Here is a 139,640-nt window from a genome sequence, read left to right as displayed (position 1 = left end):
ATACATATTTATGTAAATGTATATATATGTACTTACGTGCAAAAATATCGTCGCTGTAGATGCAAATTGTGCAAAATTTTTAGCATAAAGAGCAAAATTGGAAGCAGGTTGGAAGCATAAAGCAACCGTAGTGGCTCCTTGCTCAAATGTAAAACAAAATAAATCGCATGTGAATCAGCAACAGCGCCCAAATCCTCGAAAGATTTTTTTGGCAACCACCAGCCGCTGTGCTTGCTCACCAGGATGCAGCTCCAGCAAAGTACAATTTTCCGCGATTACATTAGCCGAATGAGCCGAATTATCCTATTATTTAACATTAGTTTGTTTTATTTAGGCGTTCAAATTATTCAATTATTCAAATTCTGACAAATTGAATAACTTGAACGCCAAAATAAAATAAACTAATGTTAATTCGGCTCACTCGGCTAATGTAATCGCGGAAAATTGTACTTTGCTGGAGCTGCATCCTGGTGAGCAAGCACAGCGGCTGGTGGTTGCCAAAAAATCTTTCGACGATTTGGGCGCTGTTGCTCACATCACGTGAGTAACGTAATGATACCCAGTCTCTCATGTAAACTCCACCTTCCAGTTTATATAGTATATAGTATATATAGTATATATAGTATATATATAGTATATAGTTCCAAGGCATAAAGTGTCAAAACTGTTTGGGGTGTATTGCGACTGGCGTTTTAGGCTTCCAACACATTATCGATTTACAGGGACGATGTATGTAGATATCTGTTAAAACAGATCATTATGAAAAGATCTTAAAATTTGGGCGTTAATTACACAAGATGTATGTATTATGTTAATAATTTCGTTCAACTATTTCAACTTATATTTAGGATTAATATACAATACTTAATCCATTGATTCCGTCGTACCTTAATTTATTTATATCCTATGACAAATATAGTTTATGAAGAAAATACAGGTTGTCATACAACATCTTAAATTTTTGCACAAAAAAATGTCAGTAAATAATTTCAAGATCAAATTATTTAGTGGAAAAGACGTAGTTCAGGGAACGTGAAGAACAGGACACAAGATAAGTTAGAAATAAGCACTCATACAATAATTAACACAAATATGTGATATTTATTTTATTATTAACCATTGTTTGTGTTATTATTAGTGTTATAGTTAACCAATTTTATTATTGTTTTTTTATATATATATTTTTTTTGAGCTTTTATTAGCAAAAATTTTTTCAAAGTTAAATTTTTCGTACATACCGTGATGAACTAAAACTATCTAAAAATAGTCACAGTATGAACAAAAATTAGCATATTTAGATTTCATGGTCATGCATTATAAACATAAACATGCAAAAGGTGTCGAAGTGACAGGAAAATGGATATTTCTAGTGTCCCACAACAATATATTGGATCACTCGATACCGTCAACGGTATCGAATCATCCGAAACATTATTACAGCGGCATATTTGTATTGATTTCCTAGAATCTTCATGGATATTCATAAAAACATTAAAATTAAGTGCCTATCCGAAAAAACGCTGTCCCACGGCGGTGGCTCTTCTTCGGAGGAGGACTTTACATTTATGCCATCAGGGTAGGGATTAAGCAACGCCTCAACTCCCTCTGCTTAATGACCACATGTTTTTGTTTATATTTTTACCGATAAAGATAGTCTACAAACTAAAATTTAGATTTATTTAAAATTATATAGTAGACATAATAAAGAGTGGGAAACTGGTTGTCATGGATACCATGCAAACTATATTTAGTAAAGAGGCCTGGAATCATTTTTATATAACTCCAGACTGTAAATATTTAAACATTAGAAGATAGCAATGAATTAATTTAATAAAACGTTTGATTAAATATCTAGAACAATATGTAATAAAATTATTGTTATTTGTTTCCATGGCAACCCATGCTAATACTCATGCACGACCTGTAAAGTAAAGATTCATTTTATGTTTATACTGATTTTACCTTTACTCACCTGGTAGAGTTTGAACCTTTTCCATTTTCTGTGAAACCCTTCCACAGAGCCAGACCCATTTTTCAGAACAAAGTGGTAATCTCCCAAAATTCGCCCAAAAATGTTATGTTTAAAAAATTTCACAAAATCGAAATCCCCAGAAAACCCATTTAAAATATGGACAAATGACTTATATACGGAACAGATACCCGTAAAGATTATGGCATCGACAATTTTGTCCCCAGTACCTCTTTGCACAGAACGTAAGGTTCTGGCGTCTGAGGGAATATTTAAAATTTTGCATACTAGATTCCATAAAGGTGAAAAATGAGGACAAATTAAATAATGTCCCGCACTGATTTCCCTTCCCCTACAGTACGGACAGTCCCTGCAATAGTATATTCCCATGGAAAATGCTAGCTTTGGGGTCAGTCCTTTATTGTGCCTTTATTATTGTTTTATTATTGTTTAAGGCAACAGTCAATAAATCTCTCACTATACATGCATTTCTTTACTAATACTATAAATACAGTTGTTCCTAATGCAATTATCGCATTCTGCAAGGAGTTTAACGCCGACAAACATTTCGAAAAAATATTTTAAAGACATGTTTAACTTTTAAAACCCGCGCGAAAACTCTCCAGTGCAAAATGTTACGTAACTCAAAGATAATAAGCAATACAGATAAACAAGCTAAGACCCCGTATAGTATAAAAAGAGTTAAAATCGTTCCACCCAATCGGACCGAATCGTCTTCACGTTTTGGAATGGTGTAATTCGAATTACGAGAATACTTTCTCATCATTATTTCCAAATCTAGACGGCCTTGTATCCCAGATTCGAATAAAGATTGAAAATATTGAGGCACCTTTGAATTACCCTCTCCTTCAAATGTCCAGCCGACCAAGGCAAAGTTTAAGATATCCTTGCCCTTATAAAATTTTCTCCAAAAATATTGCTTGGTCATATCATCAAATTTAAATAATGTCTCAAACGCGTCAACAACTAGGACAGATTTTCCACACTTGGCAACCTCATCTGTAATTGATGTCCTTACTTGTGGCGTATTTCCAAATGTTACTCCCATATGAGGTAAAAAGTTAAAGGTTCCTTCGTTCAGTAAATTCTCCCCTAACTTGCTAAGGAGGAGGATGACAATATCGTCAAAGCATATGTCCTCCATCAATTGCTGTGGGGGTAAGTCATGGAGATTCGAACTTATGACTATCTCGCTTTGACGAAGACTTATTTTTGTAAGCGTATCAACAACTAACATTAGAAACTCAAAACCATGTTTATGATCTGGGTCAGAAAATATTTTGTAGCATATAGATAAATCAACAGGCTTAAGAGGTTTTGAAAATAATTGACCTATCGTTTGTAAAATCCAATCGGTTAGATTAGCCCCTTGCCTGTATGATTTAAGAATTTCTCCATCTTGGCATACCAAATCCTGAAATTTTTCAGGGATATTTGTCCTTGGAAGTGGGGAATTTAAATTGGAAATCATTAATCCATTGTAGCAATTCGTTAATATAACGGCCATCAAAATCCAACCCCCAACTACCATCCTGTAAAATTGTTGTTTTTCAAGGTGCATAGGAACGTGGACCGCTTCTTCGAATATATTTGCCAAAACAAATGTCCAAGGACAAAAAGCCTCGTAGGAATTTATATTTTTGAACCTTATATACAATCTAAGTACAAGTGAAACCATGAGAAGTGAACCGATAAGCATTCCCCAAACTAAATGTTGAAAAGGCGCTATATAAAATTTAAACGATATGAAGGTCTCAGAATGACAAGTTATAAACTGGTAGCCCTGAAATTTAAATATCACATGTCGCGTGGTTGCGTACCACTTTTTACCATGCATTGTCTCCGCACTATCCATGTGCGAAAGCCCCAACCTTGCCAAACCGTGGGTGTCTTGGTTAGAATAAAAATGTAGGCTTGCGTTGGCTTTACGAAACACGGACTGAAATAGATGTTTATAAACAGGAAGTTCTGCAATCGATTGAAAGGGTTAGCATAGAAGGTTAGTTTATCAAAATCTATATCTTCGTGGTAACTTTCTTCGATATGCATACGTGTATATGAATCTAATCTCCACAGAATTGGAATGGAGTGTAGATCTCTGAACAATTTCGCAATATTTCCATTTCCTGGTTGTTTACACCTCATCGTAAAAATATTCTTTGAGCTACTGCCGATCGGTTGAACGCAGAGATTCAGAGTTTGATTTCGAGCAATGAATAAGATCCCTAAGTTGCATGTGTGTCTAGTTGAAGCAAAATACGGGTACTCAAAGATTTTTTGAAGTTTTACTGTTTTTAGTCCAGATATCAAAATTTTGTAGACATTTTTATGCGCATGAGGGTTGGAGAGAGCGTTAATAGTGGTCTTGAATTGATAGTCTGCAGCTTCCATCCAGAATCCAGGGTTTGGCTGAAGTAAATTTAGATTTCCAGGAAAGTAATACTCATAGACAATAAAACTGATTTTGCATTCTGAATCTCGGATTCCGCGTAAATCAATTGCAGGTATTACTCGATTGCCAAAAAGTTTTGAAGGAATTAGAAAGATTGGATGCAAATTAAGAGAGCTGACGGGTTGAAGCAAATCGTCGCCGATTTTGTCGTAAATAACCTGTACTAAGCAAGATTCCGATGTTGCCAGAAGTTCAGGTATGCTAGCACTCGGGGCAGCCTTGCATTGGATAAATTTTAGCTGTAGTGAAAGGAACACGGAAATAATATTTAAACCTTTGCAACTTGAAGGCCACATTTTCGATTTTGTAAAGATTTTAAAATATTGTAACGAAGTGGATGCCTTGTTTGTTGGTATCTTGGACAAGACAAACCTTAACACAGTTAAACATTGCTGGGCGATTTGTTTAAGTAGAAATAAGATGCTTCGATATGTGTATACTTTAGTTTCGTGCTTGGTTACCAATGTTACCATTTGCTTGATGAAATGTATTCATAATTTATACGCATTTGTTTTCAACGCTTTACAGGGTTTTCTTCCGCACTCAAAATAATAAAATATATATAATTTTCATATGCGCGTTCTGCATGGTGGTAACTACCAGGGTTCGGAAAACCCAGGGGTTTTTGTATAAAAACCCAACCCCGTGGGTTTTTCCGGGGTTTTTGTGGGTTTTTGTGGGTTTTTGTAGATTTTGTTTCAATCTGCCTCAAAATCCTTAAAAAAACCCGGAAAAACCCACAAAAACCCCATTGATCATTAGGGTTTTTCTTTGGGGAGCTCGACAAAGTTTGCAGTCGTCACAACACAACATTTTTATATATTGCGGAGTTTACCCATTATGACGCACAAGATTTAAACAAAAAAATCGAAATGAGCTGGACATCTTATTCCGAGGTCCATATTCAGAAATCTGGCACGGGTCAGATGGATTTTTTCGGGTTTGGATGCCTGAAACAAAGCATTTTCAAGAGGTAGTCATGAACTTTGGTTGGGCTTTGGAAAGTTCTAGGTAAATAAAGAATGGGATCTTGTCTCCCCTGAAACGTGTCAAAATGTGTTTGCAGTGTTTCGCTTGGCAATAACCGGATTGGCGAGACCGCCAGTCAAAAGCGGCTAAAAGTGGCTTTTGACCACTTACCAAAAAAGGTGGCAAATGGTCAAAAGTGGCCAAAAGTGGTCAAAATGCAAAAATGGGGCATTCTGCGACAAGGAATAATGATAAGTTAATGATTTTACTAAGGACATTCAGGATTTCATCAGGATCTAGCAGAACAAGTTGTAGGCTCCTTATCGCTGTTTGATTGGATCTAAAATTTTAAAATTGGTTTTTATCTCTACAAATAAGCAATAAATTACAAATTGCATCATTAATAATTGACACAGGAATAGTTACGACTTGACCAATGAGCCATTAAAATATTCAAGTATCAAGCAAATGTATACATTACTTACTGTATTTGTCCAAGTTGAATTTATTAGATTAGTAATTATTACAGACTATTTTAATTACTTTGTAAGAACTATGGTTATTTTTTGTGCAAAGAATAAATAATACCGGCCGAGAGTCTGTTTAAACCCGCCGCGCAGACCATTAGCCAATAGAATACTTTTGACCACTTTTGACCATTTTCTACCATTCTGGCCACTTTCGGCCACTTTTGACCACTTTTGACCACTGGCCAACAAAAAACGATTTTAGCCGGCAAAAGCGAAACACTGTGTGTTTGAAAGTTGGAAACCAAGACTCAGACTTGTTGCTAGGAAGAATGGAGAACACATTGAGATCGCTAAAGTAATTCACAGTCATCGTGTTCAGAAGTTATAAGATAATTCATACTGTTCATATAAACTGTGGACACCCTCTGTATTAAGAGTGCACACTGAAAGTCACGCTTGAAATTCCAATTACTTTAGAACTTTACTGGATAATATTTTGGCCGTCTTCGTGTACACGCCTACTGGTATACATATAGTCCAATGTAAAATCATCTAAATTTTAATTTCGAGATATGTACATATGTATGAAGAGTAAAAATTAAAAGTATTGCTTTCACGTGGTTCAAACCATTGGCGTGACCAGCTTGTAAAAGCAACGAAATGTGTGTGGCCACCTCCAAATACAGTCAAAGCTTTATAATACATAAAAACAGTACCAAGAATAAGCTTAGAATTGTCTGTCCCTATTTATATTATTTTTACTTTAGATTAAGATTAAGACCTACTAGTTAAATTTATGTTTCCTGGATATCTGGTTGCAAAATAAAATCAAGTATGTGAATACGTACATTAATGTCTTCCTTAATTTTTTATGCCATTTTGTCGATTCGTTGAGATTGGCTACCAATACTCTGTGGGACCAATATGCAATGTCCTCCGATATGCAGGGTCGACCAATCCAAACCCATTTAATAGATAATTCACCATGAGTAGTTAACTCGTAGTTAATAAGTTAATGAGTACATAGTCAATGTACTCAACATTACATGTTTACGTAAATACAGTTCGCAAAATTATTGAAGGCACCATTGATAGTCATGGTACAAATCTTAGTGTTTTCGCATTCTGGAAAAATGTGTCATTGCACACTGGTCCGGATTCCTTTATTTGTTTGCCAAAACCTCTAGCTCTCGAATCATTTAATTTTTCGAATTCTGCGTTCGGGGATCGAGATATGAAGTTCCAAGGTGTATAAGCTATGCAACTCTCATTGAAGCCACACCCCTTTGGGGGTGTGGTCAGAGGTGAATATTTATTTTCTTGCATTACCCCATCAAGTGGGGTGTCATTTGAAAGGTCTAATCAAGCTCTAAACAACTCCGACTATAGTTGGGACATTATCGGCACACCCACTGCCAGAGGGTGTGGTCAAAATACAAATTTGAAAGTGTTGCTTCGATAATTTTCAGGATGTATTTTCATAAAATGACAATATTCTATAGTTTTATGAAGTATTTCTACCCTCTAACTTGATTAACAAAGAAAATAGGACCAAAATTATAAATTTAGTTATGCCTCCTCAGGGGGTCACCACTTCATAAAATCCCCCCGCTCGTAATGAATTTATTAGAAGGGTTTGGTTTACCATATTTCCTTCCCCCAGGACTTGGCAAGATATTTCGAGGCGATTGTGTTATTTGGAACACTCGAAAATTTCATACGTGAGAATGATGGTGCACTCCAGATATTTTGCCTATGGCAATTTGCAATTACATAAATTCAAATCTCTCTGTCTATTTATAATGGTGGCAGCTGGTGGCAGCAGTTTTTGTAGATTAGATATGGGGGATTAATAATACATTAACGGTTCCTCAGAAAAGCACAGGAATAGACAGGATTTTCAACTTGAACTTTTCCCCATTTAGCCCAATGTTATCAGCCAAGTTTGAGTATATGCCACGCCTTCACCGGTGGAACAATCCAAATGAAACTTTCCGAAGTTGAACATCTATGTCAAAGGTACTGAAGGGGGTACTTCGTTTTCGAATCGGTGAGAATAGGTTTTGGCCAATAAATTCAGTATTCCGGACCAACGTGCATTGTTGTGAAATATATCGATTCTACATGAAATTTAATGGATATTTCAAAAATCACAGCATTTTATTACTAACTGTAACAGTATTTACAACATTATAGATGGAGCTACAAAATTTAAAAAATGCATGCAAAATAACTGAAGGCACCTTGATCATTCTCTGAACTCCCTGTTGGTCTAAAAGCTCCCAACTAAAAATTAGCAATTAACTTTGAATTGTCATTGGTTTTATATAAATGTTACAAATGCAATTTGTCAATTCTTAATATTGACAAGGTAGAGTACATTGTGCTTGAAAGACTTGAGCGTTGAACACAGGTGAAATATCATCGCTCTCCACGACTAAGGGTTAGGATATATACTCGAAGAAGTGCTTCAAAACATAAGCTTTAGAAGTTTATTTTGCGAAGCATTGCAAATAATTCTATAAATTTTTTGATACCAAAGCGTAATAAAATTTGCAATGATTAATATACATAACCTTTACAAAAGGTGTCATCGTATTACTCTATATCTCACGACATTGATACGTGTGTACCTATGTAATTAAATTACATACTAGCAATTTAATCGTGACATTTTTCACCTACATAGTTTTCAAAAGTAGACTCCTACTTCGCCAAAAATTTTGAACAAATACAATAACAACGTGCTTAATTTTTAAAGATATAGCTAAAACCATCAAGCAAATAATTTTACGTAATTCAAAGATAATAATTAATACAGATGAACAAATCAATCCCCCACATAGTATAAAAAGAGTTAAAATCGCCCCACTCAATCGAACAGATTCATCTTCACGTTTCGGTATAGTATATTTGGAACCACTTGAATACTTTCTCCTAATTATTTCCAAATCTAGACGCCCCTGAATCCCAGATTCGAACAGAGACTGAAAATATTTTGGTACTTTAGAATTACCCTCGTTTTCAAATTTCCATCCCACCAAGACAAAATTTAAGATATCCTTTCCCTTGTAAAATTTTCTCCAAAAATATCGCTTGGACATATCCTCAAACTTAAATCCCATTTCAAAAGCGTCAACAGCAAGGACAGATTTTCCACACTTGGCAATCTCGTCGGTAACTGATTTCATTACTAGTGACATATTGTCAAGGGCTATGTCCGTCTTGATTGATACATTAAAGTTTTCTGGGGCAAATGAATTATACCCATAAGAAAGGAGGAGGATGAGTATACCCTGCATAGTAATATCATCCATCAACGGCGAGGGTAAGCCGTGAATCGAGGCTAGCGCCATATCGAATGTCCAGCGACCTAATTCGGAGGACATAGCAAAAAATACCTGTAAAAACTCAAAAGAATGTTGTTTATCTGGGGCAGATAATATTTTGTAGCCCATCGAGGAATACAACGGCTGTTGGAGTTTTGTTAAAAAATCTTCCGTCCACTGTAAAATCCAATCGGTTAGGTTGTCTCCTTGCTTATAGGATTTAAGAATTCCTTTATCTTGGTATATCAAATCTTCAAATGTCTCAGGTATATTTGTCCTTGGAAGCGGGGAATTTAAACTGCTGATCATTAGTCCATTGTAGCAATTTGTTAGTATTACTGTCATCAGAATCCAACCCCCAACGACCATCCTGAAAAATTGTTGCCTTTCGAGTTGCGTTGGGATATATCCAGCGTCTTCGCAAATATTTGCCATAACGAATGACCAAGGACAAAAAGCTTCGTAGTACTTATTATTTTTTAACTTTTTGTACAAACTGAGCACAAGTGCAACAATAACAACGGAACCAATCAACATTCCCCAAACTATGTGTTGAAAGGGTGCTAGATAGAACTTGAACGATATGAATGCCTCAGAATAACAATTTATGAATTGGTATCCGTGAAATTTAAATATCACAAGCTGCATGTTTGCGTTATAAGTTGTGTACAGCGTTTCACGTATATGGAAAAGCCCCAATTTTGCCTCATAGTTTAAAGTATTCCCTGAGTTAGGATGATAATGTAGACTAGCGTTGGCTCTACGAAACACCGACCGAAGTAGATGCTGATATGGTGCTGGCATTAAAATTAAAGCCAATTCTTGCTGAGAGGCTTATTGGCCGACCTCTAATGCTTAACAACATTGGAGACTAAAATTGGCATTACTTTACCAATTGTTGACCGATTTTCAAAATTGCGACTGTTTTGGAAAGCTCAGGTCAATTGGCGCAATATATAGATTTCCAGATTTTTCAAATTCGACCACACCCCTTCGAAATTAAGGTCACAATTTAAAAAAATACATAAAATACAATTGATGCATACACCGGAATTTGAAACAACAAAAATCGAGTTGCATGTCGAAAAAATACCTCGACCCCCTGGGCACTCTGAACAATGTTCCAGGGGTCACATGCCCCACCCTCAGGAGGTGTGAGCATAGGCGTCTTTTCGATTTCAATGAAACCATGTCATGTGATATATCATTTTTCTCAGGACAATGAGTACATTGCGACTGAGTACTTAAAATTAAGGAACCACACCCCCAGTGGGTGTGGTTCTCAGAAACTTTTAGATTTCAATGAAACCATGTCATGTGATATATCATTTTTCTCAGGACAATGAGTACATTGCGACTGAGTACTTAAAATTAAGGAACCACACCCCCAGTGGGTGTGGTTCTCAGAAACTTTTAGATTTCAATGAAACCATGTCATGTGATATATCATTTTTCTCAGCACGATGAGTACATTACGACTGAATACTTAAAATTAAGGAACCACACCCCCAGTGGGTGTGGTTCTCAGAAACATTTAGATTTCAATGAAACTATGCCATGTGATACATTATTTTTCGCAAGACGATGAGGACATTAGGAATCAATACTTAAAATTTTAAAATCACACCCCCAGTGGGCGTGGTCCTCGGCGACCTTTGGATTTAAAGCAAACCATGTCATGTGATATATCATTCTTCTCAGCCCGATGAGGAGATTTCGACTGACTAACTAAAATTTTAATACCACACCCTTAGTGGGTTTGGTCCTTGGCGACTTTTCGCTTTTAACGAAACTATGTCATGAGATATGTCATTCTGCTCCAGGAGATTTGGATTGAATATTTGAAATTTAACAACCACGCCCCTAGTGCGAGGGGTCCTCGACGACTTTTAGATTTTAACGAAACCATGTCTTATGATATATCATTTTTGTCAGCAACATAGTGTTAATAAAGTTCCTGACCATCCCAGAAAATCCGCATACCTGCGCACAAAAGTTGCTGAAACTTTCTTGGTGTTGCTTTCTCGATACTAATTTTTTCTGATAATGTAGCTCAGATGTCTATGCTCATGTGTGGAAAAATTATAAAAATTCATTCACTTTTGGATGAACACGAGGTGTTACAAATCTCTCGAAAATAATGAGTTCCCAGAAATACCTTCCAGTTGTGGAGGAACTGGAATTAAATAAGCAACGCTATTCATGTCACGCGACGCATCACACCCGGGGGAATAACTTACAATACAATTTTAGAAATAATCCACAGAAAACCTGGTTGATATGTCGCATGACATGAATGTACCAAAAGCGAAAAGTCGCCGAGGACCACACCCACTAAGGGTGTGCTATTAAAATTTTAGTTAGTCATTCGAAATCTCCTCATCGGGCTGAAAAGAATGATATATCACATGACGTGGTTTGCTTTAAATCCAAAGGTCGCCGAGGACCACGCCCACTGGGGGTGTGGTTTTAAAATTTTAATTACTCTGTCGGGGTTCCCTCGTCCGGCTAGGAAAAATCATGTGTCACATGACATAGTTTCGTTAAAAGCGAAAAGTCGCCAAGGACCAAACCCACTAAGGGTGTGGTATTAAAATTTTAGTTAGTCAGTCGAAATCTCCTCATCGGGCTGAGAAGAATGATATATCACATGACATGGTTTGCTTTAAATCCAAAGGTCGCCGAGGACCACGCCCACTGGGGGTGTGATTTTAAAATTTTAAGTATTGATTCCTAATGTCCTCATCGTCTTGCGAAAAATAATGTATCACATGGCATAGTTTCATTGAAATCTAAATGTTTCTGAGAACCACACCCACTGGGGGTGTGGTTCCTTAATTTTAAGTATTCAGTCGTAATGTACTCATCGTGCTGAGAAAAATGATATATCACATGACATGGTTTCATTGAAATCTAAAAGTTTCTGAGAACCACACCCACTGGGGGTGTGGTTCCTTAATTTTAAGTACTCAGTCGCAATGTACTCATTGTCCTGAGAAAAATGATATATCACATGACATGGTTTCATTGAAATCTAAAAGTTTCTGAGAACCACACCCACTGGGGGTGTGGTTCCTTAATTTTAAGTACTCAGTCGCAATGTACTCATTGTCCTGAGAAAAATGATATATCACATGACATGGTTTCATTGAAATCGAAAAGACGCCTATGCTCACACCTCCTGAGGGTGGGGCATGTGACCCCTGGAACATTGTTCAGAGTGCCCAGGGGGTCGAGGTATTTTTTCGACATGCAACTCGATTTTTGTTGTTTCAAATTCCGGTGTATGCATCAATTGTATTTTATGTATTTTTTTAAATTGTGACCTTAATTTCGAAGGGGTGTGGTCGAATTTGAAAAATCTGGAAATCTATATATTGCGCCAATTGACCTGAGCTTTCCAAAACAGTCGCAATTTTGAAAATCGGTCAACAATTGGTAAAGTAATGCCAATTTTAGTCTCCAATGTTATTAAGCATTACGAGGTCGGCCAACAAGCCTCTCAGCAAGATACAATCTAAATTGGCTTTAATTAAAATGCCTCCACCATAGACAGATACGTTTTCCAATGGAATGAAGGCCACCATAATCAATGTTCATATTCCAAATTGAATCGACTCTCCACGCGATACTAACAGATTGTAAATCTCTGAACAATTCCACAATATTCATATTTTCTGCTTGTTTGCACTGCATTGTAGAAATGTTTTTTGACTTGATGCCGATCGGTTGAACACAAAGATTAGACGTTTTATTTCGATCCAGGAATAAAATCCCAAAGTTTTCCACCATAGGTTCAGCTTCCCATGAGTATCCTATAGGATACCTTAAAACTGCTTGCAGTTTTGGTTTTATTTATTGCAGATATCAGAATTTTATGGACATTTGTATGCAAAAGGGTGAATTGGAAAATGCCAGAAGCCTTGCCTATCTTGAATTGATGCTCGGAGGCCTTCAGCCAAAATGCAGCGTATGGCTGACGTAAATCTAAATTTCCAGGATAATAATACCTAAACACAATAAAACTAATTTTGCATTCTGAATTTTGTATTTTAGGTAAATGCATTGTATTGTATTCAGGACCGCCAAAGCCTATTAGAACGAGTGGATAAAAATTTGAAGAACTAACGGGTTGAAGCATTTTATCGCCAATTTGGTCGTAAATAACCTTTACTTGGCAATAGTCTGATTTAGCCAGAAGCTCAGGTATGCTAGCATGCTGTGAAGGTTCGCATTGGATGATTTTAAATATCTGAACCGAAAGGAATACCATGAGAGTTTTCAAACGTCTACGACTTGAAGTGCACATTTTAGGTTAAATATATAGTGCTTGATTTGTATGATATAATTTACTAAAGTTCCTCTTTTTTAATGTAATAAGTTCCTACATAGGTGTGAACAGCAATGCAATGGCACTTCATTTGGCTACTTATCTAAATATGTAAGTCGAAACACAATACGTATGTTGGTACATAGTAGTTGAAACCTACCAATATTTAAATGTACATACCTAGTCGGGTACGAAATTCTTTGATAAACGTTTTTTACTGCAGAAAAATAAAGGGTAAGAATTTTTAATTAAAATTTTCCACATGGATGCATAATCTGTATACCTGTGTATAATATAAAAATACTAAATATCCAAATTTCCTCTTCTGGAGCACACTAACTTACAAAATCTGATGGTAAACTGATCGCCTGGATTACGCACGGTTTCCTGTGGAAACTTATCCCAAGCCTTGCGTAAATTTAACAAGGAAAATTAAAGAATTTGCACTAAGCAAAAATCATACATACCCCTGGCAAATAGAAAACGTCGAAGATCTCATCCCCCTAAGTCTTTGATGGTTTGGATTTGAATTAATCTGCTGGAGAAAGCGAAACACTGTTTTTCTCTAGAAAGGGTTACAGCGCAAGCCAAGAATTACATTACGGCTCAGCCATATGGTGCAAAAATTGTCCAAAATTGACTATGAGCTCATTTCATCGATTTAATTGGGTCACAAAAACGCCATCGGTAATAGCAGACCTTAACCATCTGGATTATGACTTGGGGCTTAAAATTGAGACCATGGCCTGCTCTAAAACTTCCACTGGTGCAGAAATTCTCAAATTTTGTTTCTCAACGCTTGTGACCATTTTCCGGTAGAAACCGCGCGTGCTCCAAGCGACCGGCCGTCCATCAGATTTCTCAAGCGTGTGTACTCCAGGAGAGGAAATTTGGAAAGGTAGTATTTTTATATTATACACAGGTATATTATGCATCCATATGGAAAATTTTAATTAAAAATTCTGACCCGTTATTTTTCAGCAGTAAAAAACGTTTATCAAAGAATTTCGTACCCGACTAGGTATGAGCATGTACATGTTGGTAGGTACGAACACGTGGATTTCGTGTACATTGTTCATTTGCTTGATGAAATTCGTCCATGTTTATAGGCATTTGTTCAAACAGACGTTCACGAGCTTTCCGCAATCATCTATGTAAATATTTAATTAAGAGATTTGAAAAACATTAGAGATTATTGTGTACTTGCATGTGATAAGTTGCTGTGTACATGTATTTCTACACGAAATAACGTAACTTAAATGTAATTGCTTGTATATGTACCTTAACTTCGAAAATAAGGATAAGAATTTCTATACATACCTATTTCACTTTGAAGCGCTGCTTCACATATGGATGTTCATTTTAACAGAAATTTTTATACTAAAGCCCTAAATTTACAAATAGTTCATCATACCCCAGAGTTTTCAGAACAGTGAGACTAATAGGGATTTGATATGGTAAAGGTTTATGTATTTACATGCTTTGCCTGCTGTAGGTGAAATATTGCATGTCATGCTTACATGCATACGACAAATTGCCTAAAATTCTGAGTGTTTTACATATTAGCATTTCAATTCCATCGGAATATGGGGAGCATTCATTACTTATTCTTGTACTTACAAGGCACATTTCAGACATGTTCCTCATGGATCTTTTAAACACTTCATGTTGCTTCATCTTTTAGTGCAGGTTTCAAGAAAATCCGTGAGGAACTCACATGTGTATGGTTAGTATCATCAAATAATTTTCAAGTGAAAAACCAGTGGTCAAGCTCCGTAAAAATTGTAACGTGATTTTCGATGATAACAGCTTATCCGCTCATGTCCAAAACTTCGTAACTGTCGTTGGTTGTCTAGCGTGAGATGAAATTTGTATGCGGTTGTGGAATCTGAAATTTCTAAAGTCTTGGAGGAAGTAAGCTATTAAAGAATGTCTCTTCAGAGGTGAGCTGGATCGCCATTTTTTGAGATTCGATCCAGCTAAGCTAGATTCTCCCAAAAATTTAATATCCGATTCATCCATCTAAAAATTTTCAGATCCAATCAACCCTAATCTTATTCTTCCAAGAAAATTATATCTGATGCATCCAAATCCGACTGGAATCCTAAATTCTCCAGATCGAACAATCAAAATCCGGATGGATCGCATCGGGCCATGGATTATTTATCTAAAAAATGGATGTCCAGCTTACCGCTAATCTGCACTTAAAGAAGAATAACGTGACGAATCAGGCGGAGATAATAAACAAAGCTTAAATTCAAGTTCTATTTCGTGTGGAATATTTGTATATACATACATATTTCAGATGTTTCTATATTAGTTGAAGATTATGGTAACATGTAGCTCTACGAGGGGGAGGGCTTGCACATTTTACTGCTAGGTGTTAGCGAAGGTAAAGTCCAAAGCGAAAGGCTATACAAAGCGAAAACTGTACTGTGATCAATGGTAACATATATATTATGAAATTACGTATTTACTACACACCTTTAGAAATTCAGTATTAAAACAGTAGTATTTATGACTATCAATGGAACATTTCTTTAAGCTTCACCGGGATCGACTAGCGAGTTATGCCAAAAAAAATCTTAAGCCAAAAATTAGGAGTCACGTGACCCTTATCTTTCCGTTGAATGGCCCCTTTGAAGAAATATATTTATAAAGAAAATATAAACTAAAAATATAAATAAACTCACCAGTCGATCCAGTTGTAGCTTAAAAAAGGTTCCATTGTAAGTTAGCTAACTTTATTATAAGTGACATGGATAAGTAATAATGATGATGATGTAAAATGTAAATATTCAAGTTTTGCCATATTGATATCAAATCTTTGCGGACTGGCATAATTAGAATACAAAGCTTCAGGCACTTCATAAAGTCTTTGAATATATTCAAAGATTTTATAAGTCCCTCTGTCAGCAGGATAACGGGAGAATGTATCGAACGCTTCGAAATCGGCATCATGTATATGACCCCAGCTTAGGGGATTATCCTGTTAACTGTTGGGGCCAATCGACCATCTTCCTGAGGACAGCTGGAGTGGTCGGCGCAAAATGAGATTTTTACACAAATTGAATCCATGGATGACACACAGTATAATTACTTTAGTGCCCCAAAATTGTGCCACATTCCTCGCACTCAAGGTGTGGGTTTGCGAGCAATATGTGAGACATATGCGAGATATATGAGATTTTCATTAAAATAGAATCTAATGCAGATGCTATAGATCAAATGCAGTGAAATTTAGTGTTCCTGCGATATCGTAGGAGTGGTTTGGATGAAGTGAGGCTGAAGTGATCTACTTTTTTATGTGTGTTTACTGCGGTTTATTTAACGATATAATTACTTTACTTACAATATAATCACTCCGTCTACAACCTGTGGACTGACAGATTGACAATGGAGGTCTCCCAACGTATGCTAACAGATTTGGACCAAACTAGCGTTAATCGTTCACAAATATAATTAGTATTAATTTGCAAATGGCACAACCTGCCAACCTGCTCAGGTTTAACAGAGGTATTTGCGTAAAAAGAGGAGAAAACGCGCCACCAAGACTGGCAAACGTTTCATTTTCCAAATTTGCTACGTCTTTTTTGCGTCTTAGATGCAAATTTTCCGCCAAACCTGCACATTGGCAGATATCTAGTTTCATTTGCAAATCTCATACTAATTATAATTGTGATCAATTGACGCTAGTTTGGTCCAAATCTGTAAGCATATGTTGGGAGATGCATTAAATGCATCTATTCAGTTGCTTAATTACTCATTACATTCTGCATTGAGTCAAATTCCGCCAAACATTTCGAACAAGCATTCTAACAACATGCCTAATTTTTATACGAGCCGCTAGAAACGCCAAGCACAAAATTTTACGTAATTCAAAACAAATAATCAACAGTGACGAACCAATCAAAACCCCGCATAATATAAAAAGAGTTAAAATCGCTCCACCCAATTTAACAGAATCGTCTTCATATTTGGGAATAGTATACTCCGAAGTACGGGAATATTTTCTCATCACCACTTCCAAATCAAGACGCACCTGAATCCCAGATTCAAACAGAGATTGAAAATATTGTGGAACTTTTGACTGACCCTCACCTAGAAACGTCCATCCACCCAAGCCAAAATTCAAAATATCCTTGCTCTTATAAAACTTTGTCCAATAATATTGCTTCGTCATATCATCAAACTTGAAACCCACCTCGAAAGCATCAAAAACAAGGACAGACTTTCTACACCTGGCAACCTCATCTGTAATGGATGTCCTAAACCGTGGCATACTTTCAAAACTTATTGCCGTCTTAGATAAGTAATCATAGATTTCTGGGACCAGTGAATTATACCCCTTACCAAGGAGGAGAATTATAATATCGTCCATGGTAATGTCGTCCATCAATTGTTCTGCCGGTAAGGCGGGTAGCATCGAGGCCATCAATATATCGCGTTGGCGATTCATTATTTTCATAATGGTTATGTGACTTGATTCGACAAACTCAAAATCCAATCCGCCTCCTGGGGCAGATAATAATTTGAAGCATGTAGAGGAATAAAAAGGCTTAAACTCTGTGATGGGTACTTCATTTATGGTCTTCAAAACCCAATCGGTTAGATTAGCACCTAGCTTATATAATTTTAGAATACTTTTATCGTGGCATATCAAATCTTGAAATGTTTCAGGAATATTTGCCTTTGGAAGCGGAGAATTTAAACTCGAGATCATTAACCCGTTGTAGCAATTCGTTAGTATCACTGACATCAGAATCCAACCCCCGACTACCATCCTGAAAAATTGTTGCTTTTCTAGGTGCCTAGGAACACATACGGCTTCTTCGAAAATATTTGCGAAAACAAATGTCAAAGGACAAAAGCTTTCATAGGTATTAATGTTTTTCAACTTTTTATAAAAACTGAGGACCACCGCAATAAGAGCAACAGAACCAAAAAACATTACCCAGACTAAATATTGGAAGGGAGATAAATAAAATTTAAATGAAATGAGTGTCTCAGAATAACAAGTTATAAACTGGTAGCCATAAATTCTGAATACCACATTTCGTGTCCGCGTAATTATGTCCCAGTTTGTGTTGAAGTTATCCATGTGGAAAATCCCCAACCTTGCGTCATAATTAAAAGCCCGGGATGAATAGCTAGAAAGATAATGCAGACTTGCGTTGGCTCTACGTAACACCGACTGAAGCAGATGCTGATAAATAGAGCCGTTTTCCAATCGATTGAAAGTGTTAGGATAGAAGTGTAGTTTACTAAAATCTAAATTTTCATGGCTACTATCGCTAATGTCCATATGCCTAATTGAATCGACTCTCCAAACGATAGGAATTGAGTGTAGATCTCTGAATAATTGCACAATATTTCCATTTTCTCTTTGTTTACACTGCATTGTAGAAATTCTCTTTGAAGTACTGCCAATTGGTTGGACACAAAGGCTGAAGGTTTGATTTAGCCCAATGAATAAAATCCCAAAGTTGTCCAATATGGGTTTCATTGAAGGTAAGTTCCAGTCTGGATATTTGAAAATTGTTTGCAGTTTTCCTTTCTTTATTGCAGATATCAAGATTTTGTATACATTTACATGCGAGTAAGTGAAGGAGGGAAGAACAGAATTTCTAGTTATCTTAAATGGATAATCCCACGCATCCATCCAAATCATGGGGTATCGTTGGCGTAAATTTAAATTTCCTGGATAGTAATACTCATAAACAACAAAACTGATTTTACATTCTGAATTTCGGATTTTAAGTAAATGGACTTCGATTTTTCTAGTAATGTTATCCGGATTTATTAGAGTGACTGGGTGAAAAATAAAAGAACGGACGGGTTGAAGCATTTTGTCACCAATTTTGTCGTAAATAATCTTTACTTGGCAATATTCCGATCTAGCCAAAAGCTCAGGTATGCTAATTGCCTGTGAAGTTGTACATTGGATTATGTTACAGAGATGAAACGAAAGTACTAGTTTGATTGAATTGCACATTTTCCCTTTGGTAACAATTGTAATGTATGTATTCTGATTAAATGGCTGCTTTATTGAGATGGAATCTAATAGTAAGTGACGACGTCAATACAATGCTTCATTATCCAGCGATTTTGGTGGACACGTAGAGAATGCAGCATGCACATATGTACGTACATACGTGTGCATGTATAATTTTTTTCGTGTTTATTGTTTATTTGCTTGATCAAATGTGTTTATTATTTATAAAAAATTTTAGTAGGCTTTCAAGTTTCACTAGAATTCATAATGTGTCACCATTATGGCACTTTATAAATACAGACAGAACAGTGAGTTTAACATATACGAGTAAAATTATTACTACGATAGCAACTTAGCTACCGGGTAAAGGATTACCATACCATATACATATATATACATATACATTGGCCACAAAGCAACATGTATTTACCACTTGACAATACTTGGTTATTCTATTAGCAAGAGTGTACACTAAAAGTCACGCTAAAAATTCCAATTACGTTAGAACCTTAATGGACAATATCTTTTTGTCCGTTTTCGTGTACAGGCCTACATACTAGTATATAGTCCAATGTAAAATCATCCAAATTTTAGTGTTTGTATTGTGTTTGTATGAACAGCAACATTAAAAGTATTACTTTCAGGTGGTTCGGACCATTGGCGTGACCAGCTTGTAAAATCAAGGAAATGTGTGCGGCCACCTCCAACTACAGTCAAAGCTTTATAAGACATAAAAACAGTACCAAGAATAATCTTAGTATTGTCTGTTCCTATGTACATGATTTTTACTTTAGACTAAGACTAAGATCTACTATCTAAATTTATGTTTCCTGGATATCTGCAGATATCTGGTAGCAAAATAATATCAAGTATGTGAAAACGTACATACATACATACATACATGCATGCCTTCCTTAAATCTTATATGTCACTTTTGTCGATCCGTTGAGATTGGCTATCAATATGCCGTGTCTTCGTCTACCAGTATTCTGTGGGAGCAATATGCCATGTCCTCCGATATGCAGGGTCGACCAATCCAGACCCATTTAATAGATAATTCACCATGAGTAGCTAACTGGTAGTTAATAAGTTAATGCGTACATAGCCAATGTACTCAACACTATGTGCATACAGTTAACAAAATTATTGAACGTTGACTTAGGTGACTGTGACGTCACAGGTCTAAAAATCTGCACATTTTTACTCATTTCTCGGCTCTGGGAATGTATTTTTAACTTCGATCTGGTCATTTTGTAGACCAGATCAGTACCAATTTATTAAAAATATGCACTCTAGATTTTGAAAAGTTTTGTAGAAAAAGACCTAAAAAGAGTGAATGTATTCAGAAAAATTGGGTCTCTTCCTTCAAAACTTTTCAAAATCAAGAGTGCATATTTTTAATAAATTGGTACTGATCTGGTCTACAAAATGACCAGATCGAATTTAAAAATACATTCCCAGAGCCCAGAAATGAGTAAAAATTTGCAGATTTTTAGACCTGTGACGTCACAGTCACCTAAGTCAACGTGAAGGCACCATTGGTAATTGGTAGTCATGGTACAAATCTAAGTATTAGTATTTTCGCGTTCTGGAAATGTGTCATTGTTGTGAAATATATTGATTCTCCAGGAAATTTAATGGAGATTTCAAAAAGCACAGCATTTTATTGGTAACTGTTATAGTTTTCACAATATTATAGATGGAGCCACAAAATTTAGAAAATGCATGCAAAACAATTGAAGACACCTGTATCATTTTCTGATCTCCTTGTTTGCCCAACAGCTCCCAACTAAAAATTAGCAATAAACTTTGAGGTGTAATCGGTTTTAAATGTTACAAATGCAATTTGGCAATTTTTAATATTAAAGGTAAAGGTAGAGGACAAGGTAGAGTACATTGTGCTGGAAAGACTTGAGCGTTGAACACAGGCGAAATGTCATCGCTCTCCACGACTAAGGGTTAGGATACTCGAAAAAGTGCTTCAAAACTTAAGCTTTAGAAGTGTATTTTGGGAAACATTGAAAATAATTTTATAAATTTTTTGATACCTAAGCGTAATAAAATATGCAATGATTAATATACATAACCTTTACAAAAGATGTTATCGTATTACTCTATACCTCACAACATTGATACGTATAAATATAGATATGTAATTACTTATTCGCAATTTAATTATGATTTTTCACCTACTTTCAAAAGTTGACTCCTAGTTCGCCAAAAATTTTGACCATATACTATTACAACGTGCTTAATTTTTAAAGATACCGCTAAAACCATCAAGCAGATAATTTTACGCAATTCAAAGATAACAATCAATACAGATAAACTGATCAAAGCCCCCCATAAAATAAACAGAGTTAAAATCGCTCCACGTAATCGAACAGAATCGTCTTCACGTTTTGGTATTGCATAGTTCGAGTTACGTGAATACTTTCTCATCATCATTTCCAACTCTAGACGGCCTTGTATCCCAGATTCGAACAGAGATTCAAAATATTGCGGCACTTTCGAATTACCCTCGCCTTCAAATTTCCATCCGCCTAGTGCAAAATTTAAGATATCCTTTCCCTTATAAAATTTTCTCCAAAAATATCGCTTCGTCATATCAGCGAACATAAATCCCATTTCAAAAGCGTCAACGATAAGTACAGATCTTCCACACATTGCAACCTCGTCTGTAACTGATGTTATTATTTGTGCCATATTCGTCAGTGTTATCTCTGCCGGTGGTGAGGAATTAAAGTTTTCTGGGACCACTGAATTATATCCTTTGCTCAGGAGAAGGATGACAATATCTTGCATAGAAATATCGTCCATCAATTGCGGTGGTGTTAACGACTGACTCAATGCTACCAATATATCGATTCGAAGATACATTATTCTGGAAAGCGTATGATGAAATAACTTCAAAAATTCAAAAATGTATTGTGAAAATAAGAGTATGACTTGGGTCGATAATATTTTGTAGCACATGGAATCAAAAGGCTTAACAGGAGATTCATCTATCCTTTGCAAAATCCAATTGGTTAGGTTAACTCCAAGCTTATATGATTTAAGAATACTTTTGTCTTGGCATATTAGGTCTTGAAATGTTTCAGGTATATTTGTCCTTGGAAGCGGAGAATTTAGACTCGAGATCATTAACCCGTTGTAGCAATTCGTTAGTACCACTGACATCAGAATCCAACCCCCAACCACCATCCGGAAAAATTGTTGCTTTTCTAGGTGCATAGGGACATAAACGGCTTCTTCGAAAATATTAGCCAAGACAAATGACCAAGGAGAAAAGGCTTCATAGGAGTTAATATTTTTTAACTTTTTGTACAAGCTGAGGACAAGGGCAACAATTACAACTGAACTAATAAACATTCCCCAGACTAAGGGCTGGAAGGGAGCTACATAGAATTCAAACGATATATATGTCTCCGAATGACAACTCATAAACTGGTATCCGTGAAACTTAAATATTACATGTCGCGTGATTGTGTCCCAATGTAGTAAAGTGTGTTCTATGAAAAAAAGCTCCAGGGTTGCCCCATAGTTGATAGCGTTGGAATGATAATGTAGACTTGCGTTTGCTTGGCGAAACACTGACTGAAATAGATGCTGATATACAGATAATTTGTCCAATCGTTCGAACGGATTGGAATAGTAGACTAGTTTACTAAAATCTATATGTTTGTAGTTACTGATTTCGATATGCATATGTTCAGGCGAAACCACTCTCCAGAGGATGGGAACGGAATGCAAATCTCTAAACAGTTGGACAATACTTTCAGAATCTGCTTTTTTACACTTCATCGTAGAAATCTGCTTTGACGCGCTGCCAATTGGTTGGACGCAGAGAGTAGAGGCTTGATTTCGAGCAATGAATAATATCCCAAAGTTGTCCAATATGGGTTTACCTGGCACAAAGGATCGATTTGGATACTCCAAGATTTTTTGCAGTATTGATTTTTCTATTGCAGATATCAGAATTTTGTAGACGTTGGTGTGCCAATGGTGCCTACGTTTCGTGGTCTTGAATGTATAGTCTGATGCTTCCATCCAAGATACATGATATGGCTGGAGTCGATCCAAATTTCCAGGTAAGTAATACGTGAAAACAATAAAACTGATTTTGCATTCTGAGTGTCGGATTTTACGCAAATCCATTACTATTTTTCTAGCTCTACTAAAGATATGCAAAGATACTAGTGTGAGCGGATGAACATGAGAAGAACTCACGGGTTGAAGCATATCGTCGCTGATTTTGTCGTAAATAATCTCTACCTGGCAATATTCCGATCTAGCCAGAAGCTCAGGTATGCTAATATGTGGGGCAGGTGTACCCCGGATGATTGTATATAGTTGAGGCCAAAGGAAAATAGTGATGATGTTTAAAGTTTTGCGCCTTAAAATACACATTTTTGGTTTGATTTTGATGTATTTTGACAAAGTGACTGTTTTTTAGTTGCTATCTAGGTGACAAGAGTAATACAATTGAACCTTCTTTGGTGACTTATGTGGGTATATAAATACGTACGTAAGTATATATAAATCCAATTACGTGTACGATATGTATGCGTGCATGTGTGCTAGCTTTTCGTGTTCCTGGTTCATTTTGTTGATGAAAATTGATCATAGGTCATTTGCTAATAAGCTTTAGAGGTTTTTTATGTTACACTCATGACAGTCAGGGAAATAAAGTATGTGTAATTGCGCTTCGTATTTTCCGTTCATTTTCTTAATGAAATGTTTTCATAATTTATAAGAATTTTTCGTTATGTCTCAAAGTTATCCTGTTGTACTCAAAATCATGAATTTTTACGATTATGGCACATAATAAATAAACACGTACGTAGTAGTGAGTAAAACATATGTACGAGCAAAATATGACCATGGTAAAAACAAATTAGCTATTTTTTCCGAATTTTCTGCGATTTTTCAGGTTTACGGACACTTGTGCACGACTCCCGCGTAGTAAGCTTTTTGCGATACTTTTTGTGATACATTTTTTCCGCATCACTTCTTACTCAATAACTCATACAAACTCTTTGAACACAACTTATAGTCTGATAAATAAACATAAATTTAATTAGCTACCAGCGGGTAAAGGATTACTATGCAATGGTAACACAGGTAAGAAATTCGCTTTAACTTAGGCAATTTTCGAAGATAATTTTATTTACTTGTAAGAATTTATTTAACAAATTTTAGTCATGTAGTATGCGTGTATTTCAAGAATTATTTACAGTCGTGAAAACTCCGAACATTGTATTTTTCAATTTTTCATTTTTTACTTCATATGCACATACGTATACCGCCTGGTAGTACATATTTGGCTACTCTAATATTAAGATTTAACACTGAAAGCCACGCTAGAAACTCCAATTATTTTAGATCCTTATTGAAGAATATTTTTTGCGTTTTTGTATGCACACAAGCCAATGTAAAATCATCCAAATTTTCATTTCGAGATATGTACATATGTATGAACAACAAAAATTAAATACATGTATGTATTACTTGCGTATGGTTCGGAACATATGCGCACATATTTCGCACACAAGTGGATAAGCTATGAATTACCATAAATTGGTAAAGTAAAACACGCATGTTTCAAATCTTATAGTATAAAATTGGCATAATTATTTTGATGGCGTTTGTCCAAACATGTCACTCAATATAGGTATGTGGTGTTTGGGTGTTTAAGAATGCATATACGTTGAAAAAATCTCATAACTAAAAGACAGAGACGACGGTTGCGTCTCCTTGTGTGCCGAGAGATTTTTTGCTAATGAGGGGGGGCGGGGCGAAGAGAGCAGCTGATTTTCATGTAAACAATGCAGGCAGTTGCATGTAAAAAGTTGCTTTGGGTTTTGAGAGTGACCGTTCCCACTCTCCAAACGGGGCATCGCGAACCAGAAAAGGAGAAAAATTTCGACTAAAACTTCTAATTTGCAGCTAATACAAAATGGATTGATTTCGTTTTGGTGGCAATAAATTCCCAAGTTTGTGCTTTACAATTGCCATGTTGCATAAATTCCATAATAAATCTCAGAGAAAAGTATTGAACTGAAACATGGACTCATATCATGTTTCAGTCCAATACTTTTCACCGAGATTTATTATGGAATTTATGCAACATGGCAATTGTAAAGCACAAACTTGGGAATTTATTGCCACCAAAACGAAATCAATCCATTTTGTATTAGCTGCAAATTAGAAGTCTTAGTGACAAAAATCATTTGCATTACTGGTAAGTGGCGAGGAGAAAAAGTCAACTCGCTCACTAGGATGCCCAGACTGTTCCCTAACTCAAACTTTAACACGTCTGTAAAGCGATGATTATTCATTATTTCGTGTCTAAGGTTGTGTCATTGTCGAAAATTATTTGTATATCGCTTAATTGAAGCTACTGAGTGATCCACATTTATTCAGTGGCACACGGAGAATAACAAATGTGACTTCAGAAATTTTGGATTTTCACATTGTATAATGCATGTATATGTATGTACATAATCATCCTGTCACGGATAGGATATCCCATCAACCTTAAACCACACCGAAATATAGGACAAGCTGTACATATGTAGATATTTCTTTGCTGCATTGTTATTACAAAAATTAATACAAATCATGTATTTATGTATATGTATCTATATAAGTATGTATCACCTGAACATGCATACTGTGCACCTGGTCCACTAAACCTCCAGTTGCTGAATTTATGGAACGTCCAAAAATTATGTCACGCAAACATACCGATTTTCACACTCACCCTTCCCCTTGTCACTAATCTCATTTAACATGTGGCATGCATAAATCCGCCCGTCACGCAAAACGTTTACCATCTTAACCTCCTCAGCCGTGACATAATTTATGGACGTCCCCTTACGAAGAATGTGTTACCTTTCAAGGGTTCTAATCCTGTAACCCAAGGTAAAATAGACCCATCGTGGATACGACGCTTCACCCTTAACCGTGCTGAAATCCATACATGGCACTTTGTACATATTTAGGGTCCTTTGTTGGCCTGAAATTCATTCTGATATGACCTTTGTTCCGGGTGAACTCGTACATATTTCGCTTGCCCTTGGTGTCCAAGGTGCACCTTTAGAAATCCAGTGTAAAAATAATATGAAGCGATATTCATACACGACTCTATATGTATCAAGGTGGCCTTATATATTACGGTATGTATACATATACATACCCTACTCTGTAGGAATAAAAATAAAATACTACCATATCGGCATCAAATTTTTACTGACCGGTACACTTTTACCCAGCAGTACCAATTTTACTACCAAGGAATCATGACCTGCCTGGCTACATACTACATTCGTACAGAATGGCGGAATCCTAACGGAGTAAATTTCATCATCTTACCGTCAAAAAGAGCAGAAAGGCTTCTTATCATCCATCTGCTTACAAAAGTAGCTCTGGGACTAATCAATTGACATAAATTCGTAAAGAATTTAGCTCCGTAATTTTTTGCTGCATAAAATTTCCCCAAAATTGCCCCCTCTTGTGAATACTTAAACAATGGTGTTCAAAATCGTCCCAACTTGTAGGCAGTTTTCGCAATTATTCCTTGTCTGTGCCTGGATTGCTTTGGCATCCTTCTTTATATTCGTTGTTAACTTTTGGGTCATATGTGGGAAGGCCTTTCACTCCGTGAACAATTTAGTGGACAGATTCGAATGGGAGGAGGAGGACCAGTGGAACCGAAATGTGACGCTTGACACCTTGCGGGAGGCGGGGTTTGGCGAGGAGGTTAGAACCTTTCTATCATACTAGTCTCTTAAGCCCGCAGTGCGGGCTCTAAGCAAAACGATTTTATTATTTTATTACGAAAAACGTTCACTCACGACCCCATGGGCGTGACCACGAAAAACGTTGTCACGACTCTAAAGGGTGTGACCACGGAAAAACGTGCCGTCACGACTCTAATTGGGTGTGTCCACGAAAAACGTTGTCACGACTGTAATTGAGTGTGACCACGAAAAACGTTTAGTCACGACTCTAAAGGGGGTGGCCACGAAAAACGTTCAGTCACGACTCTAAATGGGGGTGGCCACGAAAAACGTTCAGTCACAACTCCAAAGGGGGTGGCCACGAAAAACGTTCAGTCACGACTCTAAAGGGGGTGGCCACGAAAAACGTTCTTCACGACTCTAAAGGGGGTGGCCACGAAAAACGTTCAGTCACGACTCTAAAGGGGGTGGCCACGAAAAACGTTCAGTCACGACTCTAAAGGGGGTGGCCACGAAAAACGTTCAGTTACGACTCTAAAGAGGGTGGCCACGAAAAACGTTCAGTCACGACTCTAAAGGGGGTGGCCACGAAAAACGTTCAGTCACGACTCTAAAGGGGGTGGCCACGAAAAACGTTCAGTCACGACTCTACCGGTGTGACCACGAAATTCGTTTAGTTACGACTCTAAAGGGGGTGACCACGAAAAACGTCCGGTCACGACTCTATGAGTTCACCACGAAAAACGTTCAGTGACGACTCTAAACGGGGTAACCACGAAAAACGTCCGGTCACGACTCTATGGGTTGACCACGAAAAACATTAGGTCACGACTCTAAAGGGGGTGGCCACGAAAAACGTTCTTCACGACTCTAAAGGAGGATGACCTCGAAAAATGTTAGGTCACGACTCTAAAGGGGGTGACCACGAAAAACGTTAGGTCACGACTCTAAAAGGGGTGACCACGAAAAACGTTAGGTCACGACTCTAAAGGGGGTGACCACGAAAAACGTTCAGTTACGATTCTAAAGGGGGTGTCCACGAAAAATGTTAGGTCACGACTCTAAAGGGGGTGACCTCGAAAAACGTTAGGTCACGACTCTAAAGGGGGTTACCACGAAAAACGTTAGGTCACAACTCTGAAGTATGGCATTGTTCTAACGTTTTAAGTACGTTTAGGCACTTAAACCAAAAGCCCGCCCTCCAGCCCTGAAAAACAGCCAACATCCGATAGGTGGCGCTGGTAGGTAATTAAAATTAGTAAGGCACAGGTCAAGTGTCAACTTTACCGTGGGGCACAGAGGTCACAGGTCAAGTATAGTGGATGTGCCCAGGTCACAGGTGAAATGTCAAATCTAGTGGGTGTGCCCAGGTCACAGGTGAAATGTCAAATCTAGTGGGTGTGCCCAGGTCACAGGTCAAGTGTAGCGGGTGTGCCGAGGTCACAGGTCAAGTGTAGCGGGTGTGCCCAGGTCACAGGTCAAGTGTAGCGGGTGTGCCGACGTCACAGGTCAAGTGTAGTGGGTGTGCCCAGGTCACAGGTCAAGTGTCAACTCTGTAAAGTGTCAACTTTATGGGTTGTACGCAGGTCGCAGGTCAAATGTCAAGTCCAGGGGTGTGTGCCAAGGTCACAGGTCAAATGTCAAATCTAGTGGGTGTGCCAAGGTCACAGGTCAAATGTCAAATCTAGTGGGTGTGCCAAGGTCACAGGTCAAATGTCAAATCTAGTGGGTGTGCCAAGGTCACAGGTCAAATGTGAAGTCTGGTGGGTGTGCCCAGGTCACAGGTCAAATGTCAAGTTTAGGGGGTGTGCCCGTTCATTTGATCAAGTCTCGGCAGATCTAAAGGGTGTGTTTCGTTGTTATCGTGTTCGTCAACGTTTTGGACACGTTTTGACACTTTAGCGAAAAACGCCCTCTAGAAACGAAAAATGTAACATAGTGCCCCACCTGCCGCTAGGTGACATTAGCTTGGACAATGTGAGACACGTGTGTAATCAAGCGCCAAGTTCAACTGGTAACACACACCACTGCACAATTCTTGGTTCTGATTTGTGTACCTGTTCACATTACTTCATTTAACAGAGAACGAATAAATTATTAGTGCATTATTTAATCAATGAATGAATAATTAGTGAATATTTTTTTAAATTTTTTGAGTGATTGAATATTGAATTCATATTTATTCATTTGCTATTCATGAAGAAGGAATAATCATGCAGTAGTAGTTTTATGGATTACTCATTCTTCACTCTACGGTTAACAGAGGAGGTAAATTAAGAAAGCGAATTTGGGTCAAAATTTATTAGATCCGAATAATGAATTATTTATTTTATAATTTTGGCTAAATGAATAATGAATGAATAACTTTGTTAAAGTTTTCAAATTGTTCACATGTTCAAAATGTTCACATTCATTTACTTAATAGAAATTGAGCAGATCACTCATTCATTCCTCAATAAATTTATGAATAATGAGTGTATAATTTTTAATTTTTTTGAAATGAGTTTATTTTAAATATGAATGAATTTTATTTTAAATCCATAAATATTTTTTTTCAAATTTCTAAACTATATGAAATTTTAAAACGAATGCATATTTTTTGAACAGGTCACCTTTCTACAGGACGAGGTGATCGAGCCCTTCATAAATCGGGATATTCACGCCATCACAGGGAATAGTGGCGCCCCTGGACTTTTGTTATATGGAGATATGAAAAACGCACAATTTTTCGCAACCGCAATTTGGAACGAGATGCGCCTTCAAGGAGACGGTGGTCATGAGGTTGCGATTTTTCGAAAAACGGAGCTCTGTATCTTGACACCAGTTACGACACGGTATTTCGACTGGTTTTTCACCGCGGGGGTGGAAAAGCAACCGGCACTCATTTATTTGCATGAGGTCAAAACATTGTCTGGCTATGAGGGTAAGCTTGCAGAAATTAGTTTCTCCAAAAAATATTATTTTTCACACTGTTAGAAATCTGGTAGAGTCACATAGATACTTCGTGCTGGTATTGATTTGGTAATAATTTCTAACCGGATTGGTAGTAAATTGTTCCGGAGTAGTAAATTTTTCGTTACCACAACATTACCGAAAGGTAATTCCCGTTAATACCAGTGCCGGTAGAGTCACATATGTACTCCGGTCGGTAGCGATTTAATACCAGTTTTATAAGAGTGTTTAAATACGTTTTAATATACTCTGTACCTGTTCAAAAACTTGGTTTTCATTCAAAAAATCAGTTGTCCCGATTTATGACTTTCAATCAAGATTGTCAACCACATTCAGTCATTTTATTTCCAATTTATTTTATTTCATTTCACTTCATCGGGTACCAAAAAATGCTATTTTATATCGACGTCACATCTACGCGGTATATGATCAAAAATAGAGCGCGTAACTACCTCCGCCAGGTTCTATGTGAAATTGAATAAAACACTTTTGCATAATACACTTATTGCATAAGATTTACTGCATAAATGTCTCTTTTTTTTACATAACTCCATTTCACATAATGACCTCAAGCTATAAAACCCCGAATAAAAAAAATTCTTCCCCATTTTACAGACAAAATTCCAGAAAATCTTCCCCAACAAATGGAAAAGTTGAGAAACCAGGGCGTCATTTTCATCGCTAGTACGCCCCACTTGCAGGAGGGATATAACAAAAATGCCGGATTTCCAAACGTTCTTCACGTCCCGAAGCTACTTTCACTTCCGGAGAGAAAGAAAGTTTTGGAGGGATGGGTCTCTGCATGGGTTCGAAAACCGGGGGACGAGATTTTACACATCATGGCCAACAAAACGGTGACCTTGATCCGGACCAAGAGTGACATTGAGGAGAAAATTGGCAAAGTCTGTCAGCTTGCGTACCAAACTGGGGTGGAGGACTGGAAAAAGAAGAATGGAATTGTGGGGGGTGGATCCAAAATCAGGGTGGAAGAGGTTAATCCGACCCTGAAGAATTGGGAGGATGCGTTATTCGCGATTTTGAAGAAATTATCAAATTAATTATCCACATAGCATGTACTTGTGTGTAATTACGTGTTTATCAAAATTAATAAAATTCATTTATTCATTTTCGTAACTTCATGTTTTGGCAAGATACGATTTTTCTCGGGCGATAATGACCCCTCCCTGTCCCCCTGTTTCCGGAAACAATGGCAGTACCCCAGACACGTAAAATGACAACATGCAAGATTCAAATGTCAAATTTGATAAGGCTCGTTTAAAATTACAAACTTTCGTTTGTTTGTTTTCCCTTGTTTTTCGTATGTCCATAAAATGGGGATGCGAAAGTAATTTCATATCCTGTTTCAAAAGAGTAGCATTAAAAACTTATGAATATACCCTAAATTTGTGCATGTATGTACACGTGAGAATACTAACGATGGATCTATCCGTGAAATTTGGCACTTACATATTTATTATCTTGTCCTAAAATTAAGTAAACTTCAATTCGCCAATTTAACAACCGATATTCGAAATTGTAGTCATCCGGCGCGGTAAATTAAGAACAACAAAATAAGTACAGCCTAGCGTAAAGTTTATGGCTTCAGTAATTTCATGTCCTTCTTTTTCCAGTGTATTGATTAGTGGACAGCGCTTAGCCGGATGTCAGGTGACCTAGTACTCTTAGAATAAATTCAATTATTAATACTTAAAGTACATATGTACATATGTACTTCTACCCGAAAATGTTAGAGTTTCTGGCTTTTCTCCATATTTTTACCGACTGCTGTGTGGAACTCGTAAATTTTTATGAAATCCCGCACGCGAATTTTCGAACTCCCATTTTGAGAACAAATATTATCAACGATAGCAGCAACCAGCTAATTTTTCGTAGTACCAGTATTTCAAAGAGTAGAATTTGTAGTGCATGTTCCGCCCAAATTTTAAATTTGGACCTTATTCTCCCCATCAATCCTAACTTTGATCCTAGTCTCAGCACTTTTACGAAAATGAAATATTCCCCAAAATTTCGCATATTTGTTTATTCCCATTCAACTAGAGATGAGACTCTAAATCGAGCCATAGCGCAAACCATGAATACGATATCGAGTCCACAGAATATTCTTGTTCAAATTCGAAATAGCCCAAAACTTATCGTTATTTCTGTAAATAGTTTGACAGCATCAAACCTCATCGAATTGTGTAACACGTTTACATGCAACGCCGTTGCACTACACGGTTCTCTAATAACTTCGGAACTGAGTCAAGATTTAAGCGGTGAGAACGTTTATATTCAGAATAGCGGGGGACATAAGGGAAATTTTGGCGGGACACGTGCCAGGAGACTAATTAGTCAGTACCTTTACCATCACTGCAGTGATTCAACTTCCGCATATGACACAGAACATAACGTATTTCTATCTTTGACAATGGATTTTTGCATAATACTTCACTTTGCTTTGAAAACCAATGTAACACTTTGCCAACCTGTTCCCGGCAAAGAGGGAAATTGCGGTTACATTCTGAACATAAAAATTGACGATATTTCCGAAAAGGAGTTGCACAAATTCGAAATACATCCCTACGCTCAAAAGCATGATGGACTTTTCTACTCAACATTCGTCAACAAATCTGACCTAGTGCTAGATTTGATTCTTGGAAAACCATTTAGCAAGCCTGTCTGGATAACTTTTCTTATATCGGGAGTAGTTTTATCAGCGGTGCTATGCATCCTACTTAATGAAGATTGGACGTATCTGGCTTCAATTGTATTTTTCATTTTTTCCATATCTTTAGGACAAACGAACACAATTTTCGAAAATAAACTGAGACGTAAGATTACATTGGGTTCTGTTGTTATCGCAACCTGGTCAGCAATGATGGTAGTCTTAACGTATTCTTACACAAATTTGATCTATTCAATTTTAATGTCTGAAGTTAAACCGGATTTGCCAGGAAATTTGCAAAGTCTTCTAAAATTGGTGACATCAATATGTACACTTTTCAGGATGTCCTCACTCCTTATATTTGGATCCCTGTGGAAGATTTATTTCATAAAGTGACACAGTTTAAGAGGTCGGGAGGACGGGAAGTGGAGATTGTTAAATGTGATGGGGTTAAGTTCCATGAAACAATTCTTTCACTGGCATATGAAGGGGTTACAAATTCGAAAAAAAATTCCCCAAAATTTATAGTTGTGCAGAATTTCCAGAATTTTATGATGTTCAGAGCGTTACTTGGAAAAACTAAAAGGTTTATAGAAGTCATGAATGATGACTCTCGTCTCATAGATTTTACGTCTGGATGGATTTCCTCAAAATACAGGGCTGGTTATGTGTTTGGAAATTTTCTTAAATGTATTTATGAAGCAGGAATTTATTCATATTGGAAGAAAAGAGGACAAAAATTCACGGACGGAGTCCTATCGTATAGGTTACGGAAGGGAATAAAAGAGTACAATAGTGCCCTGGGGCTCACAAAAATTGCTTCTGAGGAAAATAAACCATTCTCTTTTCTACAACTATCCGTACATTTTGCTCTGTGGGGTATAGGTTTAGTAATTGCTTTCGCCACAAGTATTTGTGAGAAAGGATGGTTATTTTGGGTAGATACCTTGCATCCGAGACTAGGAATTACTTGAGAATCTACTTAGAGTGTGTCCACTAAGTTTCTCCCTGTCATATAGTAATGCATTTCATGAGCCTATAAGAATATGGAGGTGGAAATGTTCGAATTTATACATTTTCATTGAAAGTACCGTAACATAATGTGCATAAACCGATATTCCTTAACATTTCTGGCATTCATTTCTTAAAACTGCGGAGCAAAATATTTCTCTCGTACGAAACCAACTGGAACCGACCATCATTTCGACGTAGTCTTGCGGCCTTGAAGCGGACGCGACATTCTTTTAATTTTTTTTCTTATATCAGAAATTTTGTAGACCTAATGTCCATGTTATTTAATCCAGCTCTTATCGTTGAATACCGGCTTATCGTCGCCTTTAGCAGGGGCCAAAGTGGTCAAAAATCTACGTTACGAATTAATCAGTTTTGAAAAAATTCAACCTATATCACTTGGTTTTATAAGCTTCTTATACTAATTTAAATTAGTTGAGACGGATATCGTAGGTTGACTTTTAAAACAATTTATTGTTCCTTATAGATACTGACCTTTATTTTATACTGACCCTTGTATGGCTGGCTACCCTCCTTTCTGATATTCGGCTAGTACCAAGAGTAATCATAAAAGTTTTACAATTATTTCGAAAGTACAGTGATGCGAGATTTAGGCTCCTTCAGCTTTCATCGCAAAACCACCCTATTGGCTTCCAATCCATTATTTAAATAGGCATTTTGGTGATGCGGAGACTGTCCTCTGACTACCTGAACTGCGCTTGTGTTTAAAATATTGTTTATCACTCCACAATCCTAGCGTCTTTCAGATTTTCACTTATTACATACCATCCCCTGCATTGGATACGGTTATTATAAACATTTCCCTGTGCTTGCAAAAAAAATACAGAACAGAACGTACAGTTGTAAAAGCTAGCAACGAAAATCGATGCTTGAAAGTTAGCGAGAGAAAGTTTTTGGACACCCGGTAGATGTTAGGATGGTTAGTACTAAAAAATACTTTGGAGTTGTTTACTTATTTAAATTACGAAGTACTAGTAAGTTAAGTTCAAGACGTCCACAGAAATAATGACTGCAAACAGCACAAACCACGTTTACTTTCACAGATGTCAAGGAAATAAATCATTCTATAAAAATGTTCTTAACTAACTTGCTCTTAACTCATAGCCTAGAAAAATAGCATCTTGATACAGACATTTAAGCTGTGTACACATATGTACATATTAAGGACTATCTTCTTCATAAGAAAACCTGCCGCGACCATAACCAAAAGTTATGCAGAAAGACAAATGGAACAAAGTCATGGTATTCAAAGTATTGCGCAAAATATACTTATTAACTTGGCATTTGAAAATATAAATAAATTAATATTAATTTGGACAATTTACGGACAAGATATATGCTGAGACTTTTGAAATTATTAGATTCCACCAATCGCTAAAATTCAAATCAGACGAGGACGAGGAATCCCCCTTTAGTAATAAGTACATATTTATGTATGTAGCAGAAAATTCTCATTTTAAACAAACAAATGTAGGTATTTCTTCAGCTTATAATTATATATAGGTAATTGTGTACATGTGTACCTATTTCGGTTACCGAACTTTTGGATAGGATAATAAATTGAAATTGTGTGTCGCAACTAATCAAGATTTTGATGAACTTTCAGGCATGCGAGAGGAAATTGCTTTAGTCACATGATTGTTTATGTACACTCTAAGAAATACGGATAGTGACGGCATCGTCGTATATTCATTATTCATGGACTCAAACGTTGAAAAGATACTAACTAACTTTTGTAGGATTTTATAGTGTAATTTTCCTTGATTATACCAGGAAAAAATGACCCACAAATTACGAAAACACCGAACATGTGTATACACATTTCAAGGAATTGTATACCGTAGTTGCGACCACATTCCGAGAATTTTTCAGACCAGAGGTTAAAGCATCTAAACCACTTGTACATAGAAATTATCCTAATTTTGATCTGGGACTGAATATTGCCATTTACATAAATAGTTTATGCATTAAACCAGCATGTACATATTTCCTTCAAAGAGGCCGGACATAAACTGTTGCCATAATTTTTGTAAAACTCGGAAGTTTTGAATTTACATTAATACCGGTTAAGCGTTCCGGTATTGCCATGTCAAAGTCACTTTTCACGATACTAGCCAAGCTTACTTTACTCCCACTTCTTTCCAATGGTTTATGGAACACGGTCAACCTGTTTGAAAATTGTCACATTACTTTCACCACATATCAATATAATGAAATTAAAACAGATCCCAGAAAAGAGCTACAATATTTCAGCACAATAAGGCATGCTTATCCATACTCTCCTCTTATTTTGAATCATTTTGTGGTTCGTGAAGCCGGCATAAAAATGCTTACCCCGAACACAGCATTATTACTTCGCAGTTACATCGCAAAAACAATATCCGTCATAATCCTGCACTGTGACACGAAAACGTTTACGAAATTAATTTTCGACGCGCCAATTCATGCGCATGTGCAGTCCTTCGTCGTACAACATATCAATCCTGCATTCATCTTTCAACACACCGATTACCCACAAAGTAGACTAAATTACTTCCTGTATTACGTACATTCTGGAACTTCGAGTTTAATCCTGTTTAATTTCAGACTCCCAAACCTAGTCTTCATTCCATCCGTTTTCACCGAATCTGTCCCTTTAAAACTTGACATTACTAGGGTGCCATTTCCCTTATCAAAAATTAAGACTTTTTTTGAAAACGCAAATAATAATCTACACCAAAAAATTGTAGCTGCCGAGCGATCCACAGTAATTCAGTGGCACAAAGGGAATAATAAGTGTGAGTCAAGAAATATAAATAAAAATTCGGGATTTTCACAGTGCATAATTTTATCACTTTCTCACACGTTTAATTTTACCTTCGTTCCCGAAAATTATCGGACGATTGCATTCTATAATATTGCAGATGACTGGGTATTGGACTCTAATTTATTAAAGGTTATAGAAAGGGATCGGGCCTACACGGTTCAGTCGATAAACCGGGATATTTTTCAGGTTATTTTTGTCACCCGATTTCCAACCACTTTTGATGGAATATATGTATTTTTGGCCCCATTTGAGGCAATTGTTTGGCTAGTACTGCTTCTGGCCTGCGTCGTTATTACTTGCGTCGTTACCCTGGCACATGACGACTCTGTGGCCGTCAGCTTTTTGAACTTTGTCGACGTAGTGTCTACCTTGTTAGGGCAGCTAAATGGCGACTCCTTAAAAACGTTTCATAGTAAGAAGTGGGTGGCGGCTCCTCTCCTTACTGTGTGGTTATTTTCTGGGTGTTACATAATCATGGATAATTTATATACGGGGTCAATCTTCTCATTTCTAAGTGCTGTCAGGTCGCCAGTATTTCCGGCCACGTTGAGAGAACTGGTTGACTCTGAAATTCCAATCATTACAATGGGGTCGATAGCTTATTACGAAGGCGAGCGTACATCGGTCCTAAAGTCAAACCATATACCGCAGTGCATTGATTTGTATGCCCAAAAGCCAAATGTGATTAAAATGTTCCAACGTTTGCTTAAGAAACTTATTTACCTTGACGTAAACAACAACAACGATAAGTTCTTCAAGTTTATCCGAAATGTAGAGCTATCAAATCGTATTTCCAATGCTAATGAATCAGTTATTGATACGGGTAAAACGTTCTCAGTGATGGACAATGGATTGGATTTATCGTTTTTGGAAAAAAATTTTAGGTGGAATGGTAGCCGGTTAATTATTCGTGGGAATGAAGAGACACCATTTACCGAGATGCAAGTTCTGGCGATGCAGAGGAGCTTTCTACTACCAATGTTTGTTAAGCAAATGGCGCTGTTGACAAGCTTTGGGTTGAAAGATAAGTGGAATAAGATGCACAACCTATATGGGCCTTTATCTCTGCTATCTAAGACGAATATTCCGAATTTTAAGAAACATTTCCTTAGAGCAGTGTCAAATGCGAGGGAACCAGTCACGTTTCATGAGTCGGATCCGGTTTCGCTGAAAGTGATTAAAGATGTTTTTGTCTTGTGTGTAATGGTTCTGGTCGTCTCGATGATAAGTATTACCGTCGAGTGTAGGTTTGCAATTGCATACTTTGTACAAAATCTGTCGAGTCGAGTTACCGTTGTGCGACAATTCATACACTGAATCTACTACACCGATTTTCACACCGCGTTTAGCTACTGAATATATACGTTTGGAATATGTACAGTGTATAAACTTACATAGGTATGTAACAAAACTTTGTTTAAATCTGGGCGACTTTCAAAGTTAACTTGAACCGAGTTACATATAGTGTTATGAAAATGAGCACATGATTTGGGCCCAGAAATTATGGGATTATCACTTGCGAAATAAAGTTCTACATATTCGACATAATTGAAATTGAAAAAATCTTTTTATTCCATATACGTCGTATATTGCATAAATCCAATTTAGCTTTTCATAATTTCAAAGGTATTTTTCATATTTAATATGTGTAAAAAGACGTGCTTGGAAATTCTGATATCTTTACAATGAAATTCTAATTAAGTAACATATTCAGTACATTTCTACCTTTTGCCTGGAGCTTTTCCCATTTTCATCAATCCCAGGTAAGCCCCCCGCGCTGTGTGACCTGAAAAATGTGGAATTAATATTAAATATTTTAGTAGCATACAAATTTTAGGGGGAAATTTGGGACACATTTTCTCTAGTGTGGCCAAAGATAAATGTCAGAAAGTGCCCGCGGAAAATTTGGGACAAAGGAACAAGGTCCCTCTTCGTATCCCCACGATCTCCCCATGTTATATAATCCCGCCCTCCCCTATTCCCAAGGCTTCCGTGGCTACCCCCATATTTAGATCATCTTACCTAATCTGTGATCATGTTACATAAATTTAAATTTCGCGCGAAACAGTATTTTGCATGGTCAATAAAATCTAGTTTCTTCTTACCTCCTTTACCTCCCGGAATTCGCACCTTTGCTGGTGCCACTTTTGCATTTTCGCTGGGTGGAGCAGAGGGTGGCCCGTCATCCAGAACTACTCCCGGGTTCGCATTACCCTTACCCGGTTCATATACCGTTGGGTTGAGACCACTACTTCCGATTGGCACCTGCGGCATATCGTCGACATGCGTCCATAGCGGAGCGTTTGCTGTTGCGGTGTCGTTCGAGCCGGAAACCACAGAACCGGAAGCTGATGAACCGGAAATGGCGGCTGGACCGGAAGTAGATATAATCGATACAATCAGTGGAGCTGAAGTCGTTACTCCACTCAGCTGGACGGGACCTGCCACAAAAGACCGACCTACGCCTCCCGTGTTATTCGTAGTCAACCCGCTTCCCGGCGTTATTAGTACAACGGAAGTTGCATTACCCGCCTTCGTTTCACCGGCCTTCGGTTTCTTCCCCCCCTTCTTCCCCTTACTGACCTTCTTCTTCCACGATAGCTTTTCATAACGGCGTATCTTCTTAAGCTTCTTGGCTCTAGGTCCGGGCTTCTTGGTCGTCGTGGTGACGTCCACTTCGACATAGTAGTCAACAGGGATGGTGGCGTGACCTTCGATATAGTCAAATTCTTCGGGACCTTCGGTTTCCTCCTCTTCCGGGGCGGGCGTGCTTGTGGTAATCATTTCTTGAGTTGTTGTTGGAGGAGGTGGGGGACGTGTAGCTGGATGAGTAGTTGGTATAGGTTGCGGCGTAGTTGGTGGTGGTGGTGGAGGTGGTGGCGGCGTAGTTGGTGGAGGTGTAGGAGGCGTGGTAGTTGGGGGTGGCGTTGTAGTTGGTTGGGGAGGTTGGGTCGTAGTTGGGGGCGCTGTAGTAACTATTTTCTCCGTTGGTGGGGGTGGTGGCTGCGTCATGACGACTGTCGGTGTGGTTAGCCTTTCCGTGGGAGGTGGAATTGTACTTGTCGGAGGAGCGTGTGTCCACCTGATCGTACTAACTTCTGGTCGAGGGGTTAGCATAGTTACGATTCTTTCGGTGGGAGCAGCAGTCGTCAAAATGCTGGAGGGTGTGGTTGGGGAAATAAATATATGCAACATTTCTGTCGTCATGGGGACCACGGCTTCATTGTGGGGAACCGGCCTCTCCGTCATTGGCGGTTTGGTTGTTGGCTTGGCTGAAAACCAGATTAGACCGTTAAAAAAATGATAATTAGTTTCCAGGAACCTACATAAACTCTTAAAAAAGTGTTGCCTTTAATAAAAAGTTAATGAACTCCGAATTATATATTAGTAAACTTAAACCATATTCACTCAATGGAAAGATACATTTTGATAAAAAGCAAAACTTACTCCGGGTTTGGCATAGTTCGATTAATTTAAAATTCACATTGCATTTACTTTCTGTAAAGGTACCACTAATTTTTTAAGAGTGTAGTTCAGTGTTTTCGCTAGACTCAAAATTCCCCCGAGCAACAAAAATCTACGTAGTTTTCGAAATATAACGTTTAAACTTGTCAATCTCAATTATGAAAAATCTATACGATGGAGATCACGTAAAAATCCCATATCTTTTTTGAAACCCATAAATCAATATTTTACCTTTCTCGATAACTCTCCCAACAGAAGTTTTATGTTTCTTTTGACACGATTTTTTCTTTTGACACGGCTTATTTTTGCCATCGTGTAACTTATTCTTCTTCCATTTTGGTGACTTCCTATATTTCTTGTTATTCCGATTTCGTCTTCTATCGTCACGATGGCGACGGCGATAATGGTGGTAGTATTTTGGAACGGACACTTTGACATTGACGTCGACCCTTCTCCGCTTCCCGTTGTGGGGTGAGGTGTAGTCGAAATCCTCAAAACTCATGCTCCTCTCGCGAGAATCGTCATTTTCCTCGGAATCTTCTACACTTTCGTAAGACGATGATTGAGGGATGAGAGAAGAAAGTGGGACGTACTCGTCATCTGCATAAATAATTTTATTTAGGAATATGTAAATTGTGTTACGAAAATTGAAAATTAATTGGTAATTTGTTTAAATAAATGAGATTTTTTAATATCGAATTGAGAGAAGAAACTATTTTTAATTTTCGTTTTAGAAGAGGCAATCATTTATGCATTCAAGGATAAAAATGATTACATAAAAGTGATATATAAAAATCCTTGATTGGAAAGTTCTACATACTAAGAATTTTGCGTAATAAATTCATAAGATTATCAAACTTGCTATATTTCCTTCTTAGTGAAATTTAGTTTTAAATTTCAAGCCGAGAAAACCAACTATTTCGAATTTACATTTTAGAAAAAAAACAATACAATTGTTTTTCTTATTTTTTCAAAAATAAGATTGTCCAGTTCTACAAAACATTTCGCGTAAAAAATTCAAGAAATTGTTAAAATTCAAATATTTCCTGTTTAAAGAAATTCAGTTTTTCCAACTTTAAATCAAGAAAATTTTACCCTATGAAATTCTTATGTGTGAGAATAAGCGATTGAATTTTTAAAAATCCTACATAGATTGGCAAATTTTATAAAAATTTCGGTTAAAAAATTATTTTTTTGAGTATTTCCTGTTTAAAGAAATTGAGTCTATCAAAACTGTATGAAGATACCTTTGCTGTCACTCGTCTCTTCTCTGGTGGCTGAGGTACATGTAACGGCGACGATAAGACTCGCCGTCACTGCTAAGATAACCACTGAATCGAGAAGGGTTATCTTGTTCCGCATTTTAATATTGCTAATTTACTACTTATTTTACCAGCTGAACTAAAAGTATTAATTTCATTGACGTCACCCCTTCGACTGGAGAGGACGTGAGGAATAATTAACTACTTACAACAAATTCTTAATGGCACAAATTAAACGGAAACGGTACATGTTGTAAAAACACATGCGTTATTGTGACATTGTTTGTTCAGCCTTTAATTACGTCTTTGTCTCGGGTTCTGTTCACCATGAATTCTTTTGTGGTGTTATGCATGCCAGAATATGTTCATCCATTGGAGTTTAGGGACATCCTTAAATTATGTGACGCAAAAAATCGCGAATTTCCAGACCCCGCTTTGACCTGAGTCAGATAGGCACGATATCATTGGAGCGTTAGACCCCCTGGTGGACGTCTATATATAACGTCATCATTTTAGTAGGTGGGTGGTTTAGGTCTTCTTACCCTTCCCATGCTAAAATTCCCTATCCCTTAATGCTTACGTTGGGTGGGTGGGTGCTAAAATCGATAAGTTTTGATGGCGTAATATATGCATGGCCCCCTGTCCCTCGTCTCACGCTACATAATTTGTGGACGGCCCCTTTCTTTATTTGTATATTTTTACAAGTCTGCAATATTTCCGCTTCGAATGTATATAAATTTATGTTTCTGGAAAAAAATGTGGCTTGATTAATAAATTAAGGGGCCCTGGTTTTTAAAATAATTTGTATAATTAGTCTATTTCAAATTTAGAAGAAGAATTGGTAATTCCATTATGTTTGCACATTTAATGCATTTCATGAAAACCTCGATCACTTTCATGGAAAGCATTTTGCTTTGTTTGTTCAGAAAACAGTCTCAAACCTCCCCGCGTCGGAATGCCTACTCAAAATGACTTGGCTTGAACACAAACCTGCTGATTGATGCATTTTTTGTTTAACAATAATAGTTAATTTGCACGGTTTTATTACCCAAAAACTTTACTTGATCTCGTTAACATCCCCCGTTTAGTCAATTTCCTGGTAAACTGGTTGCAATGGAGCCATCCACCTCGTCGGCGTCCGGCGTCATTTCCGAAAACAAGTTGAAAATGTGGAAAATATTTCGAAACGTGGGGGCGGATGGAGAGGAAATTTTGAAAACGGCGAAATTGGCACATGCTGCCGACTCAAGGCATGGATTCGTCGTCACCATGACGGACGAAACATATTCCTTCGTCTGTGAAAATCCTAGCGCCGGCGTGTATAAAATTTCCAAAATTCCGGAGCTTTCCGGTGTCCAGGTTAAAGGTGCGTACACACTTTATCAACAATTGCAAATTCTACCAATACTCGATAATTTAAGATTCCAAGTTTTGCGAGCTAACGACTTCACCGTCCATAAATTGCATACGTAACGCAAGCATTTAGCGATTTTCTAAACCCCCTCCTAAAAAATGAACCATTCTACTTAATTAATTTTCATTTTTTCCAGAATTTTTAACGGGATCAGTCAACTATGCAATCACGGAGGACGGACGCCTCTTCTCCTGGTCGAGTGAGCTCGATGGAATTGAAGCCTACAATCGGCACCTTGTCGATCAACTAGGGCGCCACGTTTCTTGTCGTGCGACGGATAAAATAACCTTGTTTTATCGCCCTGCCCCCGTTACCGAAAGTCTGCCGGGGGTCAAAGTACGTCAACTCGCGTTGCCCGGATGTAAGGGGACGTACACCGTGGCGTTAAGCTTGGGCGGGGAAGTCCATCAGTGGGGTTTCTCAATTCATAACAGTTGGAAACCAAATTTGATTTCAAAGAAACACTTTGACTTCCAGGAGATCATCTCTGTCACGTGCAGTGACAGGATGGGTGTGGCTTTAACTTCCAAAGGAGAGGTGGGACGGGGCAGCACGTTCTACTCTTAAGATATTTTTTGACTTATGTGCTAATTGTATGATAATATTATGACAGTTATATCAATGGGAGGTGCTCCTTGTGCCACGAAAAGTCTTGGGTGGGGGGTCCGTACCATTTAAAAAGGTAGCGAATAACCCGAAATTCGTTTAGGCCCTCGCTATCCGAATTTTTAATTAATTCGTACATTACATATGTAAATTATATTGCAGATAACGGGAAGCTCCGGCTATATTTTCGCACTCACTGTTAAAGGGCAAATGGGCTATTTCGTGATAGATACTGAATATTGGAGGTCAGATGACAATAGTTCCGAAGAAGATTCGTGGTCCGGGGCAGGTTCGGACCACGACGATTCCAGTGTGGACGACGATGCGCCTATTGAAGATCTCGCATCCTGTGGCCCGGCTGGAAACCTGGTCGTTGTCGAGTTGAAGAATAATACACGATTTACGTTTTCTTACTGTCAAAATGAGAACCTTTATCCTCCTCACATTCCGTCCTTTACTTTGCCAAGCGGTGCGTCGATAGATGAACTTTTCTCTAAATTTGGTAGCACGTGCTACCAAACTATTTCGGCGCAGATTGAACCACCTCCACGCAGAATGAGTGATGATATTTGCAACTTGTGGCAGAATAAGGTTAGATAGGAGAAAATTAAGAGAGGGTTTTCATACATAACGCTTGATTTATTTACATCACAGGAACATGCCGACGTGACATTTTCCGTTGACGAGAAAGTCATCATGGCGCATAAATGCATTCTTGCCGGAAGAAGTGACTATTTTAAAAAAATGTTCAGAAATGAGTGGAACAAGGCGAAGGGAGGATCGTCGTGAGTACTTTTGGTAGTGTACTTGTTTTTTCTTTTCTTTAAATTTTTTATGCCCAAACTTTGCAGGGCGATTGAGGTCAAGGATGTGAAGCATGCGATATTTGAAGCCCTGCTCGTCTACATTTACACGGAGAAGATCAAATTCAAGGAGAACGAGTATCGAAATATTTTTGGTAAACTGTTGACAATTATTTTCGAAATGGAAATAATGCAAAAAGGAACTGGTTTATTATCCGACCTGTACTTTTAGACCTTATGAAATTGGCTGACTCTTATCGAGAAGTCAATATTCGTCACGAATGTGAGAAAATTCTGATCAGAAATATCAACGCGGAAAATGCTTTCTTTTTGGCGAGAAACGCTTCCTCCGCGAACGCTTTGGTACTTAAAATATTACGTATTTAACTAATTGATAATGTTGTAAATATTTAATTAGAATCTTGTATCATTTTACAGACTTTGGAGGGGAAAGTGATCAAATTTATTGTGAATAATCAACTCCTCGTCAACAATTCATCGATTCTCAAAATGATCGAATTAGTGGGGATAGACGCCTTCCAAAAAATCTCGGTTGCCTTAGTTCAACTTTACAAATAGTTTGTAATTCTGAGCAATTATTGAAATGCAAAAGCAATCATTAGTCACCGGTTATAATTTATGTAAATTGTAATTGTCACGTGTAATAAAATTATTGCAATATGAATTTCTGAAATTTGACGGGAAAATTTTTAACTTCGTATGTGTGTAATCAACAAAATGTGCACACAAGTGCAGAATTAAATTGTATTAAGTAGTGAATTAATTTATGCCTTGATTGAAAATTTTCATCAATTTGTTAAACTAAATAGTTAAATTTTGCATGCTAAGTTGTAATGCAATGCAATGCATCAATGTGTAGAACAATTTTGCATTCCATGAAAACTCTGATGCCACTCTGATGCATGATGGAGAGAATTTTACCTTTGTTCGTACAGATCAGTCTCAAAATTCCCGGCTCATATGCCACGCAGCTGTCTGCAACACAATACCTACATTTTGTGTTAAATGTTGAATAATACAAAATAACAATTAATTTACTCTTTTACCTACAAGTTGTACCTCAACTAATTCCCTGATAACTCGTTGCAATGGAGGCAACCACCTCGTCATCGTGTGGCGTCATTCCCGAAGACAAGTTGAAAATTTGGAAAATATTTCGCAACATGGGTTCCAACGTAAAGGAAATTTTGAAGACGGCAAAGTTGGCACATATTGTGAGCGACAAGGAAGGATTCGTCGTCACCATGACCGACGAAACTTATTCCTTCTTACAAGATGGCGACAGTGGGTGCAAAATTTCCAAAATTCCGGAACTTTCCGGTATCCGGGTTAAAGGTAAAGTACAAATTCTACTTATCTAAAATCCTACCAACATTTGATACAAGTGTTGAATTAAATTTTACTACGTTGCAGTAAAAAAGGACATTTTTCCAAATTAAAATGAAACTACCTATATAATTAACTTTCCATTTTTATTCTTCCCAGAATTTTTCATTGGAGAAATCAACTTTGCACTAATCGAAGACGGGCGCCTCTTCTCCTGGACGAGTGAGCTTCCTCGACATGACGCTTATCCCGGCTCCGAGCAGGATATTCTAAATCAATTAGGCCGTTACGTTTCTTATCGTGTGGTAGACCAAATATCCTTCTCTTGTCGCCCAGCAGAAGTGACGGGTAGTTTGACGGGGGTCAAGGTACGTCAAGTCGCGTTGCCAGGATGGAAAGCGACGTTCACCGTGGCGTTAAGCGTGGGTGGGTATGTTCATCAATGGGGTTCCCTCCGAGGGCGGCGTAGGCCCATGGAAACGCTTGGAAACCAAGGCTGAACTACTTTAAATTTCAGGACGTCATCTCTGTAGCGTGCAGTGACCACGTGGGTGTCGCTTTAACTTCAAAAGGCGAGGTAAGAATGAACGAACAACATCGGTTGGGCGATTCTAATTTGATGACTTGATGACCTGATGACCGCCGTTGTCCCCACGTTAAATTAGGCCATTTACAATTTGATGACCTAATGTTGTCCCCATATACAAAAAACTTGGCAACACTGGATTACGGAGTGTATGGGGACAACATTGGAAAGTTTAGAAACATGGGGACAAGATGGTTAAGGTTAAATACTAAGCTAAACTCACTCTCACAGACAAATAAGGATAATTAATTAGAGAGAAGGATAACGAATTGGTCGGACTCAATGAATTAATGATGGTTAAAAACTAATTATAACGTAGGTTATTTTTCGGGGTGTCTTTGGATTTAAGAGGTTGTGTACATAATCGAAATTTTGATATATCACAATCTCCGTACAGGGGTCGCACCGTTTCCTGCTCCGAAATTATTTTTTGAACCTCAGTGTAATTTCTGAAATACAATTTTTCATCTAATCTTTACATATGGCGCGACTAGTGTGACGTATCAAGGTCTTATAATTTATTTTTAAGCGAAAATTGATGTTATAATGTTTTCAAAGTATTGTTTAGATTACTATCATTGATGTGGAAATCTTTAATTAATTTAAAATTATGAATTACCACTAAGAGAATTATTCAATTTTTTACAATTATCAAGTCAAAACAAAATAACTCAACCTATCCTCTATAAAGAAACGAACGGGAAGCGGGTACTTCATAAATATTATGAAGTACCCGATAAGTATTAGTACCCGGTAAGATAAGTATTGGGAACCACCCGATCCTATGCGAAACGTGTTAAGAGTTAAAGCGGCTTCAAAATCAATTTTGTTGAGATCGATGTGCAATGGTTGTAGCATTTTGATTTAAATATGGAATTGCTTACTCTAGCATTAATGACAATAACCGAAGTTATACTTCTCAAACTGTTACTATAATTAGTGTGGTCATTGTTCTTCCTGAGAGAAATAATATCGGATGAGCAAGGTTATTAATTTTTGAATATAAATTCGAAGGAAGTATAATTTCACAATCAACAGTTTACGTTAAGCAATGAAATATCTTGTAGGTAGCAAAATTGGTAATAGGTGTTGGCTAGTAAGTAATGGTTCATAAATAATTTCGCTAGTAGCTGTAATATTCCTCCCCAAGGTGGTCTGATAAACGACATTGGAGTGGTATGTTCTTGTACATATTATTTATGAATATTTAATTGCGACGAACTTTTGGCTAGCTACCACAAGTTCGTCTCAACATTGACAAACATAGGAGCACGTAGCTCAGGTAGAGATAAGGGTGAATCAAGGTTAATCAGCTTGGGTTGAAGAGGAGAACTGTCTTCATCCTCGAGCTTAGATAAAATTTAGTTCAGTTAGGATTTAGACTTAGACCCTTGAAGTCATAAAATTTCACATAAGATACAAATACGATTTTGGACAATTTATCAAGTTTTTCAGTCGATTGAACTTGCTCTCCTACAACTTAATGAGTATATTTCGGCACACCCACTTTTAGGGAGACGTATCAGGTTACATAACTAATTCTGCTTACGAAAAATTTCAAGTAAAAAATGGCTAGTAAGAAATAGCTACATAGTAATAAATTGCAGGTAATGTCCTAGACCCGTGACAATTAAGCAAGACTACAGATATTCTAGATTTTACTTTGGATGTACTGGTTGGTTAGGTTAGCCTAACCTAATATTTCCGATTTAGGTGTGTAGTTAACTTTATGGCTTCATTTTCAAATATTATTCATTTCAAATTCCGCGCTGATCGGTGAGTGTAGTATTTAACCTTAACCATGTTGTCCCCATACACCTCAAAATGCGGTGTTGCCAAACTTAGACGGGGACAACATTGCGTCATCAGATTCAAAAAGAGCTGGTTTAGTATGGGGACAACATTAGATTTAACATGGGGACAACATGGGTCATCAGGTCATCAAGTCATCAAATTAGAATCGCCCCATCGGTTTAAAATTAAGAGGAGATATTTTTCAAAAATTTTCTCCTCACAGTTATTTCAATGGACGTTGGGGGACAGTAACGCACGAAAAGTCTTGGATGCGGGGTGCGTACCATTTAAAAAGGTAAAATTCAAAAACAAGAAGACTGCTTTGCAAGAGGTCGTTAACAAAATTAGTTTACATTTACAAAATTCCTTACGTTTTTTTAATTATCTTAAACATAAGACGCTGATTAAAACAATGATATTAATAGTGGTCGAGGTTCGTACTAAATTCATATTGTCTTGCAGATAACCGGAACTTTCGATTTTATTTTTGCACTCACTGTTAAAGGAGAGATGCACTATTTGGATGAAAATACTCCCCTGTGGAGATCCGGACTCCATAAGACGCCTGCATGGAAGACGGTCTTCGATGATCACAAAATTGAAGATATCGCATCCTTCACTAGGACTGAAAACCTTGTCGTCATCAAGTTAAAAAATGACACATGCTTTGCGTTTTTTTACCGGGAATTTACATAGATATTTACATATCTCCGTCACAGAAACTTGCCGACGTTGCATTTTCCGTGGAGGGAAAAGTCATCACAGCGCACAGATGCATTCTTGCCGAAAGAAGTGAATATTTCGAATGTATGTTTAGTAACGAGTGGAAGGAGGCTAAGGGAGGATCGTGAGTACCTACTTTTTGTTTTACATTAAGGGTATTCATTATTCCTTCGTAAATATTCTTCGTATCGTAAATATTTCTGATGGTTGTTGTACGCAAGCTTCGTAATATTTTGTCATCCCAAAACCCTTTATGAAGCTTTCTATTAGAATTAGTGAATTAAAATTAGATAACGAAGACAAGTTTTGTTCACAATTTTTGGATACAAACACTTTTTATTTAAAAATTGTAATTTAAAAACGTATAAATTCTGCAGGGCGATTGAGGTCAAGGACACGAAGTATGAAATCTTTGAAGCACTGCTCTTCAACATTTACAGCGACAAGATCAAATTCAAGGAGAGCGAGTATGAAAATATTTTTGGTACAATGTGGACCCTTATTTTTGTGAATAGATATGTTTTCAAATTTAAACGGAAATGATTATTCGTCTGTTATGCATATATTTTTTAGATCTAATGAAATTGGCTGACTCTTATTGTCAAGTGGATATCCGTCATGAATGCGAGGAAATTCTGATCAGCAATATCAACACGGAAAATGCCTTCTTTTTGGCGAAAAATGCTTCCACCGCGAATGTTTCGGTACGCAATATTAAGTATTTTACTAATTAATGAGATAATGAGAGGCTAGAATTGTATATCATTTGATTACAGAGTTTGGAGGAGAAAGTGATCAAATTTATAGTGGACAATCAACTCCTCGTGGACCATTCGTCGCCTGAAGAGACGATAGACTTGGTGGGGATGGACGCCTTCCAAAAAATCTCGGTCGCCTTACTTTATCAATAATTTGCAATTTTGATAGAATAATAAAATGGGAACAAAATAATTTAGTTACCGATTGTAATTAATTTATGAAAATATTTGCGGAATAATAATTCGTACATATTTATACTGTTATACTGTATTTATTGCGGGGGCTAAAATCAAAAAGTAAGGGTCAAAGAGCCGGCTCCTCCGTCGCCGTAACGTATCATTTTGGAAGCACATGGTGCATTTCATGAAAAATGGATCACCCTTCTGTTACCCTTTTCAAAAGGTAACATAATTTTAAGAGTGTATGTATTTGTCCAAAATGTCATTGTCATTGTCCAAAATGGCCAGATTTGAGGAAAAAAGTCCACGAGCACTTTTCTCCTAATATTTTTGCATATTCTGAGCCCTAGGTGGCCTAGGATGTGTTCATAAAAAATTCGACGAGCCACACCCACTTTGGGTGAGGTTCTTTCCTTGTGGGTTTATGGCCAATCGCCCAAACGAAATTTGTAGCCCAAGCAATTATACACTTTCAGTAAAAATTTCAACCAAATCGGTCCATAAACCAAAAAGTTATTAAGGGTAAAACTTTGGCGAAAGGCAAAAAAGGCCTACTTTGGGGGCGCGGTTCTCTGAGAGGGGCAAGTAAAGAACTCCAGAAAGCATTGCAAATTGTGATCCCCAGGTAGATCTTCTCAATCCAAAAAGAACTGAGTTTCCATATCTGCCCCTTTCCAAGATATAAGGCCGGGAACATTGAAAAAAATCTTGGCGAAGTTGTCCAAAACGGGCGAAATCAAACATGACGTAGAGCGATAAAATTTAATATCTAGCTTCAACTGGTCCTAAAAAGTACGTCGCAGGTGAAATTGAGCCATGTCGTCATGGAACGACATCGACAAGTCGAAATTTCGACATGACTGTATAGCGCTCAAATTCAAAACAAATACTCCCCTACCTCTCCACAAACGCATACAATTTTTTTTTCATGTCGACATCCAATTTTAGAAAAAATTGAGTTCGTTTCGTGGCAGACACGGTGCCACAAAAAGTCTTGGACGTTGGGTCCGTACCAATTAATAAGGTGAAGTTTTAAAATACGAAATAATCATTAATTTTACACCGGAAATTACCTTAGAAATTCGTAAATTGTCTCGCAGATAGCGGGAAGTTACGAGTTCGTTTTTGCACTCACTGTTAAAGGAGAGCTGCGCTATTTGGAGGCAGACCTCCCACAGTGGAGGAGGTCGGATGTTTCGCCCTGTTTCATCCTTCTGGAAGGCAACACACCTGAATGGAAGACGGTCTTCGAGGATTACAAAATCCAAGATATCGCGTCCTGTTCGGGAAACGTTGCTGTCATTGAATTGGCAAATAATACACGTTTTGCGCTTTCTTACTGTCGAAAATGGAACCCAAACAGTCCTCCATTTCCAATTATTACGTTACCAAGTGGTGCCTCATTGGATGAACTTTTTGCTAAATGTGCTGGTAAAAGTTTCCGGACTATTTCGGCTGAAATTGAACCACCCCCACCCGCGCCACGCAGAGTGAGTGATGACATTTGCAACTTGTGGGAGAACAAGGTTGGTGGGCATAAATTTAGGACCAGATTATTTTGATGAATATACATCTTTGATGCGGATTTTATTTTCCTCAACCCCAGAAACATGCGGACGTTGCATTTTCCGTGGAGGGGAAAGTCATCACGGCGCACAAATGTATTCTTGCCGAGAGAAGTGAATATTTCGAAAGAATGTTCAGCCACGAGTGGAACGAGACTAAGGAAGGATCATCATCGTGAGTACTTATAAATTTTGATAAACTTTCTTCGAAATTTTAACTAATTGCGGTGAAATTTTGCAGTGTGATTGAGATCAAGGACACGAAGCATGCCATATTTGAAGCACTGATCTACTACATTTACAGTGACAAGGTCAAATTCCAGGAGGACGAGTATCAAAACGTTTTTGGTAAAGTGTGTATCGCTTAATTTTTTTTACTGAATTGAAGTCTTGTTTTATTTATCTAAATTATATTTGTAGACCTGATGCAATTAGCCGACTTTTATTGCCAAGTCAATATTCGTGACGAATGTGAGAAAATTCTAATCAGCAACATCAACATGGAAAACGCATTTTTCCTCGTTCGAAACGCTTCTCCGGCGAACGCTTCAGTACGTACATATGAATATGTATTAAGTAGTTAATCAATTTTATAAGGTCAGATTTGAATATGTAGTTATAATTTAATTTTGTATCATTATTGCAGACCTTGGAGGGGAAAGTGATCAAATTTATTGTGGACAATAAACTCCTCATGGATAATTTGTCGCCTGAGGGGATGATCGACTTGGTGGGGATGGACGCCTTCCAAAAAATCTCGATCGCCTTACTTCCGGAATTTTAAGGGATTAAAAATGGGGACAGAATCATTAGTCATTGATTATAATTTAGTTAGTTATTGATATTTACATATATATAAGACTTCTGTAACTACATATGAACTTATTTAGCTCTATGTAATAAAATTATTTTTATTTAATTTTAATAAGAGTCTAAAATTTTCGTTTGTTTCTTCCATGAGAAAATATTTAGTTTTTACTTACTGTTTCATTTGCTGGGACTCTGAAATCGAGGATAGAGTTTTACAAGGGAACTGGCCAAGGTGTACAGCTACTCCTCCCATAATGGACGAATCCGGGATTACATTACCCGAACAGCCGAATTATTTTATTATTTCACATCACTTATTTTTATTTTGGCGTTCAAATTATTCAACTTGGTATGACTTGTACGCCAAAATAAAAATAATAGAAGTAGAAATCATACGAAATTGAATAATTTGAACGCCAAAATAAAAATAACTGGTGTTAAATAATAGGATAATTCGGCTGTTCGGGTAATGTAATTGCGGATCCATGCAGCAGGGGAGGAGCAGCTGTACACCTTGGCCAGTTCCCTTGTAAAACTCTATCCTCGATTTCAGAGTCTCAGCAAATGAAACAGTACTATTTTTCATCTATTGTATATTCATTTCCTCGTGGAAGAAAAAAAATCAAAATTCTACAGTCGAAACTTTGTAAACGTACAAATTATCGAGTTGTGAGTTCATTAAAATCTTCATATTACAAAAACCCCACGGAGATAAATAGGTTTCAAAATCGCCATAACATGAAACTTGGAAAATTTCATGGAAAGCATTTTATATACTTTGACACAGTCCCAATATTCCCGACTCAAAAACACCCTGAGGCGGCAGTTGGTTCGAAGTCCTAATTCCTAAACTGATGGCTGCATTTTTATTTGCGCTAATAATTAATTAATAATTTGTAATTGGTTGAAATGGCCGCATCCACCGCGTCGTCGTTTGGCGTCATTCCGGAAAACAAGCTGAAAATTTGGAAAATATTTCGCAACGTGGGGCCGGATGGAGAGGAAATTTTGAAAAGGGCGAAATTGGCACATGCTGTCGACCACAGGCGTGGATTTGCACAGTGTTCAAAGAGGCCAATTTATTGGAAGTAATTCCCCGAGCACTTTTCTCTTAATATTTTTGCATTTTCCGAGCTCTGGGGGGTCAAAGACGTGCCCATAAAAAATTTGACGAGCCACACCCCCTTTGGGTGTGGTTTTTTCCTAGTGGGTTTAGGGTCAATCGCCCAGTCCAAACGTGTGTGCTAAGCGATTCTACACCTTCTAAAAAAATTTCATCAAAATCGGTCCATAAACAAAAAAGTTATTGCAAGTCAAAGTTTGGCGAAAGGCAAAACACCCCTACTTTAGGGGCGTGGTTCTCCGAACAGTGCAAACTTCAAACTCTGAAAATGGTTGTAAATGATGGCCCCCCTTGGTATGTACATATTCTGAAAAATGGAGTTCTGAAATTTGCACATTTCCATGAAACATGGCCGGGAACATTGAAAAAAATCATGTCGAAATTGTCCAAAACAGGCGAAACTCAACATGACGTAGAGTAGTAAAAATCGATATCTAGCTTCAGCTAGGGCTAAGAAGTGCGTCGCAAGTGAAATTGACCCATGTCGTAAGGGAATGGCGTCGACTTGTCGAAATTTCGACATGGAGTTAGAGAGCTGAAATTTAAAACTAATACTCCCCCAGCATTCAAAATAAATATTCTAGCACTTTTGGCAATGTCGACAGCCAATTTCGCCGAATGTCGACCCTAAAATGTCTAAATTTCAAAATCGGTAGTGAGTCAACAATGGATGAACTTTTTGCTAAATCTGGTGTCACAAGTTACCGCACTATTTCGGCGCAAATTGAACCACCGCCACGACGCAGAGTGAGCGATGCCATTTGCATAAGGTTGGCGTAAATTTATGATATTTTTACGCATGAGGGTTCTTAGAAAACTGGTTTTTGATTTATTTTCATGACAGAAACATGCCGACGTTACCTTTTCCGTTGACGAGAAAGTCATCACGGCGCACAAATGTATTCTTGCCGAGAGAAGTGAATATTTCGAAACCATGTTCAGCCACGAGTGGAAGGAAGCGAAGGAAGGATCGTAAGTATTTTGGTGTAAATACTTTCTTTTTTATTCGCAAATTTTAATCGATAACGTTTCAATTTTGCAGGACGATTGAGGTCGAGGACGTGAAGCATGAAATTTTTGAAGCGTTTCTCTTCTACATTTACAGTGAAAAAATCAAATTTGAGGAGGACGAGTATAAAAATATTTGCGGTAAAATTTTGATACTTTTTTTAATTTTATGAAGCAAATTGTATGAGCAATTCACACATTAATTGCGAACTTGTAAGATCCAATCCAAAGTTTTGTAATTTTACAAAACTTTGGACCTTACAAGTTCGCAATTCTAAGAATTTTACGAACTTCGACAAAATGAGAAGATGCCTCTAATCTGATAATGAGTACAAGTTTACAAAAATTTGTAGGCTAATTTTCCTCCAAAATATTTCTAAAATTTTGTAAAAGTACATATTTACATATGTAAGTTTACAGAATTTACGGGTATTACAATGTTAATCAATGAGCTCTTGACAAGGAGTGCGTGAATTCCGTCAGTATTTTAAGAGAATTAAGAAAACTGATTTATGTATATATTTTTTTAGACCTCATGAAATTAGCCGACTCTCATTGCGATAACCATGTTCGCGAGGAATGTGAGCAAATTCTGATCCGCAACATCAACAAGGAAAACGCTTTCTTTTTGGCGAGAAACGCTTCCTCCGCGAACGCTTTGGTAAGCAATATTAAGTATTTAACCCCTTTCGTACTAATGATCGTTCGTGATTTTTATTAAACTTTCTCTCCGGTATTTAGATTTTATAATCACATATATATGTACACTTGATAAGCAACCAATTAATATATTCAACCAGTTTCCAAGTTTGAAGTTGTTTGACGAAAAACAAGAAAAATTAGCTTTTTAACATTGGTCTGTATAGAGAAAATTCTAAAGTTTAGGAAGAAAAATATCGAAAACAATCCACTTTTACCTTCGAATTTTCCACAAAATACTAAAGCAATACTCTTTTTTAGAACGTTTGGTGTCAGGGTAATTAGTGTGTTTCACCGTGGACGGAAAATATACTATACAAATATGTGTACTTTGTCGTTCAGAGGTTAACCACATAATTTAATTGATAAGGTTACACCTATATTTTCTACAATTTAATTGCAGACTTTGGGGGGGAAAGTGGTCAAATTTATACTGGATAAGAAACTCCTCGTGAAGTACTCGTCGTCTAAGGAAATGATCGACTTAGTGGGGTTGGAGGCCTTCCATGAAATCGCGGTCGCCTTAACTCATCATTAGCTTGGCTTTTGAGGATTTTTTAAAAAGAGAAAACAATCATGTATTTTAATTATTAATATCTATTATAAATTGTAATAACATCGTGCATAGGTAGATAACAATTAAGTGATAAACTATGTATACGTAATTATGTGAATATTTCAATACGAATTTCTGAAATCTGAAGGATATAATGATTTAAAGCTAGGATTTTTAATTATGTATGCAGAGATCCGTGATTAATGATTTTTTTTGCGGGATTAAGGATTAAGGATTAATGTTATCCTGGGATTAGATTAATCCAGGACTAATTAAATAATTCAGTTTGCTGGGATTAAGGATTAAGGATTAATTCAAAATACTTTTGGATGCGGGATTAAGGATTAAGGATTAATTAATCCTGATTAATTCTTGATTATGGATTAATTATTATTAATCCTGATTAATTCTTGATTAAGGAGTAATATAATTTTTATTTTACTGTATAGAATTATTGACACAGCAATATTCATGTGTCAAATACTTACAAAACGTGCAATATATATATATATATATATTAGTGTTGTGTTAAGTACATAATAAAATTCTATGTGCCATAATATGCCCACCTATTATGACAAGTTTTGGTGCACAAGCTATGCCCCTCGCCAGAGCCGCAAGACTTGTCAAGTTCTTCGACATCAAAAAATGTGCCGGTCAAAACGAATGGCAAACCTTTCAGTTCAGTCAGATTCCTGTTCGCCATGATTAACGATTGAATCAGTATTTTTATGAAAGCTACAATATACATATAGTTAAAAATATAATGCATATTAATTTCAGGAGACAGCATGGAAAAATATCGTAGGTTGAGAAAAACTGTTACTTCGCTCATTCACAGTTATTAATCTCTCGAGAGAATTAATCCTAATCATGATTAAGGATTAACAATTTGGACACGCCTCGTCGGGATTAAGCATTAAGGATTAACCGAGTGCAAATTTTTCGTCGGGATTAAGGATTAAGGATTAATTGCACACATTTTTTTGTTGGGATTAAGCATTAATGATTATTAATCCTTAATCCCAATCCTTAATCCGTCAATCACGATTAATTAATCACGGATCTCTGTATGTATGAATGTAAGTAATATTATCTTACCGGGGTTATTATGTAACATTAAATTTTACATGTCAAGTTGAATCTTGGAAACGATTTTTTTTTCATATGCCGGTCTTGTCAAATGTGTAAGCATGCATTAAATTTTGACCTGTCATGAATCTTAATTGCATCGAAATTTCATAAAAACTACAGTAGGTCACTATATGGAGAGAATTTTACTTTCTTTACGAAAAACAGTCTCAACTTTCCCTACACAAAATGAACTTGAAGTGGCTCGAACAAAATTCCGGCTGGTGCGGTGGCATTTTGAATAATGCATCACAATTAATTTGCACTTTTTTAACTACAAACTTTACCTTATATCGGATTAAAGGATTAGTTAATTCCCTGATAACTGGTTGGAATGGAGCCGTCCACCTCGTCGTATGGTGTCATTCCCGAAAAAAACTTGAAAATTTGGGGAACATTTCAAGACGTGGGGGCTGGCGGAGAGAAGATTTTGAAGACGGCAAAATTGGCACATGTTGCCAACTACGACCATGGATTCGTCGTCACCATGACCGACGAAACTTATTGTTTCACCCGTGCCGGCGCCGGTGGGTACAGGATTTCCAAAATTCGGGAACTTTCCGGTATCCGGGTTAAAGGTACATATTTATTTAGTACGCAAAATTGAGGGATAGGATTTATTAACATGGACAAGAGTGACAAGACACGATTTTGCTTAATTCTGGGGGACTTTGTTTGTCACCCAGAATTGTCTTGCTTCCGCCGTCAATGCCAAATTACAATTAATACAAAATTCATTCATGAAGTAACGGGTAGTCTGACGGGGGTCAAAGTACGTCAAGTCGCGTTACCAGGATGGTATAAGAGGTGCACCGTGGCGTTAAGCGTGGGCGGGGAAGTCCATCACTGGGGTTCAGCTTGTGGAAGCAGCAACCACCCTTGGAGACCAACTTCGATTCCGAGGGAACATTTTGACTACCAGGACGTCACCTCCATCACGTGCAGTGCCCATATGTGTGTCGCTTTAACTTCAAAGGGAGAGGTAGTACTATTCAGATGAGACATATGTTATGCATAATTTTTTTCCTTTATTAATTGTCTGCTCATTTTGACAGTTGTATCAATGGAAATTCGGCGATATGATGCCACAAAAAGTCTTCATCGATGGGTCCGTACCACTTAAAAAGGTAAAATTTATTACAACACAAAAGAATTTGTTATTTAAGTAGAATGTTACGTAAATAAATGGGTGAACCTTTTGTAAGAATTCAGAATTAAAAAAATTAAAAAATATTCTAAGAATTTTTACGTCAACAAAATAATTTTGCGAAATTTTGCGAAATTTTAATACCGTTACAAGGATAGGCAAGTAGAAATTTCTGTGGGACATTTGTTAATATTGTTAATGCCGATATCCCCACGGTTCAGCAACCTTAATTCAGTACTTAATGAATTTTCTTCCAGATAACGGGAACCAGCGACTTTATTGTTGCACTCACTGTTAAGGGAGAGCTACACTATGTGGAGATCAAAGCTTTTTCCCGGTTGTTAGCCAACACTAGGACGAGTGCATGGAGGGCGATCTTCAAGGATTACAAAATTGAAGATATCGCGTCTTGTGGGGCTGAACACGTTGTCGTGGTCGAGTTGAAGGACAGTACACGCTTTGCCTTTTCCTACTGTCAAGAAGACTACCCTGAACGTCCTTTCATTCCGTCATTTACATTGCCCAGTGATGCGTCAATGGATGAGCTTTTTGCAAAATGTGGTGACACGTGTAACCGCACTATTTCGGCGCAGATTGAACCACCGCCTCGACGCCGAGTGAGTGATGACATTTGCGACTTGTGGGAGAATAAGGTGGACATAAATTTATGACGAGATCATTTTGGGTATAAAACTTGTTTAATTTTTGCATTTTTTCTATGACAGAAACATGCCGATGTTGCATTTTCCGTGGGGGGGAAAGTCATCACGGCACACATGCAGATTCTTGCTTGCCGGAAGAAGTGAATATTTCGAAATCATGTTCAGCAAAGAGTGGAACGAGGCTAAGGGAGGATATTCGTGAGTATTTTTTATTTGATTTTTGGCAATGTTACATGTTTACACCAAATCTAAATTTTGCAGGGCGATCGAAGTCAAAGACACGAAACACGACATATTTGAAGCGCTGCTCTTCTTCATTTACAGTGACCAGATCAAATTTGAGGAGGACGAGTATGAAAATATTTTCGGTAATATGTTAACACTTGCATGTTTTTAATATTGAAATAATTGATCGCCTGAATTATATTGTTTTAGAACTCATGAAATTGGCTGACTTTTATTGTGACGTCAATATTCGTCAAGAATGTGAGAAAATGCTGATGAGCAACATCAACGCGGAAAACGCTTTCTTTTTGGCGAAAAATGCTTCCTCGGCTAACGCTTTGGTACGCTATATTAAGCCCTTGTCTACATGAATTACCTATGTAACACAATTGATAAGGTCGTATTTAGTTAGAATTTTGTATCTTTACAGACTTTGGAGGGGAAAGTGATCAAATTTATTGTGGATAATATACTTATCTTAGACACCTCGTCGTCTCAAGAGATGATTGATTCGGTGGGGATAGACGCCTTCCAAAAAATCTGGGTCGCCTTACTTCAGCAATAGCTTCGAGTTTTAAGGGATTATTAAAATGGGGAAACAATCATATCATTTAATTACGGATTATAATTTAAATACTTACATGCTTAAGAGTTAATTAATCATGTGTTTAAGCAATGAAATTATTTCAACATAAATTTCTAAGATGTAATAAAAAGCTCGCATTATGTAAATTCTATTAAAAAATTATGTAATACATGCTTATACATAAGTTACTTGATAGTGTATCTTTGTAATACTAAACGCTACCATTAAATTTTTCATACGTTCAGATAAATTCAGTGAAAATGTATTTTATTATGTTTCAATGTATTTTCAATTATTATCGAAATATTTATGTACCAATATGCGCAGCCACTTAAGATGTTTAATTTTGACTTTCCATGCAACTAAATTGCATTAAACTAAAATTCAAAACCTATCAGTACAGCTTTGCTTAGCCCGAACCAGGATTTAATAGTAACCTCATGTTTCTCAGAATTTTCTATTTAAAAATTTCGAAATTGAAGACTAAATTTCAATCCTTACTTTTCGACGCGACACTAAATTTTAGTTGAATATATAAACCCTTAGAAATCGGTATGGGTATCCCTTAGTGCCCCTCTGGTTACTTTTTGTTCATCTTTGACGTCATATAATTTCATGAGAATCATTAACTATCACCCTACCGAATTTCAGCTTCTTACGACGATTTCTAAAATTCGGTATGGGTCACCCCTTTGGGTCCCTATACACAAAAATTTTACCAATTTCACTTCTTATTCTTCCATTAGGGGCCATTAGCAGCCTCAATGCCAAATTTCAGCTCGACTGGATGATTTTGAAAAATCGGTATGGGTGACCCCTCGGGTCCCTCCGGTTGACAAATTTTCCAATTTCACTTCATATTCTTTCATTAGGAGCCATTAGCAACCTCTTTGCCAAATGTGAGCTTTCTACGACAATTTTGAAATTTTGGTGCGTAATACCCCACCTGTTGGATTTCGGAAGATATTAATTTAGTAGTTTTTTGATAATTTTAATAATTATGTTAATTATGTGAAAAGTGGGGCATTGTGAGATTTTTATTCCCACTTTCTTTTGCTGTTGGCGCTGGCACAGTTTCTTTGTCTGATTTTTTGCCTACGTGCTCAGCCAACGTTTTATTTTTTACTCTTTACCAAGACTTTGAAGTAGCAACACGTTACGATTTTAGGCTCTTCTTAGTAATTAAATTGTCATTGTTTTTGTTAAAGTTTTTAATCGCATTTTGAGTTAATTAAATAAAGTAGTGTCCTGCCAGAAGGAAATATTTTGACATTAAAGTTTATTTCGACTTCACGGCGACTACAAGGACTCATTTGCCTAAAAACTATTCATCTTAATTCACAACCAAGGCCCTTTTCATCGGATTTCCTGGTTTTCGGGTAGAAGACAGTGTGTGAATTCAACACCACCCACTCCGATGACCCCACCGGTCCAAAACTTTTCTGATCGAACCCATCGTCGAACTCGGTCGTTGCATTGCCTAGATACGTGTCTCTACCAAATTTGGTAAAAATTCGTCAACTCGTTCGAGAGTTATCGAAAGACAGACGGACATGACAATTACATAAGCCCTGGTTCGGGCTAAAAAGTTGAAGCATTTTGAAAATTCATGTTTTTATGAGTAATACAAATCCAATTAAATTTTATTAAATAATAATATGTAAGTACAATTTAATGCACATTCTTTTATTAGTGTACAAATGTTGATTACATTCACAGTTCAATTTTATCTTTCAGATTTCAGAAATTCACACTGACATAATTTTATTACATATCTACTTAGAATTAATGAACTAATTAATGGCCAATTAACGAACCCCATCTCAGCTGCTGTTGCCTTAGCGACAATAAATCGTCTTCGGAAGTCGTTTGGCGTGGTTGCCGTGGGTCCGAATAACATGAGGTGAAAATGTTGGATGAAGACTCCGTTGACGTGGCAATGTGGGCGGCGTGATGGGGGTGGCGGCGGCAGGGGGATTCCTAAGGGGATTTTTTAAATTTAGGTTGTTGGCATGGCTATTTTAAATTATTATTTTGGGGTGCCAATTTTTTAGCACGCCAAAAGGTTAGAATTGGCATACTAAAAATTGGCACAACTTTCAGCACGCCAATTTCCATGCCAATTTTTTATATACATTCATGTATGCCCTTAACTTTCATTGCTATGCAGCAAATAATAATTTTGATTGTTTTCCCACTATTGTTTTATTAATCTCTTAAAATTCCTCAGACCACTTATGTATGATTAGATTTGTTGGAAGACTTTCATCCCCACCAAGCCGATCTTCTCCTGAGGCGACGAAATGTCCACGAGGAGTTGATTGTCCACAATAAATTTGATTACCTTCCCTTCCAATGTCTGCAATAATAAGACAAAATACTAATTAAATATGCCTCACCATTTAGTTAACTACTTAATGTTATTGCATACCAAAGCGTTCGCGGATGAAGCGTTTTTCGCCAAAAAGAAAGCGTTTTCCGGGTTGATGTTATTGATCAAAATTTTCTCACATTCGTGACGAATATCGACTAGGCAATAATAGTCAGCTAATTTCATCAGTTCTAAAAAATATAATTCGGGCGATAAGTTAGTTTTTTAAATTTAAAAATATGTACTTATTGAGTCAATTGTTTCAGCTCTTGGTAACATTGTAACATCCGTTAATTCTCTAAAGTTACCAACTTTTACACATAAATAGCTGACAAATTTTCGTAAAGTGTAAACTTAATCTTTGAATTTTCTAAAATTACAAACTTACGACTTACTAATGAATGCACGAATTGTCTCAATATTTGCATTTACAGAAAATAAAGTGGCGACATGATTTTACCAAAAATATTTTCATGCTCGTCCTCCTCGAATTTGATCTTGTCCGTGTAAATGTAGAAGAGCAGCGCTTCAAAGATGTCATGTTTCGTGTCCTTAACCTCAATCGCTCCCCTGCAAAATTTGGACAAATAATTAATTAAAATGCAGTACTTAAAATTTGCAACAGATTATAGTATAGTATTCCCTGTAAACAAAGATGTTGCAAAACTTTGTAAAAGAACTCACTTCTGAGGATTAGCCTCATTCCACTCTTTGCTGAACATTCTTTCGAAATATTCACTTCTTCCGGAAAGAATGAGTTTGTGTGCCGTGATGACTTTACCCTCCACGGAAAATGCAACGTCGGCATGTTTCTACAGTAGAAATAATAAAATCAAACAAAATTTTAAAGTAAAATGGTCCAAATTTATGCCGACCTTATTCTCCCACAAATCGCAAATGTCATCCTTCACCCTGCGTCGTGGCGGTGGTTCAATCTGCACCGAAATAGTGCGATAACTTGTGCCCCCATATTTCGCAAAAAGCCCATCCATCGACGCATCACTGGGCAATGTAAATGTGGGCAAGGCCGGAATTTCGTGGTTTTCTCCTTCACAGTAATGGAACGCGAAGCGTTTGCTATTCTTCAACTCGACCACGACGACGTTTTGATCCCCATTGCAGGACGCGATATCTTCAATTTTGTGATCCTCGAATTCGATCGTCATCCATTCAACCGTGCGGGGAGGCCTTCTCCACCATGGAAATAATGGTTCCAAATACTGCATCTCTCCGGTAACAGTGAGTGCAAAAATAAAGTCGCTGTTTCCCGTTATCTGTAACAGACCAGACCAGTAGGAAAATTTAGATTAAATAGCATTGGTAAACCGAAGTGGACGGATTTTTCTGGTGAAGTTAAAGTTTGGTTAAAAAAACGAAACTTCAATATTTTGCAAATCATTTGAAGAACCTTTTCCCTTTCCAGTTATTTAGTTTCATGTGAAAAATCCGTGCTGAGTACTAGGCTCAGTTGATAAGATGGAAACAGTTCACAAAATTATTATGTACAGGATGGTTTATGTAAATGTCAGGTTACAATGGAAAATTTTTCAATGGGAAAAATTCACAAATCTCCATTAGTTAGCGGAATTTTGTCTCAGAAATTCAATATTTTAAGCATTTTGTCATCATGTGTTCCATAAGTTTTGATAAAAAATTAATAAAAATCTCAATCCCAAATCCGTAACTAATGGAAATTTACGAATTTTTCCTATTGAAAAATTTTCCACTGTAACCTGACATTTAAACCACCCTGTATATTACAGATTTTAATGTGAAATGTAAACTCACAAATTATTATCTTTATAGATAATACTAATATAGATAGAGATCTTTATAAGATAAATACCTTTTTAAATGTATAGCACGCAAAGACTTTTTTGGGCACCTTATCACCCACTTCCCATTGAAACAACTGTGACAAAAAAATATTTTAAAATCGTCATTCTGATGGAACCGACCTGCTTCTTCGCACCTCTCCTTTTGACGTTAAGGCGACGCCCATGCGGTCACTGCACGTGACAGAGATGACCTCCTGGTAGTCAAAGTGTTCCTTGGGAATCAAACTTGGTATCCAGGGATGTTCAGAGCCACTTCCATAAGTTGCACCCCAGTGATGGACCTCCCCACCCACACTGACCGCCACGGTGTACGTCTCAGTCCATCCTTGCAACGCGATTTGACGCACTTTGACCCCCGTCAGACTTCCCGTCACGAGGGCAGGGCGACAAAACAGGTCTCTTTGATCCGCCTCTTTTATACCAGAGACGTAGTTGCCTCGGCCTAATTGATGGATATGGTGGGGAGGGTAGAACTCATTTGTATCGAGCTCGTTAAACCAGGAGAAGAGGCGTCCTTCGTCCGTTATGGCAAAGTTGATTGTTCCAGTAAAAAACTCTGCAATAAAATATTTAAAATTACTGTGGTGCAGTATGGATCTACAAGATGAAGGATTCTACACCGTTAAAAGACTTGTACCGTCGACAAAAAAAAATAGCGGATTCATTTTCGAGGAAATTTAGTATGAAATAGAATTGGCAAACGAATTGACTAATTTTTTTCAAATCGACTTGTTTGTAGTACCAAAAATTAGCTTTAGATTAAAATATCAAAGGTTGCATTTATCCTAAAACTCATGGAGTTGATTCGATTCTAAAAATTACATTTGAATACATTGAATAGGGGCAAAGTGAGGTTACGCGCCAACGCGTCATCCATGGGAGTCGTAAGAACAGCCCTTTATTATTTGTCATCGAATTTGAGGTTTTCAAACTTTTCCCAATTCTGATCGCTGATTATTATTGTTAAATAGTATTATTTTCAATAAATTGAGTAAATATGAAATACAAAATACCCACCTTTAACCCGGACACCGGAAAGCTCGTCGATTTTGGAAATCGTGCAAACACCGCCGCCAAGAGAATCCTTTCGGAAGAAGGAATAAGTTTCGTCGTTCATGGTGACGACGAATCCACGCCTGTAGTCGGCAGAATGTGCCAATTTTGCCGTTTTCAAAATCTCCTCTCCATCCGGTCCCACGTTGCGAAAGATTTTCCAAATTTTCAATTGTTTTTCGGGAATGATGCCCAACCCCGAGGTGGGTGACTCCATTTCACGCAATTATGAGGAAATTAATTTAATATTTTTACTCGATGTTTGAAGAGAAAAGTGCAAATTAATTGTTTTGTTAAATTCAACACGGCGATCAGAAGACAGACTTTGATTCCAACCCCAGCGCCTGCGTCAAGGGAATATTGAGACTTCTCTGAAACAAAGCAAAATACTCCCCTTGAAGTTTTCAAGAAATGCTAGTGCAATTAAGATTTATGCAAAGTGAAAATTTAATACGGCCTTCCGCATTTTGCAAAACTGGAAGGAAAGAATTCGTGTTCGAAATTTAATTAAACATTTAATTTAATGCTTACATTCATACCTACATAGTTCTGTCTTTCAAGAATTCATACAGAAATAATTTTATTTCATATGGATCTACATACATTCATTTATACACTTAACTATTTTGATCATCAGCTAATAATAATTTTGATTGTTTTCCCAGAATTGTTTTAATAAACCGTTGCAAACGAAATGTAGCAAAGGGGTGAAGCGACACGGTCACACGGTTACGTCAAAACTTTGTTGATGTTTGAAATCCCCGCCCAAAACTACGTCTAAAAAGGGCGAAATAAAAAATTCGACTTCTATTACCGTTGGCCTCTTCACCGTGGCGCGTGACCTTATGGCCTAGCACGTTCATCTTCGAACTCGACTCAAAAAATTAGAAACACGTTGGCGAAAACCACATGTCGAAATTCGAATCCGTTCTAAAGTTATCGTGGATACAGATTGATGGACGTACGGATGGACAAGACATTTCCATAAAGGGATTTCGCTTCACCCCATAATAATCTCTTCAAATTTGTCTAATAATCTTTGCATTTTGTAAAATTACAAACTTACGAGTAGTGTTGCCACAAGCCCATGGGAGGGATAGGGAAAAATCCTATCCCTTCCTCCGAGGATCAGACGATCCGATCCGATGAAATCGCATCCTCGGATCATCCGATGTATGTAAATATAAACCATTCATCACTTCAACACTTACGAACACCAATTGGAATACATTTCTTGGGTAGCCAATTCAAAATTCCGTTGCGGAAACTTTGGGGTTGTAACCAAGTCAAAATTTTATTTTGGAAACTTTGGAGGTGTAACCAAGTCAAAATTAAATTTTCAAAAATTTGGGGTTGTAACCAAGTCAAAATTCCAATTTGGGAACTTTGAGGGTGTAACATAGTTAAAATTAAATTTTCGAAAATTTGGGGTGTAACCTAGTTAAATTTTTTGGATTAATATAAAAATAACTGCTAATTTCAATAATCATGTTTGTGATGACAATTTGTTAGAATTTTAATTATTAATTAATTATGTGTTTATACGTATATAAATAAACAAAAGCAGCTGGTAAAGTTTTTCCATAGTTAAACATATGCATGTTAAGTGAATCTTGGATTACCCGCGGTTATCCTATGATGCTAGGATCGGATCGCATCGGATTTCCAGCTGAACCGCGAACCGATCCGATCCTAAAGTGAGCAAATCCGATCCGATCCTGTATTTATCCGATCCTATCCTACGGATCGGTTAATTTAGGATACGGATTACCATCCCTAATGATGTATGCACGAGGAGGTGTCCGAATCGGAAACAGGGAGAAAATATTTCTGAAAACGAAAGTGTGAGTCATTGTGGCGCTGAAGGTTAAATTCCAGAAGTTGTTAACAATCATGAAAAAGTGACAGATAAGACGCAGGAATTGTCAAGTTAATCTGAAGATGAGCAGGCCAAGTAACCAAGTGAAAATAATCACGAAAAACAGACAGAAGAAATTACTGAGCTAATACGGTTATTCGTGTATTCGTCATTGAGGACTGTCTAGATTTATACAGTGAGTAGTTTGAATTTCAGTGGAAACATTTAATATTAAATTTGGGATCTACTAATGGCACCAAATATAAGATTTCAATGCGTAGTTTTTGTGCAAAATTTCGCCTACATGTATATATGCATACCTGGAATCATTTTTGGTGAGGGCAGAGAGAGTGAGAGATCGAAAGAATCATCAAGCGTGCACTTAATTATGTAGTAAATCACATGCCTGGAATTTCTTACGATAATTTCCAAGTGTTCTCCCAGCAAATTTTTGAAGTGTTCTCTGAAAACATAAAAACCCTATTTTTTACAGATTTTCGGTACGCCACGTTGTTATGACGAAAAAACGAACAATTTCATCTTTATTATTATCGCATTTAGAAAAATGTGGTTGTAATTTGTAGTAATGTATTATTTCATGCATTAATCTACATCAGTATTCTTTTTGTTGTCGAAAGCTATGAAAATGAACTCCAGTTTATACCCTGCATGCAGTATCCTTCTATAAATTTCAAGCAGTATGTACAACATATCGGGATATCACGATAAGAATACATATGCAGATCTTGCTTTATAGATATAAAATGGGCATGTTTTTACTTTCAATTACTTTCATTTACTTTCATTTACTTTCAATTATGAATAATAGCTATCCATACACTTAGGTATATGTCTGAATTTGCTCCCTGTTCAAAAAATACCCGTTCTGAAATTCCATAAGTTTTTGCATTCCATTTGAATCTTGCCTCGCCAATTTAATATTTCTTTGTTTGAAATTTTTAATCCGTACACATTTCTATCTTGAAGCCTAGTAGTACAGCAATTAGAAATGAGGGTGGGGCGCCCGAAGATAAGAATGAGTGAGATGACATGGTTGATAATAGTTATAAAATTCAGAACGAGGCTAAAGTTCCGCTGGCACTTTGTATTGTCAGAAAATAAATTCACATAACAAAAATTTAGTAGAAATTAGGACTGTGGAAAATTTATTTTCTTGAATTTCTTACAAAATACATCAAAATTGCTGGACATTTAAAGTGCGTAATATTTCTAAGCGTATGTGTGTGCGTCCCTATGTATATACAGTCACATAGAGTTTATCCTAAAAGTTTCTCCCTACTACCCAGTTATGAATTTTATAACCTTACAATTACAAGGATACCGAATTGTTCGAATTGCTATATTTTTGGAAAGTAACGCAATACGATGCGCCTAATGTAGTCTTATTCACCATTTCTTCCATTCATGCCTTAAATAAAACTGTGGAGCAAAATGTGTGGCCTGCACGAAACCAATATTGCACAGGGATTTCGAGGTTGGGTTTAGCCCTTGTAATGCGACGTCCTTCAAATATTTTTTCCTATATCTCACATTTTGTGGATTGAATTGTTCATGTTATTCAATCTAGCTCCTGTCTGTTAATATGAACTTATCGTCGCATTCCGCAGGGGCAAATAAGTAGAAAATGTATGCTTTTATCCAGTTTGGCGAAATTCGACCCATATTAACCTGGGTTTGAAAGCGCTTTATACTGACCCCTGCAAGTTCGACCACACTACTTTGTCATATTGAGTTAGTCCCAGAAGTAATCGTCAAAGCATCGTCAAATCATCAAATTTAAGTTCTTACAAAAGCGCCGAGCTACAAGAATTAGGCACCTTCAGTTTTTATGGGGGACCTAGCCAATTTCCTTCCAATCTTATAATTAGATTAGCATTTTTTGATGAGCAGATTGTCCTCGAACTACTTGAACTGCGTTTGAGTTTGAAATATTTGTTTTTGCTTCATAATCCCATAGATCGGATATTTTGCGTACTCCGTACTTCGCGTACTCCGTACTCCGGCCATCCGCGCATACTCCGTACTCCGGGAGGGCGGTGTATGTACTCCAAGTCCGGGGTTATCCGATCTATGCGTCAAAACTCACAGATGCAAAGCCTAGCAACAAAAAATGACGGAAAAGTCATCGGAAACTTTTGTCACATCGTCTAGGCATGAAATGGTTGGCTCAGATTTTGATCGGACTAATTTTATCTAAATTGTTCACCTTTAAAATTAGTATTAGATTAGTATGTTTCAAAACGATTTAGCTTTTCGAATTTTAACTTGATTTCACAAATCAAGCTACATGCTCATGTAACGAGCATGCTAAAACACATGATGCTGCCTCTAGTTGTTTGACATTGACATTGATTTAGTTAATCCGACTTTTCAAATTTAAAATGAAATTTTCTCACTGGAATGCGGACTCAGTTCCACGTGAGTTTGCCGTTCGGAGACCTTTCTGTAATTTTCGGGATGAGCTAAAAATATCTTGGATAATAATTACTCCAGCTTTGGATAAATGGTTGTACTGTAGGTGGTTCTCCTACCAAGACCAAAGTTTATGAAGCTGTCGCTCAAGATGCTTTCTGGTTTACCCAACCACCCAGCATTGCTGGGAGAACACTTTTTGGCAGAAGAGAACAGCTTACCCCGAAAATATTAAATTATGAAAAATCAAATTCATAAAAAGATTAAGCTTCAACCCGTATGATGATAAAATAAACCGTAGTAACGTTAGAAGTAGCTCACCCTGCAATATAAATTAGGATGTATATAATTTTGCACCAATGGTGCCGCATAAGTGCACAAAATAAGTATAAAACTCTATAGTTTGGTTCCAATAGTGCATTATAATCGGAATATGTAAGTGTAGAATTTTGAGATTTTTGCATCAATAGTGTAGAATAAGGCGACAAAATAAGGTTCATAATGATTTAGACATAACTTTGCGCCAAAGGTGTGGAATAAGCCGACAAAAGAGATCATAATTTTTATATATTCTTGCACCAAGGGTGCAATATAAACGGAAAATTGATGAAAAGGCCGACTTAGTATTCACCACTTGCGCAGTATGAGAGACCAAGGGTCATTTTTAACTTTGAAAACTTTATGTCAAAATTGTAGGATTATCTTTTCCGGATATTCTGCACTATTGGTGCGTTTTACATCGCTTCCACCAATTATTTCGCATCATTTGGTGTTTCCGATTGTCAGATACCAACGGTGCTATAAATTTATGAAAAAATGGAGCAGGGACATTTTAATTAGCATCAATTGATGCAAAAAGGTCGTTAACAGACAGACAGACAGACGGACGGACAGGAGGAATTCAAACCTGTATATAAAGCAAATGTTTCAATAAATAAAACCAGTACATAAAATACTCTCATCTCGTATGTACATCTCTCTCTACTCTCTCATGCCTCTCTGACTCCGGTACACTGCGTGACGGATCAGAGTGGGTCGCAGTAACCCGTGCATGATTGCATAAATATCTCCACAGATAATCTATTATCTGCCACCGCGAACACATCCGCCAAAAAATCAGTTATATGCTACGTACACACATACACACGGACAATATTCCATCATTGTCCAAAAAGTAATTGCAGATATAAAAGTGAGACCATATTTTAATAAATTGAACCACATATGGTACGTTCATTTTTGCAAAGATAATAGATAAAGATAACAGAAAATTTGAACCCCGAAATAACACCAACATGTAGGTCAGTGACATGGAATTGCCTCATTCAATTAAAATTATTCAAAAGCTGTATGACGAATTTAAATCGCTGAAACAGATAGAAATCCGTTTGAAGTTCTCCTTTTGGTAAGATCATAGATTATCGCCAACCCGAGTTTTGGGCTAAGGCTCACACTACTTGCTGTCGGGATATCTTGGCATAAGACAATTATTGCACACGAAGGTGTTACAAGCTTACGGTTGCTTATGCCAAAGCAAAGCTAATCGACCAGGGGATGTGAACGCAGTTTAATTCTCAGGTTCGGATAGTGTAAGAAACTTTTTGCAAAATTGAAAGAGTATCAAGCCTATTTTGACACGAAGCTACATGCCTGGAATTTCTTACCCAACCACCCAGCATTGCTGGGAGAACACTTTTTGGCAGAAGAGAACAGCTTACCCCGAAAATATTAAATTATGAAAAATCAAATTCATAAAAAGATTAAGCTTCAACCCGTATGATGATAAAATAAACCGTAGTAACGTTAGAAGTAGCTCACCCTGCAATATAAATTAGGATGTATATAATTTTGCACCAATGGTGCCGCATAAGTGCACAAAATAAGTATAAAACTCTATAGTTTGGTTCCAATGGTGCATTATAAGTACAACCATTTATCCAAAGCTGGAGTAATTATTATCCAAGATATTTTTAGCTCATCCCGAAAATTACAGAAAGGTCTCCGAACGGCAAACTCACGTGGAACTGAGTCCGCATTCCAGTGAGAAAATTTCATTTTAAATTTGAAAAGTCGGATTAACTAAATCAATGTCAATGTCAAACAACTAGAGGCAGCATCATGTGTTTTAGCATGCTCGTTACATGAGCATGTAGCTTGATTTGTGAAATCAAGTTAAAATTCGAAAAGCTAAATCGTTTTGAAACATACTAATCTAATACTAATTTTAAAGGTGAACAATTTAGATAAAATTAGTCCGATCAAAATCTGAGCCAACCATTTCATGCCTAGACGATGTGACAAAAGTTTCCGATGACTTTTCCGTCATTTTTTGTTGCTAGGCTTTGCATCTGTGAGTTTTGACGCATAGATCGGATAACCCCGGACTTGGAGTACATACACCGCCCTCCCGGAGTACGGAGTATGCGCGGATGGCCGGAGTACGGAGTACGCGAAGTACGGAGTACGCAAAATATCCGATCTATGGGATTATGAAGCAAAAACAAATATTTCAAACTCAAACGCAGTTCAAGTAGTTCGAGGACAATCTGCTCATCAAAAAATGCTAATCTAATTATAAGATTGGAAGGAAATTGGCTAGGTCCCCCATAAAAACTGAAGGTGCCTAATTCTTGTAGCTCGGCGCTTTTGTAAGAACTTAAATTTGATGATTTGACGATGCTTTGACGATTACTTCTGGGACTAACTCAATATGACAAAGTAGTGTGGTCGAACTTGCAGGGGTCAGTATAAAGCGCTTTCAAACCCAGGTTAATATGGGTCGAATTTCGCCAAACTGGATAAAAGCATACATTTTCTACTTATTTGCCCCTGCGGAATGCGACGATAAGTTCATATTAACAGACAGGAGCTAGATTGAATAACATGAACAATTCAATCCACAAAATGTGAGATATAGGAAAAAATATTTGAAGGACGTCGCATTACAAGGGCTAAACCCAACCTCGAAATCCCTGTGCAATATTGGTTTCGTGCAGGCCACACATTTTGCTCCACAGTTTTATTTAAGGCATGAATGGAAGAAATGGTGAATAAGACTACATTAGGCGCATCGTATTGCGTTACTTTCCAAAAATATAGCAATTCGAACAATTCGGTATCCTTGTAATTGTAAGGTTATAAAATTCATAACTGGGTAGTAGGGAGAAACTTTTAGGATAAACTCTATGTGACTGTATATACATAGGGACGCACACACATACGCTTAGAAATATTACGCACTTTAAATGTCCAGCAATTTTGATGTATTTTGTAAGAAATTCAAGAAAATAAATTTTCCACAGTCCTAATTTCTACTAAATTTTTGTTATGTGAATTTATTTTCTGACAATACAAAGTGCCAGCGGAACTTTAGCCTCGTTCTGAATTTTATAACTATTATCAACCATGTCATCTCACTCATTCTTATCTTCGGGCGCCCCACCCTCATTTCTAATTGCTGTACTACTAGGCTTCAAGATAGAAATGTGTACGGATTAAAAATTTCAAACAAAGAAATATTAAATTGGCGAGGCAAGATTCAAATGGAATGCAAAAACTTATGGAATTTCAGAACGGGTATTTTTTGAACAGGGAGCAAATTCAGACATATACCTAAGTGTATGGATAGCTATTATTCATAATTGAAAGTAAATGAAAGTAAATGAAAGTAATTGAAAGTAAAAACATGCCCATTTTATATCTATAAAGCAAGATCTGCATATGTATTCTTATCGTGATATCCCGATATGTTGTACATACTGCTTGAAATTTATAGAAGGATACTGCATGCAGGGTATAAACTGGAGTTCATTTTCATAGCTTTCGACAACAAAAAGAATACTGATGTAGATTAATGCATGAAATAATACATTACTACAAATTACAACCACATTTTTCTAAATGCGATAATAATAAAGATGAAATTGTTCGTTTTTTCGTCATAACAACGTGGCGTACCGAAAATCTGTAAAAAATAGGGTTTTTATGTTTTCAGAGAACACTTCAAAAATTTGCTGGGAGAACACTTGGAAATTATCGTAAGAAATTCCAGGCATGACGTTAACCTCCAAATAGTGCATGTCTCCTTTATCGGTGAGGGCAAAGATAAGGTCGTAGCTTCCAGTTATCTGCAAGAGTTACATAAGATGCACGAGTTTCACTCAGCGTGAAACGGAGTCTAATGTTCCTAGGTATTTTAAATTTTACCTTCTTCAATGGTCCCGACCCATCAATCAGGACTTTTTGTGACATCATGTCGCGCAATTTCCATTGATATAACTACGAGCAAACAATTCATATTAATTAATTAATTAATAACCAGACAATTAACAAGGTGAAAACATTTTTCACACAAAAAAACTCTAGTAAAGCGCTCCTTCCCACCTGTCCCTTTGCAGTTAAAGCGACCCCCATGTGCTCGATGCACGTGACTGAGATGACCTCCTGGTAGTCAAAGCGTTCCCTTGGGATCAAAGTTGGTGTCCAGCAGTCGCAGATGGGCCGATACAAGTTTCGCTTGGAACCCCATTGATGGACGTCCCCACCCACACTGAGCGCCACGGTGTACGTCGTGATACCTCCGGAAAACGCGACTTGTCGCACTTTGACCCTCATCAAACTACCCTCCTCAACCGGAGCTGGGCGACAACACAGGGCAATTTTATCCGCCGCATCAGAAGAAACGTAACGGCCCAATTGATTGACGATGTCTTGTTCGTGGCCGACGTAGTCCTCACCGTAGTCGTCATCTCGGCTGATCTCACTCGCCCAGGAATAGAGGCGTCCATCCTCCGTTATTGCAAAGTTGATTTCTGCCGTAAAAAAATCTGGAAATTAAAAAGGATCAAAATTTATTACGGTAATTTTGAAAAAATGTGGCGTAGTAAAATTAAATTCAACATTGGTGGCGGAAATGTATACATACCATTAACCCGGATACCGGAAAGTTCCCGAATTTTGGAAACCTTGCAGACTCCGGGGGCTCTAGGATTTTCACGAATGGAGGAATAAGTATCGTCCGCCATGGTGACGACGAATCCTTCTTTGTTGTTGGCGACATGAGCCAATTTGGCCGTCTTCAAAATTTCCTCCCCATCCGCCCCCACGTTTCGAAATATATCCCAAAGTTTCAACTTGTTTTCTGGAATGACGCCAGACGACGAGGTGGATGCCGACATTGGAATAAGTTAGCAAGAAATTAACTTGAAGGGAGAGATTTTAACTAATGTAGTTAAATTAAAAGTGCAAATTATTCTTAAAAAAGCGGAGCCATCAGCAGGTTTGGATTCGTGCCAGGTGTCATGTTAACCCGGGAATATTGAGACTGGTCTCAATGTACGAACAAAGTAAAATGCTCTGATTTCCATGGAGCCATGAAAATGACATGAAATGTACAAAATGTCCAGGAGCATTTGTTTGTAGGACAATGAAATGATACATTACGAGAAGTATTAATTAAATACAATCGAGCGTAAACTAATTCCTCTACATAAACTCTAATTAAATTTGATTAAAATTTAGGCATGCATTTAATGCCTCTCCAAAAAAATGGGAAGTACCCTCCCAATATTTCAGAAGTACCCTCCATTGAACCCTACCTCCTAATGTTATTTTTGAATTAGGATTTTGGTGGCAAAATACCTCTTAAAATAATATACGTATCTGCAACATATAATTTTGGAATTTTATGTAAAAAGCGTATCATTTATTTACAATTAGAGTTAACGCTGCCATAAAAACATACATTTTTAAAAACTACATGGCAATCAAGGCTTTTGTGGACTTAAAAGGTCCTCCAATCAAGCTTCCTATCGATTGTTTTTAATTTTCCGAAGTACATCTTTACAAATATACAGTACCAGTCTTAAAAAACTGGCACGTTCATGTCGACCATTCCAATCAGTGCAGCAAAGTAGAACTAAGGGGTTACAATTTTCAGAAATTGTCTTCAAAACATGAAATTCGGCACATGGTAATGCCGAATTTTTAATCTTAAATTCTTCATCGCTTCTGAGGAATGAGTATGAAGTAAAAAGTGAGCAAAGTGTAACCATGGTTGCACTTTGGGTACCCTAGCCCCTACACCCTTTATATAAGTTGCTATTTTCATCTTAAAAAATTGAGTATGGTGGGTAAACACTACTTATGCGTAGCACATACAGCCTTGGAAGTTTAAGATTTTAAAGAACTCCCACTTGTCAAGGGGAAGGACTTCTTAATACTTCAAATATATGTTGCCAAATAATAGAAAATATCTAACAAACATTTAATCCCCACAACGGAGATTGGTAACAATCCGCCGGTCAATTCGGACAACAATTTAGACGCGGACTCTGTACAGGCTAAATGAAGTCTGTCTGCAGGTTTTCTATTTTGTGTTACTGGGCCTAAGTCGTCATCAGACCCAGAGTATGAATCGTTATCAAAATTATTGAGTCAAAAATATAATAAGACCCATCACAGTTAAGAAATTTACATAGAATTACGATATGCAAAATGAGAGGCTCCTTCCATTTAACAGGAGGGAAAATTTTGAGCATTGAGAGGTTGCTTTCCACTTAGGTAACTTCTTAAATATTTGGAGGGTGATTCCCATTGTTTTGGAGAGGCATTAAATTACTTCCTAAAATTTACTCAATTTTGAGTAAAATTGCCACCAAAGCAACTATTGAGTAAAATTTACTACGACAAAGGTAAAATTTACTCAAGGTTGAAGGGTTTTTGCTCAACCTTGAGTAAATTTTACCTTTGTCAGGGTAAATTTTGCTCAACAGTTTTGGTGGTGGCAATTTTACTCAACTTTATTTACAGTGAAAGAATCTCAATTTTAGAGCCAAATGTCACTTTATTGATAAAATTTAAAAGAATTAATACAGCGAAGGTTGCCTGAGCATTAATTCAACTCAGAACATTTGTCACGTGTTCTTCGTTCCACGTGCGGGATAGGCTAATTAGCAGGTGAGGCCGACCACCTTGTGCTTCGCGTACATGGGGTGGAAACACGGGGCTGCGATGTACTCCGGCGACGCCATGTACTTTTTGATGGCGGGGAGCTCCTCGAAGTTGGCCTTCAGCTTGAGCAGGGCTCCGCAAGGGGAGAGGTACTTCGGATCGTAGAGTGAATACTGGTGCAGTATCTCGTACAGCATGAAGTCCACGTAGGAAATCTGTGCAATTAATTTGCAATTTAATGAGACGATTGCTTAATAGTTTTGGAAGAATTATTTTACTAGGAAAATCTAATTGATTCATTGGGCAAAAATTTGTTGAAACAATTTTGCAAAAATTTGTTCAAACAATTTTGCAAAAATTTTTGCAAAATTGCATTTTTGCAAAAAATTGCATTTTTGCAAATTCAGTTTTTACATAAAAGGATCTGCTTGACTCAATTGAGATATTTAGAATACTTTAGTCACTCAAAATGGACAAATACATGTACACGGCCCTTAATTTCTACTAAAATTTCCAGCAATTTTCAATTTTCATGTACATGAAAATTAAAAATTAATTACCTGGTCACCCAAAACCCATTTCTTGTTGCCCAGAAACTTATTCAGCACTTCCAGCTTTGGTGGACATCTTGCCAAAGCGTTGATCATGTCCTCCTGTTTAAATTATTTAAAAAATGTGCTCATCCCAGATTTCATAAAAAATGATGTTCATATTTTTTCAAAATTTCCCGTACCGAGTCCAAATAACACCTCCAGATCAAGCCGTACCAAACATCCCAAAGGAGACCTTCCACCATTTCAGCGTTCACTAGGCTCCTAGCGTCCGTAGGAATGAGCTTCCCGCCACCTTCCGTCCGCGCTAAGAACTTTAAAATTGCGCGGGACTCTGTCATATTAACCTCCCCGTCTTTCCAGTATGGCAGCTATGTAGAAAGCGATATGAAAATAAGTATTTATTCGAAACTCCCCCAAAATTAAGTGCCAAATAATACATAGGGGTCGTCCATAAATTACGTAACGCAAGAAGAGGGGGGAGTCTAAGACTCTAATGAGATCGTGCATATGAAAGGGGGTTTAGAAATGCGCAATTTTTTTTGCGTTACGTAATTTATGAACTGGTTTGTTCAGAATTAGTACAAATACGATTGACAAAAATTTTGAGATTTTCTCAGCACAATGAAATCTAAACTCCAACACCCTTAAAAATGTTGTTACCCTCTGAAAAAAATGCCCTCTGAACTCCAAATTATGAAACTGTTATTATTAATTATGATTAAGTATACTGTGCGAAATCCAGAATAAATTTTACTCTGTATCAAGTTAACGTTACCCTGGATTTAGCATTGGAAATTGAACCATTTAACATTGAATTCTGATTGCGCTTACTTTTCAAATCGGTAACATACTTTTTAAGGGTGTAATCTATTTTAGTCTTAGATTGTGGAGAATTCCATCTCTGGTAACTGAAAATTGTTTCTAAATTTGGAAATATTTTTAATCCCTCCGCCGGACAATGAATTTATCTTCCCAGTACTTCAGCATTGTTTTAGGTATAAACCAAATTTGTACTTTATTTAAGTAATTACTTTTAAATTGAGGTTTAAAACTGCTGGTTTCTCACATTAGGAAAATCCAGACCGTGATGTTCCTTTTCCTGCGCCCACTCCTCCGCACCTTCTTGTGTTAGCGGGTATTGCTTATCGACATAGTCCACGCCGAGATAAGCAAGCTGAAACCTTATGGGCTGTGCAATCTGAAGAACAGAGTATGTAGTTAAAGTTCGCATTATTAGATAAGATGTAATCTGTATTCTATAACAAAATTTAGAGGGAGGACTCATCACAAGTTCGTATGTTCAACGAAAAATTGTCAATATGAAGTAATTTTTGATAAAATCATAAGCGATATTCTTTCCTTGGAGGTGTGAAATGAATTTTCAAGCCAAAATTTCTGGAATAAAAAAAAATTTTGAAAACATGATTTTGAAATCTACACCTCAAGATCGGTACAGTATGTAATAAACAAATTATATTTTTCCAAAAAGCGTAGAAAACTTTCGTGACTCTCTTTTACTTTTCAGCAGTCCAACCAAAATTTGCAAACTCCTGCAAATTTGCCAACCTGTTTTTTCCGGTTGCTTTTCAACTACAAATCAAAATCTGACACTAACAAAATCTGACATACAATCCTTACTGCGATTACACTTATGTGTGCAAAGCTTAAATGCGTTATTATTACACACATTTTCTACAACTTTCATAAAACAATTTTACAAAATTTCAGAAATTATAAAATATCATTGTTTGAATTGGATTTAAATAGACATAAAAATTTGCAAAGTCCTCAATTCATTAATAAAAATTTACACCTTCAGCTACTTTTAAATATTTAGCGATCAATTTGAATAAACATACCCCACGAAGCCCGTGATATCCAAAGACTGGTTTCGAATTCGACATGTTTCCCGCCAAAACTTTGAATCCAAATTTGCCTTTTCACTCTTTAACACGATGAAGTGTGAGCAAATTGTGGTAGCAGAGACGGCGTATTTATATTGAAATTGGACATCATTGTCAAGGTCGGAATATGTGAACGTTTCATTATCGCCACGTCAGTCATGCAGATTTTTCCATGCCGGTTTTGGTACCGTGCAGTAAGAAGTGTGGGTACGATTTACTTTACGGGGTCAAGGAATTTTCGTGATACGCAGTTTATTAAGGGGAAGATTAATCATGAAAGTGGAGAGACGCCAAAATTGAGAAAATCCTTCATGCACGTCCCCCTTAATTGCGTGCATCCTTTGTACATATGTATATTGTGTCCAACTTGAGCACCTACACTCTTAGAAAACTGGGATTAAATCATTACTGACTCATGGGCATTGCCGGATCTGGTATTAACGGCCATTACCGATTAATAATGAAAATTTTACCAGTGAGAAACAAAATAAATACAATATATCCGGTAGGTTAAGTTATTATTTACAAAATAAATACCAACAGGAAGTGCGACACAACCAGACTTTTAGGAGTGTGTATAATTAATTCTGCTTAAACGGTTGAACAACACGTATGTATGTACATATGTATGCAGACAAGCCGAATTGCTGAAAAAGAGATGAATCATAAATTGTTTGTCCTTCATTGAGTCGGGACGTACATGAGTAGCGTGGTCGATTTTGGGTCCAAATTGAACTCAAATGTGTACAATTAGTAATCTTTACATATCTACATACATATGTATATCGTACAAAAGTACCTTGCAGGCTGGTAGAGGCGATGAATCATGGATGAATCCTATGATTCATTTGTCCTTCAATGAATCTCTTTTTGGGGGGACGTTCATAAGGTGTAGTCCACTTTGTGAGTATTCTTACTTCCGTTGTACTAATTTTACTTTTGTCTAATTAAGTAAGCAAAAAGTGGAAGAAGCAATAATCAAATAGATCACATTTTTACTGCGCGGTCCCTAACTTATTTTTTGTTAATTATTGATTGCATGACTTAATATTGTTTTTTCTGCTGCTTTCTGCCCAGTTACCTTGTTGTCAATCCGTGTGCCATGAGCAGAATACGTCTGTGCTTATGTACACATAAATTGAGTTAGTATGCATGCTTATGTTAACGTAGACAAGTTTCACATCTGCCAAATAAACTCGCCCTCACAATGGGCATACTCACCACAATTTTCACATTACCTGAAAAAGAGTTAAGTTTATTCAGGATTTGGAACACAAATTGTATTTACTTTTCAAAAGAATAACATTATTTTTAAAAGTATACTTCAACATGAAGGGGGATGCTCCTAAATTATGTCACGGTATAAGATGGGTGAGACGGCATACATAAGTTTTGCGTGACAGTGACAGGGCCCAACATGAAAATTAGATGTAACACGTGACAAGAGGGGTCTGAAAAATTGGCATTTATGCGTAACATAATTCATGAACGGTCCCTAACATTTGCAGCAATAGCATTTCCCTCCCATGAGTTTGTTAGGTGTGTAAGAAAATCTATTCTTCGCCTTGCACCCGCTTCCAGAACACTGCAGATCCCGCTTATGCCAATTATTGTGGTAGCACGCAGCAACTCCGTCATACTTGGCGCAAGAAAATTGCTTCTCATGAAAGTTCAGTTGGAATTTCGTAACTTCTTCAGCGCCCGGAATATTGACGGCAGCCTCGTTCTCGGAAACATTCACCAAAAGGAGAAATGCACACGTAGCTAATAAGAAGGGTTGCAACATTTCGACTTATTCTGTAAAACAGAAGGACCGCATTTATTTATTACGAGTTGCAAAAAATTGTTTGTAACATACGTATTTTAAAGAGTATAAAAAATGGTAAACCTCGTTGGTCAACTATATAAAATTTTTATGATTTGATACATGTTAAAAACAGGATATTTAGATATTTCAATCAGTTTCCAATTTTTGTAATTTTTGACGAGAAACACGAAAAAATCCAATTTTTAACATTTTGATAATTAAAAGTAAATTTTAAAAAAATTAAGAAGGAAAATAAAAACTTCGACATATTTCGTAATCAACGGACCTTATTGGTTCGTAAATAGATAACTTCAAAATTTTCAAACTTTATTTTGTTGCCAATCTAAGTTTCTAAGTCGTGATGAAGTGGTTGCAACAAGTAATAAAAATTTAACAAAATATGAAATTACCTTGGTTAAAAATATGTATCCACCTACAATGAAAATTGTTCCCTTCACTAAATTTTATTTTGTGGTTTGTTAATTTTGGTACAACGTATTGCAAAGGTAGAATGTATTAATAATATGAATAAGGTGAATCGAATCTGCATTTATATACAAAGCGGTAAAGAAGCATGTTACATAATTTTTCGTACCTACCTAAGTTTGTAGAAGTAATTAGCATGGCTTCATTATTTGTTCGAGAGTTACATAAATGCGTTTAGTCGTGCATGGTCAGATTTACGATCCTAATAATAATTCGGTCGACAAAAAAGTTTAGATAAATGTTCAAACAAAACGAAAAAAATCAACTGGTCGTTAAAGTAAGGAACATGCATAATTAGTAATGTACATTTTGAATAGAATAGCATTTTTTTATTTATGGTTCCACCTTCTTCAATTAATTTGCCAGGGAAGCATCATTAAAGCAGCTATTCCATTTAATATTCATTGGTAGAAATATGCACATCAGGGTTACAAGTGATATACGTGGGTGTTTTATTATTAATTTTCAAAAGGTATGTTCCGCACTGTTTCTCGCCAAAATTTTGATGAAAGAACAAACTTCAAATACATTTAGGAGGCTGTGATTTTTTTCAGTTCTGTAGGTTAACATTAACACTAGCAATAACCCATTAAAATTTACCTCGAAAATATGCCAAAATTTACGACTTGATTTCATTATCATCCGAAAACCGTTTTCCCCTGATGTTTTTCTTTAAGTTTCGAAACGAATAATAATCACTAAGGGTCAAGTCCGGACTGCACGGGGTGTGGTTTGTGCAGGTAAAGCGATTTTCGTCTGCACTAACCCTCGCAAAAAGCCAGGTATGAGGTGACGCGTTGTCGTCTAAAAAAAAGGCAAACTCTTTATTTTGACCCCACGTTTCTTTTCAACCGGAGGACGCAGCTCTTTCGGGGTTCCTGCATACACGGCCCCATTTATTGTAGTATTTACAGCAATAAATTTTATAAGGAGGGGACCTTTGGTATCCTTGAAAGTGGTCATCATCATTTTTTTGTCAGATTTTTGCACTTTTCAATTTACGGGCGGTGGCAACCCCTCGTGCTTCCATTGAGGGAATTATTATTTGGTCACCGGGTCATAATAGTAAACTCAGGTACCATATTTAGCTAATAAAATATTGAGCAGGTTCAAGTCTTCATTTAATAGGTTAAAATTGGCATTGCAAAAGTCGACTCGATCATGTTTTTGAGATGCCGAAAGCAATTTTCGTACCCAACGGACGGAATCCATTTTCATACCTAAGTCTTCAGTTAACATGGAACAAATTGCTGGTTTTGGAACACCCATCTCATCTGCTAAATAGGAAAATTTCGATCGCGGATCTCTCATTATTGGTTCTTCTAGTTTCCGGAGCCTTTCTGTGGAAGAAACGGATTTTGAGCGTCCTGGCGACTTTTTGCCCGAGACCTCGTTTCGCCATCATTTAAAATTATTGACCCAATTGAATTTGTGTTTTGTGTTGGGCAGTCTTCATCGTAAATTTTAAGGATTCAACCATAAATCTGCGACACGTATTGCCGATCCAGCATTAAAAATTAAATCACACTACGATATTTAATTTGCAAATCTAGCATTTTTTCCGTCGAGGTAAAGTTTGCCGATTTATTGCTAGTGTTTATGTTAACCCACAGAGCTGAAAAAAGTCACAGCCTCCTAAATGTATTTGAAGTTTGTTATTTCATCAAAATTTTGGTCAGAAACAGTGCGGAACATACCTTTTGAAAATTAATAATAAAACACCTACGTATATCACTGAGCGAGATTTAGTGAGATTTAACGATATATACCAATCATCTCACTTGGGGCTGAGTGAGAAATATGAGAAATAATGAGATAAACTTGGAGTTCATGACCCCGTCCGCTAGGTGGCGCTAGTGCATGACTCAGAAATCTCACTATTTCTCATATTTCTCATGTCTCAGTATTTCTCATTATATCTCAGTGAGATGAGATTTATGAAGGTGAGATGAGATTTCTGCAACCCTGATGCACATACATACATACATATGTATGTACATTGTACATGCATATGTATGTATATCTATTTTTATATCTAAATCCGTCCTATATATGCAAGAATGGTCGTAGTTGTAACGAAATTACTTCAAAATTAATTAGAACTTAATTAATTGGAAATACAAACTTACAATTCTTAATTGTATATATGTATCACGTCGTATTTATCAATTTACCTCGTTATAACATGTATACACTAGAAACATACACTGCTGAGCAAAAGTCATAGGTAAAGATTTTTCATAAACTTCAAATCTAAAATTCTCAACAAGGTAAAATTGGCATCACTAAGGTAAAAATATTTGTATAATGTGAATGCGATATTCCAATTTTTAGATGATGCTCCCTCCAGCCACGGCATCATCGTAGTGCGGGGGCACTAAAATATGTAAACCAATTATGTTAATTTATCATGTAAATTCAAAACTCGACAAATTTTTCACATTAAGGTATTCCAACAAATAATTCTCTTACACGTGTCCAGGGTAGAAGTAGATGTCGATTTTCTCCCACTCAATTGTCCATACTGCGGCAGTGAGGACATTGAGTGGGACAAAGACATGGTCATCAATGGTGGGGAGGATGGCGCGTGCAGCCGTCGTGTGGATGGAGAATGTGGTGGGTGTGGTGCAGAAGGTGTCTGCATTTCCCTGCTGGTCACCTGTCCTTGTTTAGGACACGTGTTGTACAGCTGGAGATATTCCTTTACATCGGTGTCCGTCCCGAGCACGATGTCCACCTCGACGGATGCCAATTTTCCAGACATCGCTGTGACAGCAACCTTGATACGTGCAAATATTGAAATTTGAAATTTTATCATATGTGACCTTATAAAAATGATCTTGCCCTTTTGAGAAGGAAGTGCACTCTAAGTTCTATATTAAATAAACTGCTAAATCCAGAACAAAGTAAACTTTATAAACAGGAAAGTTTACTCTGGATTTCGTACATTTTATACAATTTAGAAATCAGGGTGCATTTACTTTCCGAAATGGTAACATTATTTTTAAGAGTGTTTGCATTTAATTTCCGATGAAATTCCACTAACTTACATTAAGTGAGTAACATGTTTTCAAAAATGGCGCCATCATCCCCACGCTGGATGTGGCATCAATCCCCTCCAACGAGAAAGTGTCATTCAAGAATGATTTCTTTCTATCGAAGTTTTTGTAACTCTTAACCCGAACGATTTCCAATTCCAACTCTGCATGTTCACTCTGGCAGTATTTAGTCGTTCTGAGAAACGTTAGTTGCACGTCTTTTAACGCGATTGGTGCCTCGGGAGTAAGTAACCGAGAAGTGGATCCTTTCTCCCAGAAGGAATTCCGTAGTTGGAAAATGCACCTTAAAAGGGACCCCGTCCAATAAAAACGGCACAATTTTTCTCCCGTAGCCAAACTGAGACCGATTTATTTTGCAGCATCCAATGTATTGAATGTCCTGCTGACTTAGGATTAGCAAATTCAAGCCTTGATGACTCATAGCCAAAATTATTACCACGTTCTTAATCATTTTTTCGCTCTGGAAATTTATCTTAAATTCTGGACGACAAATTCGTAGAGCAGGTCGTTGCCAATATTTTGAAAATATCGACTTCAAATCTTGAGCTTTTTTGAAAATAGAGATCTCAAGTTTAAAAACCCTTTGGAAAACCTAAACTCACCGAAATTGACTTAAACAGCTCACCCCCATTCACTGACTACAAAGTTGTTGCCCAGAATTTTAAAATAAGTTCCCGAGAGGCAATAAATAATGAAAAATGAGCTTATCAATTTTGGCGATGAGTCATCCAGTCCTAAATACGTTATTGGGTACAGCTCCCCGCGCTGCGCGACCGACAGCGTGTATCGAATTTGGAACAGTTTGTTTTTCAAGGTTGGCGGGAAGTCGGGCGGGATTTTTAATTGGAATGGATACTCCGTTGCGGAAAAGGTCGTGATAATCTCGCCACTCTGAAAGTTTCGAATAGGACAAAAAATTGGCGTCGAGCCGTAGTACGAAGGTTTGGTAAATGTCTTAAATTCGCGGGTAATGCTGACTATCAAACCTGAAAATTAAGATTGATATAAGTAATGATTACGGTCATTCACGCATCACGCAGGTCTTGGTAACATTGCAAATTCGGTAAACTTGTAAACTAAACTTTCCCCAAAATTTAGAAATATTTGTTTTCAAATTTTAGTTAGCTTACTCAGATTAATGGCGTCTCTTTATTTTGCAAAAGTTTGTAAAATTATTTTACAAAACGCAGGAAGTTACCCATGAATGCGTGAATTGCCTTAATAATTCGCAGACCAGGATTTTTAGCAAAATTTTACGTAATATGTATTTACATATGAATGCGTTTTGGCAAAATTGATAAATTATGTTGAATCATCTGTCAGATTGTAATTTACGATGAAAAATGAATACGAAATGATTTTATTTTTGTACACAGTTTATTGCAAGAGTTACTTTAAAATCTTGCCAAAAAGCCGTTATGCATGAATTGCGACAAATAAATTGTATTACTTACCACGGGGGAAAGTTTCCTTTTTAAAATATCTGAAAGTTCCAAACAGCACGTTTTGAGATGTAGATTTGGATAAAGTGAACAATACGTGTTTCCCGTAATAACCACGTGATCTTAGTTTGTCGTCGGGCAACTTCCACCTCGTAATTGATGTGGGACTTGTATCGGCCATGTGAACATGAAAATATGTATTTACTTATGTAGTAAATTCGCAATTATTATGCGCTTCTTTACAAGGATGGAAGCACGAATGGTTGCAAGTAATATAGTCTGCTGTAGGTCGCCAAACAGAGGAGAAAGTTGGTGAAAGCAGTGTTTTCTGGTTCAGTTCTCGAAAACAAATATGGATCGATAACTCGTCCCACATGCGACAAAAATATGTTGCATTATAGGAACTGGAAAGTTCCAAAAAATTTCGATGGAAATATATTTATTAGGACACGATATATTTATGTATGTACGTATGTATGTACATATGTGATATGTACATTTAAACATATGCATATTTACATGATTAAGGAAAACGCCCTCTCCATAAAAAATGGTGGCATGATACACAAACGTTATGTTTAGAATATAAGTTGATATGCACATAAATACTTACATATGTACATATGTAGATGCGATACATGTTACGAGAACTCCAGTACCAAATATGTAAATATATGTATAGTAGTATTATATGGTTATAAATAGGGTTGCCGCGGGTAGCGAAAACACTACCCGTTACCCGACCCGCTACCCGCAGCACAACTACCCGTACCCGCACGGGTACCCGTGCGGGTACCCGTTACCCGCTACCCGTTATGAGAATTAATTTAAACACTAACCAACCTTCAGAATTAATTAAATTTAATGAATTATTTGCTAATTTGGGATGTTCAATAGTTTGAGATAATGCTGTGCATGTTACGAATGCCATAATTCGCTAGATATCATCTGATGATTCTCAAACCAGACTTTTTGGCTTACAATGGAACCTTTTTCAAGCTATACCAGGATTTCTTAGCGAATTATATAAAAAAAATTAAGCCAAAACTTATGAATTATCACTGATCTTTCCGCTACATTCCCTTTAAAGAAAACTATGGGAGGGGAGAGTTCAAAGTCCACCATCAACCATGGTCTTCGTCCAGCGGAGGCAAAAGATGCAGATCATTTACTTAAAAATTGAACTTTGGCTCCAATGTTTTTCTTTAAAGTGGACATTCAACGGAAAGTATCACGCGATTCCAAACTTTTGGCTTTACTTTTTGATATTCTCGCTAGACAATCTTCGTGTAGCTTGAAAAAAGGTTAAATTTTTAGTTTGATTTTTTAAACTTTGATTTCAATAAAGTTCTCAATAAAAAATTGTCTACGAATAAAATTTTTGCTTTCAGTCGGATTGAGGTTTTCACCTTCAAAGCACAAATTAAAATCTCTTCAGTATAACGTAAATAGACACTAATACAGGACAAATTAGTATTGATATTTTAGGCTAATTATGCTTGAGAAACAATAATTTCTCTGCATTTTCGGGATGTTATAAGCATTTGAGGCTGACGTAGGCTTCTGTGACCTCAGAATAAACACGCTCGCTATAAACGCCAGTAGCTGGCAAATGGCAAATAGCAAATTTTAAAATGGATAAATAATAAATTGTCACTTTTATAGGTAAATGGACTAAGTTGCTGCTAACTTTCTTTGTGAACTGAACAGTTATAAACACTCCTCAATAAAAAAATCACCTTAGGTGAGTTCTAAAATCACTCCTCATGAGGAAGATGAGTTCTAAAAATAGATCACCAAAGATGGCTGCCAAAGTACAAAGACCATGCAGAGACCACGTGACATATATACAAATTTACAATTTTATTTTATTATTTTTTTTTAACATTATTTAATTTTTAGTTAACACAATCATATAGCATAATATTAAACACATATACATATAGCATAATATTATACACGTATACATATAATACTAAAAAAATAGTAACCTTAGGTGAGGCGCAAAATAATAATATTAAAAATTCTCATGTAAATCCATATGGTACAACATTTTACATGAGACAAAACTGGAAACCTTACATTTATTTCAAAAAATGTGTAAAATCGTGAACAATATAAAATGTAAAAATTATGACGGAGAATAAAATAATCGCGAAAAATCGTGAACAATATAAAATGTAAAATTATGACGGAGAAAAAAATAATCGCGATAAAATACGACAATAAAAAGCAGCGGTCGTGAAAAAAAAATGCTAGTTTATTTCAAGGTCAAAGAGTCAAACTCAAGTTTTATACGTTTTGTGTAGGAGTCAAGAAAGTCAGCATCAAGCTTATTACGTTCATGCTTCAGGTGAAACTTTTCGTTTGGATCGCGTTTTAAAGGAGAAGAAATCGGCTTCGGTTTGATACCATTTCGAGCACGGTTAAAGGCCTTGTTGTTTAAGCGTTCTAAGCATTGTTTTTTGCTGTTGAAAATGATACGCTGTTCCTCGCCAGCAATTTTGTTTATTGATCAATATCTGTAAAGTAAGAGGAGCAAGTTTGGATGATGAAACGCTTGCGCTCGATACCATCAATGTCGCAGCCAAAAAGCCGAAGTGTGTGCCAGAAGCGCTTATTCTCGAACATAATACAAGTAGTCGAAATAACCTGACGCATTATATGCAGGAAATTTATTGTATAAAAAAAATAGCCATGCTCATCTTCTTCTATATGACGTGCGACCAAGCGTTTTCCCCACAACAAATTATCCCGGTTTTTGTGTATCAAAGCAACAATGTCGTTGACCTCAATAGACTGATCAGATTTTAAGAGGGAAGCACTGGCACAAACGGCATAAGAACAATCCCCTCTTTCCTTATGCATGTAAGGGAATAAATCATACATATAGTTATGAAATTCTCTTTCTTCCGGCTTGCCAGCAATATTAAAGAGCTGAAACCCATTTTGCATTATAGGTACAAAATAATTGAGTTTGGTGGTGTCACGAATTGTGAATTCACGACCCCAAACGTTCCCAATCTCAGCAGCAGCGTAAGCAATAGCGTCGCGATAAATATGGCGATTTTTGTCATTGTAGTTAGGGTCAAAGAATGCTACGAAATTTTTAATTGTATCAACGAAAAGAAAAGCGGAATGACCGCAATCAGAAGTTGGATCATTCAAATAGTCGCGAAAGAAAGAAGTCAAAAAGGTGAGAGGAATAAAAATAAAGTCCTTTCCTCTGTCTTTGGCGTCGATAAGAAAGTCATAATTGGTAAAAAAATAGTGATTGCTACTTGTAATAGTGTTGACGGTTCTTCTATCAATACAAAAGAATTTAAAAACTACCGTACAGAGAATTGCTACGTTTGGTGGTGTTTGGATAGAAGCTAGATACCCATTGGTAGTAGAATCGAAGGACCCATAAGAATCATCAGGCGAGTCCGAACTTACGTCGTAAGTGCGAAGAGCTGTCCGAGCCTTTGTGGTGACGATGGTGTGGTCATACTCAGAGTTCCATATTAGGCCTTTCCATAGTTTATAGTCATCCCAGTCCAAGTCTAACTCGGGAAGAAGACGAGACCCCACCCACGACGGATGACGGCAACGGATATAGCTTCAAAAAGCTGTAAAAATATTTGAAAATACAGAAATATGAACACAAAATTTTACGAACAAGAAATTTGAACTCAGTGAATGTTAAAATTGTCAAACATAAATTCATAAAAATTCACTTACGAAAATATCCCTAAGTCGCCCAATTTGCTTAGAGAGGGAGTACATGTGGAAAATAGCATTCCCAGGCTGTTTCTTGACAAGATTCACTGGTACAATTTTTTCTTTTATCTTGTTTCTATTGAAGCACTTGAATTTAATGAGAAAACACACGGTCGCTGGGACCAAATTTCAAAATGGTAGTACATGAGTAACAATGATGAATATGCATGCTCCCTATCCTAACTTAGTGTAGGAAAGCCTTTGTTTCGCTTCTAGGAAGGTACAAGTTATTTTTAGTCCGCTTGAAAAAAGGGTCACTTTTGGGTCACTTGGACGGGCAAGTGCACCTGCATAAAGGTACATTCAGTTGACCTGCAGCTTTTTTCTCAGTGAGTTTAACACCAATATAAACGTTGTTTAACATTCCACTTAACATAATCCCAATATACGTCACTTAAAAAATTCTTTTAAATCCCAATAAACGTCACTTAAAAATACCAATAAGCCTTACAACTTAAAAATTCGTTAAAAAGTCATGTTGAAAATGTCTCATATTTTAATACAATTTATACTTTTTAAAAACCGTTAAAAATTTCTACAAAAAGTCGTGCTAAAAAATCGTTAAACATTCTTAAAAATTCCTAAAAAATTCGTGTTTAAAATTGCTAAAAATTTTTAAAAGGCCCCAAAACTTCAAAATTCCTAAAAAAAGTCGTATTGAAAATTGGTAAAAATTATTAAACATACCTTTAAACTTATAAATTCCTAATAATAAAAATTCTAATAAAAGTCAAAATATAAAAAAACTTCACAAAAAGTTGAAAATTCGAATAAAACTTTGATAAACTTTGAAAAGTAGCCTCACTCGTAGACTATGATGGACATGGATACCTCCCCTTGGGAAAGTTTCTTCGACTCTTTCGGTGGTTTTCACATTGTCCACTGTGAAAATTGTGCTGAACTTCATTGTGCAAATGTATGTAAACTATATCCACAAAGCATTAAATTCTGCACTGTTTGTAATCATCATCTTAGTGAAAAGTGTACGTTTTGTTCTGCATCACATTGCCCCAGCAATTGTTCAATTATTTTAGCCGACTTTCAAGATTCACCACCTGTCGTTCGCACACCTGCTCCCGTTAGGAAGCACCCTCGTCTGGATTATAAATCGGGCACGTGCAATATTTGTGGTCAAGTTTTCTCCCATAAGGGATCAGTCGATTTACATTTCCAGCAACAACATGGATCAATGACGGTTGATCCGATATTCTTCACTCAAGAAGGGCAAGAATTTGATAACCGACTCCAGCTTTCCCACACTGTGTTAAATACTGTTCAAGTGTATAAGTTAGACACTAGCAACCATAAGTATACTGACGTGGCTAACAAATTGTGCAGACGGAGCTAGATCGGCATAAATGTGTAAAAATTGCTACTGAAATGGAGGCGCATTTTTACCGGCCGTATTTAGCTGCAGACGTTGTTCATTTTGATGACATTGAAGGAGACCGTAATGATTTAATGAAACATACGAAACCAGATCCAGTTTTTAAGGCTTATCCACATACCATTCTTCAAAGCCATTTTATTCCCGAAATAATTAACAGTATTGCGTTCAAGTTAATAGAAAGTTGTAACGACTTTATTCACAAGGGAAGCGGGTGGGTTTTGGATTTCATTTCAAAACTTCAATTCAGCATTTCTCCATTTGCCCCATTCAGAGCAGGGGCCTATATACCCAACAACAATCTGTTAAAATTCAAAGATAAAGGTGTCCTTCTTAATATCGACAACCGAGTAAATGGCGTTGATGACTTCAAATGTTTCTTGTATTCGTGTTTGGCCCATGAGGAAGTGTGTGGATTCAAGAAGAAATGGGGGAAAAACAGTAGTAGATACGATGGTAATGTGCAAAAAAGCGATACAAAACAAGAAACTGAACTTTGACGGCATTATCTTTCCAATGACGCTTGGTCAGCTACCAAAGTTTGAAAAACAGAATCCTGGTTTTCCGATTAGTGTATTAGGCTATGAGGAAGAAGATGCAGGAAAAGCCGAATATGACAAATATCGTGATAAGGTGTTTTCCGACTTGACTAACCTCCAGAGAAAGTCAGTTCATCGTGCCATAAGAAACTCTTTATTCCCACTGTACATGTCACAGAATTTAGCCCAGTTTGAACTTAAAGAAAGGCTAAACAAATCCAGTGAACCTGTGCGTCAATCGAACTTGATAGAGATTGATTTACTTCTTGTTATTGAAGAAACAGATGATGGAAATAATTCCCATTTTAATCTCATAAGGAAATTATCATCTCTGCTACGGACTGATACATATTACAAACATCCTTGTCGTAACTGCCTCAACAGCTTCACTACGGCAGAATCAGCCATGGACCATCGCGAATTTTGCTACCAAATGAAATTGCAAAAAACTGATGTACCAGAAGAACCCTTCTACTTTTTCAACCAGTATCATCGAATGGTACGTACCCCTTATCGTTATTACGCAGACTTCGAGGCTTTCGTCAAACGTAAAAGTAGAAAACGGAACGTGAACGGAATTGAATTGGAAGAGTCTGACCATATTCCATGCGGCTATGCGTGGGTTTGTGTCGACTGGCAAGGTAAAGCAGTTAATTGGAGTGTTTATCGAACTGATGATGAAGAAGAAAATGTTGCAAAGATATTTTTTGATGATATACTACAAGACCAGAAGCTTCGACAAAACGTCATTGAATTACTCCAGCAACAAAGCTCAAAATCTATGATTATTAACCCTCAACTGAGAGATATGCTTAAGAAGCAAATCCGCGAGGATCCAACTCAACTTGACCCATGTTACTTTTGTGGAGAAAAGTTTAGGAGACTAAGCCAACAAGAAATGTCTAAACTATTTAAAGACAGACCCAACATGGCTGTTTTTCTTCATGATCACTGTTCCGGTAAGTTCCTCGGTCTTGCTCATAACCGTTGCAACTTAGAAGCTTCAATCGGCAAGATATCTCCATGTTTTATTCACAATCTCAAGTCTTATGATTCCCACTTCCTTGTGCAAGCATTTGACGAGTCGATGAACGCAACAATAATACCATGTTCTTCAGAAAAGTTTATGTCGTTTACAGTGAGAAATCAAATTAGATTTTGTGATTTGTTTTCATTCCTGAGTTCTTCGTTAGAAAATCTTACAAACACTTTAAAGAAAAACAACACCGACGATTTTAAACTTACTAAGGAGATTTCTGGCAAAGCAGAAAATATATTTAAACTGTACAATAGAGATGGAACTGATCAAGAAATTGAAGAGTTGGCGCAGCAAATCAATGTAGACTTGCTGCTACAGAAAGGTGCCTATCCATATACGCATATGCAGTCGCCTGCGAATTTTGAAGAGACGCATCTGCCGCCAATCAAGGAGTTTTACAACGATCTTAATGACCAGCCACTTGATCAGAAAGTATATGATCATGCTAAACAAGTCTGGGAGAGTTTCAACGTGCAAAATCTTGGTGATTGGCATAATTTGTACGTACTTCTGGATGTGACATTGCTAGCTGATTGTATGGAAAGGAGCAGAGAAATCTTATGGGACTCTTACAACTTGGATTTGGCTCACTATTTTAGTTTGCCAATGATCGCGTACGACGCTTGTTGCAAGATGGGCAAAGCGAAACTGGACTATGTTGACGTTACAATGCATTGCTGGTTCGAAACAGCACTTCGTGGTGGTGTGTGTGGAGTTGGTGGAATTCGAGCAGCCCAAGCGAATAACAAGTATATGGGAGAGAAGTATGATGAGACAAAGACCAGCAGTTACATTTCGTTCCTGGATATTAACAATCTTTACGGTTCTGCAATGTGCTCAGCTCTACCCGAAAAAGACTACAAGTGGTTAACTGAATATGAGCTTGACAGAGTACGTGCAAATCCAAGTGCTTTTGTAAATTCCCTCAAAGACGACGCTGAGACTGGTTACTTCTTCGAAGTGGACCTTGAGATACCGCCAACCATACATAATAAGCTAAACGACTACCCGCCAGCTCCGACGAAGAGATGTGTCAGTAAGGACGAATTGACTCCACATCAGCTTAAACAGATGCAGGATCTACATATTCCCGAGTCTACATTCAAGAACTCCAAACTTGTAGCTGACCTGCTCCCAAAACAGCACTATGTGACACATTATCGCAACTTGAAGATGTATATCAAGCTTGGACTTGTAGTTACTAAAGTTCATCGAGCTGTCAAGTTTTCACAACGGGATTGGATGAAAGCCTTTATTCTGTTTAACACAGAAATGAGGAAACAGGCGACAACAGACTTTGAGAAGGACTTTTTTAAGTTGGTAAGTAATTCAAACATAAATTATTTTTATTATTATTTCAAAAATGCTTATACATATTGTCCTTTCAGCTTAATAACGCATCTTTTGGGAAAACAATAGAACAAAAGAGGAAAAGGATGTCAATTTCAGTCGTTACCACAGAAAAGCAGCTCAAGAAGATTGTTAACAAACCGACTTATGAGCGGATTATTACCATTAACGATAAAGTGCACCTGGCTGTCAAGAAAGTGACTCAAGTGCTTTTGGATAAACCAGTCGCTTTTGGAATATCCATTCTAGAAATTTCGAAGTGCTTCATGTACGAGTTCCACTACGATTATATGAAGGAAAAGTACGGTGACAAAGCTAGAGTTCTTTACGGTGATACGGATTCACTGGTCTATCACGTGGAAACTCGTGATTTTTATCAAGACATGGTGGAGAATAAGGAGCGGTTTGATCTGAGTGACTATGCAGGGATGCATTCTCATTTAAATAATCAAGAAAACGAGAAGCGACTCGGCAAGATGAAGGATGAAATGCCAAAAAGTGTAATCTTTCGCTTTGCTGCGTCCAAACCGAAAATGTATGGAGCTCAAGCACTTTCAATTGAAAATGGAAAGATGACAATAAATACAAAAAAAGTGGCCAAGGGGATCAAGAAAGCTGCAATCACCAATCAAATAACATTTGACCAATATTGGAAAGTTTTGGATGGAAATATTCCAACTAGTGTGGTGATTAAATCGATTCTAAGCCGCAAACATGTGCTACGAACGAGCTCAGCCACAAAGTCTTAATGGCTTTGACACAAAGCGTTGCGTCGTTGATCATTTGACTACGCTAGCTCACGGTCACAAAGATATTCCCTTGTACATATAATGGAGGGGGACATTGACATTACGCTAAAAACGCCATTCACTATGGCGATTGCGGGGGGAAAAAGGAAAAAGTACTTTGACTGCAAAACTACTCTCTCGTCGCATGGAGCTATTGGATCCGCCAGTAAATAATGTGAAATATTGTTATCAAGAATATCAGCCGAAGTTATTTGAGCAGATTCAAGAGGGTATACCGCATATTGAATTTGAAAAAGGACTGCCCAGTGTAATTAATGATGATGGAGAGCCTCTTATTTTAGTTTTAGATGATTTAATGACTGAAATTTCTCGTTCAGATGAAATGGTGAAAGCCTTTAGTATTTATTCCCATCACAATAATGTGTCAATAATTTTTTTAACTCAAAATTTTTTTGAAAAGGGAAAAACTAGGAGTGTTACTCTGAATTTAAAATATATTGTAGCGATGAAAAACCCTAGAGATACAACTTTTGTTAGCAAATTAGGTCGACAAATTAATGGAGGACGAAATCATCCAATTATGCAATATACTCTAACTGATGTTATGAAAATACCGTATGGATATATAGTAATAGACTTGAGCCAGACACAAGATGATAAGTTTAGGATAAGATCTAGTTTATTTCCAGAAAATTGTATAGTTTATACAAACAAGTAAAATATGTAATTATAGTTTATACAAATAAATATAGTCTATTCAAATAAATTGTGTAATTATAGTTTATACAAAAAAATTGTATACAAAAATTCGAATAAAAATTGTAAATTTGTAATTTTAACGTCTTATTATGCGTCTACACCAAGAACAAAATCTTGCAAAATTATTTCTCCAAATTTTTTTAAATTGTTTGCGTTGTCGCTCAATTTCATACTCATCTTCAATGTAGAACAGGATTACGGGACCGATTCGCACTTTTTTCATTGGGGGCGGGTCCATCATGCCCTACTTGGTCCAATAGGGACTTGCGGTAGGCAATGACTGAAAAATCAATCAAATTCTTCAGCAGAAGAGGGACGGTTGACGGTTGAATATGAATTTTGTTTTCGGCATCGCCAAAAACCTGGCTGATTGTGATGAACGTACTTCCTTGAATAACTTCAGTTTTCATGGAGTAGGATCCTTTTCGGGCAGAATATTTTCGTTTTTTGTGACTTGGTTCGTCACTAGGTTGTTGAAGTAGGTCGTTAAACAGATTTAGTGCTTCGTCGCAGTCAAACTCGGATGAGGTCGCCATCGTGATCCACGTAGAGGGGAGGGGGGACACACACCTATGCCTCTGGCATATATATCGTAGATAGGCTATGCTTCGCATATGTTATGCCTTCGGCATATGTTATGCCTCCGGCATATATATCAGAGATAGGTTATGCCTCTGGCATACGTGGCTCCTCCCACTCCAAGTGAGCTTCTGGCGTATGGTAGCAAACGTCACACACCCTTCCGGCAACGTCACCCGTACAGGGGGTAGATGGGCAACCCCTGTGTTCTCGGTAACCCACAATGTCACCAATCACGAGCAGTCTGGCAGCAATAAACTTGTGTTTGATTACTCGCTCCTCCCTTGAAACTGGCGGAGAAACGTTTTGCTGATATTTTGAAACGTCAGCCCACTTGGTAAACAAAAACGATTTTGGGCAATATTGTTGCGGCAAGTCTGGTTTGTTGGCGTAGACACCTTTCTTGATTTTGAAATTGTTGCGGTCTTCCACTAAACTTTGACACTTACTCACAAAATAACCAAGATGGTCTTGAAGCGTTGGCGTATCACGAGCAATTGCCAGTAAATTTAGAGCCAAGTGTAAAACTTTCTCCTTTTCAATTTCAACTTTTCCAAGACTGTTTCTTATAACAACACGATCAACGAGGAAGTGAACAGGGCCAAAGGGCGAATCTTTGAAAGCGTCACTCTTCACAAAAGACTCGAGCACACCTGTATTGCAAGGTAATATTTGTCCGTTGATGTTCTCCATGCCCATGCTGGTAAAAGACTGAAAAATGAGGAGCACTGCTGCTGCTTTTTATACTCGGACAAAACGATTTCACTTTTATAAATAGACAGAACGTTTCACATATAAAAACGTTTCTTATACTATAATGTTTACAAATCCATCTATATCCGAACGACAAATTACACATTCATCTTGTGTAGTTGTGCATTCTAAACAGCTAACCAAATGTTCACACGGCATGTTCACGTGATTTGCTACGTTAACTTGACAAATTTTACATAGATAAATGTCCAATGGTTCTGTTTGATTCATGGCTTCAAGAGGCAACACTTGTTCTTTTTCTCCGATTTGAAATTTCAATTCACTTTTCTTCAAGTTTAAAAATGCACAATGAGGAGTATGAAAAGCGTGTTCGAACCATGGATCGTCTTCTGGCTCCTATTCTTCAACACCAAGTCCGGAATGAAAACACACATTGATCTTCTAATCCCATATAATAAAAACCTGCTTCTGCTAGTTGTTGGGGCGTTTGCTTGATTTTTAAATTCGAACCTTCAAACGATTTTATTCTAGAGTCTAGAAGGACCATGTCGTCATTATAAATCCAATAAGTTTTTTTAATAGTCGCCTTGTTGAGGGCTTCGTCTTCAGATTCCATGATGTCTTTATACAAACACATGAAGATAACAACCAATATACTCGTCACAAATATGACAACATTTAAATTGCCCCTGTTTCCTTAAACACTGTTGACAAGTAGTCAAATGACTACACGGTAAGTTCACGTAATTTGCTTCGTTGATTTTACAAACTGTACACAGGGAATCCGTGCGGTTAGTCGAAAGAGTTATACGAGGTTCACTGATTTGAATTTTCATTTCACTTTTCCTTTGCTCCTAAAATTCACAAATTTCTTTTTGACGTAAAGCGTGTTCAAACCAAGGATTGTCTTCAGGCTTCCACTCACTAACTTGAAGTCCACAATGAAAACAGACACTCGAATTCGAATCGTAATAAAAACCAGCTTCAGCAAATTCTTTTGCTGTGTGTGTTAGACGAGGCACTTTTTCGTAGGACTTTATTCTAGCGTCAAGTTTGATCATGTCTCTGTCAAAAATTCTTCCAGTTTTTATCTTTTTCGGAGCAGGCTCCATGTTGTCAGTTTGACCAACGAAGCAAGACTAAGCCTCCTCTTCTTTCTGCCCTTTCTTATATTTGGCCATCATCACAGTGGGCGGTTTCTGGAAACGTCGAATGTACATCTTGTACATATTTTTTAGCACGCTTTCAGCTCCGTCTAATGGTGCTGTACGATTGGAATCAAAACGTTGCACCATTGTTTCATGACTCATTAGCTGATACTTTCCTCCCCTCAAAATCTTTTCTACAGCTACCTTGTATTCTGTTATATCCAGTTCTGGGTCCAACATGGCAGCTTTTAGTACATTGATTGACAAATGCAATAACTGACTTTTATCAAATTCAATGCGGCCAGTATCGTTCATAAGCACAAAACTTATTTTTGGCATGAACGTTGGCTGTTCGTTTATATCCAAAACGTAACGTCCGTTTTTCAGGTATAACTGCAACACTCCTCCAGTAGCAATTTCAATCTGAGGTTTTTCAGCGAATTTCAGTTTCCCCAAACAATCCTCAATAGCTTGTTGCACTAATTTCGGTTTTTTCGTTACCACTTTTTTAGGTTTTCGTTTTTTTATCGGGTTTCCAACAGTTTTACGTGAATCCTTTTTATGTTGGGATGGGGCGAGTGAATCCATTTTGAGATGTTTACTGACTGACTTTTGTTGCCTAAACTGACTGTTGTTGGGTTTGTTAGTTGACTAAATGTCAACTAACTTTTTAAAAACGTTTCGTTGTATAAAAACGTCGCGTTGCACAATGAAATATTCCTGTGCTGTTGTAAGCACTGTATGAACAAATGTGTATATAAGACAAACGCGCACGTGTGTATCGTCAACCAGATATATGTTATGACACCAAAAATGAAAACTAATGGATGACAAAATAATGATTTTGCAGCACTATCCATCATGAGAGTCAAATGAAGAATGAGCAATGATGAGAGATGTATGAAGTAATGATGAGAGATGTAGTAATGACCGCCACGTAAAATAATTTGTTAAAACGAAATGCAAAATACAATTCAAATTTTTTTTATTCAAAAACAGAAAATAAATGAAACAATTACAACATTTCATCAAATGCGACGCCGTAAAGTGAACATGGCTCTTTCACAAGGTACTTTATCCATTCTTGTCCTTGTTGATCTGTAGCGCGTAGAATTGTTTGCCCCCATGGATAAGCGAGTCCTTCCGTTTCCTTCTTCTTTTTAACTCGTGGAGTTAGGGAAAGCGACATGATCCAATCGTTGACCATGTAAAATATTGGGGGAGCCTTGTCACGATATTCGTTTTGTCCCAAGCTGTGGTAGATCTTTATCTCCAGTTCCTTGTATGATGCCAGTTGTTCAATCAAAGGAAAATAGGTAGCAACGTTTGATAGGAATCTTGCAAATTTCGAAAAGAAGTCAATGTAACACCCGACGTCCTTCTCCAACGTTGTGAAACAAATTTCCACAATCTTCTTTAGAGTTTCAATACACAGTAAACTGTTAAAGTTCACAACGGAATTTGCACACTTCACGTACACATAGTCCATGTGGTCAAAACGACTGAGCCACACGACGTATTCTGTGTTACTTGCTTTCTTTTCTTCAAATTTGTTCGCCTCAGCTTCTTCAAACAACAATTTCGAAACTTTTGTTGGAAATTTGTCGTTCATCAGCTTAAACAGCTGATCAAGTCCTTCAATTGAACGTAGTCTTCCAAGTAGTATTTTTTCAATCAAATTGAAACAATCCGAAAGATTGAGCTCCACAAGTCTCCCCTTTCTTTCTAGAGGAAACGTTGGTCTCCCATCACGAAGTCCTTCACTTACAACAAGCACAATTCCAGCCGGATCAAATGGGTTTTTAAGAGTTTCTTCCTTTGATGAAGGGCACCTTCCAAAATCGCTGCGTGGGTTCGCCATTGTGACTGATAGATTTAGAGCTGCACGTCAGCTTTTTATACTACTAACTAAAACGTTTTTTGCTCAAGTTATTTTTAACTCTGGATACTTTTCCATGTAAACGACACTTGAAGCACATGAGAATCCATCTGGGTTCTTCTTCATCACTAACGTAAAATTTACAAGATTTGTAACAAAAATCACATTTCAGCTTTCTAACGGGATTAATAGCAAACTCTATTTCTGCTACATTCAATTTTTTATCCGATTTTAGCAAGATTTAGACGAACAACAGGTAGATCTAATATAAATACAACAATTTGATTTGAATTGCTTAATGGAATCCCAAATGATACCGAGATAGTTTCTTAACGTCGCCATGGTTCTAATGGCAGATTCTTTGCAGTTCCTCTCTGTAAAAACCGCCTTCCAAGATCTGACCGGACTGGTCGCGAAGAATATAAGTGCGGGGAACGATTTGTCTGATCATGTGAATGATAAACTTTTCCGCTTGGAAATTTGTTGCTGCTCCTTTCTCGAATATCTTCTTCACTTGTGAAATTAAAACTGTATCACCCACTTTAAATATCTCTGCTCTCAGATCTCTCATATCCGTCAAATGACCATACAAATTCTTATACACCTCAGTTTGTTTTGCTGGCACAACGTCAATCGGTCGACACTTTATACTTCTGTGATATGACCTATTGTACAAATTTTCAATCTCTCTAATTCTATTCACAAACTTTTGAGTGTTGTTATGAGTCATAAAACGATAAATCTTCTCCAAAATAGTTCTGTTGAAACGTTCCACAACACACGATTTTAATTCTGATTGCACAGAAAATAGCTTAATTTTATATTTGTCCATTAGTTCTTTACAATTAGAATTGACAAATTCTAAACCCATGTCTATTTGGATTCGTTGAGGGATCCCATAACTTCGTCGAAATATCTTTTCAATTCCTTGTTTCACAACAATACCGCTTTTATTCTTCAGTGGCTGAATATAGCCACGTATAGCCATTTGCTGAATTTAGAAATATCCATTAAATCCATCCCCCATTGAGCATTGATATGAGGCACATAAACAACTCGTCGAGGGAAATGAATTCGTCTTGCTCGATGCAAAGTATAAGCTGGAATTGTTTTCAAAACGTTTTCAATTTGCTTAACCGATTCTTTACGATTCCCCGACTTTTTAAATCCTGTTAGTCCGCTAAAGCTTCCTGGGATTCTTGGGTTAAGATAAGCACGTTTAATTTTTGACTCCATGTTGACTGGAATTCCATGGTAAACTAACGCGAACGTATAAATAGAGCAGTATTATACTCAGTGGATTCAGTTGAACAAAATGGCCAAGAATCGCATAGTTGCTAACGCCGCATTCCTCAAAAGTGTCTGTAGCGCCAAACTCAAACCGCAGCGTCGAAAGAAACTAATAAATAAAGCTAGTGGAGAAGAAATACGTTCAATTTGTGAACTGTGCGTCAATTTGTGCAACAAAAACATTCCAGTCACTCCTTGTAAAAAGAACAAGCTATTGCCTTTCAAATCCAGCATTCTTAAATTGACTGCGAAAAAGTATTAGGGCTAGAAAGAAATTCCTCAACCAATCTGGTGGATTTCTACCGCTCCTTGAAACAATTGTCAAAACTCTTGCTATTCTTGGACCGGCATTATGGCCCAGAAAATGAAAATTGTGCCAGAATCCTGGTACAAAAAGATTTTGGCACTCAACTCGCAAAAGGATTCAGAACTTGATCTAGAAGATAAACTAAAAGATCAGAAAAATAAACTTTTTAAAGATTCCAATTTGACTGACGACATCAAGCTACTTTTGCTGCAGAACTTAAATCGACAGATTATTGACAAAAAATGAGCAAGACAAGAAACCACTGCTTGTTAAGAACGTAGAGGAGAAACCTACACTTTCAGCTGACATTAAAAAATCTCTACCTACAACTACAATAAACAAACTATTAAACAAGACAACTGCACGCGGATCAAGAATCCTGGATTTCCTGAAGGAGCATGGAGCCGTTATTAGCAGCGATAAAGTTGATGTTGGTGGTGTGAGCTATTTCCTCGAGAAAATGAATACATGCTTAATTACTGTATGCAATGGATTAAGTGCAAAATCAACTGCTTTGACTGATCCCACAGTCATGCAACTTTTAAAGTTCATCAAGAGCAAAAAGCCACCCATCGATCTATTCCCAGCAAGCGTTAATGCCATTCTTAACAGGAAACAGGTTGGAGGCGGAAGGATGACTAGCATAAAACGAGCCAAAAAAAGAGCCAAAAGGATGCCAAGAATTGTACGATGGACAAAATTTTAATTTAATAAATATTTTATTGAATTCTGATTAATGTTACAATGTTTACACTTTCGATTCAATAAATACAACTTGTTCTTTAGAAATTGCTTAACTAATCTATCATTTCTACCATAATCATATGAAAAATTACAATAAACGCTCGCCAACGAGTAACCACTAACACGTTTCCATAAAAAATATATTGCATATTGACCACACACTGCACTATTTGGCGATTGTAACTGCACATTATTCTGAATTACACCTCTCCCGTGTCGGTCCACAAAATCTTGAAAATGTTGCGAGTAAGCTTCAATCCCTAGTCCGTAGCTGCAAAACAGGTTAATTGGTGAAGTGGAACTTGCACTAAATAAGCTAAGCCAGTGTTCTCCAGGATGAGAAGAAGGCTTACTATTTACAACTAGTGCAATGGGATATTTTTTTGTTTTAAACGAATCCAATTCATCACAAGCCAAGACATTGTATGTAACATTGGTTGAGCAAAAAAGTCCAGATAAAATCTTGTAGATTTGTACAGTATCCATGTTGTAAAGTCCTTGAAATATGCGTGTCGATTCTTGTCAATATAGAGCACTGATTGATAGTCACAGTGGCAAATTACAGTTAGAGCTGATGGTATTGCTTGTCTTAGTTTAATTTCAATTTTCACACTTCCATGTCGTGGAATAGCGAACCAATCATGTTGATGTCGTAGATCAAAAATATATATAGTTTTTCCATTCTTAAAAACTTCAAACGTCAAGTCGAGTCCTGCGTCAATATTTGAGAGACCAAGTCCAGAAAACACACTGAAGTAGGCTTCAATACTCTTCTTGTTGTTAAAATCAAGCTCAAATGTTTGAGAAGTAACTTGTTCTGAATTTACAGTCACCGAAATGCTTGAAATATCAGCTTGGATGAAATTGAACGGGTTCTCCAGATAATTTCCATGAACAGCTTTGCTTGAAACTATTCCAATTGCTAATCGATCGGGTAGCAGACCGGTGATTAAGCTCTCGTTTGTATATTGTAACGTTTAAGCTGAAAGAGAGAATGATTTGATATCCCCCCTTCGCATAGGATAACAAGCTGGTTGGCCCTTATCCAAGAGTTTTAAATGAGTTAGCGTAATCGATGGGAAGAGTGTATGTTTCTGAACAACCAATTTGGCTTCAACGATATGAACTTGTGCTTGATCAAGCGTAGAACCAGCGGTTGGTGTTTTTCCCAACAGACAAAAGTTATCTGGCGATCGGTTTAAAACTATTTTCACATCAACACCAGGAATTAAATACCTATTTTGATTGAAAATGTCACATCTCAATTTTCCACGCATTTCAAACACTTTGCTGTTATGGCTCAAAGATTCACGACTAATCCATCCTGCATCGTCTGTAGTGGGTTCAATTTCTTTGCTGTAGAGTGCTGCTTGAGCCTGGGTTTTTGTATATTCTTTCCCGAAAGAAAGGAAAGTTTCCATGAACGCTTTGTACGGGTATAAGGTTGATGGTGGAGTAATTTGCACATCATTTAAAAGAATGGTCACTTGATGTATCATTGAATGTAAAAAATTATTAACTGGAGCAATATTTGACGAAGTTTGAGCGGCTCCTTTACTGTCAACAATCTTGCAGCGTACGTATAATTGAGTTTCTGAGAAATCAATGTACTGCAAATCATTTCCTTGAATAATGAATGTTAGCGGTGTTGATCTGTCTTGTATGTTTGTAATTGGATGATAATCAACACGGTTAGAACTTGAAAGAGTTAAATCGCATCCTGGTTCCGACAAGAGGTCGGTCTCGGACCGGACAAAGTTGACCACTTGCTTTGCCTTCGCCATTTTTTAGTCAAATAAACTGTTTTTTGAGATTAATTTTCGTTTTGACTTTGCTTTCCGTTTTCGTGTAACTCCTTTTGCTCTTTTTCGTGTGAGCCGTTTTAAAGGCTTACGTTTCACTAGTTTACGTTTGCGAACAACGTTTCGCTTTTTAGGGCTCCGTTTTACTGTCCTACGTCGTTTAACTCCACTACCAGACTGAGACACTAAACTGTTTCCAACCCCTTTTAAAGCTTCCATGGCGTTTGATTTTAAAGAACTGCGAAACGACTGTTTGTCGTTAATTACGTCTGAAGCAATGTTTTTCACCGCAGTTTTAAGCGATGGTATTACATGTGGTAAGATTGCTTTGACATATGGTAATAATCTTCTCCCTATGGCTCCAAATATACCACCAAGACCTGCTCCCTTTTGCCGGTAATAACTAGCTTTATAAGCAAGGGAACCACCAACTTGATGTAAATAGACCTCATAAAAGTCGTCGTCCACGTTGTCCAGACAGGAATACATTTTTACTACAAGCGTTTTCTTCTAAAATGAAGTGTAGCACTGAAACTACTGAAATTAAATGGCGGAGGTTTAGCAAATTCGTTTCTTATATACATTTGTATAGAGTCAAATTCGTTCCTGGCTAACGAAACATATTGTAAATTGTTGAAACTCTTAGAAACTATTACATCTTGTTGAGTGGGTACATGTACGAATGAACGCAGCATTGGTGCAGTTGTATCGCCAATATACTGATTTTCTATCACGTCACAATAAACGAAATAACGTGTGTTATTTGCACTTAGACTAATTTGATGCTTGGATTTAACTGGTTGCTCATCCAAAGTAATTGATTCAGTTAATCCAAGAACGGAAGCAACTTCTGGCGCGAATTCAAGTTTGTATAATATTTCACTAACAGGCTCTAAGAAAACAAATCCGTCCTTCAATTTGAATTCGATTTCACATTTGAGACACTCAATTAGCTCATCAATTGTTTTAATGTCTATGGAAGCAGATATATTGAACCAATTGTCAGAATTATCCATGTAAAGTGAATTGCTTTCTTTCTGAAATCTGAATAATCGTGTTCCTTTAGTAAATTGAATTGGTGTAGATGGATAGGAACATTCCACCAGAGCTATTTCGAATTGATTTGGCTCTAATATTATAGGAGTACTCATCCAATTCCTAAACGTTGTTACTGTATTGTCCTGGAAATGATTATACGAAGAATTGCTTTCCAGGTGAATGTAAAACGATGACATGTTGTCACTTGTAAAACTAGCCAACGAATGCCTTTAAATTGATCTAATTCTTTATTTAAATCATCAGTCTTAATCTGACTTTCAACGAGTAAAGATGGCGTTGTTTTGGGCGCCAAAAGACCTATTTTGGCTAAGTTTCATAATATTAGTAACGAATTTGATTTTTTTTGTTGTAATGTGTTTTTACGCTGTAATTGAAAATCAACATTCAAATAGCCAATGCAAAGTTAATAACAATACTGCCCTTATTATCGCCATTGGGAACATTCTTGAAAAAGTACTTAAGGAGCAAATAACGTGTGCGCTTGGCATACAATACATCAACCACACTATAAATCAAGCCCTACACTATAAATACGTCAGTATTACTTTCGACGTTGACATGTAAACATGGGAAGTATTAATAGTATACCAATTATATCTCAAGCTAAATCTGCTGTCCTCGCAATAACTGGTGATTTAGAAGGTGCTAGAAAGACACAAGAAGACTTTATATTCCAAAATGATCTGGATAAAGCTCGTGAACTTCAAGAACAATTTCTCGACAAAACTAGCGGGATTCCAGTTGTATCTCAGCTGGTTTCTGCAGGCTATGCGATCGGTGGGGACCTGGACAAAGCTAGAGAACATCAGGAACAATTTTTGGACGCTGTACAGGACTTTGCTGATCAAGTGCCAGGAGTGGGACACATCAAGGGGGGAATTCATTACGCAATGGGAGAAAATGAAAAAGGAGATGAATCCATGAAATCTGCTTCAAGAACTGTTGGTGTTATCGCTGGCGGTGTTGTTGGTCTTGTTACTGCTGGTCCAGCAGGTGCTGCAGTGGGTGGAGCTGCCGGTGGTGCCGCAATGGATTTACTTATTTCTGGAAGTGAAGTTTTAATTCACGGTGATGATGGTGAACTGCATGGCTATGTTAAACATGGAGCTAAAATCGTAGATGCCCTAGCAAACGATCAGCCTTATACCTTGGATGATGCCGTCGAACTTGCGTCACAGCCAATGCATGATGTGCTTGTTGGATATCGAACAGGAGCAATTATCTACGACACACCGCCTATTACATCAATACCAGGACTTATCAAACAAGGAGCTATCGTTACTGAATCACTGCCACCATCAATTGCTAGCTCATCTACTACTCTTAGTTCTCTAGGTTCGAAATAATTTGTATGTTTTTTTGTTTTTGTGAATAAAGGTTTATATCAATAATTCATTGTACGTTGTCCTTATTTGAGTTGATTTGAGATTTTTGGGGTACATTGAGACTTTTGGGGTGATTTGAGACTTTTGGGGTATAGTGAGACTTTTGGGGTGATTTGAGACTTTTGGGGTATAGTGAGACTTTTGGGGTGATTTGAGACTTTTGGGGTATAGTGAGACTTTTGGGGTGATACAACATGTCCCGCCGCATAAAAAATTACGTTTAATATAGTAATTGCACATGAAAACACATCTGGTCATGAAAACACATCTGCTCATGAAAACACATATGCTCATATGTCACGTGGTCTCTGCACTACCCCTTTTGGAAGCCATCTTTGGTGATCTATTTTTAGAACTCATCTTCCTCATGAGGAGTGATTTTAGAACTCACCTAAGGTGATTTTTTTATTGAGGAGTGTTTATAACCATATAATACTACTTGTATGTATCTATTTACAATACGTTTGTTGTTCAGTCGTACATACAATGTACATATTTGACCAAGTGATTTATTAAGTAATTAATTAATAGTGATGCAGTATGTATGTAATTAGCGTGCAGTTTTATGAAGTCATGTTGCCTAAAGAGATGATTAATTTACAATTATGTTCCATACATATCCATATCTTGTACATTGCACAACTCATACAGGCTTGCCAATTTTATTAGCTTCAAATTTCACAAACATGTACAAATTCGTTCGCTTCTGTTATACCAATCGTACCGTTGACTTGCGACTACTGAAAGCAAATGAATACCATTTTTTGTCCATATCTAACTATATTGTTTTGATTACCGGGCATAAATGAAAGTTTTGTGGTTGGCTTGATCAAGTACTTAGGATTAACGCTAAATAACGATTATATGCATACAGGAAATTTTATATATTTTGCAGCAGTACCACCATTATTTAATGTACAAATATTTTTATTTTCATTGAGCCTTTGTCAACCCGGCTTATCTAGCAAGTGAGTCCAACCGCTTTGTACCTCATGTACAAGGGGTGATAACACGGGGCTGCCATGTACTCCGGCGACGCCATGAATTTCTTAATTGCAGGGAGCCCTTCAAAGTTGGCCTTCAGTTTGAGCAGGGCGCCGTAGGGGCCGAGATATTCGGAATCGTAGACGTTGTACTGGTAGAGAATCTCGTACAGCATGAAGTCCACGTACGAAATCTAGAGTAACGCATACGAATATTATTAAATTACCACAGTGTAGAAGGTACAATTTGCATAATCTGCAGAATTTAAATGAGGTTTATTTAACTTATGTACATATATGGGTAATCCGTCTATTTACATCCACTCATCCACAATTATTATAAAATATGACAAATTTGAGTATTAATCTTATTGATTAATTATTCTTGCTAAAATTTGTCTAACATGTGTATGTATGGGCATACAATTTTTGAAAATTTGGGTATAATATTCCACATTCATCCTCAGTACTAATTTGCATATGTAACTACACACGTATAACTACATAATAAAAAATCACATAATCTAATAGTGTTAAAAAACTCAACCTTGTCACCCAGAAGCCACTCCTTATTTCTGAGGAACTTATCCAGCATTTCAAATTTTGCCGGCGATTCGCCCAACTCTTCGATTACGTCATCCTACTCAAATTTGAATAATTATGTATTTACATAATAATTTTCGAGCCGAAATATAGCTTTTTTGTTACCGTGTCACGGTAACATCGATTGATTAGGAACCACCAAACGTCCCACAGAACACCCTCCAACATTTCCGCGTTCGCCAGGCCCACACGGTCCGTCGGCATTAATTTCCCGCCACCCTCTTCGCGCGCTATGTATTTCAAAATTGCACGAGTCTCGGTTAGATTTATGTCGCCGTGTTTCCAATACGGCACCTATTTCCATATTAAAGAACTGTTTTATCAATTTCTGGTATTTTAATTTCTGAAAATTTATGGCATTCTAAAAATTGTCAATTAATTTTTTTTTTTAATTTCTATCATCACTTAAATATATTTACGAATCACTCAATGACGCAATTCACACAGTGTTTGGTAACATTACAAATTCCGTAAATTCTGCAAATTTTCAAACCTTTACAAAGGTTTGCCAAAATTTAGAAGGAGAAAAGTAACTTACAATTTTTTGGTCAAATCAAGGGCGTTTTTTTCATTTTAATAATTTGTAAAATTGTTTTATGAAACGCACCCATTTTACGAGTTACCAATGACTGCGTGAATAATTTAAAATCTCAAATTATTTAGTCATAAAAAACAATTTTATTTCTCACATTTGGAAAATCCAGACCCAAATTTGCCTTGTCACTGCGATACTGATCCAGCCCAGCTTGTGTTATGGGGTATCGCTTATCGACGTAGTCAATCCCAAGATAAGCAAGTTCCAACTTGATAGGATACCCTAGCTGAAAGACTTAATTAAATTTGCACTTTTTTGCAATCCTGTGAACTTTGATGTAAAAAGTAGTTACTACTCGCAGTCATATAAAAATTTGACACCTTTATAACAATGCTATCGTTCAACTATGTGTAATTAAATCATTAACTCTGATATTATTTATGCTTACCCCACGCATGTCGTAATATGCAAAAATTGGTTTCGAATTCGACATCTTTCTCACTAAATTTAAAACGAAATTTGCAAAACGTAATATGCAGTGATTTCTTCCTCCCAATTTCAGCAACAACACGACTGACGGAGTTTTAATAATTAAATGTATACATCAGTCTGTAGAGCGGCTAAATATATACAACATTACGTATCAAGGTCGTTATTTCATGAGGGGCTGAACAAACAGAATGTGGTGGAACTTCACAAATATACGGTAATAACATATTTACATATTTATAGTTAGATTTGTATACACTCTAACAATGCGATGGTGTGGAGTGTAACCCTTCAATTCGGTTAAAATTTTAAAATTATGTATGTGGTCCAAGTCAATACAACCAACGTTTCTTGAGACAGTTTGTGTGATGGTTGGAATTTGCCAAAATTTTTGAGGTCAAACTTGAAAAATGAGAGATTTTTCCCTTTGAAGGGAATGGGAGTCGGGTTCGTTTCCTCCGCTTGGTAAGAATGGCCAATTTTTTTCAATTTTAATCATCAATATTTTGTCAAATTTTATTTAGTAATGTTCCAGTAATTAAAAATGTACCGGTCTGAAGCAAACTATTTAATACCAGTCTAGTAGAGTTTTGCATGTATGTAACTACATGATTTTTCACTGTACTTATCCCCGTTTGCAGAACACGTGCAATGTATTTATGTATGCCCCCTTGATTTAGATTAATTCCTCATGAGTCTTATCAATGAATGTAACGTTTCAAAAATAGATACCTACATATGTATCTATGAAATATATTTATAATAATGCCGCGAATTTGCATATTTCCATGTCTTGGACATTGTACAACTCAACAGAAATATATGCATACGTATCATAAATGTGACAGTTTTTTGTATTATAATGTATGCAAATTGAACATCTACATCCATATGTATGCTCGCCTTTTATACCACTTATGTATGATTCCACTACGACTGGAAACGAATCCAATTTTTTGTTCGAGTCTGAGAGCATGCTGATTTTAACTGATGGATCATAAGTAATCAAGGTTTGTGCCTGATTTGATGTATGCATATTTACATACGTATGTATGCAATTTCTGCCAATTGACCTTATGTAAATATGTTCATTATACGTGCATGCGTCCGCACAAATTAATCGTGACTTGACTGATTAAACATTGAACTTTGGTCAGTGCGTGATCATTTGTTTAAAACAATATGTGTGAACGTATATTCCTCGTCCCAAACAATTATTTTAAACGTATTCTTTTATAATCAGTGACTTATCTAACATTTTCCCAATGATTAGTACAGACTAATTATGTATGTATTAAAAATTGACAAATATTTACCATACATCCACAGATATTTTATCCATGCCCAGTGATAATCATCCCAGCAGGAACTTGCCAGTCATACGTAATTTGTCCTTTCTTTTAAGTAATTAATTTTTAGAAATATTACCAAATAAAGCAAACTTTTTCTATATACGTTTTCCCATTGAAACTCCGAGTAATCCAATAACTATTTTTTTCCTTCAGAGCTAACAACTCCTATTTAATGGAAGAAGCCCTTGGTTCCGTTATAAGTGATGGAATCAACAATGTTTTACACGAAAGTTGGAGTAACACGAGGGAACTTGCCCTGGCTGAAGGTAAATGGACAAAAAGTGGAAAGCGTATTAATTACGATTACAGTTTCAAAGGACATCTGTCCTCTTCCGTAAGCAGTGCATTTATGTGGATATGTACATTATCCATTAATTAATGTCCTCAAGTTAATTACATTTTTAGATCCGCTACAACGGAATGAAGCACCCAGACAATTCGACACTTCAAGAATTTTCAAATACTCACCTCAACGACGCAACGGCAGAGTACCGTTTCTTCGAAGCCTGGTTTCTCTATCTTTCTAGAACTGGGGAATTCAACGCAGTCTTTAGCCAAGCTTCGAAAAAATTTACAGATTTGGCGAAAACTCATAAAACTGGCATATTTTCGCACGACGAGCTGGCCCAATGCTTCGCAGGAATTGGAAATTATACCAGGGTTACGCAATTTGCGATGGGCTTGCTAACTAAGGCAGTTGTTTTAACGGATCCTGGACGACAAAGTGTTCCCTTTTCGTCGGTTGCAAATTTGCTAAATTTAGCCGTAAAAGTGGTCAATGTGCGAAAAGAAATGTATGATTCTGCTAAGAAAAGAAAAAAAGAGGATGAAGGGCACCACTTTCAGGTGAGAAATTGGGCCAGTATCGTCGCATATTTGGGTATTTTGTTGCAAGCGATGACACGACTTGATAAAAAAATTCTGCATGGGAATCCAATCTTATGGGCAGATGGCTACATTTGGTAATGAGTTCTGCCAGGAATTCTTTGACGTGACAGAATATGCGTAAAACATAAATCGTGGACACTGCCTATTAATTTATACATAAGTCGATATATATGTGTATGACAAAAATTGTGTTAAATACGTAGTAAATGTTTAATACCTACATATTTAATTTGGTAAATCTTGACATAAATATTTGATTACATTTTAAAATCATGTTTACTTATAAATCTTCAAAGTATTGCAAAGGTAAATAAATTTACAAAGTATGTGTCCGCAAAAATTAATTAACTTGACTCATTAAAAATTTACACCAGATGAAACAGGACATCGCCTCAAACAATCATCAGGAAATATATAACGCAAATCAGTATATAGTCAATCATGCAACATTTTCACTATGACCGACGAATTAATTACTCATAACTGATATGTAAATATGTAAATATAATATCTGCGATATCATAACAAGCGGACGAAACAAATCCCCCAGAATAATTCTTCCTGCAACGCCCACAAAATAAAAACACATATGTAAATAAGTATTCAAATAAGATTTTGCTACCATAAATACTCTAAAACTGCACCCACCTTAATGAGGATGAAAAACTGAAATTCTTCGATTTAAAAAATTTTGGACATGATTCAAAAGTAATATTGTCATCATTAAAAGGCAGCATTTTTAATCCTAAAAAGCTAATTATTTAATTAGCACAGTAGTAAATATACATATCGCTGTTTGATGGGCGTTAACTACAAAAGTGTCCAGCCTATATTTCTTTGTTTTATACATACATACTCTCCATTCGCACACAATTGAACTTTGACAGAAATTGAGAATTCTGAGAAACTACGGCACTTTCAGTCTCAAAGTTCCCCGTCAGCACGCTTTGAGGACGTTTGAGATTGGCAGTGCCGTAGTTTCTCAGAATTCTCAATTTCTGTCAAAGTTCAATTGTGTGCGAATGGAGAGTAGGTAGGTTATTCATCCATATTATCCATGCATACATACATATGTACATACGATTCCCTACACAAAAATCATCCCACATCAGGAAGTGGTCAGTCTTACATAATCTGTCTCCTGGAATCAATGCTATAATTGTTCCTTCTGATCCAGCTACTGGGTATTATTTAATGGAGGAATTTCTTGGCAACGTTATTAGCACAGGAATCCGCAATACGAATATTGGGCAAACGGAAACGAACATACACTCAAAATAATCTGGTGTCAATCCAGCGCGGTGAAGTCACATATAGACACCGCGCGGTGTTAATTGCCCGCATCAACACCGCGTGGTGTCTATATGTGACAACACCGCACTGGATTGACACCAGATTATTTTGAGTGTAGGTACTCGGGCTGAGGCTAAATGGACAAAAAGTGGATGCCTTATTAATTATGACTCCAAGTTCGACGGACATCAGGAATTTGACGTAAGTCACTCACTCTCTTAAAAATAATGAGGCATTCATCATTTATTGTGAACTTAGTATATTTTGTCGTTTAATACGTTACGACGGTTATGTATGAGATTTTGTAAGCGGGGTACGATTTTGTCACCGCAATTCACGTTACGAAGGTTACGATTTTGACGAAGCTTGCCCCCTGTTTTTCGTTTGTAAACTCTTTAACGATACTAACTAAGGATGCATGCAACGAAATAAACTGCACTAAACGCACATACGGGAGTGGCTTCAGGCAATTACTTAAGCAGCATTTATAAACCAATTATAAAAAAACATTTCATTAATTATTCATGGAAAAACGTTCGGCGAGATCCATCAATTTCGAGTAGGTAACCTTTTAAACTTATACATGAATCTTCGAATATGCACGAACATGTGTGTGTGCTTTCTTAAAAATCCTGTACTGCTAAAATATGTATGATTAAAAAATTGTAACAAGTGCTAAATATTTTGTATTTACTGTAAATAATTGAATAAATTTGCGTGTCATTGTTGATTTCAACTTTATGTTGTAGATAATTATACATTTATGTAATACGAAATTAAAGAAGCCATTTGTACGAGTTGTGCTGTGCATGTTCATACTAAATTGTGTTAGTGATTAGGATCAGGAATTTTGAGTGTTTCTAAGCAAAAAAAAACATTACTGTCATGCATAAGAGAGAAGGTCATAAAATGTGATGCCACATTAACCTCTACGTGACTGATTAGACATTCAACGTTGATCAATGCGTCATCATACAAAACACTACATACATACGTCTTACCAAACAATTATCTTCAACTATTCCTAGGTAATCATATAATAATTCAACAATTGTGCTGTAATTATGTACATACATATGTCCTAATCCCTGATAAATATGTACGATATCATGTAGTATTTGATTTATATGTAGCAGATTATGCCCTCCACAGTTTACCCATGCATACGATGCCCTTTCGAAGAATCATTCCACATCAAGAGAACCTGCTGGTCATAATTCAAATAAAAACTGCCGGTCTCGTACATATATCACGAAACGTAATAAAGAGTTGAGAACGAAATGTAGCAAAGGGGTGAAGCCACGCATAACTGTCTTTATGGCACACCCACGTGGACTTCCACACTTTCCATCATTGTATTACGTCACCCCACCCAGGTGTCCTTTCGACCCTATTTGGCACTTGACCCGTGTAGTTTGAACTTACCCGACTTTACTTTTTACCTGACTTTACTTCGTTACTGACAACTAGAGTTGCCCCTGGTACCCGGTAGTTACCCGGTACCGGAATACCCGGCCTGTTTTTGGATACCCGGTACCCGGCCGGGTATACTTGAGTACCCGGTCTAACCCGCCGGGTAATTTATATATTCAATTTTATCACCTGAAATGCAAAACCATACAAAAAATTATGAATTTTTGTACGGGGTATAAAATAATGTACATATTTGTAAAGAATGAGTAGACCGTTGGACACTTACATATGTGGAAATTATACACAAATTTTAGAATTACTTTGAGCACTCACGTCAACCAATTTGCAATCAGTCAATTGAATGTCTCGAAGTTTTGAGAAATTAGCAAGATTTCTTAAAAGCTTTTGCTAGAAAGCCATAGGTTTTTCGCAAGATTATTTTTTCGCAAACTCGTCTTAGTGATCATCAGGAGAGAAATTGCGAAAATCGATGAAAACAAGATTAAAATAGACGTTTTTATCGATTCTAAAGATATCACTTCGAAAGTCTCCCAACATTTGTTTCGCAACGGGATTCGAATCCCTTCAAGAAACAAATTTTTTAGCCGCCTCACAAATTTACCAAATGATTTTGCGATTATAGATAAGACATCGTGGTGTGACAATTCTTGACAAATTTTTGAAAAAGTAGAAACAATCCCGTTATTTTTAATATATGAATATCACCCGGCAAACATTTTATAGGCCGAGAACCGGGTAGTATTTACCACTACCCGGTGCAACCCCACTGACAATCCATATGACAGAACTCACTTTAACAGACTTTGACGACGTCTTTACGGTCACACGATCATAATCTGTACATATGTATGTCAAAACCATTTCAGAAATGAAATTCTCTCCCCAAACTACGTCTTACATAAACGGTCGAACTAACAATAAGAACTTTAGACGTATGTAAAGTGTTGGTCCCATCTCGTGGAGTGGTAACGTTGAGACTTACAACGCCCAACTTCGAACTCGTACATGCTTCAAATATTAGAAACACGTTGCCGAAACATGTCGAAATGCTGATCCTTTCTACAGATATGACGGATACAGACATATATGTAGGCGGACTGACGGACGAACGAGGGACATACGTACATATATCCACAAATGCGTTTCGCTTGGCTTCACCCCTTAATAGATTTGTCTTGAGACAATCCATAATGGAGGAAATCCTTGGTGCCGTGATAAGCGATGGGATCGATAATATCCTGCATAAGGCGAATAGCGGGGAATTTACCCGGGCTGAAGCTTCCTGGACAAAAACTGGAAAGCTTATTAATTACGACCCCAGTTTCGAAGGGCATCTCAGACGTAGAGTAAGCGACTTAATTAATTCACGAAGGAAGCGTCCATACATTGCACCATCGAAAAGGTGGGTGGGTGGTTTTGGGTTATGTGTCTTATTCGTTTTAAGCGTAACATGAGCAGGATGGAGAAGGGTTGGATGAGTGGTCTCGAAACTGGCGTTTGTTTGATGACGTAATGCATGGATGTTGCCTTGAAACAGTTTTGAATGAGGAAATATTTTTGGACGGTGCAAGTACTTCAATTTACCTCAAATCTCTAAGTTCCCAATATTTTAGGATCGCACCTTATCGATGAGGCACCGTGACAATCCAAAACTTAAAGGATTATCAGATGTTGGCGTAAACCAAGCCACTGCAGAGTACCGTTTCTTCGAAGCCTGGTTTACATGCCTTTCAATGACTGGGGAATTCAACGCTAATTTTGCCCAGGCTTTCCAAAAATTTCAAGATTTAGCTAAAACTCACAAGTCTGGAATATTTTCGTCCAACGAGCTAGCCCAATGTTTCGCCGGAATTTAAGATTATACGAAGGTAACACAATTTACGATGGGTTTGCTGACCAAGGCTGTCCTTTTAACGGATCCTGGACGACAACGTGTTCCTTTCGAGTCGGTCGCAGATTTGCTAACTTTAGCCGCTGAAGTGGTCAATGTCAGAAAGGGGAGATATGATTCTGCTAATAAGACTAACAAAGGGGATGAAAGGCACCACGTTCAAGTGAGAAATTGGGCCAGTATTGTCGCATATTTGGGGATTTTATTGCAAGCGATGACACGCATGGATAAAATAACCATTTATGGAAATATTGAGGAAATCCAGGCTTTTTGGGATATCAGTAAACAATGTATTGAGGATGCGTTACTATTGTAGTTCCTTAACATTTCTTAACATAATTTATGAACAAAACCTGTGACCGAATATATGTACATGTACATATTTATGTATATATGACTAACAAAAAAACTACTAAAAAGATTATATTTATTAAACTATTTTATTAAATATTTAAACTAAGTATGTAAATAAATCTTCACGCCGTATTAGCTCGTGTATTATTATAAATAGTGATTATGAGTATTAAGATCTTGTTGGGATCAATTTTATTTTGTTCACCACAAAAAATAAGCGTACCCGTATTTTTTCATTTTTCCTAATGCGCTAATTTGAGTGCGGGGCGCGAATTTTAAAACATTTTTCAGCCAAAACCTCGCTTTTTAAAAATTCTGTAAATTTTCGAATTTTAGCGCGAATCCAAAAATTCGAAAACATGTCTCTTCAGAATGACTTACTTGACTTGTGAAAAATTCACATGCATTATTTTTTGAAAAATTTAAAATTTGAAGGAGTTGATAATTTTAATGAATTTCAAAAACTGGCAAAAAATTTTGAAATTCAAATTTCGAGACAATTGGATTTTTCACAAGTCAAGTAAGTCATTCTGAAGAGACATGTTTTCGAATTTTTAGATTCGTGCCAAAATTCGAAAATTTACAGAATTTTTAAAAAGCGAGGTTTGGCTGAAAAATGTTTTAAAATCCGCGCCCCGCGCTCAAATTAGCGCATTAGGAAAAATGAAAAAATACGGGTACGCTTATTTTTTGTGGTTAACAAAATAAAATTGGTCCCAACAAGATCTGAGTTGTACACGTAAAAGACTTGCATTGTAAGTATGGAAACAAAAAGACACCCCAAAAGAAAAAAACAAAAGCAACGACACACCGAAGTCGAAACGCGAGGGTAAAAAAATCGAGTTAGGTGATTGTATATAATTGTTGTTTCAATAAATATTTCACCATTTCTTGAGTTCAGAAATTATTTATTAAGTCCCATCATGAAACATGAATAACAGGACTTTATGTAAGGTTTTTCATTGATGGCATTTCCTCCAACAATGTAAGTAGTGTGATTGTACGATTTCAAATGGTACTGCGAGGCTAGTGGAGACGGCTGTTGTTGGTTTTATTATTTTAAACAAAAGTGCATGGGCTATAAAATGGCGAAATTCAACAACACTAATGTGAAAGACTCCCTGATCCAGTGTTTTGACATATTATTTTCTGTCTAAAATAATATAATATCCTTAATACGCCTGAGTTGAGTTGCCTATTAATACATTACATGCATGCTTATCCATATAAATCAACCATGGATTAGTTGTATGTATGTATTTGTGCAATTTCCGCCCATCGAACTTCTCTTCTCTGCACTAAATATGTATGTTTACTACATGTCCCAACAAATTAGTCGCGACGTGAGTAAATATTGGATTCTGATAAGATAAAGCAACACCCCGTCCTAAACAATTATAACGAGCGAACAATCGGGACACAAACCATGTTCAACTATTTTTTTCCACATCAGTTTGTAAGACTTTGTACTCAACTCTGTACAAGCGTTTAGTGCGAAACTGATTGACGGTCAGTTTGGCGAAAGCCAGTTTGCCGAAAAAATATTTTCGCCAATGTGGTAAAAAATTGTCATGAAAGTACTAAATGGCGAAATTATTGTCACATTTGGCGAAAGTGGAAAATTCGCAAAAGTACATTTGGCGAAATTTAAATTTCGCATTTATTTATGTCAAATCGCTTGATTGTAGGCCTAATTCTTGAGCTTTCCTAAAAATATTTGACAAAGGTGGAACCAACTCAATTAATGTCTCTGTGAACACGAATTTTATAGTATCAATTGCCGCAGCCTCGAAGGCTCGATTTGAAGGATTATAGTTTCTGACGTTAGCTTTTATAAACTCAAACAATATTTTGTACCACTCTTTGTTTTTTTAGCGAGAAGGGCATAAACCATTGGAACGCATTGTCGGCGTGTTCGGCTTATGTTGTCAATTGCTTCTTAAATGCAATGCATTGCGTAAAGTTGACCACTCCTTTTGAATATTTTTGGACATGATTTAAACGTCCCGTCACAAATCCATTTATTCGATGATCCCCAGAGGGTTGAACGCTCTTCATGAGTTACGATTTTCACAAAATCCTCATTTTCGCCAAATGCGACATTATTTTCGCCAGAAGGTACTTTAAGTAAAATAAAACTGACGTACGGTGAAATGCATGGAATTTGTTTTTCGCCAAATGGGATTATTTTTTGGCGAAAGTTTTTCGCCAAAAGTGTTTTCGCTAAACTGACCGACTACCTTTACCTATGCGTCGACGAACTTCTGACGTTATGAATTTTACGCATCTATAGAAATTTTGCACTAAAAGGTGTTGTTGAAGAGTTTGCCGTTCAAACTGAGGTGTTCCAAAAATAATCTGGGTTGCATATCGTCGTACTAATTCATAAAAGACCTAAGTGCAGGCGATGCTAAATTCAGAAAAGACCTAAGTGCACAGAAAAAAAGTAAAAAAAGACCTATGTGCAAGTATGTATTTACTTATGGCTAAATCGCGCGATATATATGAAAAATCATTTTGGCAAGATTTAGCCATATGTAAATACATACTTGCACATAGGTCTTTTTTTACTTTTTTTCTGTGCACTTAGGTCTTTTCTGAATTGAGAATCGACTGCACTTCGGTCGTTTCTGATTTAAACACCGACTGCACTTAGGTCTTTTCTGAATTTAGCATTGCCTGCACTTAGGTCTTTTATGAATTAGTACGACGATATGTATCGTTTTCCCGCCCCTGCGCTGTTTGTAATAAATCAAGCAACGTTTTCACAATTCTAATGACAATGACGAATCACTTATCTCTGATAAACGTGATACCGTGGCAGATAGTGGCACCCATAGCTCATCCATGATTGCAAGAGTTTGTCAGTCATGCATGCATATATATGTACATACCAATTTATGTAGTATATCTGCTCCGTCTTTTGTTCCCTTACAAATCAAACTTGCACCTAATTACGATTAGAAAATTCGTTAATTTTCTTTAAAAGCTAACCACGCATAATGGAGGAAGTCCTTGCATACGTGATAAATTATGGGATCGACAACGTTTTATATGAACATTATGCAAACGGGCGTGAGCTAACCCAGGCTGAAGCTACATGGACAAAATCTGGAAGGACAATTAATTACGATAGTAGTTTCAAAGGACATCTAAAATCTTACGTAAGTGATCGATATTCTTTAAATTAATGTTACGCTTTTGAACAATAAATGCATTCTGAATTACATAAACTATGTAGCTCTCCCTCGTATTTATAATACGAGTATTTTTGTAGAGTCATTATTTTTCAGTCGGTATTGATGTAAATAAATATATTCATAATTCTTATAAAAAAGTGAGTTTCTACTACAAATTTATTGCACGACGTCACAAAATAAAGGGGCATCCGCGAAAGTGGGTGTGATCGGGACACGCAACCCCACCCACAATATGTAGAATAGGAAGCGTTACAGTATAAATTTTGGTGTTCATTTACTTTTTAAAAGGTTGACAGTATTTTCAAGAATGCATTTACCTCATTCATTTTTAAACACCAAAAACTTTAACAAATTTTGTAGGCCCACGCCCAAGCAATGATGCACCGAGACAATCCAAAACTTCAAAGATTACCAAATCCTCGAATCAGTGGGGCCACGGCGGAGTACAAGTTCTTCGAAGCCTGGTTTCTCTACCTTTCCAGAACCAAGGAATTCAATGCCGTCTTTGCCCAGGCTTTTCAAAAATTTAAACATTTGGCAAAAACTCATGAAACTGGTATATTTTCTCAACACGAGCTAGCCCAATGCTTTGCAGGAATTGGAAAATATACGAAGGTTACACAATTTGCGATGGGGTTGCTGACTAAGGCCACAGTTTTGACCGATGATGGACGACAGAGTGTCCCCTTTGCAGCAGTCGCAAAGTTGCTAACTTTAGCCGTAAAAGTGGTCAACGTTCGAAAGGAGATGTACGATTCTGCTAAGAAAAGAAAACAAGAGGATGAAGGGCATCAGTTCCAGGTGAGAAATTGGGCCAGTATCGTCGCATATTTGGGGATGTTGTTGCAAGCGATGACACAACTTGATAAAAAAACCGTTGGCGGAAATGAATTTTTAGATTTTTTTTAGAAATTCATAATACATATTTACGCATCTCACTATTAATTATTCAAAATATTTATATCGTGTATCAATCTTTAACATGACAAAATTTGCGTAAAACATAATTTACATATTAACAATACCACTTTGCGAATATATGTGACTTATTGAAAAGACTGCTAAACAAAGCGTATTAAAAAATTGTACTAAATCCTACATAATAATGTTGTAATGATTGTAAATATTGAAACAAATTCGCAGACCATAATTGATTTTAATTTTACGTAATAACAATGCGCACATTTAGAAGATAAACAGAGCAATTGTACAAGATGTATATGCATATGTGTCAGAGGTCAACACCGAGGGTTTACGCGGCGGCGGCGGCGTGAAAATGCATATTGGTCGGCGGCCGCGGCGCGTTGATCAAATATCTTCGGCGGCGCCTACATAAATTACTAAACGTATATACGCTAAATAGGAAACACGCTAAATTAGCATTGCTAATAATCTAAAATTTGCAATATTTCTAGGAGAATGTATCTTTTCATTAATTGTTTCTTCATGCACTTTAGACAAGTTTTAGAGAAAAATTGAACATGCAGAGCTGGGAGATTAGTTGATTTTTTTCGGATTACGGATTGGGGTTTGGTCACCAAAATTTTTGGATTAGATTGGGGATTAGAATTAAGCATGGATTAGGGGATTGGATTGGTTTCGGATTAGATTACTTTACAAAATTTATTTGGATTGGGGATTAGGGATTGGCCAATCTGGATTAGTTTCAGGATTGGGGATTATTTTTCACTGCTATTTTGCTTAATAAATGTGTTTAACATTTTTTTTATGATTTCACCCTACAAAAAAAGTAAAGGGAATGAAAAATTGAAAGAAAATTTGTTCAACACATTAATGTTAAATTATCATATTATTACAACAGCACATTAACCAGTTCATCAGACAAAGAGGTTAATTTTTGTGCAAAAATATAGCAGTCTGGATTAACCAATTAAGTTTAAGTATTTTGTGTAAATGTTTTGTTTTCTAATTCATTTTTTTAACAATGTTTTTATCATTTCACGTCAAGAAATGAAGTAAAAGAAAACTATTTTAAACCAGTTTAAATCATTTTAGAGCTGTAATAACAACACATTAAGTAGTTAACCGGTTCTGTTTGTGTAAAAAATTTTAAAAAGTCAAATGCACTGGGTAATTTTAAGGGAAATTTGAAACGTGCAGGTGAAAAACAATTCAAAACTAAACCAAGATCTATGACCAATCCAGATTGGGGATTAGCTTGGAAATTTTTGTTGGATTGGGGATTGATTTTAATGATTTTTTTTTCGGGATTGGGGATTGGTGGACTATTTTCAATATTTTCAAAGCTTGGATTAGGGATTAGGGATTGACTAATCCCTAATCCGGATTACCAATCCACCAATCCCTAATCTGGATTGTCCCAGCTCTGTGAACATGTTATATTTGACGGCAAAATTTTGACCATTTGAGGTGCTCGTTAAAACTATGTCAAATATCACGGCTTTTTCATTTCACGTAGTTGGTTGTAACATTTCTTACATAATTTTATCATGCAACCCTATTTTAGGTTTTTAAACTAGGTAATACATAAGTCTTTGTCACTATTTCTTGCCTGGAACGTCAAGTAGTGAATTTGATGGTATCGTAAATGTGATCTGGTAAATTTCAATACGAAAATTTTCAAAATATCAATTTTCAAAATTAAATAAAAATTATATTTAAAAACTGTTAAAGTTTTAGAAAATTTTTAAAAAATATTAAAAATACACTAAATTAAAAAAATTCATCAGATTTAAATATAAATCGGCGGCCGAATATTGGCGCCGGCGCGCCGACCAGATTTTCGCCGCGGCGGCGGCGCGGCAAAACGGTACGGCTTCTGGCGGCGCGGCGGCGTATAATCGGCGGCGTTGACCTCTGATATGTGTCCTAAATAATTTTGGTGATAAGAGTCATGAATTAACGACGTTCGTGAACACAGCCACTGTATGTATGTACAATTCGCATTGGGGAAGGGAGTGAAAGATGATGTCAACTTTTACATGCCTCGCTAAATATTGAAGCTTGATCAGTCCGTCGTTATATAAGGCACAACGTTCCAACAACCGAAACAATTAGCTGAAACTAATCCCAAGTAATCAATCATGCAACGCTTTACTCACAATTACAAACGATTCTCTACTCTCTGATAAATATGTAAGATATCATCTCTGATATCATTGCAAATTGTGCCATTCAAATTTTACCGATAAGCTTATATCCAGAAGAGTTATTCCAAAGCGGAACCTTGTCAGTAATAATATGTATATGTTTATTCTGTCCTGCTCTATATTTATGTACGTATATACCAATCTTATAAATTTCCAGTATTTTATAAAATTTTAATTTTATAAAACTAACCAGTCACAACGGAGGAAGTCCTTGGTTCCTGATAAACAATACAAGCAGGAACATGTTGGACTCACTTGAAAATAAATTTAACCCGGGAGAAGGTCAATGAACGAAAAGTGGAAAACCTATTAATTGCTACACTACACTTTCAAAGGACAAGTGAGACTTTGATTTGATTTAAACCTTTACTCAAGTGTTAATAGAAATCAGTTTACAAAAACTGGATCAAATTCAATTTAAATCGTCCTTTAAATTCTGGTAATTAATTAACATTCCTTAACATAATTCCGAACAAACTAAATATGCCTTCATTACTTTATCACTGAACTTTGGTTAATGCGCAATCAGATAAAACTGGATTATCCGTGTCCCAAATAATTACGAACATATATAATCAATCAAACAGATATTTTCACAACCACATATTTACAAACTTCAAACGAATTCCCACTGATTGATAAATTTGCTCGATATTAGGTCCTCTCAAAGCTCTAAAAAAGATCTGATTTTTCTGCTCATCGCTCATTCTGATCATTTCTGCTCGGCTGTGCGCATGCGATTTCGCTCAAAATCAGATTTTCTTGCTCAACAAAAAAATCGAGTTTTGGGTTGATTTTTTCTCTCATAATCCTGCTCATTCTGCTCCACATCAGCACATCAGTTGTTTGTTTACTTCAATTTTTCGTTTAAAAATTAAGTAAAGTTCTCTAAAACATATTCTTTATCATTATGGGTCCCAAGACCCAGGTTAAGTGTACCACTGTCGAAAAAGTTGCAAATCCCGTAATTTGTTGTAACAAAAGTAGCGTCGTGGAGGTAGGTGGCCGAAAAATATTTCGCTGGACAGCACAAGTAAAAATTGACATGGCATATTATGTCGTCAACAATAACACCTCATTTAAGGTAAGGTAAATGATAATTTGTTATCCACATGTAATTTTGAATAACCAAATCCTTAATCGCAAAAAAATATTTTAGCAGGTGACCAACCGCACTAAATTCCTTCGTCGTCTCCAATATGCTTTGCCCTTAATTGCGAAGAAAGTCAAATAAAAAATGGATTTGACAGATTTCTTAAAACGTACACAGAGACTAAAGAGAAGTTAAACCAGTCGGGTTTTGGGATTGACCCTGAGAAAGACGAAACTCTGGACAAAAGTGCGGTCATTTCTTTCAATTACATCAAATCTAATGATTTTCAATGCGATAAAATTACGATTCAGCGAAGCCGAAATAAAAATACTGGAACTCAAAATTAAATTGGAAACTATTACATCTAAATTTTAAGCATTTGATTTATACATAAAATTGTTTATTGCTGCTACATAAAATGAATTATTTGAGATAATGCTGTTCGTTAATTCTCCTGCAATATTTTCACAATGCCTGTTGTTGAAACCCATTAAAAGCCATGTTAAAGCCATGCACAATGATAAAATTTCTCATATCTCTTGACGTTCAGTTATTTTCGGAATTGTATGAATTATGAATAGGGATTCCAATCCCGGACGATTTTTTAAATCCCGGGAATCGGGAATCCCGGTTTTCGCCGTGACAAATCCCGGGATTTTTTCCCGAAATTCAAATATTACCGTATAACTTAGTCAAATTATGGTGCACATGGCTCTAAAAGTACCGAGCCTGAGCATATTTATAATACTTACATTACATATTACATAATATTTACATATCTACTGATGTGTGTTTTCCAAATATGTGCATTCATAAGTATTATTATAAAGTATGCTATTTTCTGGCATACACATGATAGTAACACAAATTAGCGAGCATATTGTTTTGCCTGCTATGATAAATGCAAAATTTCGATGTATTGTGGTAGCTCAATTTTCGTCATCTATCTTGGAGAGGTGATGAGAAAAAGTTTGATAATTTCATTCCAGAAAACATAAATAATTAATCAAGGGTTCGCCACCATGTTAACCAGAAAGGCTATTTTTAATCCACCAGACTTCTAATTGAAATCACATAACTAAATATATTGAAATCGCATAACTTGAATTTCCAGTGCTTTAATTCAATTTAAAAACTGTAAAATTGAAATCTGCCAGACTTTTCTGAATCATACATTTTATTCAATTTCGAAGATTTGCCTTTAGAAATTTTAGGAAAACACGAGCTATTTCTTTGAATTTTTGTATAAAAAAATTATCAACAAGTAGGCGGCCTACCGGCCTTAGCAGGGCAGACCCTGAAGGCTCAATATCCCAACAGGAACGGTCACGGCTTCCTCTCTCTATGTCGGTGTAGAGCATTATTTTGGAATCTAACGAGACGAAGTCCCTGTCCAACAATGCTCATATGCTTGAGGCTTACCATTATGTAGCTCACCAGTGGACTCGTTTTCTAAAAGTGTTTTCATTTCTCATTGATTGATTTAACTATGCACATTATTTGTGCTTGGGAATCCTGGAGCTTAGGCCCCATACTTTTGGTTAACAAATTTTGTTTCGAACACTCTTAGAAATCCAATATCCAAATAAAATCAAATATTCATTACCAGGCTATCATAAATGTATGATTCTACCAAAGTGGTGTTGATAAGTAATACGGTGTAACACATAACAGTTCGTTATTAAAGTTTTACAATGTCGGTAGGAAATTATCACAGACCGGTATGATTTTAATACCAAGCGGTAGCAACTTTATAATACCGAGAAATCAATACCAGCCCGAGTATACCAGATTTCTGACAGTGAAGTGGTTGCAAAATTCCTTGGTGTCTCCGATTTCTACTACTGTGCACTTCTAGATTATGATTGTATGGTTTACCATTGATTAGAGCAAGGGATACCTGAACAGTAACTATTTTGATGGATTTTTACATATAAATGAATTCATAAGTTATGAAATTCCGTGTCTGATGGATTCAGTTATAGAGGTTGTTTTAAGGCATATAAAGTACTGGAAATTCAAGTTATGGAATTTCAATATATTTAGTTATGTGATTTCAATTAAAAGTCTGGCCCATTAAATGAGACCCTAACCAGAAATGCACAAACTTAAGTTTAGCAGTATTATTTGGCCTAAATCGCGAACAATTATTCAAAAACTACAATTGGACATGGAATTTGGCAATTCAAAAACTTCAAGCTCAAATATACGAACTACCTCGTTCAGTCAAAAAGCTTTTCATTCAGCCTTAAATTCATCGACTAAAATTTGGAATCACTTGTAACGTTTTAGTATTTTTGGGCATACGTGATTTCGGATTCCATAATTATGCCGAAAATACGGCGTTCTTTTTGCTTCAATTTAATATCTGACATCTAAATTAGAAAATTTTAAGTTCCATGTTGTATTAAAAATTTTATTTGTGAATTAAATACAAAATTTGGATGAATATTCGAAAAATACGGCTACCAATATTGTTTAGAATGTAAATTTTCGACTTTAGGATCAATTTTGACTGGTTATGCTCTTCAAAGCTTTTTCTTACCAATCATATAACCGAAAATTATATAAAACTGCTATTAAAATAGTAAATTACAAGTAATTTCACTTCTGAATGACAAATTGAAAAATCCCGAAATTCCGGGATTTCAGTCATTCAAATCCCGGGATTTCGGGATCCCGTTTCCCGGGAATTCCCGGGAATTAAATCCCGAAAAATCCCGGGACTGGAACCCCTAATTATGAAACTGAATTTAGAACCATTAAAATGATAAACAAATAATTGAACTTCCCACAAATAAAGATCACGATTCTCAAGAATTATGATCGATAAAAAAAGTGGTACGTTCAAGGTTTGAGCAGAAAAATCTGATTTTTTATTTTTCTGCTCATTGCTCATTTCGCTCATTTTTTGAGCCTTGAGAGGACCTATTATCTGCGATTTCAGTGCACACGTACGTTTCGCTTCAAATGAATCATTCCACATCAGGAGCATGCTAGTTATGTATACGAAGTTAATCTGTCCCGTCTTATTAAATTAGTTTTACCTTAGAGCCAACTCCTCATTTTAATGGAGGAAGTCATTGATTCCCAGATAAGCACGGGAATTGACAACGTCTTGTGGGAATGTTGGGCCACACCCACAAACGGGATCCAGTACGAAATCACGGGCAATAGGAAATTGAAATATAAACTTTGGACGACACCATAGCTGGTGTTTCTTTTTAAAAAGAAATTTCCATCATTCCCATTTGATGACGAGTAGACAAGTAATACTGGCACATAGACTAATGACGAGACAGTCATAATAGCCATTGCCGCCACGGAGTGCCTCTTTGTATGTCGTACTCTCGTTCTGTCCACAATGGCTGAGTACCTGAACAAAGAACAAAATTCCCGTGTATACATACTTTCTGCATTGGCACATAATTTTATTCAAGATTGTCAGTTAAGCAGGAATAAAACCCTTAAGCTTGGTCTAAACTTGGACGATAATTTAAACTTCGAAATACATATAATATAAATATACTAATTTATTCAATGAATAATTCTTACAAAGCTCATTGCCCATATATGTAATTACATGTTAATTCTCAGCATGATTTAGCAAGTTACATTGTATCCACAACAAATTTGAACCTAACAATTTATGACATAACAGCATTGTACATACAGTGTGTAACAAAAGTCTAGCTACGATGCCAAAATTTGTATTTCCACATGATGCCGTACTGTTTCAACTTTGAAACTCCGTAGAAAAATGTTAAAACTATCTGCCGACAATTTCCTCGTCGCCGATTTTTAATGTTGCAGATAGGTTTAAGGTCAGGATTATTCTTCTGAAAAAATTTTTGGTGTAAAAAAAGCATTTTTTTGAAATTTTCAATATTTTTTACTGGATGCGGCATGCGTTTTGAGGAATATTGAGCTTTGGTTTGACCGTGTACGATTTTTTACAGGAATTTTTCGCCAAAAACATGTTGAAGGTCTAAAATTGCCACCCAGGCGAAAATTCGAAAACTTAAATATACACGCTTAAAAATGAAACCACCGTACAGGGTAAAATATTACCAAGTGCAGGGTGCAAAGTGCATTGGCCCTGAATAGGGTAACCAACTCGAATCTGGGCAAAGGGTAAGGCAGTTTACCCTGTGCTACGAAGCAAAGGGTAACAAGCCTGCCAGACTACTCTCCGCTGTGCAGGGTAGACATTGCGCGCATTACCCCATGCAACCCATTTCATGAAACCCTGGATGGTATTGTATATACTTAATATGACCCATTCTTATACCCCAAACAAGGCAAATAATTTTAATTACAAATATTTTATTTGACTTAAAAATTTATTCAAAAACGAGATTTTTAAATTGTTTAATGAGTTACATATTAATTAAGTGTCATATGATGAATAATAAAGACCACAGTAGAAAAATAATTCAAGGAAAATTTCGCATCACTTGACCAATTAAAGCCTGAACTACCGCTGGTAATTGATGTGGCGAAGGCTTACCACAAACGCCGTGTTGGATGAAAAGCCAATGATCAAACGACTCGACTGGTAGCGATAGTACAGTAAAACATTTGAATGTTGCATCCAAAGCCTTCAAAAATTTGTTTCCACATGGAACTGCAATTTTTTTTAATTATTATGAAGAAATCGAAAAACTCCAAATCTGAGACTGATCCCAATGCCAAAATGAAGGGGGCGCTGTAATTGTTGTCCTTCAGCACCTCAGCAATATTGGTGTTTTTCTGTAAAACCAAGGAAATAAATTTGTGAAGAAGAGAATTGTTGATAAACTCACAAGTAATTTAAATTGAATTACCGGCTTAATTAGCAGCATGCTTCTGAGTGCATCCAGATCAGATATCGTTATTCGGATCAGTTTTCACCAAATATGAGAAAAATCTATCCAGGATTGTTGAAATGCTAGCTATTTAAAGAATGTTAATGGAGAAGTCAAATTTGTAACTTGACCTCATGTCAGTTTCAGGTCATCGAGTATGGATAGGGCTTAGCGCTTCCGTTTGACCCTAAAGCATGGCCGGGGGATTGTCCATGCGAAGTTTGACCGCTGTGGGCCTAGTGGTTGCTTCACAATGAAGGGAGAAAGTTGACAAATATTGTCAAAAAAAGTACTGCTTTCGCCTATGCCATTACGTGGAGGGGGTCATGAAAATTTAAAAAACCGACTAAATCCAATAGCTCAGACCCGCTGACCATGTTTTTGAGATAAAACACCGGGAAATAAAATTAGATGTTTTTTACCGGCGATAGCTGATGGAAACCGTCTGCATTAATTTATGGATTTACTTATGTACTTACCTGCTTTCACGCAGTACAAATTCGCAATCCGAAATGCTATGAAAGTGTAAGTTTGTCCGTAATTAAACCATCCTTGATAGGTTCTCGAGTACATCAATTTTTCCAATAGTTCAAACAAACATACCAACGTGTCAACCAGCATTAACATAATAGAAAGAAGGTTATATTTTGCAATGGTTTTCATCTTTCCCGAGCACAAAACTATAACCACTGTAACATTCAGAATAATGGCAACTAAACAAAGGATTGGTATTAGTAAACCGTCCCCAATCAGTTGTATATAATTTGAGATGTGAGGGACGAGTGTGACAGGCTGAGATTGACCCATTATTGTTTTTATTTTATTTATATTTTTTTTCTCAAGTTATACATTAAATCGGTTGTGATTTGCAGATAATTTACTTACATAAATGACAGGGATCTTATTTAGTAACACCGCAATTATGTACATATATTGAGATGATGATGCACCCGCTTAGAGTGAAACTAAGGACAAAATTAAGATCTGGGTGAACAACTTGTGAGTGAAAGTAGAGCGTGAAGTGTACTGGACAGGATTTGCATACCATACAATTTTCCAGGAGATGACCAGATGCAGATTTATGTACTTTGCTCGCATAAATTTTATGTCATCCCAAAGGTGTCTCAAATTTGTTCCGATTTACATACCTTTGTTTCAATGATCTTTCCAAATCCAAGCAAAATGATTAATAGCCTAATAAACTAAACCAGTAGCGATACTTTTGTTGGGTGAGTAGTGAATCTGCAATGGAAAATTGCAGATTAATTTAGGACTCTTCCATTTCCTGGATTTCATCACTGTCCTTTATTTACATGTACGGAATGTAAATATTCTAATTATATCCCGGGATACAAGTTAGCACGGACGAGGCTAAATTTTGTTTCCGTTATATTTAATTCGAGGCTTTATAATGTATATGGAAAATTTGGCATTTCTAATTGAACAATAACTCCAAATTTTTATAAAAGTATGTACCTATTTTATAAAATCTTTGTAAAATCTTTCACTACGAGTTGCTTAGGGGCAGTCCATAAATACCAAAGGGGTGGCGGGGGGGGGGTCTAAGGCTCCAATGATATCGTGACTATGTTAAAGGGGGAACGGGGTCTAGAAAATGTGAACATACATTTTTAACGTCCCCTTATCTTGCATACTTTGTAAAACGCTAAATTCATCCAGGCGACACAGAGCATAGCTGTTTCTATGCAAAATTTGTATTCTGGCACATTAACGAAACCGATTTTACAAATTGACCCATCATTAATTTCATTAAGTGATGAAGTACAGAGGGTTAGGCGAGATTACAGAACGTTTAGCAATTTGCCCATGTAAATTAAACAATTGCGCTAATTTCAAATATTCGAAACTTTTCTCGAAGTTTGGTTCAAGCTGTGCCGTGACCCAAAAGCTCAATTTCGAAAGTTTGAAAACGGGTCCAGAAATTGACCCCACAGAGCTCCCTGCTGATAAAACAGTTTGCCAAGCAATAATGACGTACAAAAAAATACTAAACAAACTCCATGATGAAAAAACTGTCATTTCTAATGGCCCAATGCCTAATATGAAGGATTCAGTTGAAAAAAGGAACCAGGCAAGAAATTTGATGATGCCACATCCGTCGAACGCATGCTCCCCGGGCTGTAAGAAACCCGACGCACGTGAGAAAAATTGATGTGGACGAGGCAAGAATTTTTTTATCAATACAAAATCAACTGGCCACGAAGTGTCAGGTCCCTGGGCGTACGCTGAACTGAATTATTCACCAAGATATGCACAACTTCAGCGAGGATCAGAAGATATGAGGTGTACACAAAACTTTTTTTCTGACAGCGCTCGGATTACCGCCCAGTTCGCAGCCATTCTTTTTTTAATATTCGGAATTTAAATTATTCTGCATAAAGATAAACTAGTTACGTCCGGTTATGCGCCTCCAGTGCTTTAATTCTGATTTGAAACTTCAGATCGACACTTTTTTCAAATGGACATAAAAAAATTTGTATGCATTTTGCAAACTTTTAGATGAACAGTGGTTCAAAGAAATTCTGCTGCCGGCTTTAAAAACCCGGCTTTTTGGAAATGATAACTTCATTCCTCATGAGAAAAGGATGAGGAATACGATGAAATCATTCAAAATATCCAGCGATGGATATTTCGGCCAAAAATTAATAATTTTCGACACGTTCTGTAATCTCGCCTAACCCTCAGTATTTAATTCAGTACAAGGTTCAGGGGAAGTATTTAGTGATTTAGTACCTCGTAAAATCGTAATAAAATAAAGGCATACAAATTCCGTACAAATGCTCACACTTGATCCAGTTTATGACTTAACCGGTGCGGCGGTAACGGGAATTACCGTGTAGTGAAAAATTGCCACCGTTGTTTTGATAAAAACTCAGAATCAAGCTATCACCAACTCGGAGAGGAGTTATCACCAAATCGATACCATTATGGAGTGTGTATGTATATATGTAAATATGTGACTTCATCACATTTGTAGAGGGGTATCTACATATATATACATATATACATAGGTACATATGTGACTAAGCTACATACATACATAACATCATATCTCAAACATTTCAAATATACATAAATAAGAAAAATTTGCTCTCAAAATTAAACAGTCAATCAAATTTAGGGGAAACATTGTCTTAAAATGTTTGCAACCAAGAAAAGCCTTAAGAGAGGCAAAAATTTCGGTGTCAAATTAAACTCCTTTTAGAAACCACGTCTTTGAGCAACTTTGGCCTTCGCATGCCAACCTGAAACTTTGTAATTCGTCTCTGTGGAGAAAATAACGACTCCACATTTTTCATGTACATATGTAGTTCACCGCATGAATTAGTAATAATTTGCGAGATTGGTGCCATGTAGATTAAGATCGCTCATTTGCTCTAGTCACGCTCAACAGGGAAAAAAGAGAGAAAGGCAAGGTAACAAAGTGAAAGAAAGGGGAAAGGTGAACATGGCAGTGGATGTAATTTCAGCGATCAATATCTCACCAAGTACAGGGTTCCGTGGTGACCTATACCCTCCAAATAATTTTGCAAAATTATTTAAATATTTCTGAAGTAAACTTTTCCACGGAAATATATTCAACACCAAATTTTCCAATTTGTTTGCTAAAATTAATTACACGTTTATCTTAGCAAGATAAAAATTACTTGTAAAATTCGGTAGAAAATATTTATTCGTATTTTCACGAGTACACAAGATGAAGTAAAGTCAATTTCTAACAAATAATTAATTACTAAGATACATAGGACCAAACATCCGTAAGAAAAATGCATAAAAATTTACAGACACAGAAATTTAAAACATACAAAAATGACGTATCAAATATCCGTTCCGTAGAACAGACCTTTATAAATTGGCGTATCCTAAAAAATGCAAAAATCACTGGCTGTGCAAAATTTCTGCAAGTATATTACGAATTCACACTCTTAAAAATAATGTTACATTTTTAAATCGTAAATCCACTCTCAATTTTAAACTACCTCAACTATACTAAATCCAGCCTAAAATTTACCCTTCACCGAGTCAACGTTACTCCAGATTTAGTACAGTTTACTTAATATAGAATTCAGAACGCATTTATATACTTTTAACACCCTACTTTTTAGGGTGCATGATCCTATCCTACGTAACCCCACACTTCCCTCTCCTCCTCCTTTATGTATGCATGCAGGCATGCATGTATTTCATCCATGAAAGGAAACATCAAAGAGAAAGCAGCGATAATATTTATCTACGTATATTAAACCCATGGAGAAAGTGTGACAGAGAAAGAAAGATCTCTAGTATTGATTTTCTCCAAAGAGAAAGTCCGAGCTCGGTCGGTCGGGACTACTTTCTCCTCCCAACTCTCTTACTCACTCTCACTCTGTTCTGTTACATATCCTTGCAAAATAGAAAGAAAGGAGCAGCAGTGGCACCCACACACTAATGACTCGCTTGGGGGCCGTTCTTAAATTATGTGACGCAAAAGGGGGGCTGGGGGTCTAAGGTTTAGATAATATCTTGTCTATGTTACACATGCCTCGATTTTTGCGAAAATTGCGATTTTTTCGATACATAATTTATGAACGGCCCCCATATTTCGTAACGGCAACTGGATATATTGTGCGGTATGGCTTTGTCCTACTCCTACTGCTTTCACTCTGCCACTTTCTCTTCCTCTTTCTTTTGCTCAGTGGTGGAAGAGGTTGGCCTCCTTTCACTCCGTGTACATGCTTTCTCTTCTTCTTCCCTCCTTCTCGCACTTATTTACTCTTTCTCTCTTCATCTTTCTCTCTGTCAGAGTTATTTATTTAAGCAATAAGTAAATAAATATATAAATTCATAGTGTAACATATTTATTTAATTGTGATTAAGTGTATTCATATTGATGATTAAGGATTTAAAGAGTGATGAAATTAATTAATTGAAATTATGGGTTGGACTGACATTTTCGTAACGATTTTTTAGGTGAGTATATATATCTTCATACAGATTGGGAATTTTGTAAATGTTTTTTTAAAATTATGTATTGAGGGATAATTTGAAATGTTGATTTTTGTTTTCAGGAAATTTAAAATTTATGTGCATAAGGCCTTGACATTTACTTCTCACACTTTAATGTTGCTCTTATTCGGAGTGACATTCTGCCTCCTTCCCCACCTGCTCAATTGCGATGGAAATAAGCACAAGTAAGTACACGTTGAAGGAAAGATTTTAATAATTTTGGTTAAAATTTGGATTGTGGAAAGAATTTTAGAAAAAAATATTTCTGAAAAATTTTGTCAGAGTATGAAACGTTTTTAATGTGGGTGATCTTGGTGGCTTGATTAATTATTTAAAAAATCTTCGAATAAAAATATAAATTGGGGGAATGTGAGATTTAATCAATAAATAATCAATTTATTTTTGTTAATTAATTATGCATGATTTTCAAATTTTCAAATTTTAGCTCTACTGAGGAGAAAGCGGTGCCACTGGGAGAGAAAATTTCTGACATTCTTAACTCCATAAGAAAAGGATATGACAAAAGGGTCCGACCAAATTATGGGAGTGAGTCGGTTATTCTTTTTTTACTATTTATTTAAGGATATTGAATTAAGAGTTTACTCGATTAGGGAAGAGACATGGGTGAGAAGAGCACTAAATCCTGCCAAAATTAATTATCAAATATTTAGTTATAACATGGTGAAAACGTTGTTGAAATTACACATTTTGTAAATATCGATCACATGTTTCGTCTACATGCTTTTGATGGATGTAAATATGCACATTTATTGAACAAATTTGGTGTTGGGCTTACTCACGTCAATCCATTATTTCGCATGGGAAGTTATTTAGCCAACAATTCGCGGATAAAAGCATTGTTATTTACATGATAAAATTGTTAACCAACCTTCGCCGTTGAAATGATACAAAATTCGAACGTCACGTGCTTAGATTAGCTCTCACGAGAAATTTCTCGCGATTTAAGTTCAAAAGGTCATAAAATTTGCACTTTAAATTTATCCCTACTCCAGTCGAGTTTGTCCAATTTATTATGGGCGTACTCCCCACAAAGTTTTTTTCACGTCACCAATTGCGTTAAATGAGTTGCGAAATTTTCTAATAGGAAACTTGGAAAGGTCCTGAAAATTTAGGTCGTGTGGAGAAATTTACAGAATATGATTTCACTAATTTCGCAATGATAGATACTTATGAAAATTGATGTTTTTTTCGTTAATTTCTGTAATGCTCAGTTGCTGGGTAAATTTGCGAAAAAAATACCCTGTGATTTTCCAGCGAAAATTTTTCGAAATTTCGAAAAACTTGGAAAGTCGGGCATCTAACTATGCTATGAATTTGCGAGATATGCGAAGGTTGACGTGACTACGCTCTATTTATGATATTTTGTTGTTTAATATTTGCATACAAATTATGATTTACCAAATTTTTTTAAATTTTAACATAACGCACGAATTTATTCCAATTAATTAAGTTAAATCATCAATTACATATCATTTATTGTAAAAATATTGAGGCGACGTCTTCTCGACAAGGCTTTGCAAAATTGGCCGTCATGGGTAGGAACTAAGCCAGTGCTTGTCTCTCGTATCTTCTTGCCTCTTAAAATGTTACAATTTTGGTTATTTTGGACAATTTCATAATTCATAAAATATCATTAATCAATATAATTATAAAGTTTTCTTATCATACGACTTATCAAAAATATAGTAAAATCTTATCACATTTTATCACATCATAAAAACTAAGTGTATTTACCAAATTTAATAGTGTTAAATTAAACCTACATTATTTTACCAGGTGAGCCTGTCGTGGTAGGCGTAACGATGTACATACTCAGCATATCTTCCCTTTCAGAAGTTGAAATGGTAACTAATTAATTAATTAAACATGCCAATTTTCTTTCTTACTATTTGCATAATAATTAGTTTTCTAAATATGCAAATCTTATGACAGGACTTCACTGTAGACTTTTACTTCCGACAAACGTGGGTCGATCCACGACTCAGATTTCAAGGGCCTCCCGGTGTTAAAACACTTTCGGTAATAATAAGTAAACCCCGCACTCTTAAAAATGATGTTACCAGTTTGAAAAGTAAATGAACTCTGAATTCTAAATAAGTTACACTAAATTATAATAAGAGTAATAAGAGTAATGGTAACTTGATCCAGAGTAAAGCTTTCTCTGGATTTAAATAATATAGTTTACTTAATTTAGAAATTCGAGAGAATTTACTTTTCAAAACGGGTATCATAATTTTTTAGAGTGTATATAAATGTGTAAAATCCCATTGCCAATTGTTTTAAAATTCGCAAATTAAAACTATAAACTAATTTAGTATTCTATTAATGCTAAAAAATATACGAATAAAAATGCGTAATTAATTTGTGTCCAGGTGGGAACCGAATTTTTGAAAACGATTTGGGTTCCCGACACATTTTTTGTGAACGAGAAGAAATCCTACTTTCACACGGCGACCACTTCCAACGAATTTTTACGAATATCCGAAGAAGGCGATGTCCTCAGATCGCTTAGGTTCGAACTTCACTCCCATCTCAAAATTGCGGCAGTATTTATTTCTTCAAAATTCGCAACATTGTCGAAATTTTTACAAAACTTAAATATTCCTCAATCTGTCAACTTTTCAGATTAACTGTGACTGCCACGTGTCCAATGAATTTACAATATTTCCCCATGGACCGACAGCTTTGCACGGTTGAGATTGAAAGTTGTAAGTTATCACTGTGGTTTCCTTGTCAAAAAAATGGGGGTATTCATTTAGAAAAAAAAATTCGGGAAAAATATTGCTCTTTGATATTTGCAAACGAGTCTTCAACCTATGCACATCGTTTTTTTTGCGAAACTTGCGAATTTTATTATATTTCGAACTCGTGGTGAATACCCCTAATGTGAAATGAATTTCTATTAAAATTATTACGTTTTACAAACCACAGTCGGCTACACGATGTCCGATCTTCGTTACCGGTGGGCCAAGGGGTTGCAATCTGTCGGGATTTCGTCAGACGTGTCGCTCCCACAGTTCAAGGTCACAGGTCATCGACAACAGGCCGTCGAAATTTCGCTCAGTTCAGGTAAATTACATAATTACGGGATTCGAAATTGATCCGCGAGATACAAAAAGATACTAATTTCTTTTGATACAAATTTTTATGTAAATTCTGAAATTTGTATTCAGAAATTTGTGCATGCATAAATTCACGTCAAGCTTTATCAATGTTCGTAAAGTTACTCTATAATTTATCAAATAAAAAATATGCATGATGGACTCGTTCAAATTGCAAAATTTATGCTCAAACTTTGGAAAAGTACAAACCTTGGCGTTAATTAGACATGTTGAACGATACAAAATTTATTTAATACAGTATCAAAAATTATCAAAATTTCTATTTACCATTTACAGGAAATTACTCGAGATTAGCGTGCGAAATTCAGTTTGAGCGATCCATGGGCTACTACCTTATCCAAATTTATATCCCGTCATCTCTTATCGTTGTAATTTCATGGATTTCTTTTTGGCTGAATCGCAACGCCACACCGGCCCGCGTCGCGTTGGGAGTAACAACGGTACTCAATTTGCGAATTCAAATGTTGAAAAACACACTTTAATTTTTTGCAATTTTTTTGCATAAACTCAGGTCTTGACCATGACAACGTTGATGTCTTCCGTGAACGCAGCGCTGCCAAAGATTTCGTACGTTAAGAGTTTAGACGTTTTCCTGGGAACTTGTTTCTTAATGGTGTTCGCAGCTTTGTTGGGTGAGCAAATTTGAAATTTGTTGTGCAAAAAATAATTTTGCAAGTTTTGACATTTTGCAAATTCCCTTACAGAGTACGCCACCGTGGGTTATATGGCGAAAAGAATACAAATGAGGAAAAACAAATTCGACGCGTTGCGGAAAATGGCGGAGGAGCGGGCGAAAGCGGCGGGGATAATGGTTCCAGAGAAAAAGCCGTTCGGATGTCCGAAAGACGTCGAAAGTGGAAACCCCGAATTGGACAAGTTGGCGAAAAAGATTGAAAATTTGTATGGAATCGCACCTTCAGATATCGACAGGTGAGATGTTCGTAATTATTTTTGCGAACAATTTTTCGCAAACTTTTGTTTGGTTTGCTAACGTTGCTAATTCTTCCTGAATACCTTCATTGCACTTCAATTTTGCTGTATTAATTGCATATACTTGCGAAGTAATAATATGTATTAATTTTTGCACAAAATATTATTATTTAAATTTTGCAAGCGTAGCGATTTATTTTTGGAAATTTAAATATTTCAAATCAACGAACCATTTCTTGTTCGTTAAATTTTTGAATGCAAATATTTAATTGACTTAATGTCCTATCTAAAAACCATGTACTGACCTCGACTAATACCTTGCAAAAAATAAGCTTGAGATTGCCAAAAACATTCAGGATTAGGATATATTCAATCACTAATTCGCAAATTTTTTGCATTTTCCTTTTCAGATATTCGCGAGTCGTGTTCCCCGTGTGTTTCATCTGTTTCAATTTAATGTACTGGATAATCTATCTCCACATTTCAGACGTAGTGGAAGACGATCTCGTCTTTTTGGAACAAAATTAGAAAAAAACCCAGATACAAAAATTTCTACAAAAAATACCACATGACGATTATGTAGGTTGATTCATAAATGATGTCACCCGAGAAAAATTTAAAAATCCACAAATTTATAAATCCAAAATTTTCCTTCATTTCTTACATTTTCCGTTCCACTACATCATTTAAGAATCACCGCCCTTTTCCACGTGCAAATATTTCGCATTGTTAAATACAGATACAAAAATATAAAAAAAGTAGAAATCAAAAAAGTGATAGCAGAAACCCCTCATTTTCTTTTTTGTTACTAGATGATGATAAAAAATTAAAGACTTAATTGTTTGTTAATTAAGACTTAAAAATCACGCTGTAATAATGGACGGTTAATTGTTGTCACTTTTTGTACAACCGTCCATCAAGTTTTACAGTTTGCTCAGTGTATACTCATCCTTTTGAAATAAATGCTCAATAATTGCATGAATTTAACGATTTTGTGTACTTACCTATTTTAAAATATATTTAGAATTTAAAACGCAAAACTTTTGTCATTACTGCTCAAAGAAGGTTTGAATTTCTAACAATGATAGAAAGTAAATTTTAAATTTTTGGTTTACTTTTATTGTGAAACAAAATTAAAGTTCATCGTGCTACATATTTTTGAAATTATACTGGGCATACTCACGGCAACTTTGGCAATATCTTGCGAATGATGTAAGGTTAACAACATTTGTCCAGATTTCGTAAAATGTTTGTGTGAAAAACAATGCGATTTTATTTCGCCAATTTATTTCGCAAACAGATATTCAAGTCCAATTATAACATGCAATTTAACACGCAAGAAAAGCTATTGTATGTGTACCTTTCAAAATCGCTCGAATCTCCGGAAATTGCGTTCTGGTTTGAGAAATTGGCAACGTGTTATTTAAGGATTCCACGAAAAAATAAACATTTTCGTGACATCATCAACACGCAAGTTTCTAATCGGGACCGGGTATATTACTCATTCTTCAGTGAACTCTTAAAAATAATGTTCCACTTTTGGGAGGTAGAAAATACATTTTAAATTTATGTACGTATGTATATTACGAACAATATATTAATTCCGGAGTAACATTAACATAATAAAGAGTAAAGGGAGCGTCCATAAATCACGTGATCGATTAGAGGGGGGGAGGGGGTCTGAAATTTGTCACCAATTATCACGGGGGGGGGGGTAGATGGTCAGATGTCACGTGACATGAGTAAAGTTTTTTTTAAACTTTTGTATATGCCAATAAATGTCATGAGAGTTATATATAAACTTTCTTGGAATACCACACGCACGTTATATAAATTTGATTTTCATTTTGCACATTGAGAAACTTGCGTCGATTTAAATTCTTATGTCTGACTGGCGTAGTAAATAGTTATTTACACATGTGTGTAATGTAGCATCTACTTAATTTAATTAATGATTTAAAAAATATTGTTATTCCGGACAACATGATTTAATTTGAGCATCATCTCCTGTCACGTGACCGGTGGGGGGGGAGGGGTAGCGAAATTATCACCACCGATCACCAAGGGGGGGGAGGGGGTCAAAATTGTCCAAAAATCGATCACGTGATTTATGGACGCTCCCAAAGTGTACTCTGGATTTAGAACAGTTAAGTCCATACACCCACTAGCGAAACTAGGGGTAGGCAGGGTAGGTATTGCCTAGGGGCCCCCACAGAGTGGGGGCCCCGCAGCTGCCCCGAGTTTTTTAAAAATTTTTACGTGTCGAGCAGTAACGAAGCTAGGGGCAAGCGTTGCAGAAGATCATAAAACAAATCTTAACTAGTTCAAAGTATGTTAAAAATTTCTGCTAAATTTTATTTTATAATTTTCAGTTTAAAAATGCTGACATAAGAGTCACCACTATGAAATTAGCTAATTATTTTCCTACAGGCTTTGCGCGCATCTCCGAACTTTATCAATAATTTTAAATATTTTAAGTGTAGCAAATTGAACCCGATACGACGAGGAAATGACACATACTTATCAAGATGATCCTGGCGTTGATTATAGCTGGTTTAAAAATGATAAATTTACTTTGGTCATTGAACTCAATTAGTCGTAAAGCAATTGCACAACCTGAAACTCAATCCAATGACGCCAGGGGCCTCGCTCCGATTTTGAAGAAACAATTATAATTAGATAACCTTAGACAAATAATTAAAAACGTGCTTAAGGATTTTTCATAGTGCTCAGTTTAAACGAAATTATGACAGAATTTATGCGTCAAATTTCCATGTTTGCCGTGATATTTTTCTCTCTCGCGAGAAAAATACAGATTCTCGCTTATGTAATCCATCATACATAATTTCGCTTAAACTTAAAATGCATGATTTTTTTCATGTAACCTAACATGAAGTGTTTTTTTCGATTTTGACCAGACAAATTTCAAATTGTTGACGAAAGGAAATACGCCGTATTTTTCCATTTTCGTAGGCACGCATTTTTACCATGTTTTCCCGTGGCGGAATTTTTGAAAAAATTTTCATCAAAAATA

At 36.6% G+C, this 139,640-nt stretch overlaps 17 protein-coding genes and 2 long non-coding RNA genes across 27 annotated transcripts; 11 read left to right on the top strand and 8 right to left on the bottom strand.

Annotated features, from left to right (window-relative positions):
* Positions 1-26,787: 26,787 nt before the first annotated feature.
* Positions 26,788-31,371, top strand: LOC110854466. Its single transcript, XM_022102902.2, has 3 exons — positions 26,788-27,299; positions 29,888-30,203; positions 30,848-31,371. Exons 1-3 carry the CDS (start codon positions 27,069-27,071, stop codon positions 31,288-31,290), a joined length of 990 nt encoding a protein of 329 aa, XP_021958594.1. The 5' UTR covers positions 26,788-27,068; the 3' UTR covers positions 31,291-31,371.
* Positions 31,372-38,456: 7,085 nt separating this feature from the next.
* On the bottom strand, positions 38,457-41,562 carry LOC110854465 (proteoglycan 4). The gene is made up of 4 exons (XM_022102901.1): positions 41,448-41,562; positions 40,432-40,800; positions 38,841-40,007; positions 38,457-38,521 (listed from the first exon to the last, which is right to left on the bottom strand). The coding sequence occupies exons 1-4, from the start codon at positions 41,560-41,562 to the stop codon at positions 38,457-38,459; spliced, it is 1,716 nt and encodes a 571-aa protein (XP_021958593.1).
* Positions 41,563-42,425: 863 nt separating this feature from the next.
* LOC110854464 lies at positions 42,426-44,970 on the top strand. Its single transcript, XM_022102900.2, has 8 exons — positions 42,426-42,828; positions 43,013-43,413; positions 43,490-43,558; positions 43,645-44,073; positions 44,137-44,267; positions 44,334-44,440; positions 44,518-44,648; positions 44,724-44,970. The coding sequence occupies exons 1-8, from the start codon at positions 42,576-42,578 to the stop codon at positions 44,862-44,864; spliced, it is 1,662 nt and encodes a 553-aa protein (XP_021958592.1). The 5' UTR covers positions 42,426-42,575; the 3' UTR covers positions 44,865-44,970.
* Positions 44,971-45,285: 315 nt separating this feature from the next.
* On the top strand, positions 45,286-49,720 carry LOC118436741 (RCC1 and BTB domain-containing protein 1-like). Of its 2 annotated transcripts, XM_035855324.1 has the most exons (9): positions 45,286-45,641; positions 45,792-46,062; positions 46,150-46,209; positions 48,236-48,307; positions 48,475-48,659; positions 48,732-48,859; positions 49,113-49,219; positions 49,309-49,439; positions 49,512-49,720. In XM_035855324.1, the coding sequence occupies exons 2-8, from the start codon at positions 46,024-46,026 to the stop codon at positions 49,312-49,314; spliced, it is 597 nt and encodes a 198-aa protein (XP_035711217.1). In that variant the 5' UTR covers positions 45,286-45,641; positions 45,792-46,023; the 3' UTR covers positions 49,315-49,439; positions 49,512-49,720. The 2 variants fall into 2 exon arrangements, with proteins under 2 accessions (XP_035711217.1, XP_035711218.1); XM_035855325.1 differs by having other exon boundaries at positions 45,792-46,058; positions 48,475-48,859.
* An 809-nt stretch (positions 49,721-50,529) lies between these two features.
* LOC118436826 (RCC1 and BTB domain-containing protein 1-like) lies at positions 50,530-52,022 on the top strand. The gene is made up of 6 exons (XM_035855460.1): positions 50,530-50,535; positions 50,774-51,199; positions 51,280-51,413; positions 51,480-51,586; positions 51,659-51,789; positions 51,885-52,022. The coding sequence occupies exons 1-6, from the start codon at positions 50,530-50,532 to the stop codon at positions 52,020-52,022; spliced, it is 942 nt and encodes a 313-aa protein (XP_035711353.1).
* A 1,815-nt stretch (positions 52,023-53,837) lies between these two features.
* LOC110854463 (RCC1 and BTB domain-containing protein 1) lies at positions 53,838-55,593 on the top strand. The gene is made up of 5 exons (XM_035855459.1): positions 53,838-53,918; positions 54,016-54,143; positions 54,214-54,320; positions 54,710-54,840; positions 55,282-55,593. Exons 1-5 carry the CDS (start codon positions 53,838-53,840, stop codon positions 55,414-55,416), a joined length of 582 nt encoding a protein of 193 aa, XP_035711352.1. The 3' UTR covers positions 55,417-55,593.
* Positions 55,594-56,782: 1,189 nt separating this feature from the next.
* Positions 56,783-59,398, top strand: LOC110854462. Of its 2 annotated transcripts, none has more exons than XM_035855268.1 (8): positions 56,783-57,143; positions 57,312-57,547; positions 57,621-57,692; positions 57,970-58,365; positions 58,438-58,572; positions 58,636-58,742; positions 58,810-58,940; positions 59,030-59,398. In XM_035855268.1, the coding sequence occupies exons 1-5, from the start codon at positions 56,900-56,902 to the stop codon at positions 58,516-58,518; spliced, it is 1,029 nt and encodes a 342-aa protein (XP_035711161.1). In that variant the 5' UTR covers positions 56,783-56,899; the 3' UTR covers positions 58,519-58,572; positions 58,636-58,742; positions 58,810-58,940; positions 59,030-59,398. The 2 variants fall into 2 exon arrangements, with proteins under 2 accessions (XP_035711161.1, XP_035711159.1); XM_035855266.1 differs by having other exon boundaries at positions 57,252-57,547.
* Positions 59,399-61,379: 1,981 nt separating this feature from the next.
* LOC110854734 (RCC1 and BTB domain-containing protein 1) lies at positions 61,380-64,784 on the bottom strand. The gene is made up of 8 exons (XM_022103192.2): positions 64,412-64,784; positions 63,529-63,950; positions 63,403-63,468; positions 62,432-62,830; positions 62,241-62,368; positions 62,017-62,126; positions 61,617-61,747; positions 61,380-61,544 (listed from the first exon to the last, which is right to left on the bottom strand). The coding sequence occupies exons 1-8, from the start codon at positions 64,662-64,664 to the stop codon at positions 61,431-61,433; spliced, it is 1,623 nt and encodes a 540-aa protein (XP_021958884.2). The 5' UTR covers positions 64,665-64,784; the 3' UTR covers positions 61,380-61,430.
* Positions 64,785-72,151: 7,367 nt separating this feature from the next.
* LOC118436825 lies at positions 72,152-73,951 on the bottom strand. Its single transcript, XM_035855458.1, has 5 exons — positions 73,663-73,951; positions 73,122-73,564; positions 72,945-73,016; positions 72,740-72,865; positions 72,152-72,208 (listed from the first exon to the last, which is right to left on the bottom strand). Exons 1-5 carry the CDS (start codon positions 73,913-73,915, stop codon positions 72,152-72,154), a joined length of 951 nt encoding a protein of 316 aa, XP_035711351.1. The 5' UTR covers positions 73,916-73,951.
* A 1,605-nt stretch (positions 73,952-75,556) lies between these two features.
* On the bottom strand, positions 75,557-78,259 carry LOC110854596 (glutathione S-transferase Mu 1). Of its 2 annotated transcripts, XM_035855408.1 has the most exons (6): positions 78,103-78,259; positions 77,603-77,638; positions 77,310-77,441; positions 76,423-76,611; positions 76,250-76,342; positions 75,557-75,904 (listed from the first exon to the last, which is right to left on the bottom strand). In XM_035855408.1, the coding sequence occupies exons 1-6, from the start codon at positions 78,145-78,147 to the stop codon at positions 75,689-75,691; spliced, it is 711 nt and encodes a 236-aa protein (XP_035711301.1). In that variant the 5' UTR covers positions 78,148-78,259; the 3' UTR covers positions 75,557-75,688. The 2 variants fall into 2 exon arrangements, with proteins under 2 accessions (XP_035711301.1, XP_021958748.1); XM_022103056.2 differs by lacking the exon at positions 77,603-77,638 and having other exon boundaries at positions 78,103-78,258.
* A 1,122-nt stretch (positions 78,260-79,381) lies between these two features.
* LOC118436724 lies at positions 79,382-80,925 on the bottom strand. Its single transcript, XR_004835666.1, has 2 exons — positions 80,365-80,925; positions 79,382-79,944 (listed from the first exon to the last, which is right to left on the bottom strand). It is a non-coding gene; the product is annotated as an uncharacterized LOC118436724 (long non-coding RNA).
* Positions 80,926-82,389: 1,464 nt separating this feature from the next.
* LOC118436878 lies at positions 82,390-85,253 on the bottom strand. 2 transcript variants are annotated; one of them, XR_004835756.1, is made up of 5 exons: positions 84,954-85,253; positions 84,242-84,485; positions 83,491-83,885; positions 82,913-83,219; positions 82,390-82,817 (listed from the first exon to the last, which is right to left on the bottom strand). XR_004835756.1 is itself a non-coding variant. In XM_035855534.1 (4 exons), the coding sequence occupies exons 2-4, from the start codon at positions 83,527-83,529 to the stop codon at positions 82,771-82,773; spliced, it is 393 nt and encodes a 130-aa protein (XP_035711427.1). In that variant the 5' UTR covers positions 83,530-84,485; positions 84,954-85,249; the 3' UTR covers positions 82,390-82,770. The 2 variants fall into 2 exon arrangements, 1 of the variants encoding a protein (XP_035711427.1); XM_035855534.1 differs by having other exon boundaries at positions 83,491-84,485; positions 84,954-85,249.
* A 5,191-nt stretch (positions 85,254-90,444) lies between these two features.
* LOC110854461 lies at positions 90,445-93,767 on the top strand. The gene is made up of 2 exons (XM_022102896.2): positions 90,445-92,988; positions 93,057-93,767. Exons 1-2 carry the CDS (start codon positions 90,445-90,447, stop codon positions 93,765-93,767), a joined length of 3,255 nt encoding a protein of 1,084 aa, XP_021958588.2.
* An 8,397-nt stretch (positions 93,768-102,164) lies between these two features.
* Positions 102,165-102,971, bottom strand: LOC118436824 (uncharacterized protein F54H12.2-like). The gene has a single exon (XM_035855456.1). The coding sequence runs from the start codon at positions 102,969-102,971 to the stop codon at positions 102,165-102,167; it is 807 nt and encodes a 268-aa protein (XP_035711349.1).
* Positions 102,972-106,058: 3,087 nt separating this feature from the next.
* On the bottom strand, positions 106,059-108,163 carry LOC110854586 (glutathione S-transferase Mu 1). Its single transcript, XM_022103046.2, has 5 exons — positions 108,003-108,163; positions 107,709-107,840; positions 107,125-107,313; positions 106,964-107,056; positions 106,059-106,610 (listed from the first exon to the last, which is right to left on the bottom strand). The coding sequence occupies exons 1-5, from the start codon at positions 108,045-108,047 to the stop codon at positions 106,395-106,397; spliced, it is 675 nt and encodes a 224-aa protein (XP_021958738.1). The 5' UTR covers positions 108,048-108,163; the 3' UTR covers positions 106,059-106,394.
* Positions 108,164-108,264: 101 nt separating this feature from the next.
* Positions 108,265-110,627, top strand: LOC110854546. 4 transcript variants are annotated; one of them, XM_035855284.1, is made up of 3 exons: positions 108,265-109,426; positions 109,549-109,661; positions 109,801-110,627. In XM_035855284.1, exons 2-3 carry the CDS (start codon positions 109,599-109,601, stop codon positions 110,359-110,361), a joined length of 624 nt encoding a protein of 207 aa, XP_035711177.1. In that variant the 5' UTR covers positions 108,265-109,426; positions 109,549-109,598; the 3' UTR covers positions 110,362-110,627. The 4 variants fall into 4 exon arrangements, with proteins under 4 accessions (XP_035711177.1, XP_021958680.1, XP_035711176.1 ...); XM_022102988.2 differs by having other exon boundaries at positions 108,265-109,447; XM_035855283.1 differs by having other exon boundaries at positions 108,298-109,426; positions 109,549-109,729.
* A 794-nt stretch (positions 110,628-111,421) lies between these two features.
* Positions 111,422-119,558, top strand: LOC110854545. 2 transcript variants are annotated; one of them, XM_035855282.1, is made up of 3 exons: positions 111,422-111,777; positions 118,245-118,419; positions 118,816-119,558. In XM_035855282.1, the coding sequence occupies exons 2-3, from the start codon at positions 118,258-118,260 to the stop codon at positions 119,362-119,364; spliced, it is 711 nt and encodes a 236-aa protein (XP_035711175.1). In that variant the 5' UTR covers positions 111,422-111,777; positions 118,245-118,257; the 3' UTR covers positions 119,365-119,558. The 2 variants fall into 2 exon arrangements, with proteins under 2 accessions (XP_035711175.1, XP_021958678.1); XM_022102986.2 differs by lacking the exon at positions 111,422-111,777 and having other exon boundaries at positions 118,109-118,419.
* Positions 119,559-121,378: 1,820 nt separating this feature from the next.
* Positions 121,379-123,040, top strand: LOC110854697. Its single transcript, XR_002548349.2, has 3 exons — positions 121,379-121,712; positions 121,780-122,670; positions 122,746-123,040. It is a non-coding gene; the product is annotated as an uncharacterized LOC110854697 (long non-coding RNA).
* Positions 123,041-131,470: 8,430 nt separating this feature from the next.
* Positions 131,471-137,593, top strand: LOC110854727 (gamma-aminobutyric acid receptor subunit beta). Its single transcript, XM_022103185.2, has 12 exons — positions 131,471-132,497; positions 132,596-132,718; positions 132,979-133,079; positions 134,331-134,398; positions 134,487-134,573; positions 134,927-135,066; positions 135,180-135,262; positions 135,486-135,623; positions 135,953-136,116; positions 136,188-136,308; positions 136,381-136,606; positions 137,017-137,593. Exons 2-12 carry the CDS (start codon positions 132,648-132,650, stop codon positions 137,132-137,134), a joined length of 1,317 nt encoding a protein of 438 aa, XP_021958877.1. The 5' UTR covers positions 131,471-132,497; positions 132,596-132,647; the 3' UTR covers positions 137,135-137,593.
* The last annotated feature ends 2,047 nt before the right edge of the window (positions 137,594-139,640 follow it).

The sequence above is a fragment of the Folsomia candida genome, unplaced genomic scaffold, assembly GCF_002217175.1.
Source record: "Folsomia candida strain VU population unplaced genomic scaffold, ASM221717v1 Fcan01_Sc010, whole genome shotgun sequence".
In the NCBI taxonomy this organism is placed as follows: Eukaryota; Metazoa; Arthropoda; class Collembola; order Entomobryomorpha; family Isotomidae; genus Folsomia; species Folsomia candida.
This window is presented reverse-complemented; position numbering and strand designations above follow the sequence as displayed.

What these genes read in the sequence shown, in the direction of transcription:
- LOC110854596 (XM_035855408.1), bottom strand. Translation starts at nt 78,147, where the DNA reads ATGTCGAATTCGAAACCAGTCTTTGGATATCACGGGCTTCGTGGG. An exon ending in GGAGGTGTTATTTGGACTCG is followed by an intron (nt 76,343 to 76,422) that starts GTACGGGAAATT and finishes TAATTTAAACAG; the next exon opens with GAGGACATGATCAACGCTTT. An exon ending in AATGGGTTTTGGGTGACCAG is followed by an intron (nt 75,905 to 76,249) that starts GTAATTAATTTT and finishes TTAATTGCACAG; the next exon opens with ATTTCCTACGTGGACTTCAT.
- LOC118436826 (XM_035855460.1), top strand. An exon ending in GCAACTTGTGGGAGAACAAG is followed by an intron (nt 51,200 to 51,279) that starts GTTGGTGGGCAT and finishes CCTCAACCCCAG; the next exon opens with AAACATGCGGACGTTGCATT. An exon ending in ACTAAGGAAGGATCATCATC is followed by an intron (nt 51,414 to 51,479) that starts GTGAGTACTTAT and finishes GAAATTTTGCAG; the next exon opens with TGTGATTGAGATCAAGGACA.
- LOC110854462 (XM_035855266.1), top strand. Translation starts at nt 56,900, where the DNA reads ATGGAGCCGTCCACCTCGTCGTATGGTGTCATTCCCGAAAAAAACTTG. An exon ending in CTTTAACTTCAAAGGGAGAG is followed by an intron (nt 57,548 to 57,620) that starts GTAGTACTATTC and finishes TCATTTTGACAG; the next exon opens with TTGTATCAATGGAAATTCGG. An exon ending in GCGACTTGTGGGAGAATAAG is followed by an intron (nt 58,366 to 58,437) that starts GTGGACATAAAT and finishes TTTCTATGACAG; the next exon opens with AAACATGCCGATGTTGCATT.
- LOC110854461 (XM_022102896.2), top strand. Translation starts at nt 90,445, where the DNA reads ATGGCGTTGATGACTTCAAATGTTTCTTGTATTCGTGTTTGGCCCATG. An exon ending in AGAAGGACTTTTTTAAGTTG is followed by an intron (nt 92,989 to 93,056) that starts GTAAGTAATTCA and finishes TTGTCCTTTCAG; the next exon opens with CTTAATAACGCATCTTTTGG.
- LOC110854464 (XM_022102900.2), top strand. Translation starts at nt 42,576, where the DNA reads ATGGAGCCATCCACCTCGTCGGCGTCCGGCGTCATTTCCGAAAACAAG. An exon ending in TTCCGGTGTCCAGGTTAAAG is followed by an intron (nt 42,829 to 43,012) that starts GTGCGTACACAC and finishes CATTTTTTCCAG; the next exon opens with AATTTTTAACGGGATCAGTC. An exon ending in AAGGCGAAGGGAGGATCGTC is followed by an intron (nt 44,268 to 44,333) that starts GTGAGTACTTTT and finishes CAAACTTTGCAG; the next exon opens with GGCGATTGAGGTCAAGGATG.
- LOC110854545 (XM_035855282.1), top strand. Translation starts at nt 118,258, where the DNA reads ATGGAGGAAGTCCTTGCATACGTGATAAATTATGGGATCGACAACGTT. An exon ending in AAGGACATCTAAAATCTTAC is followed by an intron (nt 118,420 to 118,815) that starts GTAAGTGATCGA and finishes CAAATTTTGTAG; the next exon opens with GCCCACGCCCAAGCAATGAT.
- LOC110854466 (XM_022102902.2), top strand. Translation starts at nt 27,069, where the DNA reads ATGGTGTTCAAAATCGTCCCAACTTGTAGGCAGTTTTCGCAATTATTC. An exon ending in AGGCGGGGTTTGGCGAGGAG is followed by an intron (nt 27,300 to 29,887) that starts GTTAGAACCTTT and finishes TTTTTTGAACAG; the next exon opens with GTCACCTTTCTACAGGACGA. An exon ending in AACATTGTCTGGCTATGAGG is followed by an intron (nt 30,204 to 30,847) that starts GTAAGCTTGCAG and finishes CCCATTTTACAG; the next exon opens with ACAAAATTCCAGAAAATCTT.
- LOC110854463 (XM_035855459.1), top strand. Translation starts at nt 53,838, where the DNA reads ATGGATGAACTTTTTGCTAAATCTGGTGTCACAAGTTACCGCACTATT. An exon ending in AACCACCGCCACGACGCAGA is followed by an intron (nt 53,919 to 54,015) that starts GTGAGCGATGCC and finishes TTTTCATGACAG; the next exon opens with AAACATGCCGACGTTACCTT. An exon ending in AAGGAAGCGAAGGAAGGATC is followed by an intron (nt 54,144 to 54,213) that starts GTAAGTATTTTG and finishes TCAATTTTGCAG; the next exon opens with GACGATTGAGGTCGAGGACG.
- LOC118436824 (XM_035855456.1), bottom strand. Translation starts at nt 102,971, where the DNA reads ATGGCGAAGGCAAAGCAAGTGGTCAACTTTGTCCGGTCCGAGACCGAC.
- LOC118436878 (XM_035855534.1), bottom strand. Translation starts at nt 83,529, where the DNA reads ATGATGGCGCCATTTTTGAAAACATGTTACTCACTTAAT. An exon ending in AAACATGTTACTCACTTAAT is followed by an intron (nt 83,220 to 83,490) that starts GTAAGTTAGTGG and finishes GCACGTATCAAG; the next exon opens with GTTGCTGTCACAGCGATGTC. An exon ending in TACTTCTACCCTGGACACGT is followed by an intron (nt 82,818 to 82,912) that starts GTAAGAGAATTA and finishes TACATATTTTAG; the next exon opens with TGCCCCCGCACTACGATGAT.
- LOC110854586 (XM_022103046.2), bottom strand. Translation starts at nt 108,047, where the DNA reads ATGTCGAATTCGAAACCAATTTTTGCATATTACGACATGCGTGGG. An exon ending in TGGGTCTGGATTTTCCAAAT is followed by an intron (nt 107,314 to 107,708) that starts GTGAGAAATAAA and finishes ATATGGAAATAG; the next exon opens with GTGCCGTATTGGAAACACGG. An exon ending in AGTGGCTTCTGGGTGACAAG is followed by an intron (nt 106,611 to 106,963) that starts GTTGAGTTTTTT and finishes GCGTTACTCTAG; the next exon opens with ATTTCGTACGTGGACTTCAT.
- LOC110854465 (XM_022102901.1), bottom strand. Translation starts at nt 41,562, where the DNA reads ATGCGGAACAAGATAACCCTTCTCGATTCAGTGGTTATCTTAGCAGTG. An exon ending in AGAGACGAGTGACAGCAAAG is followed by an intron (nt 40,801 to 41,447) that starts GTATCTTCATAC and finishes TTATTTATGCAG; the next exon opens with ATGACGAGTACGTCCCACTT. An exon ending in AATTCCGGGAGGTAAAGGAG is followed by an intron (nt 38,522 to 38,840) that starts GTAAGAAGAAAC and finishes CACATTTTTCAG; the next exon opens with GTCACACAGCGCGGGGGGCT.
- LOC118436825 (XM_035855458.1), bottom strand. Translation starts at nt 73,915, where the DNA reads ATGTCGGCATCCACCTCGTCGTCTGGCGTCATTCCAGAAAACAAGTTG. An exon ending in TTCCGGTATCCGGGTTAATG is followed by an intron (nt 73,565 to 73,662) that starts GTATGTATACAT and finishes TTTAATTTCCAG; the next exon opens with ATTTTTTTACGGCAGAAATC. An exon ending in TCTCCCAGCAAATTTTTGAA is followed by an intron (nt 72,209 to 72,739) that starts GTGTTCTCTGAA and finishes TCTATCTTGAAG; the next exon opens with CCTAGTAGTACAGCAATTAG.
- LOC118436741 (XM_035855324.1), top strand. Translation starts at nt 46,024, where the DNA reads ATGGAAAGCGACGTTCACCGTGGCGTTAAGCGTGGGTGG. An exon ending in GTGGCGTTAAGCGTGGGTGG is followed by an intron (nt 46,063 to 46,149) that starts GTATGTTCATCA and finishes TTTAAATTTCAG; the next exon opens with GACGTCATCTCTGTAGCGTG. An exon ending in CTTTAACTTCAAAAGGCGAG is followed by an intron (nt 46,210 to 48,235) that starts GTAAGAATGAAC and finishes TTCTCCTCACAG; the next exon opens with TTATTTCAATGGACGTTGGG.
- LOC110854734 (XM_022103192.2), bottom strand. Translation starts at nt 64,664, where the DNA reads ATGGAGTCACCCACCTCGGGGTTGGGCATCATTCCCGAAAAACAATTG. An exon ending in CGTGCTATACATTTAAAAAG is followed by an intron (nt 62,831 to 63,402) that starts GTATTTATCTTA and finishes GGTCTGTTACAG; the next exon opens with ATAACGGGAAACAGCGACTT. An exon ending in CGAGCATGAAAATATTTTTG is followed by an intron (nt 61,748 to 62,016) that starts GTAAAATCATGT and finishes TATATTTTTTAG; the next exon opens with AACTGATGAAATTAGCTGAC.
- LOC110854727 (XM_022103185.2), top strand. Translation starts at nt 132,648, where the DNA reads ATGTTGCTCTTATTCGGAGTGACATTCTGCCTCCTTCCCCACCTGCTC. An exon ending in CCGGTGTTAAAACACTTTCG is followed by an intron (nt 134,574 to 134,926) that starts GTAATAATAAGT and finishes ATTTGTGTCCAG; the next exon opens with GTGGGAACCGAATTTTTGAA. An exon ending in CACGGTTGAGATTGAAAGTT is followed by an intron (nt 135,263 to 135,485) that starts GTAAGTTATCAC and finishes TACAAACCACAG; the next exon opens with TCGGCTACACGATGTCCGAT.
- LOC110854546 (XM_035855283.1), top strand. Translation starts at nt 109,568, where the DNA reads ATGGAAGAAGCCCTTGGTTCCGTTATAAGTGATGGAATCAACAATGTT. An exon ending in AAGGACATCTGTCCTCTTCC is followed by an intron (nt 109,730 to 109,800) that starts GTAAGCAGTGCA and finishes TTACATTTTTAG; the next exon opens with ATCCGCTACAACGGAATGAA.